Source organism: Salarias fasciatus, chromosome 18 (genome assembly GCF_902148845.1).
Source record: "Salarias fasciatus chromosome 18, fSalaFa1.1, whole genome shotgun sequence".
In the NCBI taxonomy this organism is placed as follows: Eukaryota; Metazoa; Chordata; class Actinopteri; order Blenniiformes; family Blenniidae; genus Salarias; species Salarias fasciatus.
Window position 1 is genome coordinate 29184816 of NC_043762.1, and position 106249 is coordinate 29291064.

At 45.4% G+C, this 106249-nt stretch overlaps 9 protein-coding genes across 11 annotated transcripts; 6 read left to right on the forward strand and 3 right to left on the reverse strand.

Moving 5' to 3' along the window:
• Window positions 1–5224: 5224 nt before the first annotated feature.
• Window positions 5225–11738, reverse strand: myadmb (myeloid associated differentiation marker b). The gene is made up of 2 exons (XM_030115517.1): window positions 11682–11738; window positions 5225–6456 (listed from the first exon to the last, which is right to left on the reverse strand). The coding sequence occupies exon 2, from the start codon at window positions 6337–6339 to the stop codon at window positions 5458–5460; it is 882 nt and encodes a 293-aa protein (XP_029971377.1). The 5' UTR covers window positions 6340–6456; window positions 11682–11738; the 3' UTR covers window positions 5225–5457.
• A 1964-nt stretch (window positions 11739–13702) lies between these two features.
• pex19 (peroxisomal biogenesis factor 19) lies at window positions 13703–22098 on the forward strand. Of its 2 annotated transcripts, XM_030114541.1 has the most exons (9): window positions 13703–13799; window positions 14567–14649; window positions 15423–15585; window positions 15669–15754; window positions 15841–16014; window positions 16098–16265; window positions 16540–16584; window positions 16793–16886; window positions 22088–22098. In XM_030114541.1, exons 1-8 carry the CDS (start codon window positions 13736–13738, stop codon window positions 16877–16879), a joined length of 870 nt encoding a protein of 289 aa, XP_029970401.1. In that variant the 5' UTR covers window positions 13703–13735; the 3' UTR covers window positions 16880–16886; window positions 22088–22098. The 2 variants fall into 2 exon arrangements, with proteins under 2 accessions (XP_029970401.1, XP_029970400.1); XM_030114540.1 differs by lacking the exon at window positions 22088–22098 and having other exon boundaries at window positions 16793–18298.
• Window positions 20187–30500, forward strand: copa (COPI coat complex subunit alpha). The gene is made up of 30 exons (XM_030114539.1): window positions 20187–20373; window positions 20703–20816; window positions 20908–20981; window positions 21110–21190; window positions 21290–21366; window positions 21682–21791; window positions 23414–23523; window positions 23698–23797; window positions 24391–24609; window positions 24794–24944; window positions 25053–25119; window positions 25210–25285; window positions 25427–25509; window positions 25636–25861; window positions 25987–26125; window positions 26325–26487; window positions 26616–26762; window positions 26926–27115; window positions 27205–27300; window positions 27512–27600; window positions 27751–27874; window positions 28034–28123; window positions 28221–28324; window positions 28564–28710; window positions 28831–28971; window positions 29058–29240; window positions 29352–29462; window positions 29575–29736; window positions 29855–30049; window positions 30123–30500. The coding sequence occupies exons 1-30, from the start codon at window positions 20334–20336 to the stop codon at window positions 30180–30182; spliced, it is 3669 nt and encodes a 1222-aa protein (XP_029970399.1). The 5' UTR covers window positions 20187–20333; the 3' UTR covers window positions 30183–30500.
• A 931-nt stretch (window positions 30501–31431) lies between these two features.
• Window positions 31432–39027, forward strand: ncstn (nicastrin). The gene is made up of 17 exons (XM_030114887.1): window positions 31432–31541; window positions 32855–32956; window positions 33279–33402; window positions 33737–33858; window positions 34190–34335; window positions 34930–35074; window positions 35157–35269; window positions 35394–35546; window positions 35652–35756; window positions 36038–36115; window positions 36204–36373; window positions 36467–36569; window positions 36690–36788; window positions 37028–37115; window positions 37268–37431; window positions 37555–37761; window positions 37836–39027. Exons 1-17 carry the CDS (start codon window positions 31484–31486, stop codon window positions 37956–37958), a joined length of 2100 nt encoding a protein of 699 aa, XP_029970747.1. The 5' UTR covers window positions 31432–31483; the 3' UTR covers window positions 37959–39027.
• Window positions 39028–40400: 1373 nt separating this feature from the next.
• Window positions 40401–53469, forward strand: LOC115405328 (vang-like protein 2). The gene is made up of 8 exons (XM_030114888.1): window positions 40401–40548; window positions 48373–48716; window positions 48922–49045; window positions 49572–50179; window positions 50305–50438; window positions 50649–50784; window positions 50885–51128; window positions 51211–53469. Exons 2-8 carry the CDS (start codon window positions 48646–48648, stop codon window positions 51469–51471), a joined length of 1578 nt encoding a protein of 525 aa, XP_029970748.1. The 5' UTR covers window positions 40401–40548; window positions 48373–48645; the 3' UTR covers window positions 51472–53469.
• A 3930-nt stretch (window positions 53470–57399) lies between these two features.
• Window positions 57400–71148, forward strand: nectin4b (nectin cell adhesion molecule 4b). Of its 2 annotated transcripts, none has more exons than XM_030115774.1 (11): window positions 57400–57780; window positions 60777–60977; window positions 62930–63097; window positions 65130–65408; window positions 66284–66401; window positions 68112–68263; window positions 68486–68651; window positions 68857–68932; window positions 69127–69186; window positions 69325–69525; window positions 70022–71148. In XM_030115774.1, the coding sequence occupies exons 1-11, from the start codon at window positions 57702–57704 to the stop codon at window positions 70304–70306; spliced, it is 1785 nt and encodes a 594-aa protein (XP_029971634.1). In that variant the 5' UTR covers window positions 57400–57701; the 3' UTR covers window positions 70307–71148. The 2 variants fall into 2 exon arrangements, with proteins under 2 accessions (XP_029971634.1, XP_029971636.1); XM_030115776.1 differs by having other exon boundaries at window positions 70058–71148.
• A 1980-nt stretch (window positions 71149–73128) lies between these two features.
• On the reverse strand, window positions 73129–75561 carry LOC115405514 (protein sister of odd and bowel). The gene is made up of 2 exons (XM_030115112.1): window positions 75112–75561; window positions 73129–74256 (listed from the first exon to the last, which is right to left on the reverse strand). The coding sequence occupies exons 1-2, from the start codon at window positions 75539–75541 to the stop codon at window positions 73331–73333; spliced, it is 1356 nt and encodes a 451-aa protein (XP_029970972.1). The 5' UTR covers window positions 75542–75561; the 3' UTR covers window positions 73129–73330.
• Window positions 75562–77854: 2293 nt separating this feature from the next.
• Window positions 77855–101495, forward strand: tesk2 (testis associated actin remodelling kinase 2). The gene is made up of 13 exons (XM_030115110.1): window positions 77855–78233; window positions 81785–82243; window positions 82864–82983; window positions 86226–86347; window positions 87985–88033; window positions 92880–93026; window positions 93721–93803; window positions 95375–95459; window positions 95583–95666; window positions 96315–96401; window positions 97225–97357; window positions 98619–99137; window positions 99240–101495. Exons 2-13 carry the CDS (start codon window positions 82121–82123, stop codon window positions 99491–99493), a joined length of 1806 nt encoding a protein of 601 aa, XP_029970970.1. The 5' UTR covers window positions 77855–78233; window positions 81785–82120; the 3' UTR covers window positions 99494–101495.
• A 231-nt stretch (window positions 101496–101726) lies between these two features.
• LOC115405513 (zinc finger and SCAN domain-containing protein 5A) lies at window positions 101727–104887 on the reverse strand. The gene is made up of 4 exons (XM_030115111.1): window positions 104480–104887; window positions 104281–104402; window positions 103860–103965; window positions 101727–103715 (listed from the first exon to the last, which is right to left on the reverse strand). Exons 1-4 carry the CDS (start codon window positions 104691–104693, stop codon window positions 102778–102780), a joined length of 1380 nt encoding a protein of 459 aa, XP_029970971.1. The 5' UTR covers window positions 104694–104887; the 3' UTR covers window positions 101727–102777.
• Window positions 104888–106249: the final 1362 nt, after the last annotated feature.

Consider the following 106249-nt stretch of genomic DNA (forward strand, 5'->3'; position numbering starts at 1 on the left):
AGTCGCTGCAAATATCACGTTAACAGTTTACATGTCGAGCAGATCGCTCGAAGGTGGTAAAGAGCAAACAAGACCATGAAGAACAGCTGAGGGGTGTGGGAGTTTAACCAGACAGAATTAGACATTTAATACTGGCTGTTGCTTTACATAGGGTGTGTGTGTGTGTGTGTGTGTGTGTGTGTGTGTGTGTGTGTGTGTGTGTGTGTGTGTGTGTGTGTGTGTGTGTGTGTGTGTGTGTGTGTGTTTGTTTTGTGGGCCCATTACACCTGTGAGATCTGTAGGGACGAAGCTGGACTGAGGTGAGGGTGAACTGGAGGGCAAAGACACACACACACACACACACACACACACACACACACACACACACACACACACACACACACACACACCAAACAGGAAGGTCCGCCACCCAGAAACCCAACACTCCTCTCTTTGAGGCAAAAGTGCTAACTGACCTGTTTGTGTATCTAACTCTGTTTTACTGCGTGGCGAAGAGGTTTGAAGAGTAAGTGGACCAATCATGTGGTCAATGTGCATTTTTTATTTATTTTTATTTATTTATTTATTTATTTTTTGCAGTCCAGTTAAATGATAATCCCAGCAGAATAACAAAATGCCTCCAATTTATCTAAATATAATTCAGATGTTTACAGAAAACAGTATTAAAAGCTGTTCATTCACATGTGCTCACCTGAGAATATGAAGTGTATTTCTTTTATAAATAGCATGTTCTCTAAAAAGATCCTCAGTACCAGTGCTGACGAAGCCTTTTTATTTACACAAAAGTCAAATAATACAAAAATAAAAAAAAGTACCGGTAGGCAAAATGATCCAAAGGAAAAACCTTCAAAACCCAGGAAAAGTTAAGTCAGGTAAAAATCTGAGCCGACATTGGTGCCAGTCCCTTAATTCAGAGTTTTATCCTGTCCACAGACTCAATATCAGTCCAAATCACATGTTCTGTCTTCTTCCTGTTCTGTTCCTGGTTCTATTTACATTCTGTGTGTTGTTATTTTCTCAGATAGCTTGTTTACCTCCATAGAAACTGACTTCTTTTTCAGTCATTCTGAAAAATTTGCTAAAAATACCCAGATTTCCATGTTCATCAGAGAATCCCCCGTAGCCTCGGTTTAGAAACACGTTCCTCCTCTTTCGACAGGTTTCTGCAGATGAGCTGGCTGGGAGTGTCACCAGGGGGAGGTAGACTCTCAGTTCTGAGCCGGGCTGACACACACAGCCTCACACAGCAGCTGCTGGTTTAAAGCAGGCGGGGTGTGAGAACAGAGTGACCATCAGGTTAAAGCCCCACTTGACAGCTGGAGTCCCTGAAGAGGAGAGGATGCTGGGTGAGGAGAGACGGGGAGTCATCCTGCTGCTGCTGGCTCTGCACACGGCTTCTCACCCTCTAATGTTTGAGGCCCATGAGTGAAGCAGTTTGTGTGTGTGCTCTGGCTTCCTCCCACAGAACAGAAATAAGCAAACAACAGTTGTTTTGTGACCCTAAACTGCCCCGGGGTGACTGTGAGTGTGTGGAAGTTGTGTGTTTTTTCTTTTTGCCCAGTGAAGGACTGGCGATCCGTCCAGGACGTGCCTTGCTTTGGGGTTAGATGTGATCCTAACTTTGAAAAAGGGAAAAATAACAAGTGGATGTTTGCGCCTTCATCGTCTTACTGGAGCACAAACACTTCAGCATCAGCCTGGAGGGCTGAGTCAGTATTCATTCTGCAGGGCGGAGTCGACGACGCCTGTAAAAACTTTCACTGCAGCCCGCCATGATGTGGCTTCACGACCGAATTAGGACTGAACAAGAAAATGAGTCAAAATGCTGCCTGGTGGAAAATGAAGGAGCATCTGGTTCCATCGTTACTGCCACCGTTACTTAGTGGGTCACAGCGTGGGCATCACTGTGACAGATACAGAGACAGGATAAGGAATTAAGCTCCTGAAATAAAATCTTGTCTGTGAGTTAAAATGTCAATTTGATGTAATTCTGCAGACACAAATAAGTATGATTTTAATCACTACTTTATGGGCTCCTGGAGTGTTGTGTGAATTACCTTTGAGGAAAATGTGAGAACAGTGAGCATAATAAATATTTCATTCACTCGCATCATCCTGACATTTACAAAACAAACGTACTTCAAGAAGGAAAAATTGATCCCATTCTGTAATTATTGGCTCATAACTGCAAAGAGAACTAGACTGACGTCACTGCTCCGGGGCCACGACTGAAAAGACACGACTGCTGACAATTTGTCAGTACAAAGTAAATACTTTGTAATACCAAGAGGTCATTAGCAGCTTTCATTTCTTCTTATAAGTTTTCGTCCCCCCCCCAAATAGCTTTTGTACCCCCCTGTGCCCCCCTACCAAAACTAATCTGGATCCGCCCCTGCTGACAAAACCACAGCTTGCCGTTTCACAGACGCTGCAGGACACACTACGGCGGATACACACATCCTGGTGTGTAGGAATGCACGTAAGCAGCAGAGCCCCCTTTAAAAAGCATGGAAAACATGAGAAGGAGCGCCGGTAGCCTCAAACGGCACGTTCAGGGGTCAGCGTCAGGTGAGCCACATGTGGGGAAGAGGAACGAGCACACTGGATAACAACCCAACTAAAGTGCTTAATTTTCTCTCACACACTGACACACAGCTCACACAGCTGTTTGCTATTGAAACCCTGTTGGTCTGGAAGGAGGAGAGGCTGAGCAGCAAAGTGTTTCAGTGGAATAACCTTATCGCCAAGAAAAATGCACTGATTAAACATTTAATGCCGAAAGATCATTATGATGAAATGTAGTTTTGAGAAGATGTGACAGCAAAATGAGCTTTTTAGGGATCAGTATCTGGCCTTTAGAGTCAGTGGATGGCAACAAAAAACTTGTAACCTTTAGAAGAAGCGTGCAACAGCGTTAATTCTCTCTCTTATTTCGGATGTTTCAGTGGCGTGCACGTTGTTGTTCACGATTCATTAACGGAGCAGTGAGCACGGTGTGGATCAGGGGTCATGTAGAATTTGTCAAAAGTAGTGCAGCACGTTCTAATGCACTGAGCGGATAAAAAATGTCTTTTCCTGTTAGTCCAACAGTCTGTCCCGTAAAGACTGTGGATTAATGCATCTGGAATGCGGGGGAGAGAATGAGACGCGGGGCTTGGACGATGCTCATGGCCGTCCTGCAGCTCTTCTGTTCTCACAGCGATCGTGAGGATCTCACAGGGCGACCAGCGATCTGAAAGCAGATGTTACTGGTCCTCCTGAACTGCTATTTCCTTTTATGTGCTGTCCCCATTTCAGCTGGTTTGATGCTCAGACTATCAGTAAGATCATTCAGTTCATCATATATTGTCAGCTGGGAAAACGGCAGTGTCATTCACATGTCTCATGCTCGACTCCTGGCTGAGAGCGAACAACACATCCTCTCTGAGGCTGAAAACATGATGCTGCGTTTGAGAAAGCCTCGTCTCTGAGACCTCTTTCATTTGAGATTGTATCACGCTATTGTATTGGCAATAACTCCCTCTTTGTTCACTCTATGGGAGTGGGAAAAGCAAGAATTATTCAAGTTACTTATGCAGAGTATGCATGCTGCTCCATACGAACCTCTGAGCTGTAAACAACCTCAGGAGATGATATCAAACAAACAGAACACAGTTTCACCTCCAATCCTGCTGAATCTTACTTTACATTTATTTGTTCGCTTCAAAGAAGAAAGAAGCTTCAGCAGTGAAATGCACTGTATAAGTAAAATCCATTTACTGCTAAAAGTAGATTATAAAGAGATCGCTGAAATAACACACAAAAAACACACAATATTCTTACCACATATTTTTTTTTTATTGAAACACTGGATTACATTTCTCTATAACACTGATATGATTTGCACAACTGGAACACAGTGAAGTATAAAAACAAGTTGAACACGATCATGTTAACATTGTCCAGAGAGGGAGATGTGTGTTTTTGCCTTTGAGTCACTTTCCTGTCAGTATTTCTACAGCAGTGTTTAACCAATAGGCCAAATCCACAATAAATGTATTTAGTTGAGCGTGTTTGGATTTTAAAGACATGATGGGAATACAAACAAGTGCACTTTGTAATCTTCAATATATATTCTTGCCATTGATTGTAGCTTGCATATCTGCACATATAACATAACTGTAGCGAAAGCTGGCCGAGCTTCTTTTTCTTTTTAACGTCATGGGAACTATTCTAGCACTGCTTCAAGTCTCGACACCGGAGTCACTTCTGGATCGGGAAACACGTTTAGCTGCACTTTATGGTTTGGGAAACAACAAAACTTTTAATCATGAAAATTAAAAACCTTCAGACTCATAGAACGTCCATCATGAAGCATCTCAGTATTTTTCCACCAGTAACCTCGACTCCATGCAGTTACAGTTGGGTTTTTTTTCTTGGCAAGTTATGTACTTACCTACCATTTGTACCAAATTTAAGAACAGGCCACATTGACTTACATTATGCAAATTAAACTAAAGAAAAACAAACAAATAGACAATAGTCCGATAAGGTTCATTAGGCCTTTTTTTGTATTCATGGTTTGGATTGGTTTGGCCTGTGTATATGAATCCAAACCACAAATAGACAAAACTTGCTTTGCTTCATCTTATATTGTCATCACAGACTATGCTTACGTGCACACAGTAATTGGGGTCCGATTCAAGTCCATTTACGATAAGCTTGCTCATATCCAGAGAACACACATCTCTGTATAGAAAATACAATCACAATGGGAACAGATCCGTCAATGAAACAGTTTTGTATACCACCATGTTCAAACAGTTCTCATTCAGGTCTTTCTTATTCAAGACAGGACTACATTTATGTCGCTAAGCACAAAACATATGTACAGAAAAACCCTAGAAATGTAAGAGAACATTGGACTTGTGAGCACAGTCACCTCAACCTCTGTCTCAAAGTTTCCTTCTTATCTGTCTGTAAGAATCTCAATCATGCAGTATTCTTCACACAAAATTAAATTTGGCAGAGGCAGAGTTTCTTACTTTGAGGCCAAAAAGAGCACAAGATTTGGGTATCTGACCCATGGAACATATCTGTCTCTTTGAAAAGCCTCTTTCGCTGCCTTAAATAAATCTTCTCGGTCACATTCCTGGCTAACCGTTACACAATTACTTTGGGCTCTTGTCTTGTTCTCCAGCTGTTCAGTCATATAGCAAAAGAAGCAAATCTTTCTCTCTATTGGAGGAAATTTGAAGCAACAGAAAGGTACCAGTTGGGGTGTAAACTCAGGAGTCTGTTCCCACCATGATGCACGAGCTTCTCTCGACTGTGTGGATACCAATAAAACAAATCAGAGTGCCGATGAGTACACAAGCATTTGCCTGCAGCAGTATATTTGACAGCAGTTTTACAGCCTTTCATAAACTGGACGAATTTCATTTCATTTGGCGCATACTGCTGGCGCTCTGTCCTCCTTCAAGCACTGACGAAGACCAGGCGGGTGGAGTAGATCAGGTCGGCCAGGTACAGGATGAAGTTGACGGCAGAGAGCACAGCCACCGCCATGAGCTTATCCCAGATGCACAGTCCCATCGCGCTGCTGCACTGGTACGGCCTGTTCTTGTTCCCCCCGTGTCTGGGGTCGAAGTTGAAAATGGGCCAGATGATGGTCGCTGAGAGGTAGAGGACCACGGCCAGCAGAGCGTAGCCCGACAGGAAGCGGGCGAACGGAAAGGGGAGACAGCCGGTGCACTCGCCGATGCAGAGCATGATGATGCCCGCCGACAGGATGAAGCAGATGCAGTAGACGGACATGCAGTACTTGAGGGCGTCGTGGCGGTCGTACAGCACGGGGTCGCTGACGAAGACGAAGATGACGCAGGCCACAAAGGTCTCGCAGACTTTCAGCAGGCCGGGGGCCGTGGCCATGTAGCCGGCGACCTCGCCGGGACGCGCCTTGCTGATGCTCACCTCGCTCATGTAGGCGATGGTGGCCAGGCAGGAGAAGACGGTGGACACGATGCGGTAGTCGCGGGTCTCGTTTGGCCCCGAGGAGCCCTTGAGGTAGTACAGGGGGAAGATGATGGAGGCGGACAAGCAGAAGACGGCGGAGTAGCAGGCGAAGGTGATGGGGAAGTTCTTCCAGGACACCGGGGCTCTGGACTGCAGCCCGAAGAGCTCCACCAGCAGGACCAGCAGGGTGCCGGCGAAGCCGAAGGCCCAGCAGAACATGCACCAGTCCTTGGTGCCGTGGTACAATCTGCCGCCGTGCACGGCCACAGAGAAGGCCACGCAGGTGAAGACCAGGGCTGCTAGCCGTGTCCAGAGCAGAGGGCTGGAGTGGAGGACGATGGCCATGGTGAGAGGTGGAGTGGCTTAGCAAGAAGACTGGAAGGATTCCCGTCAGAGATGAGTCTCTTCGGTCTGGGAGTGACTCCCTTACAGCGCTAGCATCAGCCACTCAGGCAGAGAAAACTGTAAGAGGAAAAAGACAACGGAAAGAATTAGTAAGCAGTACTTTGGGGTTTTATGTTGTGTTTCATGACTTCAGGATGAAGTCAGACGCGGCCGTTGGAGGGTAACAGCCTGCAGCGCTCTCCACATTAGCTCTGTCCGCCCACATGGCGTCTTCTGGGACGCACAATAGCGTTATTGTATTTTTATGAATGGTTGAAACAACAAGTCAAATCAGGGAAACACAGTTGGAAACCACAAATAAAGCCTGCTCTGTGGTCCCACTAAACTCTCCTCATTTACATCTGGTCAAATCATCTGGAGACCAGTCAGCGCTTTTCCTTGTGCTTTCTCAAAACTCCGACTTGCTCTCTTAAAGGTGTTCTGAGTCTGTTTTGGTCTGACATTCCTCCGTGGTCACGTCCCGGCTGACGGGTGGGGCGCCGCAACCTCCACTGACCCTCTGGCTGTGTCTGTCATCGTGACCCTAAACATGGCCCTGCTCATTCGGTCATCTCCTCTTCCCTGGCAGCCAATCAGAGGCTCATAACCGTTTTTCAGCAAAACATTCACTACAGTGTTCTGTCTATGCAGTCTGATGCTTTTGAGAATGTTTCATGTTGGAATGGTATTAGGTTCACAGCAGGTCTTTATTTCACATTGTTGAAAAATCATATCATCTCAAAATTCAGCGTTGTTCGTGGATATGCTGCTTCTAATTAATTGGGATTTTGAAATGAAAACTTTTAATCAAAACTAAACATATATTGATAAGCATCGAAACTTTCTCTACAAACTCATTGTAAAAGTTAAAGGGACTTAAAGGTGCCTTAAGGAGTTTGCACGTTTTATGCAAAACAGCGCCCCCTGCAGGCCTTGGGCGTAATGCAGCTTAGTGAAAAACTCGTCCCTGTGGCTCCCGTGCACAGAAGAGAGGAACTCCTTCTTCGCTCGTTTAGTAGCGCTCAAGTAAGATTTAAGTTTCTTCTCCCTGGTGGAGTCTGTGTGGAGCTGTGGCAGTGCTAGAAGCCAGTCTGTTCTTACTTTCTGGAAGATCCTGCTCAGTTGTTGCTCACTAAGCATCTGGCGGAGTAATGGCGGAAAAAGCGAAACTTAAAGGTGCTGTAGGCAGGATTTTGCTAGTCAATGCTAATTTTTCTGTGTTTTCTTTGGATTAAATGTTAGAGTATCCATTGATAATCCTTTAGGAGTGTAGCATAATTGCACTACCGCGAGGGCGCAGCGTTTCCATCTGTCTCTGTTCTGAGCTGAAAAGGAATCTCGACAGCTCCAGGTATCTTTGACCAATCAGAAGAGCCCATGAGGCTCTAACCGTGATTGTTCGAGGGGCGTTCGTCGCACGTTCTTGTGGGAGGGGCTTAACTTGCGTGAGGGCGTGATGTCAGAGAAAACAGGACAGGATTGGCTGTGCTGGGTTTCAAATGGCCATCTTAGATGGATCAAATCGCCATCTTGCTCAGGTAACCCTAAGCAAGATGGCGGAGATGCGGAATCCTGCCTACAGCACCTTTAACAAGGGAGAGCGCGCATTACATCATTCCTTTCAAATTCTCCCCCAAAAAAAACCGCTGGTGCCGGACCGGCACTGCAACTTTCAAGCGACAATTTAGCGCTGTTAGAGGTTCTTGTAATGAATATGTCAGGGCACATTGTACACATCATTAAAAATGTGTAACATATTTATGGTGGAAAATAAGTATTTTTAAGGTTGTAAAACTCCTTAATGCACCTTTAAGGCAACTTTTCAAAATTTACCTCAGTGCTGCCATGATAGGCGCTGCGGGTAACTGCAGCCACCAGCCAAGGCTGCATGGAGCGCGCACAAACATTTTACAGAATGTCCGGCTTCACAGCACTGCACCAGGGATGCTCATGCTGGGGGGGCTCGGCTCGTGCTTGGATTCACAGACCAGGAGCAAATGTATAATATGCCGGGAGAGCGGACAAATGAAACTACAAATAGAACTACAAATTAACTTTCTTCTGTTGATTTTTGGTTTGTCAGCAAGTGAGCAGCGGTGTATTTGCGCACGCGCGATTCATTTGAAATGTGGACGCAGAGCGGTGTGGGTCTCCTCTCTGCTCTGACTGCAGCAGGGGGCGCTGCTGAGACTGGCCGCCTGTGAGAGCTTTGCGACGGGGGAGGGGCTCACAGCAGCACCCGCTGCTAGTTGAGGACAGCGGAGACGTCCTGTCACGTCTCCAGAGCACCAGAAAAAGTTGCTAAGTTTGTCGCTAGTTACTTTTGACAAAAAAAAGTCGCCAAGAGGCTTTGGAAAGTCGCCAGATTTAGCGATAAAATTAGTCACCAAGTTGGCAACACTGCCCGCCCCTGATCCCAGCAGTGTTTGAGTCCGCGTCCACGGCGGCCATGTTCTTCCTGTTCGGCAACGCGCATACAGCGTCAATTTACGTCACATCCCCACGATTGCGCGGGAAATTCGGACCCCGAACAGCAACAAATTATTTGGCACACAGCCTGTATAAGGCAACAGACAGATACGCGGATTGGCCTGTTATTTTAGGTTTTTAATGCTTCACGACACATTAGCATTGAATAAACTGGAAATGCATGTGAAGTTTTTCACAAATCTTGCCTTAAGTCCCTTTAACAACTGTCATAAAGTTGCCAAAGTAGCTCAGTGCTGTCAATTACACTGCAGAAAGGGTATGAAGGAGAAGTTGAGCAACTTCAACTGTCAATAAATTAAACTTTTAATAGTGTGTGAATATTAGTGGCCTTTCAGTAATTGTAGATATATTTTAAAGCTTTCCTGATTCTACATTTGAACTTAAAACTGTATAAGATGGTGACAAAGTGTAAGTTTTCAGTCAAGTTATGAGTGTGGTCCTACAAGTGTGCATTCAGTTGTGAAATGGCTGCAGCGATTTAAATCATTCAAACTGAAACCTGTTGTGTAACCTGTGCACTAAGATGTGATCTAATGACACACTGTCATGAGTGAAGTGTAAGATTAGCCGATATCCTCTATTATAAGTTCTCACTGAATGCTGCTGCATAACGGCCAACATTAAGAAGTACCGACTGGTTTATCTTACACCAGAAGCTCTTTGTTTATTGTTTTTGCGGCACACAAATTCTGAAACTCGTCCATTAACAGAGATTTTGTTTCTTGCCTCATGAAACCCGCAGAACTCTGGTGGAGACTGCAGACGAGAGGAGGAACCTCTGACCACACTCACTGCGCTCTCTCCCCCATTCCTCCTCACACCCATTTCCCATTTGGCTGCACAAATCATTCCCACTTTACACAGACGGACAACCATAAACACGAAGAATAGGAATGTTTAGATTAGTTCCATTAGACACCGATGAAACGGTCGGGGGCGTGAGGCAAAGAGCCACCCTGGCGGCGGTGCAGCAGTCGAAAGGAGAAGACAATAAAAAGGCCAAAATGGAAAAGAGAGCCCTTGATAATGGTGCAGGATGTCTCCGGGAGGGGGGAGCACGGGGGAACCCCTGCGCCTCGGCCACAGACGGACACATGGTTTAAACACGGTGATGGAGTGGAATAGCAAGAGGGTGAGTCACCGGCGGGCCCGGCTCTTCTTTCACCTCTCCTCACTCTCTCCCCACCTCCTCCCTGACTTCTGCTAAGATTTTCCAACTGGCTGATGCCTTCCAGATGAGCTGCAGTCTAGCTGCTGCCGAACAACTGGGAACTCTGTCGCACTTGCCAGGTTCTTTCCCTCTTTCTTGCTTCCTTCCTTCCTTTCCTCCTGACGGTCCGATTTGGTGGCTACTCCCTCTCTTTTCCATCAGTCCTCCTCGTTCTCTGTCCTCATTCAGTACTCCCTCTCTGGATCAAGCTGCCAGTTACGCTCAATGTAAACCACTGAAAATAAACGTATATGGAGGGCCGTCATGGAAAAATCAACCCTCCTCCACTGCTGCCGCCTTCGCTTTGCCGGTCATGGCATCAATTCAGGAAAGAAATAAGAGAGGAAAATGCCACATGCGAGAAGAAAAATAAAAAAATAGTGTGGAAAACTTGTGTTTTTCACAGCAGAGTGTGGAAAACACGACATGCGCACACTGACAGGGGCGCTTCCCCACTTAAAGGAGGTGCTGAAAATAGGCTCATATATGAGGACAGGAAGCACCGTGCGCTTCTGCACAGTCTGTTTTTTTATACACACACGGTTGATAAGGCCGAGATGCTCAGGAAGCAAGTGTTTGTCTCTGGCGGAGAGGTCATGTGCGCTGCTTGTTTTGTTGTCATGATACAAAATCACTTACTCAATTTCACCCATAATCCACTTAGGGGGAGGCATGGGTCGAAGCACAAGATGGGATCTGTTGGCAAACCGTCTCTGACTGCTTGTTCGTTTAGTGTCTCAGCACGGTGCTTTCAACTGCTTCGGCAAAAACACACACTTCTTTTTACTCGGTTTGACATTTTTCTGAGAAACCAAATGCAGTATTTTCCACGGTGAAAAGGCTGAAGCCACATGTGTGAGACGCCGGGGAGTCAGACCGCTCCGCCACACCCACTCAGCAGCCAGGGGCACCTGGACATGTCGTCCCATTCAGATGGAAAACACACAGGTCAAAATGTGTGTATGTGTGTTTTATTTTCCTCAAATGAAAAACCAAAGGCACCCCAGTTTTGTGTGTGTGTGTGTTTGTGTGTGTGTCTGACAGCTGTATCGTTTAGGTTCATTCATTGACAGTGGTGGAGGTGGGTGTGCCGCCTGCCACACCCTGCTCTCACCACACACACACACACACACACACACACACACACACACACACGCCACATTACAACCTAAATGATTACCGACAGAAGAAACAAGAAACTCTCTGACAAGTCAATATTTTGTTCTGAATCGAAGACACAACGCAGAATGAACTTTAAAAATGTTTGCAGTAGCAGGATAAAAGGAAGATACAAAAAGTTAAAACTGCAGAAAGGAACGTTTTTCATCAAATAACAGAACAAATCAGAGTTACATTGTGTCTCCACAGTTAGTTAGAGCCAAATGAAGTCACAACAAAAGATCAGAGAAAGTCAAAACCTCTCTAATAGGCTAAAGATAACACCCTTTTTTTATTCTCATGACTTTTTCACTTGCAAGTAAGTCCAATGCAACAAGTTTTAAAGAGGATTTCTTTTTCTTTTTTTTTTTCCACCAAACTGTTGCTACAAAACACTTTCTTTGAGAAACCATCCCCTCTCCCATTTTCAGAAGGTTTTTCTTACCTATTTGATGGTGACCGTCTCTGGTCTCAGTCCTGCACAGCATCCAGGGGCAGAGAGTCGCAGATTGCTCCACCTCAGCTCTCTGATGGGACTAAGCTGCCCAGAGGAGCCGCTCCCCGCCCACAAAACCAAATTAGGCGTCAAATGTCTTCACCGTTATTCACATCTGTATGGACTCCTCCTCCTCCTCCTCCTCCTCCTCCTCCTCCTCCTCCTCCTCTGCCTCCACCCTGCAGTCTACACCCAGCAGTGCAGCAGCCTCTGTTAAACAGCTGTTACATTTTTGGGGAAACTTAGTAGTAAATTATTGCTAAAGTACACAAACAGTTTAGATTACATGTACTAAAGTAAAACAACTTGAAAAAGTTATAAACTACAGGATACTTAACGTTCTATAATTATCATGACAGTTATTCACAGTATTTTTGTGACTGATAACTTCAGTTTTTGTACGTGAGTACAGAAGAAATCCTACATTGATAACATTTTATATCAACTCCTTTGGTTTAATTTATCCAGGGGTTTTTTCACCTTCTTGGCTCATTTATTAATTAATTATAATCAATCACAATCAACAACAACGCTGATGTTCAGGGTTCTTAATATCCATCAAACAACATCTGACCATAGTTTGATTATGTTAAAGAAAAGCTGCAGTTTTCTTTTACTACTAAAATCTCACTCAAATGATTCATATTTTAACGTTTTGATCATATCCAAACCTGGGCTAGGGAGAATAAACATTTGTTTACTTTCAACAGAACTAATAAAACGCAACCCTTGTTTAATTCTGGAATAATCACTGCTGCTTTGATTTTGGAGGGAGAAAAAACTATTTATCCACACAGATTAAATGATGTCATGTCCATCAGCGTTCCTGCAGACAAGGGTCACGTAATGCTAAATATATGGAGGGTTCTCCCCATTATGAACTTGTTTGTATACGTTGCTTAGCAACTGCAGCCATAACTCATAGCAACCACATTATGTTTACTGGGAGTTTAGAGCTGACACGTTTCCGGAGAAAGAAGTGTCAAATCAGAGCTTCCTGCTAGCTCGTGTTCATCCTGTTAAGATCTCTTTAACTTGCTGAAGCCGCTCACATTGAAACCATTATGATGTGTAAGAGCAGTATTTTGCCAGAGAGCGCACTCCCCTGTTCACCAATAACATTTATGACTGGGAACAGTTTTTTAAGGTCAACCAGTGAAAACAGCGGTGTGCTTTGAGGGAGCCTTCGTGTAACACCTCTGGGGCTAACTCCTAAATGTGGAGGATTACAACATTTTAAGTACTGGAGGCGGTGCAGAGCTTTTTTTTTTTTCATTTTAGTGGCAATATGCCATTGCTTAAGCAATACTCCTGCTCACAATGGAGCCTCACAGTGCTGCCCAGACATTCTAAAATAGGATTTTTCCTTCTTTCACCTCAGTTTGACCCCTCCCAGAAAATGAGACAGGAAAGGGGGCTGCAAACCTCCTGGAGCCAATGCCAGCTGATGGTGAGGATGCAGCATGCATGTTTGCGTACTGCAGGAAAGAGATCAGAGTGCATTTAGGGGCATGAAAACCTCACACAGAAGAACTTGGCCCAGATTTGAAGCCACTACTCCCCTTGAGGCAGAGTGCTGACCACTCCAGAGATCCACAGCAGCCAAAACAATCTCATAATGCTATTTAGAAAAATCAAAACTCTAAAAGATTAAGGGGAAATTTTATACTTATTTATATATGTATTTATCCAATAACTGTAGTCACAGTAACTCAAGACTCTGGAACTCCTCTTGCAGGGTAAACGTTACCCTATATTTTTTCTGCAATTCATCGCTTGTATCAGTATGTATTTTATTTTATTTTATTTTATTTTATTTTATTTTATTTTATTTTATTTTATTTTATTTTATTTTATTTTATTTTATTTTCGGCCTTGCCTGTGAGTACCAGTGTGTACCACTAGATGGCGCCAGACTTGACATGTCACACGGTGACGCAGCAGTTTTGCGTCATTTTCCTGCGCCGCTCGCTTCTCTGGCTGCTGTTTGTTGAGAGAACATCATGGCGTCGGGAGCAGGAGAGTCGTCCAGCGGACACGATGCAGAATTGGACGAGCTGCTGGACAGTGAGTGTTGACACCGAGTCGTGTCGGCTGTGTTCGTGGCTGCGGTTGTTTCCCGTGTTAAAACAGTGACGCTGCGCTCCACAGATTCTTTTTTCTCCGCGTTTGGATCCACAGCGAGCTGCCTGCGGGTCCTCTCACTTTGGTTCCACCGGAGTAGCATTGACCTAAATAAACCTCGCTATCTCGTGTAAATAAAGATGAATTATTCCAAATTGTTACTCTGAAGTAAGATAATCCTGATCATCTGCCACAAGTGTTTATTAGAAAAGATTTTGTTCTACCAACATCAGCTGGCATTTTTGTTTCAAAGGTCAAATTTACAATCCCAGACAGGTTTTGCATCAGGAATTATATTCACTTCCAGTGTACAGCAAAACTAATAACAGTGCGTAGAACTAGTGCTAAACAGGAACCCAGTAGATTGAAAACAACCTCCAGAAAGAACATTAACGTGCAGCAGTCTAAACCTGATCATCCAGGTGAGATCATTAGAAAAACGAGTAGTTTTTACAAACTGGTCATCTGTGAGGAATCGAAAAGGTTTTGATATTTAAATGGTATTTTCATCACGCCCCTGGTTGGAAATGCTTTGTTCTCTAAAGAACTGAGCATCATCTGAGCTGTTCCAGAGGGTTCCCCCATGATGGGATCTACAGGTGTAAGCTCACCAGTGAAAACAATACACACTGCTGCTGGGACCATTTTGGTAATTAGATGTATATTTCATACCAACAGTGACTGAATTTATCTTTGTAAAACTTTTTAAGGTGCGCTGGGTGACTTTGACAAGGCCCCTCCAGCTCCTGAGCCTGCAGCAGCTTCCTCCTCGGTAGACAGTGGAGCAGAAAAGGTCTGTTTTGTCTTTATTTTTCTTCAACTGTCTCTTTTCTCTTAACTGGATTGTATTTGAAATTTTCAGTTTACTTGTGGGTAAGTTTTGTTTTTCTACTGTGTCCTTTGACAGTAGAATAAACTGTCGGTGAAAAGAGCACTGTCTTTTCACTCCATCTAGGTTATCATAGGGCTTCATGAATGTTATCGGCTGATTAAAGATAACATTTTGGATTGTAATCTCTTCATTTTATCTGATGGTAACGCTTCAGTTTTTTATAAAGCAGAGTTACAAGCTATGCATCAGAGATGGATGCCTTCTACTGTTTATCAGATTTAATGCAGCCAAGGCTGTGGTTGCCCTGCTTATTGCATGTATGTGTGCCACCACTATGAGGTAGAACTAGTAAATGCATTTGATGTTTATTATAATTGATAGGGGCACAGGCCACAGAGAAAATGACTCTGGGCTGCATTTTAGGCGTGAACTTGTCTGATCCAGGACTTTGAGTTATGTTCACTTTTAGCATGCTCACTAAAATCTGTTTACAGCAACAGGATTGGAGAAAATTGATCAAACAAGCAGTTTTTAGTTTATTCTTTGTGATCATGCTCTTCCTGTGTGAGCTTTTCCAGCACTTCATGTTGGTTGGTTAACATAATTTCGATTAGATATCATTGATTTGCCAGGCTTCTTACTGAAGGTTTAGTAATTTAAGGAACCCTGTGTGTTTGTAGTTTGCCCAGTTCACATACTTCCTGGACTGAAGTCCTTTGTCTTCCTGCCTGCAGCCGCCCCTGCTGGAGGACTGCAAGCTGTTTGAGACTTTGTTTGAGGGAGACATGGCTGCTCAGGCCAAGGACGAGTGGGAGAAAGCCATGACAGAGCTGGCTCAGGAGGAGCCAGAGTTACTGCAGCACTTTCAGAAACTGTCAGAGGCTGCAGGGAAAGTTGGTAAGAAATTACCTCTGCATTTCATGTGTTCTCCTACCCATTTAAGTATCAATCCCTCGCTGTTACTTGCTTTGCACGACCAGGCACTGATACCGCTTCACAGCAAGAGTTCACCTCCTGTCTAAAGGAAACGCTCCGTGGCTTGGCCAAAAATGCAGATAACCTTCAGGTGAGCTGAGAAAGAATCTGGACATTATGGAGGGGAGAAGCCTTACATATTGAAACACTGACTGAGCCGCTGTTGTTGGGTTGCAGTCCACGGGACTGGCGGGAGATGACCTCGTCAAGGCTCTGGAAGGACTGGGTCTGGATGAGGGTGGAGAAGCTGGCGGTGAGGATGGAAACATCCTGCCCATCATGCAGTCCATCATGCATAACCTTCTCTCTAAGGAAGTGCTTTACCCATCTCTAAAAGAAATCACAACCAAGGTCAGCTTTTGTTCAGTGAGTGGTCATAATGTTTTTCAATTTCTCTTTGTGGTTTTTATTGTAACTGCCGATCATTCTTACAGTACCCAGAGTGGCTGGAGGCCAACAAGTCGGCGATCAGCTCAGAGGAATACCAGCGCTTTGAGCAGCAGTCCAAGATCATGGGAGAGATCTGCCAGCTGTTTGAGAAGGAAGAGGAGGCTTCAGACAAAGACAGTACATTCGAGAGCATCATGGAACTGATGCAGAAGGTGAGGCTGCATTTTGGTTCATTCACAGTCAGAACTGTACAGCGATACAGGCTCAAACACTGACGACATGCACTCCCCACCTCTTGTCTTTACTATCAACTGCTTACCTAATTGCAATGTCAGTGCACACATCTCTTGTCTGTAAAACATGAAGGGTTGTTTAAAAAACTAAGATTAGATCCAAAATTTCGTGGCAGATGTAGTGCACAGCAATTATAGGCTATGATGTGGAAAGAGTGACACAGCTGACCGATCATCGCTTTTTCACTTACAGCTTCAAGACCTTGGACAGCCACCGAAAGAGCTGGCAGGAGATGCAGTGAGTCGCAACAGCAAATGTTTTTGTGTGCAAAATATTCATAACATACAAATATTCATCCTGCCACACTCCAGTGATTATAACACTGCTCAATAATCACTCACTGAATGCATCGTCTTTGAGAAGCTGTTTGTCTTTGTAGTTGAATTCTAGAAGAACAATCGTAAGTATGTTGACAGAACCGGGTTCTGTTTGTTTGACTCTGCAGCCTCCTGGCTTCAACTTCGACATGGAGTCCCTCAACCTCCCCGGAGGCCCCGGGGCCGGCGCAGGAGAGCAGTGCTCCATCATGTGAGGAGGCGGTGGGCGTGGCTTATCCAGCGCCGGGAGCCCGCAGGTCACCGTGTGCGTCGGCCGCAGGGAGGGAGTGAAAACGCCAGGCGGGAATCTGGCCTCGTGGCCACACTGCTTCCCTCTGGGAGGAGGTGTGTGTGCAAACAGCAACCACAACAGAGCCGGAAGCACGGAAACCAAAAAAGAGCCGGTCACAAAAACACACTCTCTTCTCTGTAAAATCACCAAACGCACAAAGATGAACATTTTAATATCCTTTCCTCAGTTTGATCTTGGTTGCTGCAGTTTCTTCGGTTTAATTGAGCAGTCTCACCATCGTAAGACATGGCGTCTGCCACGCTCTGTGTCGTGTTCGCATACTGTTTAGCCTGACGGTAAACTCACTGGTGAACGGTGCCTTCGCTAAATGACTCACATCAGCTGTTGTCTTAGTATCGTCTGAAATTGAATAATAATTTGTTCTGAAGATACGGTTATAATATACATCTGCAATATCTGTCGAGGTTTTCTGCCTAAACTAATTCCAAAAACTGTACAGAACTGAACTTAAGTTAGTTTTTTAACAGGAAAAATATGAAAAAGAGGTGAGTGTTGGTCAGTTTTTTTTAATATATATATATATATATAGAGAGAGTTACAGAAGGGGACTTTCTTGTGAGAAGATTCCAGGATCTCCAGTAGCTCACTGAATTAAATGAACCCCATTCCCCGAGTGTCACTCCCCATCCCCACATGTTGATTTGAAAGGATTGCCGGGCGCCTTTGCTGTGGTTCCAGTGATCATTATAGTGTAGAGTTACTGTGCAAAGTGCTTCCAGTGTGATTCCCCGTGTTCTCAATGTGCAGAGTGATGGATCCTGCTGGAAAAGCAAAACACAGATTGTAATTCAGCGTGTTCGCTGTCTGATTGGGCGGACCTGTAACCCTCGGAGGTACAGCGCTGTTTCTGGAAAAGGCGACTGGCAGGGAGAATCCAGAACATCCCATTGTGTCATGAGCATGCATATAATGCATGCAGGAACACTGTCGGTTGAAACATCAGCAGCCTGATGTTAGCGTTTTGTGGCGGTGTTTGAAAGGTGTGTTTACTGCAGTGGATGTGTTGCGTTGACTGCTGCTGCTGCTGGACAATGGTTTACCGGAGCAACCGCAGAGAGGTGGCCAGAAATGACGCGAACGCCGGCCCGTCAATAACCACGGAGCCGACTGAAAGGGTTCGGTCAGCCGTGCACTGAGAAGGAATGATATATACATCAGCCCCGGCCGAGGGGAGGCTGCTCCACACGTTCCGTCTCGGGGGAGGAAGTGCGACCTTTTCACCTCGAGGCCGATGCTCCTTCAAAGAAAATGCAACCTGTTATTTTTGCCACTATCTTGTTGGATTTGTAAATATATGAAATAAAAGCAATGATGTGATGCAGATATTGTCTTGTTGAGTCATTTGCAGATTAAAAAGACTTTCAAAACTATAATTGAATGTTTCCCTCTTTTCCACTCTTTGCTGTCAGCAGTATTCCTCAGATCAGTCAGTGGCTGCTGTACGTACAGTAGCTATAATACCAGAGTTTCACTACCAGATGATGCATGAGTTCTGTGGTGCAGTGTTGAAATCCAGTCACAAGTTTCTTTCATTTTTCATCTTGCCCGTGTCAAATGAACATTTAAAAACTAAACAAACGCGTTACTTTTCTAAAACTGATTTTATTTTTATATATTTAGAATTTTGATTTTATCACTATATCTTGGTGTGGAAGAGTGATCACAGCTCAGGTTCAGCAAACAGGACAGTTTTTGGTAACATGTAGATGAGTAGGGTGCAATAAATTTTGTGAATACGGTGATGGTGTAATACAATAACACAATTGTGCTTGTATTTGTGTCATTCAATATGAATTTGTAGTCCAGCAGTTTCTGGGACATATGGTTTAAGATCAACCTTTTTCTGTTCATTTGCACCGTGGGAGGAGCAGCTTTTCAGTTTTTCTGTACACTATGACAATGAAGACTTGTTTTATTTTAATTTCTTTTTTTCAGAATTCTATTTTATGGTTGACAAGTTTATTTTTTTTTATCAATCGTGCTGCGCAAATAATGGATCCTTAATTAGCACATCGCCCTCGGTAGATCCTGCAAATCACCCAAAAGCACTTTAAGAAATACATTTTACTAAGGATCGACCAATTATCGGCCTGGCCAATAATATCGGCAGATATTCGGCATTTTTCTAATAATCGGTATCAGCCTTTTTTTCCAACCTGGCAAAAGCCATATTGACATGTGCAGCAACAAATTGCTTCACGTGGTGTGTGAGAACAAATACCGTGAGGATTCAGCTTGCTGGCAAGGTTACCACCAATAGCCGATAAAATAAATGTACTTAAAAACGTGCTCTTTGGATCATATATACGGCCGTCTCTCTCTCTCTCTCTCTCTCTCTCTCTCTCTCTCTCTCTCTCTCTCTCTCTCTCTCTCTCTCTCTCTCTCTCTGCCTGAAGTCACTACTCTGGCCTGTGTAACAATGTCCCACTCACAGCTAAATTTTGACGCCAAAATGTTCATTTTTACTGCAAATGAATATCGGTTCGACATATCGGTTATCGGTTTCCATAAGTACCAGTAATCGGCATCGGCACCGGCCCTGAAAAAGCCATATCGGTCGATCCTTGCATTTTACTGCCACCTTTGAGTTTTTTTTTCTGTTACCATAACTTAAATGCCAGGCATCAGGCATTCAATCAAGAAAATGCTTTCCAGTGATTCATTTATCTTAAAAAGTATTTATTGGTAAAGACACATTTTGAGCTTTTAGATATTTTATTTTTCAGGTTAAAATGATAAAAATTTCAGCTTTTAATTTTTCTCAAAGGAGGCGGACTACAGTGGACGCTAAACCTGACCAAAAGAAGATGCTGGAAGAAGTTTGGAGTTAGATCAGACTAAATCTGGAGGAAAGACACTGATGCTGGACACTATGGCCAGAACAAAACATCATCAATTAAGGAGTATTTTATCGTTCTAGTAGTTTCTAGTAGTTTGTAGATATGCAGATGGTTGCGTCCGAGGTTTTCCTGTTTATGGTATTTATCATGTTGAAACTCAGTATGAATCAAAATATAATGATTAATATGGAAACAGCAATATTGTGATGATTAAAAGATATCAATGGCAATATTCATCATGATATAATAAAATGCATTCGCCACGGAACAGTTTGGTGCAGCTTCTATGTGTTCCATATCCATGTCCCGCCGCCGTGGAGCTTTCTGCGTCACACTTTGAATGCTAAACTTTATTGTTCAGAACCGGAAGTCAAAACGAGCTACGTGTCAGGAAGAAGTGGAGCGACTGGACGGGCGATCACGGCCAGGCAACAAAAGTCAGCTTGCCTGCAGCAGTTCAGTGGAGTTTATTGGGATAGTATTAAAATAAATAAGCTACAGTGCTGAAGTGGAACGATGTTGACGAAATTTGAAACAAAGTCGGCCCGTGTTAAAGGTAAGAGTTGGAGGCTAGCAGATAAGCTAAATGTAGCGTAGCTAGCTGGCTTTCGTCTGCTCAGTCATTCGTCATCAATAGAAAATTTATGTTATCTTGCAAAATTGTATTAGACACGTTTTTGTTATGTGTTTATCAGCTTCCCGAATAAACTGTCAGTATATTTACTGTTCGCAAACCTCTGTGAAAGTAAATGGACGCTACGTGGCCTAAGCTGCTCTGTTGCGAACGAAATTCTGCATTTCTCCACCCGAATATCTCTCACTCTCTGATGCTTGGAGATTAGTATTGTCATCGTAAATTTATTAATCTGATTTGATTCACCCCAGGCCTGAGTTTCCACCCCAAAAGGCCGTGGGTTCTTGCAAGTTTACACAATGGAGTCATCCAGTTATGGGACTATCGGATGTGCACACTGATTGACAAGTTTGACGAGCACGATGGTAAGTGTGAAGTGGTGGGCTGTCATTTAAATCCCCGAATTCTTCTTGTTAATCAGATGTCACCATATGATTGTTGTGATCTCTCTCTCAGGCCCTGTCCGAGGAATAGACTTCCACAAACAGCAGCCTCTGTTTGTGTCCGGAGGCGATGACTACAAAATCAAGGTGTTATGTTTTTGGTGTTCATAATCAAAGTTATTGATTCATTACTTGAGACGCATGAGGTGTGAAGTTCAGTTTTTGGATAAACCAATGTCATGTTTTGTCAATTATTTGTTATCTGCTTTCCCCAGGTATGGAACTATAAGCTCAGGCGCTGCCTCTTCACCCTCCTGGGCCATCTGGACTATATCAGAACCACCTTCTTTCACCACGTGAGTTATTCTGCCTCATTACCAGTTTTCTGACTCTTGATTTTTGTAATTTTAAAATTACTCTTAAGTGGTAATAACGAGTCGCCACCTTCCTTGTAGGAGTACCCTTGGATTCTGAGTGCCTCTGATGACCAGACCATTCGGATCTGGAACTGGCAGTCCAGGACTTGTGTCTGGTAAGATGAGCTGTAACCTGCACGGTATGGCTAACATGGAGAAAGAATGAATACTTGGCACAAACTTGGCAGTTACGTTGTTTGCATTAACTTCAAATGCAGTTTTTAAAATGCATGAAAATTGAAACGGTGTCTTTTTTTCAAGTCTCCAGTACATGCAAGTGAGATAAGTTACATAGTAGGGTTTAAGTGTTTAGTACACTTTTTGAAGTCCTTCATCTTGGCTCCATTTAAGACACACATTGGGTTATAATTTGAACCATGTCATGAATCCAGTACATTTGAAACCTTGTTTTTTTTCTGTCTTGTCTGCAGTGTGCTGACAGGCCACAATCACTATGTGATGTGCGCCCAGTTCCACCCGTCCGAGGACCTGGTGGTGTCAGCCAGTCTGGACCAAACCGTGCGAGTGTGGGATATCTCTGGTGAGGGCTTGGGGAAAGCGGACAGGAGGACAGCGGGCCGGGTTTGGGGGAGGGGTTGAGGGGCAGAGTGGTACAAAAGACGAGGAAGAGGGCAAGAGCAATGTCCATGTTGCCTCTTGAACCTCTTCTCCGTCTTCAACTTGTAAAGAGCATCTCTGTGGGCTGTTTGCAGAAACACCTCTCTTTTTTGTGGGGGAAAGATTTGAAGGAAGTTGTGGCAGATTTAATTTGCAGTGCAGATTTCTTGAGTGAAATATTGCACTGCAAATGAAAGATCTGAAAGGTTCATAGGATAGATAGGCACGGTGCCCAAGAAGAGAGATGGTCTCGTTTTGAGAGGTGTTTCTGTGCTTTTGCATGCTCTTTGTTGGTCTTTGTTCTACATTCTTGTTGCTTGTCTTTCTACTAACTAAACCATGAACTGACTCTCCTCTGCTGTCACTGTCATACTCATAAACATGCAGAAATTGTGAATCTATGGCCTGTCCTGAACTTGTGCTTTGGTGTTTTTTCCATTTTGAGCATGATTTTAATTGTTTCCTGTTAAACTGACATAACTGCAGCATGTACATTTTCAGCTTTCCGTGCTCCATGCACGACCTGGATTTAGAATTAATGAAAGGTTCACTTTGCACGCGTTATAGACAAAATATACTGCTTCCCATTTTGTTCCTTAATATTTGCAGATTTGAATTGCATCCATTAATAAACCAATGTAATGGATACATTTACTATTGCATATATACCTTTTTTGCAGTATTGATGTTAAGTTCTTACGACCTCTAACTCTTGCATGACTGGCTCCAAAACTAAAAAGATAACATGAAATATAACACTGCTTATATGTCCTAAAGCCGCAATTACCAGATTGTGGTTAGGTTGAATCTTAACCTTCAGCTTTGACATTTCATCCACTAATTGTGCACGTAATTCAAACATTCTGACAGAAACATGCATGAACCAAAGTTCCTATTAACACCCAGCGCCCCATCAGAGCACGTCTTTAAAACCCTCGCCACCAGCCACCCCACCACCCATCAGCCGAGTCCACACACTCCCTTTGTCCTTCTTATCCCATGCTCTCCTTGGAAACATCCACACCTGCACATGGGTTTCAAGAGTCACTTCTTATCGCGTGTCTCCTTCCTCTCCGCTGTTGAACTCTCTGTTCACCGCAGTTTTTAAGCGGGTCGGGATCATCACAGGCTGTGCTTTCTCACAGATTTGTGTTTCTGCCTTCGTTTGAATCTGGAAGCTGATCAGTACTTTTTCTCCAGTCTAATCAAACGTGTTGTTTTCGTCTGTCGCAGTGATTTATTAACCCAATCAAGACGACTGCTACAATTTTTGATAGTTTCCAGGCTCAAGTTGGCGAGTAACACGAGAGAGCAGAGGTTGTGTTGATGTGTTCCGCTGTGTGTGTTCAGCAGTCCAACAGTGGTCTCTTTGTGATTAACTCATGATGCCTTTTTTACTTGCCTTATATTTAATTCAAATGTGTTTTTTTTGTTTTGTTTTTTGTACTTCATGTTTTCCTCCCTCCCCCGTACTGTGGTTGTGTCGTGTGTCACGTGAACGTGGCTCCGCCTCTTTGCACGCGCTGCTCTGCCTGACGATTCCAGGTCTGAGGAAGAAGAACCTGTCGCCGGGCGCCGTGGAGACCGAGGTGCGAGGCATCTCCGGCGTTGACTTGTTTGGCGCGTCGGACGCCGTCGTTAAGCACGTGCTTGAGGTGAGCGACAAGTTTGTGTTCGTATTTGTTGCATTGCTTGTTTCGATTACTGTCAAACACTGCTCCAGCTGTGAAAGTTGGAGCAGTGTTGTACCCGTTTCTTATTGCTAGAGGGGCAGATGTTTTCCTTGTTTTCAGTGTGTGAGCGTTGAGAGGTTGTGTGTCTGTGCTCAGGGTCATGACCGCGGGGTCAACTGGGCAGCTTTCCACCCCAGCATGCCCCTCATTGTGTCTGGGGCCGATGACAGGCAGGTCAAGATCTGGAGAATGAACGGTGAGTGAGAATTTCTGTCAGAATTCTTTTTTTTTTTTTTTTTTTCACCTTTTATTCAAAGTAAAACCCTTCCTGACTCGAACATCTCCTGCTTTCATCAGCTGGAGGATGGATGAGTGGAATGCTCTGGATGTTGGTTTCAGCCAGTCTTGGACCTCCTATTTATCCTACATTCTTCTGCTTGCTTTTTAAGCAGCACTGCCGCACATGAACAGATTACTCCACTGCTTACAGATTTAAGCTCTTACAGTTGGTTTTTAAAGCCATTCTTGGTCTTGCTCAGTCTTACTGATCCATTTACTTAGATTGACGTTCAACATGTTTTTTTCTGCATTGCTCAGCTGTAGCTTCAGTTCTATTTTCATCCTCTTATTCTTTCGTCACATTTTGTAGTGTTTTTATAGATGTAAAGTGTATTACGTTATTGCTGTAAAGTGTTTTCCAAATTTTACTTGAATATTTGAAGAAAGAAGTTGAAATCTGGAAGCAAATAGCACACCGCTGTCATTTTATCAGAATGAAGAAATATAACAATTTTTAACTCGCTTCAGGATTTTGTCGCTGACCTCTTTAATTCTCCATTGCTGGTTCAGAGTCTAAGGCGTGGGAGCTGGACACCTGCCGCGGACACTACAACAACGTGTCCTGCGCCGTCTTCCACCCGCGCCAGGAGCTCATCCTGTCCAACTCCGAGGACAAGAGCATCCGGGTGTGGGACATGTCCAAGAGGACCGGAGTGCAGACCTTCCGGCGTGACCACGATCGCTTCTGGGTGCTGGGAGCTCACCCAAACCTCAACCTGTTTGCTGCTGGTAAGAGTGATACATAACAACCATAGAAGTTCTCATCAGTGCATGTGTTTCTTAAAGTAGTGCCAGTGACCCTGACAGCATGCATGCGGCTGAAAGAATGAAAAGCATGGACCAGCAGGAGGAGGCGGTTTTGTTGGCAGAAGTACAGTATGTCTGATATTGTGAGTGATGTTGTGTGTTTTAGGTCATGACAGTGGGATGATTGTGTTCAAGCTGGAGCGTGAGCGTCCAGCGTACGCCGTGCACGGCAACATGCTGTACTACGTCAAGGATCGCTTCCTTCGCCAGCTGGACTTCAACAGCAGCAAAGACACCGCTGTCATGCAGCTTCGCAGGTGTGTGTGTGTGTGTGTGTGACTGACAGGTTAAATTTGAGTCCGGTTATGAAAGATTGTGAGGAAAATAGTTGAATACGTGTTGAAAAACTCCCTGTGTTGTTCCAGTGGGTCGAAGTTTCCTGTGTTCAGCATGTCCTACAACCCTGCTGAGAACGCTGTCCTGCTCTGCACTGTAAGGTTCTCTCTGTCAGACATATCATCTGATTACAGGAACCAAACTGTTTTTCCACTTGTTTGATATAATCCTCCTTCCATCCTGCAGAGAGCAACCAACTTGGAGAACAGCACCTACGACCTGTACTCCATCCCCAAAGAGAGTGACTCTCAGAATCCCGATGGTAAAGTTTCACCCCACTCTTTGTTTTTATTGTAGTGAAATACTTTTCATTCTTGGATCTCTACCGTGATTATCATTCCTGTCAGCTTTATGGGAACTGTACTCGGTCAATAAACTAACGCGAAGCTTGTGTTTTTATTAGCACCGGAGGGGAAACGATCCTCTGGCTTGACAGCAGTCTGGGTGGCCCGGAACAGGTTCGCCGTCCTGGACCGCATGCACTCCGTAAGTCCTCCTGGTTTATGAGATTTAAAAAAGAGTACGGGTGAGAAGAAAGAAAAGGAAAATATTTTATCACTGCGTCTTGATCAGTACCTGCTCTACGTAACACTTGGGTCTTTATTATTACAGTTGCTGATTAAAAACCTGAAGAATGAAATCGTGAAGAAGGTCCAAGTGCCGAGCTGCGAGGAAATCTTCTATGCGGGAACCGGCTCGCTGCTGCTGCGCGACGCCGACGGCGTCACGCTGTTCGACGTGCAGCAGAAACGCTCCCTGGCCACCGTCAAGATCGCCAAGGTCAAGTACGTGGTGTGGAGCGCCGACACCAGCCACGTCGCCCTGCTGGCCAAACACGGTGAGCACACGGTTTCAGTTGCCCAAACAGCTGAAAAGATTTTAGTCTGTTTTCAGCTGAAGCTCAAACCATTTCTTTGCAACAAAAATTCCAATCCTTCTTCTTTTCTTGTTTTTTTTTTCTAGCCATCATGATCTGCAACCGCAAGCTGGAGAGTCTGTGCAACATTCATGAGAACATCCGAGTGAAGAGCGGAGCCTGGGATGAGAGCGGAGTCTTCATCTACACCACCTCCAACCACATCAAATACGCCCTCACCTCCGGGTACGTCACTCAGCATCTCGACACTTTCACCTACAGAATTCTGTTTAACTTTGGGAGATTATGGTGGAATGAGGGCGACACGCAGCTGTTGGGTACATATTTTCCATTGACTTGATTTTAATCGAAGAGATTTCTGTTGAAAACTGCATCATGTCTTTTGTTAAACGTCTGTCGTTGTGCTTTAATTGTGCCCCTGTAGCGACCACGGCATCATCCGGACTCTGGATCTGCCCATCTATGTGACCCGTGTGAGAGGGAACAGCGTGTACTGCCTGGACAGGGAGTGCCGGCCTCGCGTCCTCACCATCGACCCCACCGAGTACCGCTTCAAACTGGCCCTGGTCAACCGCAAGTACGATGAGGTGTGTCCTTAAAACGTCCCGATCTCCGACCGGCCACAGCACATCTACAGGCAGCCTGTTGTTTTTTAACCAGCTGAAACTTTGTACAGTCTTCCTGCTTGTTGATCCAGTTTTCTTTCCCCTTCTAGGTGCTCCACATGGTGCGCAACGCCAAGCTGGTGGGCCAGTCCATCATTGCCTACCTGCAGAAGAAGGGCTACCCCGAGGTGGCGCTGCACTTCGTCAAGGATGAGAAGACCCGGTTCAGCCTGGCTTTGGAGTGCGGCAACATCGAGGTGAGTGGATCGACGGGCTGCAGAGACCGCCTGTTATCGATCAGTGATCGATAGGAGTACAGCGATATGAGAGTTCATTTCATCCATGTATGATGTGCATGTTGAAGCACTGCAGAAGGAGGAGGAGGAGAAGTCATTGAATCAGCCCTCTTGATGCCTTCAGGTGGCGCTGGAAGCAGCCAAAGCTCTGGATGAGCGCAGCTGCTGGGAGCGTCTGGGCGAGGCGGCCCTCCTGCAGGGTCACCACCAGGTTGTGGAAATGTGCTACCAGAGGACCAAGAACTTCGACAAGCTCACCTTCCTCTACCTCATCACCGGCAACTTGGCCAAGCTGCGCAAGATGATGAAAATCGGTGAGTGACGGCGATACTTGCTTGTTCATTTGGAAGAATTCTGTGATTTACGGAGGGGTTTGTCTAATGTCTGTGTACTCTGTGTGTAGCCGAGATCCGAAAGGACATGAGCGGCCACTACCAGGCGGCCCTGTACCTGGGAGACGTCAGTGAGAGGGTCCGCATTCTGAAGAACTGTGGGCAGAGTGAGTTCAGCTCTTCACCCTTAAAGCCTCTTTACTGATTTTATAGTTCTACATTTGGATTTCTGGCTATCTGTGTTTATCTGTTTATGGTTTCTGTACAGGATTTTTTTTTTTTTTGCCAAAAATACTGAAAATTGTTTCGTCCACATCATATTATAAACGTGCTGGCTGTGCTATGTGTCTAATAACAGTCCCCTCTTTGTGATTTCAGAGTCTCTTGCTTACTTGACTGCTGCCACACACGGGCTCGATGAGGAAGCTGAAGCTCTGAAGGAGACCTTTGACCCAGAAAAGGAGACGGTATGTTAAGGAAACATTCTCTGTGCCGATCCTGCAGTACGATGGACACACATGATACAAACCCATTTCTAAATGTATAAATGAAGTTTCAACCGCAGCACTGACAGCACGGTTTAACAAAGACATGATGGGTAATCTGGTGTCTGAAAGGTGCCGGAGGTGGATCCCAATGCACAGCTGCTGCAGCCGCCTCCGCCCATCAATCCTCTGGACACAAACTGGCCTCTGCTCACCGTGTCCAAGGGCTTCTTTGAAGGTGCCATTGCAGCGAAAGGTGAGTGTTCTGTCAGTTCTAGAGATCTGTGTGTTGTGGGCGCCCTAGTAAAGTATAATTAAATAGACTGTATTATTAAAACATTGAAAGATTTCATTCATCTTGGTTGCTTGATTTGTGCAAGGACAACACAGTGAGAGTGTCGTGGTTCTGCTGCAGGGAAGGCAGGTCAGATGGCTGCAGACCTGGACATGGACGCTACAGGAGGAGAAGGCTGGGGAGATGATGCTGAGCTGCAGCTGGATGAAGGTAAAACTTTTTTTCTTTATTTTTGTAATCCTCTTCTTAATGCAAGCGGACGGGCCTTGTTTAAAAATGAAATGAATGAATTCTCTGTCTTTGCTAGATGGCTTCATGGATGCCCAGGAAGGATTAGGGGATGAAGGAGTGGTGAAAGAGGAGGGAGGCGGCTGGGAGGTGGAAGAAGACCTGGACCTTCCTCCAGAGCTGGTGAGTTGAGGCGCTTTGCTATAAATCCCACCATCAGTTAGGCGGAACTCTCGCCAAACTGTTCCACCTCGGCTGATCTGTTCTCAAGCTTCATTCTTTAACAAAGCATGTTGTACATCCATGTCGGGGAGGTTAAACACTGAAGTTATATCCTTTCCAGAGCATCTGCTCCCACGTTAAGGCGCCTTTCTGATAGTGAAGGATCAGTTTTGATGTGATTCATTTCTTCCACTCGACAGGATGTTCCAGCCGGTGCAGGTGGAGGAGGAGAGGATGGCTTCTTCGTCCCTCCCACTAAAGGCATGAGTCCGACCCAGATGTGGTGCAACAACTCCCAGCTGCCAGTGGACCACCTCCTGGCCGGCTCCTTCGAAACTGCCATGAGAGTACGCTCATAACGGGAACTTATCCCCCGTGCAGTTCAGCACATCAAGACAGTTTGAGTGACGATGAGCTGAACGTTGTTCTGCCACACAATGAACATTCTCTTGTTTTCTTTCTGACAGCTGCTCCACGATCAGGTGGGGGTGGTGAACTTCGGTCCCTACAAGTCGCTCTTCATGCAGACGCTGTCCAGAGGCCGCACCTGTTACCTGGGCCTTCCCTCGCTGCCCTGCCTGCGTGGAAATCCCCAGAGGAACTGGAAGGTATGGTGAAGTTCCATCGGATGCCATCGCTCTAATTGTAGTTATTTTAAAGAAACTGACTGGAGAACAATGCTTGCTCGTTTTAGGACTGTGGGGCTAAACAGGGGCTCCCTGCGGTGGGGCTGCGCCTCTCCGATCTCATCGCCCGCCTGCAGCAGTGCTACCAGCTGACAACAGCTGGACGGTTCGAGGAAGCAGTGGAACGCTTCAGAGTCATCCTGCTCTCGGTGCCACTGCTCGTGGTGGATAACAAGCAGGAGATTGCAGAGGTGAGAAACGAGACCTGATGAGTCTGATCCCTCTCATCTTCTTGCCTGTTAGCAGTGGATCTACAAGCCTGTGTTTGCATTAAAAATCTGGACTATTTTATTGTGTTTTAGGCTCAGCAGCTGATCACAATCTGTAAGGAGTACATTGTGGGTCTGACCATGGAGACCGAGAGGAAGAAGCTTCCTAAAGACACGTTGGAGCAGCAGAAGAGGCTCTGCGAGGTGAAGATGTCATGGCTGTCACTGATGGTCAACGATGGGTGGACTCAATGTTGACAGGAATTAGAAAGCTCATAATTTACACTTTGCCTTATTCATGTTGCTTTTCTTGTAGATGGCTGCCTACTTCACCCACTGCAATCTGCAGCCCGTGCACATGGTGCTGGTGCTGCGCACAGCCCTCAACCTCTTCTTCAAACTGCGTAACTTCAAGACCGCTGCAGGCTTTGCTCGCCGTCTCCTGGAGCTCGGGCCGAAGCCAGATGTTGCACAGCAGGTTGGTTCAGTGACTCTAACGATCTCTGAGTTTTTTTTTGTTTTTTTTTTTGGATATGAATACAAAACACCACACTCCTCTTCATCCCTCCTCATGATGAATCCCCTCAACATTTCAGACACGCAAGATCCTGGCAGCCTGTGAGAAGACCCTGACGGATGCCCATCAGTTGAACTACGACCCCCACAATCCATTTGACCTGTGCGCGGCCTCTTTCGTCCCCCTCTACCGCGGACGCCCCGTGGAGAAGTGTCCTCTGTCTGGAGCCTGCTACTGCCCCACTTACAAAGGCCAGATCTGCAGGGTCACACAGGTAAGCGATGGCGGCCACACAGCTGCAGTCACCTGTTGCTGTCCTCTAATTTTCTGTTTCGCATATTTTCTAGGTGACTGAGATCGGCAAGGATGTCATTGGCCTGCGTGTGAGTCCACTCCAGTTCCGTTAGGAAGATGACAAGAAGTCGAGAAAGAAACACATCCTCTTTTAATCTGTAGAAATATTACAGTTATGTCATGCTAAATGGAAGCAGAGATATATGTGGTCATGGTGATGAGAAACCTGTTTAATCCTTTCTGTTTCTGAGCACCACCTATCTTACAAAAAGCTTTTTCGTGTAAGTGCTGCTGGCTCCACTCTGTGCTGTGTCCTTCATTAGAAGTGTCAAAACCTTCACTCATGTCTCCTTTCTGACTTATATGGAATGAATAACTCAGCTTTTCTCTATGTATCTGCAAACAATTAAATAAAAAGATCTGTCTATGAACTGAATGCTTGTGTGAGAGTGTTTCTGAGATTAATTGGTGCATGGTATTTAATTTGATAAATGACACTGAAAGGTGAGTTGAGGGAATTTCCATGCTCTGAAATTATATTAAAGTGCATCATGGATGAATTGGAGATGAGCAAAAGTCAAACACCATGAAGCTGCTTACTGAACTTGATCAATAAAGATTGAGTTGGTTTATGTGAGGGTGCCTTTTACTCATCTATTTTTGTCCCATTCATTTTACATCATATTTATTTTCCATTTGTTTGCATCATGGCTGCCTTGAAACTTGATAAAGTCTATAAGTCGATGGCAATTTTTTATCTTTTTTTTTTTTTTTTAAGAAATGTTGCTTTAATTTTGTGTTAAAGTTTGGGTCAGAGAGCATGGAAGTAAATTCAAAATGTTACAGAACAGGAACAATAGATAGCTTATAAAAAACTAGCCTGATAGCGGTTTTGATTCAGTCTTGGGATGCTCTGGTGCTGGTCTCAGGCTCAGCTTACTGGTCTTGACTACACAGTATTTTTATGAAGGTGTGCATTTATGACAAGTGGATTTGACGAACATTGCACTTTTCAACCACTTGAAGAGCCCCAGGGCACTTTAGACCAACTTGAGTGGAATTTATGTTTCTATGGCTTTTTTTTTTTTTAATTTGAGGGAATAAAATGGCTAGTTACCAATATAATGGCCCACCCACGTCTTGACCTCACCCAGACCAGAGATCCCAGATCACAGGGACGATTTGCATCGTTTTGTTGGTATAATAAAAAAGAAGAAGCTTGCGATCATGTGCGAAATTGTTTATAAGATTTTGGGTTTTATTTGACCACATCACATTACAAATTGTACAGTACAACGACACTCTTCCATTTTGACGGACTCAGACGACTGAAAAGCGGAACTAAAGAGCGGAACCCGGACACTTCCGATGTCAACACTTCCTGTTGTGTTTTTCTGCCTTTCAAACCAGGAAGATGGATTTGCTGTCGAATAAGTTGATTTTTAATTTGCTAGTTTGTTTATTTTTCTTAGGTAAGTCGCGGCGCCGCGCCCCTGGAGCTGTGTGTTTGTGTGTTTGTGGGCGGCCGGAGTGTGTTTTGTTGTCGGGGGACTGGCACGGTGGACTTCTTTGTGCTCCCAGCTAGCCGAACGCTCGGCTAGTTAGCATTAGCAGAAGCGTCTGCCTTCACTGCCGGTTTGACGGAACAACTTTCACAATGAAGTTCACTTCTGCAGCAATTCCTGACACGCATCCGTAAAGGCTGGGTTCGGAGACCACAGCGATATTTGTGTTAGAATAATCTCTAATGAATTCCCTGTGAGTCAGTAAGCTGCTGGGTCTATTCTAGTCATCAGGGCAGCTCACCATCAGCGTGACTGCTCGTGATTCCCCCGCTGGGGATTAAACGTTAGAACCTGCTACCAGACTCCATTCACGTTTTCTTCCCGATTGTGTTGGTTTGTCTGTTTTGTGTCACAAACGAGGCTGACCGCGAACCATTTCTCTATCCCACACATTTAAACTGAACTGGTTAATTCGGCATAGAAACTGTCAGTCTAAACCGCAGTTTGTTGGAACAACATCAACTTTCTGTTTCTGTTCTAAAAGAAGAGTTACACCGAACCCGACATCAAGTTTTCACAGGGATCACCTGTGGCATCTACAGTTCTGAATACATTGACGAATGTACTAACGTGACAATACATTTTATAGTGTAGCCTACATGTACACATAATCTACTTTGTATTTCTTACAATAAACAGAAAGTCCTCTCATAATATTCTGATCCGGCTGATAGTATTCCTTCTGTGAAACTCTTATAACCCTGCCATGACGTTCCAGGTTAAAAGTCATTCTGAGTGTTGGGGAACTGATTTTTTTATTTCCAGTTGCAACTAAGATAGCATTTGATGTAAAAACTAACCAAGTCTGTTGTCCAATTTGCAGTGACTTTCTTTGATTCACTGATTGAAGGTGCAACAGATTAGTTACTTCATCTACCATTTCATTATTGCCAAAATAAGGCCTTATTTCACACCCAACCCTTGTAAAGGGCATACTAAGTCTTTTTCACCCACAGACATCCTCTTCACTGCTATTATACTGCCTGGGATTTGGCATAAGTGATGGCTTCCATTGTCTGCTGCTGTAGTTTGAAAACCAGTCCTAACATTCAAACGTGGTCACATTCTTTAACCAGATTAGTAGATCGATCTTTATTGTTATTGTGGCAATTCAGCACTGCACAACAAAATCACAAGTGAATCATTATACAGGGAATTGTGGTCAATAAAAGTGGTTGATATATGCCCTAATCTGAATGTTGTCTTCTTTTGCTTTGCAGGTGTCAACTGTAACTCAGTGGAAAAGAAGATTTATGTAAATCTCAATTACACCATCCCGTGTGTGCGGCTGCTCAATGCAACACATCAGATAGGCTGCCAGTGTGAGTTGGACAACAGATTAAAGTGATCCTTGATCCTGTCAGAATCATTGAGGATAGATCTTCTGTGCTTGCATCAGTAGTAGTGGAAGTTTTCTGCTTTTCAAATGGACAGTCTGTGCTCATGCACTTAAAGTAGTTGCATTATAGTACAGTTTAAAAGTGTCAATGCCATAGAAGCCATTTTATGTAACCAATCAGAAGAGAAGATGTATCCTTTTCTTATTCCAGAAACCTTATTTAGTGTTAAATCAGAATAATCTGATGAACTCACATGGACTGACATTGATAGATTCTAATTTCCTTCCGTCTTTTCGGTTTCCAGCTTCATTGTCGGGCGATGTGGGTGTGCTCCATGTCCTCGAGTCGGAGGAAAACCTGGACTGGGTCCTGAGCTCCGGTCAAACTCCTCCTTATATGGTTATTTTGGAGTCTGCGCTCTTCACAAGGTACAGTGATCTCAAACAGTGGAAGCATCTCCCTGTGCTCTGCATGAGAGTAAATCTGCCCTCTCTGTCACTCATATACCCAATCACGATGTCAGGAGTGTTGGTGGTTATTTGAACAAAAGTCATAATGGGCCATTTATATACCTGGTAGGAAAAGATCTGTCTCAAGTTCTCAGCTACAGAAAGGAACAGTACAATAAAGCTGAAAACAATCCAGCCCCTCTGACCCTCAGGGCAGGAACTGGAACCACCTGTGCCGTGAATAAACCCTTCCCTGACCTCCATTTTCACTTGTCTCGCCCCCTGTGCCCCGTGCCGGCCATCTGTCCCTCAGATCCATCATGATGAAGCTGAAGGAGGGCTCCAGCAGGGTGGCTGGTGTTGTCGTCGTCGCACCGAGCACGAACCCGCCCGAGGGCTTCTCTCCCCACCACGCCTGTCCCAACGAGAACTCGGGTACGAGGGGGGGGTGAGGGGGATCTGCATGCTAATGAGCGGTGTTTTGATAACACTGAGGACACGAAGCTTGAAACCTGAAGCTGAACTTGGCAACGACTTCTGACACGCTGCGATGTCCTCAAATTATCTGTTCTGCTTTTGATGTGTAATGTAGTTGTCACAGCGAGGGGAATTCACTGTCATGTTAAAAAAAAAGAGAACGGTAGCTATTACATATGTACTGACAAAGTAGAACAATTTAATTCTACTGGGATGGATCTAATTATCTGGACAGGGTGAATAGAACTATTTTAACACTTTGGCACATTTGCTCCTGTGCTTCCTGCAGGTGTGTATTCAGACAGCTACGATCCCGCTCTGGCCCACTGCAACGCCACCTTGTGGAACCCGCTGGGGAGCGGTTTGTCCTACGAGGAGTTCGACTTCCCCATCTTCTCCCTGAAGGAGGACAACGACACTCAGGTCATTCGGCAGGTAAAGCGAGCCGCTGATGTCTGGTTTCTGTTTATGTCCTCAGTGTTTTAATAGTGGAACTCTACATCAGTCCATCTGAACTGGTCTTCCTGGTGGTTTGGGGTTTGGAATAGTGCCAGTGAGGCTGTGTGCGGCACAGAGGATTGTCTTCAGGCCCGGCGTGTCGGGACACATCACTCTGAGACGCTGTGACAGAACCTACAAATTACAGAGTGCTTTGTCTCCCCTCACATGGGTTTTATTGCTCTGGGCATGACTCTCTTCTCAAGCTTAAGTGAAGCAGAGTTCGGCTTGACCTGCAGTTGGGGTTTTTTCTGCTGTTTCGGATCACTGGCACTCTGGGTTTCAAAGTTTTAATACGGTGATGTAATTTTCTTGGCTGCTTTCCGACTGTGATGAGAGAAGTTTGATTCCCACGGCGAAGACCATTTCAAGAGTTACCGCGATCAAACTTGTTTCCTTCAGCAAACACAGCAGGCACCGCTACAGGTGTTCCAACTTGTCCTCAGAGCTGAACACGATTTAAGGCACTCTTAGAATAATTGTGGCGTGTGTGTACAGCGGAGTGATGGGTGTGTTCTCTCCTCCGTTCAGTGCTACCAGGAACACAACCGTGGCGGGAACGGCAGTAACCCGCAGTACCCGCTGTGCGCCATGCAGCTCTTCTCTCACATGTCGGCCGTCACCGACACGGCCACCTGCATGAGGAGGAACGACATCAACTTCAGCCTGAGCCCGGGTATTTACACAACAGCGGCGGCTCAGTGGGACCGCGGCCAAGGGGCGGGGCCTCATTCTGCTGTTTCTGTCTCCGTGTCCAGAGATGGTGTGTGATCCGCTGGGTGATTATAACGTCTGGGCCGCCACCAGGCCTTTGAACACCACAACCAAAGGACACAAGATGTTTGAGAGTGTGGTCATCGCCGCGGCCCGGGTGAGTCTCCGCTGTGAAATGGAAGTTTCTGCAGAGATCAGAGCTCAGCTGCTGGATTTTAGGTACATATCTAAAAACGATCCTTGCTGATTGTCTTTTTTTTGTCTTCCTGTTGCTGCGACAGCTCGACAGCAGGTCGTTTTTCTTTGACGTCGCCCCGGGAGCGGAGAGCGCAGCGACGGGCTTCATCGCCCTGCTGGCAGCAGCTCACGCTCTGCGTAACGTCACCCAGGCCGCCCAGCCCAACAGAACCATCCTCTACACCTTCTTCCAAGGGGTCAGTTCTTCCTCTGCAGTCGGAAGGAGTTAGGACGAGGCTGCCGCTCTCATTATGCTTGTTGTGCAATTTAATTTGCTTAAATTCTTATTTTTTTGCCCGCAGGAGACGTTTGACTACATTGGCAGTTCGAGGATGGTTTATGAAATGATGAATAATCAGTCTGTTGTGGACCTGGACAACATTCACTCGGTGCTGGAGGTCGGACAGGTGTGTATTTCAGAATCTGATCCACACCATAATCAGGCACAGGCCACTAAATCTAAAGAATATAATTCTATTAAAAGTACTAAATTAAGTTAAATTAAAATTAGGTTTATTTTCTGTGTAACAAAAACAGATTTCGCTTAGTTAATGCTTGCGAAAAGGAAGTGTTTTTGTGCATTTTCATTTTTAAGACTGTTTATAAATCTGATTAGAATCTTGTCCTACAGTGGTGTCATGCTGTGAACGCTGGTGTTTCTAATACAGCCGAGTTGTTTTCATTCAAGGTCGGTTTACGTCCCGACTCCAAACTCTGGCTTCACTCTGACCCTGTGTCCAGGAGGAACGACAGCGTCAATCAGGAGGTGTGTGGAAACACACAGAACAGATTAGAAGAAGAAAAACATACTTATATTCGAATTATCGACAAACAGTTTCTTCTCATTGTTCCAGGTGGTGAAGCTCGTCGAGAACTTGCGTTTGGCTGCAGGGACCACCGGCGTGTTGGTGGACGAGCCCAGCACCTCGCAGCCGCTGCCTCCATCATCCTTCCAGCGTTTCCTGCGAGCTCGGCCCATCCCGGGCGTTGTGATCGAAAACCACGACTCAAGATTCAGCAACAGGTCGGTTTCTCCCTCCTTTAGCCGCACCGTGCTTCATGTGACGAACGACCGCAGGACGTGGTGTTACGGGGCTGTTTTTGCCGCTCTGTGCAGGTACTACGAGAGCATGTTCGACAACGCCGAGTATCTGAACGTGACTTACCCTCCGAACCTGACGCCGGAGGAGCAGTTCGAGCAGCCGTTGGAGATCGCCAAGGTCCTGCAGCTCATGAGAACCGAACAGAACTTACTGCAGTGAAGCACTTCTTCCAGCCGTGATTTAATCAGCTGTCATTCAGGCTGCAGACATTAAAAAGCTGTGTTTTCTGACTTTCAGGCTCTGACTGAAGTGGCGACCACGGTGGCTCGGGCTCTGTACGTTCAGGCCGGAGGATCAGAATCCCAGCTGGACAGCATCAACGCAGACCCTCAGATAGTGAGTGCTGCCCGGTCATGATTCCTGGATGAACGCCATCCTATGAAAATGATGCTGTGATGTGTTTAGGCCTGTTTAGTGTTTTCTTATTTTTTGTTTACTTCTCAGAAAAGGAATCGGTGTTTGGTTCAGTTTGGTTTCTTTCAGTAAATTACAGATTAGCGAGTTGAGGTTTCTTATCTGGCTCTTCTTGTCGTCTCTCATGAGGCTGATCAGAACTGATGGACTTTTCCTCCCAGGTGAGCCAGATGCTGTACGGATTCCTGGTCCGGTCCAATAACTCCTGGTTCCAGCAGGTCGTGCCCTCCGAGCTCGCAAGTCACCTGGGTGAGTCAGCCGGCTTCTTCTTCTGGACTTATTGAAACGTGATGAGTAAATGTTGGTTTTGAGAAGACAAACCACCTGCCTGCTTGTGTAGAACAGGTCGGTTAAGCGGACAAAGCAGAGGGTACAGGTCTTTTCTGCTCTCTGTCTTGCAGTGGACAGGCCCACCAACTTCTACGTGGGCGTGACGCAGCAGTCCAGCGAGCCGACGCTGCTGGTGCAGTACCTGCTGGCCAACCTGACGGGCAGCGTGGTCAACGTCACCCAGGAGGACTGCCAGAAGCAGAGGGAGCACGAGAAGGACGAGGACAGCAAGCATGTAGGACGTGCCGCGTCACCAAGATGCTGTTTGACTTTTGTTTTTCAACAAAGAAGTCGGTGAATCTCATTTCACTCTTTGTCTGAATTTGAATTCTGCGCCTCTTTTCTCCTCCTCCCTCAGATCTACAGCTACATGTGGGTTCAGGGCGCGGCCAACGGCACGGTCCGGGAGAGCTTCTGCGTCCGCTCCACGGTGCACCTCTCCAAGGCGCTGTCCCCGGCCTTCGACCTGCGGGAGTACACCTCCCAGGACTACTCCACGTGGACGGAGTCCCGCTGGAAGTCCATCAAAGGGCGCATCTTCCTGGTGGCCAGCCCGGACCTGGAGGTGAGCTCCCCTTCGGAGTGGATTCCAGAAGCCCTGTGAGGAGATCTGAGCGTCTCTGTCCTCCCTTCCTGCAGAAACTGACGCTGGGCGTGGGCGTGGGCGTGCTGCTGGCGTCCCTCTTCCTCACGTACATCATCAGCTCCAAGGCGGACATCCTGTTCAGCTCGGGGAGGGAGCCGGCCACCGCCACCTACTGAGCGCCACTCGGCTACTACTTCCAATAATTCTACTACTTCTATCCCAGCCAGACCAGGACAGTTTCCTTTAAAACACTGCACGAGTAGGTACACAAACCGGCTAGACTCCACAGCAGAGGACAGTTTTTTCCTCTCTTTTTTGTTTGTTTTTTTTTTCGACGTTGTCGTCTTGATGGACTCACTGAGGTGAGGCGTGACTCGAGGACTGGACCGGCCCGGATGGATCTGGACTCATCGGGGTCAGAGGACACTGGTCAGGCACCAGCGGGCCCCGGTCTGTGGAAACAAAGAAAAAAAAAAAACCCCAGATGTTTATATTACTTCTGCTCTCCCTTTTTACTGTCCGGGAATGTTTGGTTTACTGTGTGACGGCATCGGCACCAAACATCCAGCCTCGTGTTGCGTGGGTGTAAAATTTTAAATATGTAAATGTGACTTGAGCGTGAGTGATTCCGAGTGCTTGAGCAGTGTGTGTGTGTGTGTGTGCGTGTGTGTGTGAACTTTGTATGAGGATTGCGATGGTATGTGCAATACTGTAGCCGTCTTCTGTCGATATACTTAACTTATCAATCATTTCTAATGATAAGGAACCACTTTCTGAGTCGATGAACAACCAGTAACATTTTAAGTTTACGATTTTGCAAAGTCTGGAAATCTGCAGTGACGTGTTTCGATGAGTTCTGAGCTCTGGGAGGTCATCAAAAAGAGGAAGAGAGGATAAGAACGTGACTACATGTGTGTGTAGTCGAGCCGCTGCAGCCTCACATATTGTGATGTTTGACGGGATGCTGTGGCAGCCGCACTCTTTCTTATCAATCTGCTGCCAAAACCTTCAAACAGTCAAACAAGAAAAAATTCAGAACTCTGACACACATTTTAAAAAAAACAAAATAAAAAAAATGCTGGTACTTTCTGGCTGTGCACTCTTTGGTTTTCGTCTCTTTTGTACAAGGTTTCTTTGAAGGATCAGTTGTGACAGACACTAGATTTTAATTCTGCTGAGTGTTAATTTTTTGGCTGGAAGACTAATTGTGATGCCTTGATCAAAAAATAAACATGGCTTCTTTTCCAATTCATGTTTTTTTTTTTTTAATTGATTGTGAATTTGAGTAACACAAAATGGGAATTTGCTTCCAGGGATGTGAAGAAGCAAGATGTGACTGTTTTACCATTTGATTTCTGACTTGTGTTGTCTGAGCAGCCAGTAACTCCTCTCAAAGCAGTTTTCCAGAGAAAAACCCGACTATTGTCACTGAGCAAGCAGAAAGTCTCCCAGGGGCTCAGTGGATGGAGAATAAAATAATACACGTATAGATGTGTAAATAAAATATGCTGCTTTGCATTTCAGACGGTAAAAATGTCACGTTTTTAAAGGGTTCAGAGGAAACTGAGCTGTGTGGCTTTGAATTCTTGATTCCGAAATGTGACCGTCGATCTGTTTAAAAGTTGACTCAGTTCTGAGGCTGATCATCAGCACACAGAACAAACCCGAGAGGAGCAGCACCACGGTCCACTGAGTGAAGTTTAGAGCTCTTGAAGTGCATATTTTATTTTCTTTATCAATGAAACCATGTTATGTTATTTTACTGTAACTTACTTCAGGAATTAACTTACTTTGCTCCTCAGCTTGTAGTGTGGATAGAAAAAAACTCCTTAAAAGACCCAGGAAGGTCTCAAAGTGATGAGGAGGAGGAGGAGGATGAAGATGATGGTGGTTTTGGGGGATTTCTCCCAGTGTTCAGTGTTCTACATACTGACGGGCTGACGCACACACACACACACACACACACACACACACACACACCAGATGATGAGTGCGTTGCGGCGGGGCAGTGTTTGTGTGTGTGTGTGTGTGTGTTCTGAGGGGCCTTGTCCCCTCCCCACCTCCACCCCCGCCCCCCCGCGGAGAGCCCGGAGGAGGAGTCAAACTGTACGGGAGGCGGGGCGCGCGCTGCTGCTGCGGCTGAGTGGAAAGAAAGTGGAAAGTGAGAAAATACCTGAATGGACGAGCTGGAATAAGTAAGTGTGTGTGTCTGGTTTTTTTCTACTCTGTAAAACGTGTAGAAACGTTCGGTGTAGGCGATCCGGGCGCGCGCTGCTTTTACGCACGGAGAGAGAGAGAGGGAGAGAGAGGGAGAGAGAGGCGGGGAGGCAGCGGCCGCAGCTCCGGTTTCCTAAACAATAGTCTGGGACGCGCTGGTCGGCCCGCTCCCTCTCCCTCTCCCTCTTCTCGGAATCCTCGGGGAAGTTCGGGACCCTCTGCGGGTCTATTGTTGGTCTCGCGGAGGCCACGTCGCGCTCCGGAGCGCGTCTGGAGGTGAACGGCGGTGATGCGCACGGAGCGCACGAGCGCGTCCAGTTTCTATCGGAGGCCGAAGGAGGAGAAGCAGAAGGAGAAGGAGGGTTTGAATAACCGTCTCCTCGGCTGAAGGCTGCTGGGAATCCGAGCGCGTGGATTCCAGTGAGCGCGTCCCGTCTGGAAAGGGGACGGGAGGAAGAAAGGGACGCGGCCGGCGGGGCCTGGGAGGCTCCCATTGTCCTGCCCTCCGCAGACACCCTCCTCTCTCCGTCCCTGGCGCTTCATTTCACAGTAAGTTCTCTGGTTTTGTGCGCGCGGAGTGTGGCTGAATTATTGATGGCCGGACTCTTGATCCACGCTGCCGGCAGCAGTGCGTGAAAACGGGAGCGAGCAGCAGTTTTCTGGGGCTGAAATTCAAACTGAGGCTGGATCATGTGGCTGCAGCAGCAGGGGGAGAAAAAAAAGAAAAGAAGAGAAGAGAGAAGAGAGAAGGGCCCCGATCCGCTCCAGCCGGAGCTGGTAATACCTGTTGGGTTTATAAACGCTCAGCTTCAGAGGGACAGGGGGAGCAGTGTGCTTCTGTGTAACGTTATCAGTGATTAGTGATTAAACTGAGCTCCAGACACTTCTTCACCGTGGGACTGACTGTTGTTCTTGTTTTGGCTGAAATATCTGCAAAAATCCATCATGACTCCTAAAAACTCCTTATTTTCTGCTCCGAATAAACACGAATCCCAGTTATTGTACTTGAATTACATTATACAGGTAGAAAACTACAAAAGATCCCGTTACTTTTGGCTGAAACTGGCAAAAAAATGTTGATCCTTTACTAACTGACCCAATGAATCATCTCTACCACTCGGTTAGAGAGTGCTTTGCAAAAAATAATCCATTACATTGACTTTTTTTCCAATTATGATCATAAAATGAGTTGATTTTTTTGAAATAACTCAAGCAAGGGTTGCCAAACATGCAGTTCATGGCCCATATTTGGTCCTTGTGATGGTCCACTGGGGCCAACAGCATCACCTCATTAAATAACAATATTTCCTGCTGTTTTGAATAAACGAAGGAGCGGATCTGTCAGATTTATGGATTCGATCCAGCACGGTTGTAGAGGTGTAACTCAGAGCTGAGAGCCTGACCGGGACCACAGGAGGAATCCGTCATTACAGAGAGAACAGCTCACTTCCTGTGTGTGTTACGAAGCAGCAGTAGTTATCAGCATCAGGGCCGCAGTGTGTGTGTGAGAAGGCATAAAGACTGCAGTAATCCCCTGTTCTGAGAAAAGACTGGAGTTTTGTTTCTCCAGCCTGATGAGACACTCCGGTAGAGAGGATTCTACGCTGAAGTGAAGACTTGTCAGGTTCTTCAGAATGGATTCTTTGCATTAGCTGTGAACGTTTTGTAGAATATTGTTGGGATTTCTCAGTTCTAATGACATCTTTTTATTGGTCCAGCTTAAATGAAATGAGGCTGAATGTGGAGGCATCAAATATTTAATACAAAGAAATGTGAAGCTTGAGCGTCACCTCATCCAGATTTGAATTAAACTCATCCCTAGGCACAGAAACCGTGGCTTTTGGTTTGGGTTACCAACATTATAACATTATTATAATTGCCAGATATCTTTATTTAAGGTTTGACGTAGCAGAAAAGACAAACTAGCTGCTGAGATTTTCAGAAGGCAGACATAAAGGAAGGCTTGTTGTGACTCCTCCATATCTGTAACGGCTTCTTTTGTGCTTTTCTGATTTTACTCAGCAGGTCAGTTACTGTTTTTTTAGGTGATTTTTGTGATTTATGTGTTTAAAGATACAATTTTATATGTAAAGTCTAGAGTTTCCTTAAGAGCTGTTTTAATTCACAGTTTTTGACTCTATTATTAAACTATTATTATAATCACCAGGTTTATATGGATTAAATGTAGACATTATTCTTATGAAGTTTGTCCATACAAACTGGATCTATGGTCTTTTGTTTTTTTTTTTCTCTGAGATTGTATTTTACACATCTTTGAGATTTTTTTTTCTCTTCTTAAATCCAATCCCCTCCACTTGTGTCATTTATTAGCCCGGACCAAGCCACTGATAAATCAGTAACTGATCGGGCTGTGAGACGGACCAATGGGGAGCCTCGGCCGGCTCACACACTTCCTGTGTCTGCAGCGCTGTTCACACACCAGCACAGATGTGTGCAGACGTCTCTTTGAATCCCGACACAGGCCTGTTGATTCAAGCACACCCTGCCAGATTTGTCTACACACAGACACACACACACACACACACACACACACACACACACCTGCTCCGGTGTGGAGCTCTCCTCATGCTGACAGGAGCAGTTGTCTTGTTTTTTACAGTTTTTACCGATGTTGTCACAAGGAGCCGTGGGTGGGTGGCGGTCAGTTCACTGTGTGAGTGTGTGTGTGTGTGTGTGTGTGTGTGTGTGTGTGTGTGTGTGGCCCTGGTGCTCTGATGAGCCTCTTCCCCTGCTGGATCCTGGGTGTGTGCACGCTTGTTTTCACAGTTGGCACGTCGGGCCTGGGGCCTGTGCGGAGATGTGGCGGCGTGCCGTTCCTCCCTGACAGCTGCCGCCTCGCTGCCAGCAGCTCGGAAACGCTCGCTGACAGCTTGATTCCTTCTCACACTCTGGGAAAATGGAGGCCGTCAAATCTGTAATTCTGAGCCCCGCTTTTATGATCTGTAAACACGATAACCGCCTCGCAGACTGCTGGAGTATTAGGTGTTGGAACCATGATGAGCAGTGCTCCTTGTATTTCTTTATTAGAGCACAGAACAGAATTTTAACACGTTTTGCATAAATCCTTAAAGGACTCCAACATGTGTGAAACTCGCTGTTGAAAAACAGTGTTTTTACATACAATCCTCCTAAAATCTGTTTTCAAATACTATTTTAATGGAATTTCCTACTCTTAACGTAATTATTTGTTGCCTTTGCTGCACTTTGGAGTTTTGTTATTTTCACAACACAAGTATTAGTTGTGATTTAGACAAATAAATCCAAGCGCTAACCTTTGCCGGGTCGTACCTGTTGACCTTTCTCTGAGCTGAACGCTAGCGTCTAATCATTCGTAAGTGAGTGTGTATAAGTGTGGAGTCGCCTCAGGAAGGTTTTGTGCCTTGTGCTGTTCCTGCTGCCACCAGGATTCAAACCCCCAAACTTCAGATCAAAACTCAAGCCGATGCATTTGAACGTTCTTCGTTTTGGAAAACGAGGTGCTGAAAACCTTTTTCCTGAATCATATCTGCAACTTGAGACTCACCAAAGTGAATTCAGGCTGAATGTTTTGGACCGTTTGATTAGAGTCTCTGGCAGAGCTGTGAGGATTTGGCCGGTCTGGAATGAGGCGGATCACCAAATCAGCCTCCGATAAGCCACGCTGCAACCGACAAACGGCTTTAATATTGTCAGGCTGAGTTCAGCATGGAGGTCTGTCCCCCTGGCTGCTGAGCGCTTTCAGAAAAACTCGGGTCTTTGCTCTCGGTTGATGCATATTAAATGACCGGACACACCCTTTGGCCTGAAGCCATCAGCCCGTCCAGCCGAGGCACTGAGGCCACGAGCCCAACGCCACCAACAGCTGCTGAACCCCAGACCACTGGACCGGACCGCTTCATGGAGCCCAGATGAAGCTCAGCTCTACTGCTAATGCTTCTTTTTCCCCCCAGTTTCTGTGTAAATCAAACATATAAAAGAGCTGAATGTGGAAAAAAAGCAGTAATTATGCCATTGTTTGGGAACAATGCCGGCCTGGAACAACAGCTCCGTGAGCTGAAGAGAAATTAACCCTTTGTGTTGAAGATAGAGTGAAAGGAGCTGCAGGTTCTGGGGACAGGTGCAGCTCAGGTGCGTCCAGACGCTCCTTCACGCTCTGATCGTGTCCTTCACGCCTCGCTGCAGACGGGAGTCGCTGGGTTTAGCTGCAATTCACCAACTAGGTCACAGGACAAGGCGATACATGGGAAACTTTAGCCATCACACCAGTGGACCACACCTCTGCAGATCCAGTGTTCTGCCATATTCTCACTTACCGGCAGAGTCTGGTGGGCGGGGCTTGTTTCACAGTGTGAGGATCATGCTGTTTGTGGCAGAGCTTTCCGTCCACCTTCACACCGTGTCATTTATTGGGAGCACAGAGCATCGGGATCGCTCTACTGTCAGATGTGCTTCAGGTTTTGTGCGTCACTGTGTGGTTAGCGGATGTATCTTAGGGATGTCGTGTTTCGTTCATCTCAGAAGTCGGTGTTTGAAGCTGTCATTCAGAATGAAGAGGAGCTTAATCCAAAACTAATATTAGGATTAACTCTCACATAGAGAGGAAGCTCGTTGTGTGACTGCAGATAAAACCATTTACAGGAAACACATTTGAATCAGAATCCCGGAAAGTGTATTTAAAATGTTGTGTTTAACAGTTCCTACTGTCAGAAAGGCAGACCTTTTCTTTTGCTTCAGGTTGAGTCTTGAACAGTTTCCATCCATTTATCCAAAATGACCAAGAAAGATAGTTTAATGGAGCCTCAGTGTTTACAGTCAATTGCATTAAAATAACTTTTCCCAGCCTGAGCTGATAAACTTTGGTCAAGATGACTTTTTGTGTCGCGCCTCTCTGTCATCAAACCAAGTCCGTCGTGTTTGTTTTGCACCTTTGCGGAGGTCACTGGCAGGGATTTGGACTTCTATTCTCATCTCTGCAATTACTCCCTGAGGCATTCCGATATGTCGGAGCCCTGTGTGGCGCTAGACTCTCAATACGTTTGTCTCAAAGGCTCATGGAGAGCAGAGCAGCGTCTGGCCGTGTAAACAGACACACACCTCGGCCTGCATCGCCTCATGCACTACTTTGAGATTTCCAGCCTGAAGGACATTCCTCCCTCGTCTGTCACCGCTCTTGCTTTGAAGCTCCCGCATTGCAGCGACGGCCTAATTGTTATTTTTACAAGGTGGCGGGATCAACGTTAAGACCGGGGCCGATTTCTGATTGTTATTTTCTCCAGTGTTTGTCTGAAAGAGCACATTCCAGCTGAACTCACACCACCGCTGCATTAAACACGGTTTAGATTCCGTCTGAAAACATGTGGTTGGACCAGGAATCTGGTGCTGAGGAACCGGACTCAGATCTGCTCCTTCTTCTAAATCTCTTCTCTGGCAAAGCGACGGCTGCTTGAAGAAAAGACCTTTCGCTGCGGCGGATTCATTCTTCATTGTCGTCAGTTGTTGTTGTTCTTTGATGGTTCGTGTTCTACTGATCACAAGTTTGTTTAGTCCCTCGTAAATGGCGAGATAATTTCAGGAAACATGCATTTGCGGGTTAAGCAGCAGATCTGAGTTTGTTAAATTGCTGAAAAGTCTCGTTCCAGTGAGCAATAATAAGCTCTTTAGTGCTGCTAAATGCTTCACAGGCGCAGCCCACAGACGCATGTTCCCTGCTAATGTGGCTCCATTTAAAAGGAAGAATAAACTCTGCAACAAAACGGAATTTATTGCCAAGGATTGTTTAGCATTTAGCAAATAACACACCCAAAAATGAGTGTTGTTCCTTCCTGTGCAGCGTTTATGTTGCACGGCTGCGTCTAGCACACTGCAGAAAGAGTTTCAACATCCAGACTCCGGATTCTTCTCTAATGCAGAAAAATCATGTGGTCACATAAAACAAGACATGTCTCTTTGCGCTTCATGCGGCCGTCGATCGTTGCTCAGCTCATTCCCCTGCCATTAAAGATAAAAGCTAATCACCCAGGAAGGAGGCTGTTCGTCATCTGAACGCTGCGGTTTTGCATCTGTCTGCACGGCTCTGAGGAGTCGGATTCCGCCCCCCCCCCCCCCCCCCCCCCCCCCCCCCCCCCCCGGTCTGCTGAGAGTTTCTACACTCCAGTTCTGGACGAGGGGAACTCGTGTTCGACTAAAGCAAAGGAGCATGTGGGTTTTGTGACGTGGATAAACCAACAGAAACCACAGCCGGAGCTGATGCTGTCCAGCGTTTGGTTTGGATTTTTAAACACGGAGCATAAACCCGGCAGGACGGCATGAATCAGTGCTCTCCGTTTCCCACCCAGGGCCACGCCCACCTTTCATCAATGACCCGCCGTGTGACGGCCCCACATCCCTCGCTTTTATTTTGGTGACTTGGCCGCGGCGTGGAGGGCCGAGTGGCAGAGGGCGGCGCGAGGTCAGGTTTCCACGGCAACTGTCAGCCTCCAATCCCCCTCCAGCTGAACGCCCTCTTTCATCGCCATGGCAGCGGAGAGGCCCCCGTCTCCCGGGGGACGGGGGGCGCGAGGGAGGGAATGTGAGCCGGGGAGAGGGGAGGGAGAGGGCGAGCAAGTTCTGTAAAAACACAGTAATCCAATATGGCCGCCATTGTGCTGGGCTGGGCCTCACTCCTTGTAGACGGCTGATACAGTCGTCTGATGATTAACCTCCGCCAAGACCTGGAGGACGTGATCTGAGCGCGCGCACACACACACACACACACACACACACACACACGGGCGCAGCGAAGACGCCGTTTCACAGGTTAATGTGTTGAAAGTGCAGGCGGAGCGCGCGTGGCCAGGAGGAGACATTCGATCCACACACGGACGCTCATTAAAGACTCATTTCATCTCATATGTGTCAAATTAAATCTTGTGATCCCCGCGCTGCATCGTACCGATCCATTAAACCTGAGACTGGTCTCTGAAGAGCTACAGTTTGTTCGCATTTAATAAAACAATCCTGATAACTGATTCATTTTTCTGTCTGCTCAGTGGATTTTTTGTTATGATGGTCATCTGTTACTCTTAACTGAATAATTTAGATGATCTTTTTTGGCTGCCGGCTGCTACTTCACAATCTCAACATTCTTCATTCATTTCTTTTGAATTTTGCTCATAAAAATATCAGTTTTATCCAGAAATCTAACTTGTCAGTTGTGTTTTATACTACAGCTTATAAACTATATTAAATTGTTACTGCACTTTAAGCCATCAGGCCAAACTCTGCCTATCCACAAACACAACAAAGATATTTAGACATCTAAGATGTTGTTTCAATGTTATAAATGAGGGCTGCACCGTGGGAAAAGCCCTGATGGAGTCTAGTTTCTGGAGGTATTTCAGTTTCCTTCCACAGTCCAGGAGCACTTGTTTGAGGTCAATTAATGATTCTAAAATTGCAGGAGTGAGTGTGTGTGTGTGCGTGTGTGTGTGTATGTGTGTGTGTGTGTGTGTGTGTGTGTGTGTGTGTGTGTGTGTGTGTGTGTGTGCGTTCTTGTATTTCTATCCTTGTCGGGGCCAAATGTCCCCACAAGGATAGCAAAACGTGGAATGACGTGCCTTGTGGGGACCTTTTTCCGGTCCTAAGTAGGAGAAACAGTGTTTTCTTGACCATGTTGTTGTTACTGAAAAAAGTAAAAGTGCAAAAACATTTCTTTAGGGTTAGGCTTTGTTGTGGTGTGGGTTAGGGTTAGGGTAAGGGTCAGGGTTAGGGGCTAGACATGAATGGGAGTCAATGGACGGTCCCCACAAGGATAGAAATACAAGACTGAGCGTGTGTGTGTGTGTGTGTGTGTGTGTGTGTGTGTGTGTGTGTGTGTGTGTGTGTGTGTGTGTGTGTGGTTGTCTGAGTAATCTGCCTTTTTTCCCCGGATGAATGATTGTAATGATCATTGTGAGCATCATTGTTGGCCAGAATCACTGCAGTCTTACAGTTCAGTCACAAAGCTCTGCTAAACCGCACAGGAACCAGGTGAACATCTTTCCCCGTTATGTTTGTCTTCCACTCGTCTGTATTGGTTTTTACACAGTGGCGTTCTTGAGGAAGGCCTTTTTCAAAGCAGCGTCTCCTGATGATGTTTATCTTGTAAATCGTACCAATGGTTGGATGAAAAGAGACGCGGGCCAAGTTTAAACCAGACTCGGGGGACGTTGTTTTGTATCCGTTTAGATGGTCCGGAGTGATTACTGCCAGAGGAACAAGGCAGGAAGTCCAGACAGGAAAAAAACACGGAGAAATATGAGCCCTGCTCTGTGTTTTTTACCGTTAACCGTTTAGTTCAAACATGCAGGCATTGGGAAAGTTTCAACCACCGCTCTTTCTCCTCTGTTCTTCCAGACCTCCACCTCCTGGACTCTCCCTTGCTGCGACTGTCCCGCCCCTCGTCCTCTTCTTTCCCACCCCTCCACCCCCCCCCCCCGCTCCACCCCGCCTCCTTCTCCTGCCCCCTGCTCGTCGGCCACCAAGATAGATTCCCTCAGGAGCAAGGTTGACCTGCTCAAGCTGCCGCTGGCTCTCTCCACCAAGTCCATCTCCGAGCGCAAGAGCCAGCTGGGCGGAGCCGGCGAGCGGCGCGGGGCCCGGAAGGCCCGCTCACCGCCGGCCCCAGACATGGACAACGAGTCGCAGTACTCGGGCTACTCGTACAAGTCCTCTCACTCCAGGAGCTCCCGCAAGCACCGGTGAGCGTTTAGGCTCGGAATCTCACGGTTCGATTCCTTCCTGCCCAGATATGGGCAGATATGGGGGTGCACTCTCCAAATATGAGTGTTTTCTTTTTCATTTTGGGGAATAAATCAGATGAAGTAGTTGGAAAACAGCTGGATCTCAGGTTGTTTGACAAACCGTCCAGTAACCAAGTGTGTGTGGTGGTGTGTTCCCCTTCAGGGACCGGAGGGACCGCCACCGCTCCAAGAGCCGAGACAGCAGCAGCCGAGGAGACAAGTCAGTGACCATCCAGACCCCCGGAGAACCGCTGCTGGATGCTGAGTCCACCCGGGGCGACGACAGGGTTAGAGCTGACGTTTCTCTGTCCATCTGTCCAGTCTGCTGTCAAGTGGAGAGGAAACACATAAATCTATGGTTTTAACTGAAGAGCCAGAGCAGACTGAATGTCTGATCCTCTGTCGAGTAGAAGTTATGCTTCTATTACTCTTCACTAACCTGTCAACCTGATTCCTTCAGTCACTCCTCAGACTAGTGAGGTGTCGTCTGATAACAGGAACATTAAGACAAAGTCTTCTTCACTTCCTGAACCCTTCATACTAAAACATGTTAGAGTTTTGCCTTAAAGCAGGACACACTTTTCTTCATGCATCATTCATGTAGATTATAAAATCTCAGGGTTGTTCCACCGGTCCATGGCGACCCCTTTAATTCCCTCGTTTTATCTCATCACAACAGAAAAACCCAGAGATCCTGAATAGAGACGCATCTCAAAGGGTTTTTTGGCATTGTTAAAAAATCCATTGTTTTGCCAGATATTGTGGAGTGAGACCGACTTCATGTTTAAATCCTTTGGTTTTGACGCCACTCAGGATGATAACTGGGGAGAGACCACCACCGTCGTCACCGGCACCTCCGAGCACAGCATCTCAAACGAGGACCTGACCCGGGTCACCAAAGACTTGGAGGAGTCGACTCCGCTGGAGTGTAAGCGTTTCGTGGGCCCGGCGCTGGGAGGCTGCCTGAGTGTCTTCGCCCTGATCACGCCGCTAGCCTTCCTCATCCTCCCTCAGGTCCTGTGGCGGGACGCCCTGGAGCCGTGCGGCACGCCGTGCGAAGGCCTCTACGTGTCGTTGGCTTTCAAGCTGCTGGTGCTGCTCATCTCCTCATGGGCGCTCTTTCTGCGCTCGCCGCGCGCCACCCTGCCGCGCTTCTTTGTTTTCCGCTGCCTGCTGATGGTGCTGGTCTTTCTGTTTGTGGCTTCCTACTGGCTGTTTTACGGCGTGCGGGTGCTGGAGCCCCGAGAGCGGGACTACCGGGGCATCGTGGAGTACGCCGCCTCGCTGGTGGACGCCCTGCTCTTCATCCAGTACCTGGCCCTCGTGCTGCTGGAGGTCCGGCACCTTCAGCCGGCCTTCTGCCTCAAGGTGGTGCGCAGCACGGACGGTTCCAGCAAGTTCTACAACGTGGGCCACCTCAGGTGTGTGATCTGGCGACTCTACTGCTATTAGTTTAGATCTGGATAAATATATGTGTGTCAGAGATACACTGTGTTCTATGAGACGATCTGAAGTGTAGCTTGTACGAACACTCCTGTCTTTCCAGTATCCAGCGCGCCGCTGTCTGGGTGTTGGACCGTTATTACAGCGACTTCCCCGTCTACAACCCTGCCCTGCTCAACCTGCCCAAGTCCATCCTGTCCAAGAAGATGACCGGCTTCAAGGTTTACTCTCTGGACGGTAAATACAGCCTCGCCTCGGCTCTGACGCGCGTTGTTAAGCTTCGGCTGCCTTCAGGCGTCACCTGGAGGTCTGCATCAGCTCTGTGCCAACAGCAGCCTGTTGTCACAACTGTTAGAACTTTACTGTCACAGTTTTAAATGTATTTTCTTGGTGTTGGTGTTTTCGCTGTTGTTCACACGTCTCTCTTTGTGTTGTTGTCTTTTGCAGAAAACCCCACTAATAACTCCACGGGTCAGTCCCGGGCCATGATCGCAGCTGCCGCCAGGCGGAGAGACAACTCACACAACGAGTTCTACTACGAGGAGGCCGAGATGGACCGGAGGGTCCGCAAGCGCAAGGCCAGGTCAGCCGCTGCACACAGACTCCGTTCATGTTAATAAACATGAGCTCGTATTTGATCTTTGTGTTTGTTGTTACTGACGGCCGGTGCGCTCCGCCCCCAGGCTGGTGGTGGCGGTGGAGGAAGCCTTCACGCACATCAAGCGCCTCCACGAGGAGGAGGCGGCCTCGTCTCCCAAGCACCCCCGGGAGGTGATGGACCCGAGGGAGGCGGCCCAGGCCATCTTCGCCCCCATGGCCCGGGCCATGCAGAAGTACCTGCGAACCACGCGGCAGCAGGCGTTCCACAGCATGGAGAGCATCCTCACACACCTGCAGTTCTGCATCACGCACAACATGACGCCCAAGGTGGGTTCCGCCTCTCACTCCACCCGCTGTCGGACTGGGTTTTCCTGCTTGCTCGTGCTTGACCCCCGTGACCTTTCCGCAGGCGTTCCTGGAGCGGTACCTGGTCCCCGGCCCCACCATGCAGTACCAGCAGCAGGCCGGCAGGGGGCGCCAGTGGACCCTGGTGAGCGAGGAGCCGGTGACCTCGGCCCTGCGGCAGGGCCTGGTCTTCTCCCTGCGGCGCCTGGACTTCTCGCTGGTCGTCACGGTGACGCCGCTGCCCTTCCTGCGGCTGGGCGAGGAGTTCATCGACCCCAAGAGCCACAAGTTCGTCATGAGGCTGCAGTCGGAGACGTCGGTGTAGAGCCTCCGCCGGCGCTGCTTTTCCCTCCAGTCTCTTCCTGCCGTCGAGGACGGAGAAACTCGAGGTGGACGGAGCGTTTTCCACGCCTCCTCCCGCTCCCCGCCGCCACTGATGCTCTGATATCAAACTGTGATCAGCTTAACGATTGTCCACCACTCTGGAAATACACAGATGCCTTCATCGCCGCCTTCACGGCTGGAGGACGGCCTTTTCTGTTTTTTGCCTCTTCAGCTGGAACCACTGGACGACTTTACTGATTCAACACACGAACAGCAGAGGAGGAGGATGGCGTCGCAGCTGTCACTTCCTCTTTCTCCTGTCTTAAAAAAACCATCCTCGACGGCCGCACCGCTGCCTTCAGCTTCTGTCAGGACTTTTATTCTGATCCACATGATGGGGACTGGCTTTCATATAAGAGGGGGGAGTTTTTTTTACTTCAGATATACAGAATGTAGCATTGTGTGCATCAAGTTAACACGTTTCATGTTTTTACCGTCACTGTTAATGCAGATGGAAGAACAATCCTAACTCGATGCTCCCACAGACTGGACCTTCTCCATGGTCCTTGTTTTTATCTGCACCGGCTGTTTTCACTGCTGATGCCACCGTTTTCACAGCGAGTCCTTTCTACCTGGTAGCAACATGCAATCTGTCTCATTTGGATAAAATACATTTTATTATTCATACATATTGTCACCACCCCGAGAAAAAGTAAGCTATTTTTATTTTTCACAGCAGGGGGCCACTATAAAGTGAGTTTGTGTGGCAGGGTGTGTGTGTGTGTGTGTGTGTGTGTGTGTGTGGTTGACCCAGGACAAAGCACCCTGGTCCACATCACCGACACTAGCGGGGCTCATTAGGGCCCTTTTTGAGGGGTTTGAAACGTGTCACCTGACAGAAACCTAACTGAAAACTACTGTGATTACTGTTTCAGAGTAACCAACGAACTGACAGAAGAACACATTCAAACGTGTCACTTGTAACTTTTTCCACTGCTTTCTTCTGTTTTGAACAGTTAAGCAATTCAAATTTGGGTATATCTTTAAAAAAACAACCAATTTGATTTCAGGCAGCATCTGACCCTCCAGGCTGTTATCTTCTTCATTTCCTCAGAGCTCACACAGGTGAAGATAAAGCTGTCATTATTTTTTCACATGTTGAAAAATGCCTATTCAGCGGGATCATTTCGCGTCATGTGGCTGTTGTTAACGCTCCCTCAGTGCCGTTTTCCTACATCACCCTCCTTATTCTCATGTTTTCTTGTTGAAATCACAATTATTATGAATCATAATAATATTATGAATAATAATATGAGCAGTGTTTTTCTGAGCTTCATGTTAATCCTCCAGTGAAGAAGAAAACTTCTTTTTTAATTTGAAAGGACAGAATTTGAATTTGACAGTGAAAATACCAAACAGATCATGTGCTGCCAAGTGTGAATGGAGTCGGCGTGTCTTCTGCGGCCCGATCGGGCGGCTGGAGTTTAACCGTAGACTGACTTCTTCTTCTGTGTTTTCTTTGTAAAACCGATGCATATCTCCAAAAAAAACCCAAACCAGACGTGCGATTGTAACCCCTCTCTGCAGCAGCAGGCCGTCACAGCACTGCCCGCGGCCCTCGAGCAAGCCTTACTGTCCCGGCGCGGCGGAGCGGGACGCCGCTGATGCCCCCCGCCGTTCACATCTCACATCCGCCCCACGGTCTGCTGAGCCACGACAACACTGACTGTTTCTTTCTTTTTGTCTTTCCAAAGCTAATGTGGTTTTCAAAGTCCCTTTACAGTCCTGAAAAACATTCAGCTCCTGGCTTTGACAGGTTCAGGTCTGACATTTCATCTTTTATTTTCTTCCTTTTTTTAAGAAATGCATGCATAGAGATATTTTGGGCCCTCAAATGTGTTTATAATCACTTGTTTTCTATCATTTTTACGGTGCCTAAGTTATAATGATGCAATTTTCTGAATGTTTGTTACATTTGAGAACAAGTGGTCTGTAAAAACAACAAAAAAACTTTGTAGACTTTTTTTATGTGTTGTATTTTCTTCATTTTTTTAGGTAACTGTAGTTCGTATTGTGTGCTAGACATTTTTCCACTATTAAACCATTTATTCCTTAAGACTGCGCCGCTCGTTTTGTTGTGAGGGAATCTTAAAAGACGAAGTGTAAGTGTATTTTTATCTGCATGTGTGAAGCAAGCCAGCGATTTCCTGCTTGAGATGACCATCATCTCACATCACTTCTGCATTTTGGAAGGTCAGGTTTTTTTGTTTTTTTTTTTAATTTGCTTATCTTTTTCCCCTGAAAGGCTCCTATCGTTGCACCATCGAGTTGTTTTTCACAAGCCTTTTAGAGGAACTGTCAGTGAAGGGAGGATGGCAGTGTGGTGGATGTGTGGTTTTCACAGCTTCAGAACGGACAGAGTCCGTCACTTCCTACTCGCTGCTGCTGACACAGAGCTCGTCTCGGGGGCTTTTGAAGACACTTCTCTGAAAACCCATCAGGGAGCAACAAAGCTGAGCCTTCGTCTTACCTGCGCTGTGTGCCGGTGAGAGACTTTACAGCCTTCTTGCTGGTGATCCAGCCTTCGTGTGGCGTTGAGGACGAACAGGCTCAGGCTGTTTGAACCTCGCTTGGTGAAGACTAACGTGTGTCTTTGTCTTTGTCTTTGTGTGTGTGTGTGTGTGTGTGTGAGTGTGTGCAGAGGACGCTGGAGACATGAATACGTGCTACATCTTGGACGGGATTCTCGTTCTGTACGGGATCATTCTCACAGTTTTATACTGCAGATTGAGGGTAAGAGGACAAAAAGACACATCACACACATCAGATGAACGTTTCTTACAGCTGTGATCGGTACATGAGTACGACGGTGTCCTGCTTTCCAACACTCATTCATGACATGTTAGCTTTTGAGTATAAAAACTCACATTTCTCTGTGTGAGCTACATTTTTCAGTCCTGTATGTGCTTCTTTAATATGCCTTGAAGTCAATCATGTGAACCTTTTGATTTCTTCCTCACAGATCCGTCCAGCCAACAACTCCGAGGTAGAACAAACTCTTACATCTGCTATTGTGAAACAAAATCTATATGTATACCATCAAAATGAAATGAATTCGATTACAGGAAAGGTTTTCTTTCTTTATGTCTCCATTGCCTAATCAGTAGAGTTCTACTTTTAAAGACAACCTCTTTGCTTCATTTCCTGGAAGTTCGAGCTGACCACCAACCTACATTATTTATACTGTCACAGTTTCCACTGAAGTTTCTTCACACAAAACAACTGAGTGAAATGATTCAACCTGCTCATCAAAAGCTTCGTGTGAATTAAACATGAGAGGATGAGATGTTTGGGATATGTGTCACTCTGTGTTCTCCGGTTGTTGCTTAAAGGCTCCTGATCGTTTGTTTGCTTCCATCCCACAGAAGCAGCCGGCTGAGGGAGGCATCTATGCGGTGAGGCTCATACTAAAGCTCAAAAAGACACTTAAAAAGGCACATGAGATAAAGTGACAGCTCGCTGCACTGCCGATGGTAAAGCACACGTTTAATATTCCTCTTGCTGGCTGGCAGAAAATAGCGGCTGGACTCGGAGCAGGAAATGATCGCAGCAGTTTTTCTTGCGTAAAAAATCTATTTAAACTTTGCACATCTTCTTTTCAAATAGACACGTCTACATTTTGCATCTGTCTGTTTGTGTCCTGCAGGGATTAACAACTCATACATCTGACACCTACGAGACGATCAAAATGGAGAAAAAGCCCATGGTCTAATGACGTGAAGGCTGCGTTGCATCTTTACCTTTATATCATGTTGTGTTGACTTGTAGCATAGCTGTGCACGGAGTTGTATGTCTGCATTTTCCCTTTTTTGTTGTAAAAAAGCTTATTTTATTGCTAAAACTTAATTCCATGCATGCATGAAATGCTCAAGCTATTAAATTAATTTAAGGATGTACTAATGAATGTCTTATCAGTGAGTCATCACGGCACGTATCTCTGTCTTTCAAAACTGATTTCACTCAGGCCGTTTAAACAGAAAACAGAAGTTTGATCTTATTTTTGGTTTCTATTCATGAGTTCCTTTTTTCTGTGCTGAAAAACGTCCATCTCTGTTTCTCGGTAACTTGGTGAAATTCAGCCAATGGCCGGAAATCCGCTGATCTTCAATGATGGAAACTTTTTTATACAACTTCAAAGTATTTTACTTTTTATTTTGTCAAAGTCGTTACCCTGAGATTATATCTTGACCTTCGGACAAAAATATTTACCTATATTCATTAGTGTCTTTTTACACTTATTTCACTTCTCAAAAAACTGAAAAGAAAGAAACGGTTTTGTGAGGAATAAAACTACTCCGAACAGTGAACAGATTAAACTCTGATCAGAAGCACATTTCATGCCATAAAAGGGAAAAGTGTTGTTATTGAACATGCTGAGAGGAATTTCCTTTAATTACAAATAATTAGCTCCTGCATGATTTAATATATTGCATATTTTTTTATTTAAAAAATATATATATATATATATATATATATATATATATATATATATATATATATATATATATATATATATATATATATATATATATATATACATATATGTATGCAATATATAATATATTGTTATATAATATATATAATATATTGTTTCCTCAAACAGAGAGAAAAAAAGGTGACACAGTGACCACAGTTTCGAAAAGATCACTTCATTCGCACGGACTCTCTGGTGATAAATACCACATGCTGAGGGTGAAAAGTCGTCTTTACAGCTCATTTATCTGGTGCATGTTCTAAGTTCTGTTGTATATTTGAAAATTAAAAAGAATAGGCAGTTTTTTCTTGATGCAAGCCTTTAGTGCTGAGGCTGCTACTTTAATAGTGGATGCAAAGCAGGCTGGTTTGTTGTGTTGAGTAAACACAGGAGGTTGTTGTGCATTTTTGCATTGAAAATAACATTACACAAAAAAGCAACGTACTTCACAAGCCTGAATAAAGAAGCTCTGCTGCTGTTGCAGTTTATAAGACAAAAAATGCATTGTGTACAGATATTAACTCTAACTCTTGCTTGACTATTAAACATTTAACCACATATTGATGAAGTGTATCAAGAGAGACACTCATAGATACTTGCATTCAAAATTTGTTGTAGTCTAAACAGCAATATCATTACTCAGTAAACAAGTCGAGAAATGTCAAAGTTAGAAAACGTATTGCCCAGAAAACATATACAGCTCAAACAGAAATATCAATAGTTATTAATAGTATCATTATCAATTCTGATTAATGCTCATTTGTTGAGATGGTCATCATTTCAACACAGCTCAAATCTGCTCCAATCAATCAAAACGCAGTAAAAGAAAAGACATTCTGATCAGATAATGTGTATTTATGCTGCACTATTCTTTATTTTCAACTTTTGTGTTGATGCACCTGTTGTAGCGCCTTACAGGGAGAAACAAGTCTCTTTTTGTCTTGATATGATTGGAAATTTTACATTTGAATCTCTCTCTTGATTGTAAAACTTTTTTGCATTTCCTGTATTGTAAATAAACAGTTATGAAATATTATAATGACTCAAGCTTGTCTGATTGAATGTAGATGTTGCATGATGGCCTGATAGCAATGATTAAGTCTATCAACCACCGATTAGTAATCAGTTCATGAGAAAAACAATAAAAGTGATCTAATTTTAAGTCTACTCTGTACATTTATTTGACTAATACGTCCCATGAATGATTCATTACTAGTTTTATACAAAACCACACCAACTTGGTGAAAAAGTACAGTTTTAAGCGAGATGTCCAATTTTTCAGTATCACTTGAACGCAGCATAAAACATGTGGGCGTGGCCATGTGCAGAGGTGGGCGGGGCGTCATCAGACAGGTGTATCGGCTCGGACCTGTGAGTGAGGCGCGTCTACCTCCGCGTGCACACGGACAGCTTTCTGTTTGATCCGCACGCGATACTTCAGTTCCAGTTTGAGTTGATTTGACGTGAAGCTGGTTCAGTTCGTGTTTTTCACGAAAGCTAGACATAAAACAGCTAAAACTGGGATTTTCTGGTATTTTTCATTTTTTTTATTTTATTTTATTATTTTTTTTGAGTAGGGGCTGGAAACACCTGATGCACCTGCCTGATGTGGACCTGCTGAGTTAACATCATGAAATAATAATTGGGGGGAAAATTCTAATAGTAGCATGACACAATAAGAAGCCACAGAGAAGTTGATGGTTACAAACCTTTTGGAAGTAAAGATGGAGCAGAACAAGTTAAAGGCAGCGTGTCTGGCGATGCTTTTTCTAATGGGTGAGTCTTTTCAGCAATTTAAATGTTTTTAAAGTAGCGCTGTTTTGATACAAAACAAAAAGGATTTGACTCTTGACACTCATCATGCTCCAACAAATGTGTAGTTGACAATAAAGACAGATGTATGTGAGTATAGGAGTTATATGTGTTTCATTTCCATTTTCTATCGACTTCTGAGAGCTTTTCCACTGTTTCTCTTGGTTTTGATTGGATTTTTTTTGGTTCAAAATCAAGAAATTCTGCAGACTATGTAGAGGTATTTCAGACCACGTTCTTAAATCCTTTATGAGAACAAGCACAAGGACTCTAGGACTCTTTGTAGATTCAGAAAACATTTTATTGCAGGCTTTGAAGGTTAATAGTTATGCACTATAAAGTTACAATACAGATTTGAAGAAAAAAAGAAAAGGTGTAAACAGCATGAAATTGGACTTAACACTATGAGACATTTCATGAATGACACTTTACACACACACACACACACACATACACATATATATATTTGAAGCAAGAACAGAATGTTCATGAAACAAAAGAGATGGTTTTGATTTTCAGGATTCAGACTGCTGAAAGTCCCCTTCGGGTGGTCCAGACCAAGTTTGCAGAGACAGTTTGATAAGATCCTGGACAAACACACTTGGTTAAAGGCTTTCAGTAAAATAGTTTGAGCTGGTTTAACTAGTGTCAACTTGTAAACAGTCGGTCTGTGATGAGGTGAAGTGTGTTTTGGGCTGCGGTGGCAGCATGCTGGGAGAAGAACTCTCTTGCTTTACTGATCAGTGCAGCAGCCTGTGTTCATCTGTTTTATCAGGACATCACAGAGCCCCTGAAACTGGAAGGGTTAACGTGAGATGTCCACATATTTTCAAGCTGTGGCATATGAGTCCCTGCAGGTGTGGAGAAAGAAGCAGAACAGAATGCAGCTCCGTCACATTCTTACTTTTAGTAAACATGAATCAGAGCTCATTGCCCAACGCTGTGCCCTCTCCCGTGTCTGTGACTAACCCCGATGGTGCTCGTCTGCTTTTGTTTCCCCCTCAGCTGGAGATTAAAGATTCAGACTGAGCGGAAACACTCTTCCAATTAAGCCTGCAGATGCTCATGTTGTTTTTACTGCTAACTGGAGGTGTTGTACTGTCACGGCCATCCGGAGGAAGAGAACAGGAAAAGCTAGTACAGCGGCCTTGTGACGCTGTAGTTGGACTGTGTTTGTCCAACGATTTGTGTGTTTTAGTCTCTTGACTCATACTCTCACTTCTGCATTCATTCCTCTTCCACTTAATCTAAAGTTAGACGTCCATGCTGAGCCGGTCTCTAATTGGGTCACTCACTGTGGTTCTTTGTTGCCCAGATTTAGACCCTGTCTCTGTGTGAAGAGACCTGCTGTCCCTCGTCTCCAGGCTGACATGTCAGTCGATTCGTCCTTGTCCCGACTGCAGAGGAGCTGTGGGAGTTCGTCTCCCACATTGGCTTCTTTGTAATCATTGATTTTCAGCCAGTAAATAAGTAACTCCTGACAAAAAGTCTTCACCCCAGAAATCAAAGGGCAAATGTTTGGCTTTTCCTGTTTGAGTTGTTGATGTGCCGCGCTCTCACGGCCGTCCTGTCTGCTCGGCGGTGAGACTCTATACCAACGCTGATAAGAGTGTCATTCACTAGTCAGCTCTGATAGGAAAACACACAGTTTGTAGTGTTCTGATTAATTACCTTGACGTGAAATGTTCCTGTCTGTTGTGGAGTTTGTGTATTTCCTGTAGGTGTGTGTGTGTGCGTGCCTGGTTGTTTGTCTCTTTGTATTCACCTTTTGGTGGAACTTTACTTATACTACTATACCATTAAAAAAAAAAAAAGTGCTGGGAAAACATCCATCCTCTTCTATGTTCAGAGCGCAGGACTTTTCTCGTTGGCTGTGGGTGAAGGCAGGCCACATCCTGGACTGCTCTCCAGTCCATCACAGGGCGCAAACACACACAGACTAACAGCCACACACTCACATTCACACCTCGGGGCAATTTAGGGTTCATTTTTACCTTCTCTTTAAAGTGTTGGTTCATCTGGATGTGTTCGAGCAGTTGATATCATTTGATGGTATGAGACTCACACACAGCATGGATTTACAGTCAAAGACTTTAAAAAAGGATCATACACTTGAAATAAGCTTAAAGTTTTTTCAATAAACATATTAGGAATCATTGATGAAAACTCAAATGCAGTCAGTTTCAGATAAATCAAAGGAAATAGCTGTTGGAGTGGTTGGCATATATAGTTTTTGGTCATTAAACTTCAAATTTAAGTAAAAATAACTGAGAAAAAGGGGGTCAGGTTTAATTTTCACCTACTGGTTTTAGGATACTTTGATCTGTTTTTTGCCTTTATGTATTTTTCAGACTGAATTTATGTGCCAATTTTGATTTCTAACTAAATGAAAATGAATAAACATGAACATTTCAAAACTTGAATTAAAATGACTCAGAAAAACAAACCATATACAAAAATCTATGAGTTAAAAGACAACCTGCCACAGTCAACCTTGACCAGGAAAAACTGCAAATTAAGTGGATGATTAACAACAGAAGCATCATTTGAGAACTTCCCTCTAAAACAATCCTTTGTATCACAGCAGCACGGACCAAACGGAAGAGATCCCCGTCTGCGATGAAAGAGTTCACTTCCATAAAAGCACCATTGTTCACATTTTTAGCACAATTGCCTCAGAGCACAAAGATCTTGTGGCGATGCCCGCCCTTCGTTTCTTTCTGGGGTTTGCGTGCTTTCTTCTCGTCGGCACGTCAGCAGAGCAGCAGGTTAGGTGAGCTCCTCTGAGAGCGTCGCCTTAATGAATATCCAGCGGAGTGACGCTGTGAATGCACAGGCGGCTGGAATCTGCACATGGAGAGACAAGAACACAGAAAAATGATTTGCATGAAACTCTCCCGGTGGGTCGAATCCGTTGAATGCCTTGCTCATCTGTCCTCCCCGTTTCCTCCCCCTCTCAGCGGTGTGTGTGAAGGGTGACTTTGTGGAGCCTCCCCAGCCCGTCACCGTCCAGCGCTCCCTGGCCGAGACCCAGACCAGGCTGCCCTGCCACTACCAGCTGGAGGACGGAGAGCAGGTGATCCAGGTCACCTGGTACAAGGAGCTGAGGGACGGCAGCAAGGACCAGATCGTCACCGTGCACTTCACGGAGGGCCACAAAGGTACGCCAGCGAAAAGAGTATCAGTTCCACAGGTAACGAGGAGCAAAACATCACTTCCACAACATTTGACCTACGTCTCAAATGAAAATACAGTTTGAGAAGAAGGAGGGTTTAACGTGGGATATTTGTTTTAGGAAAAAAAAAACCCAAAACAATTGAAAGTGAAACTGCAAAATGAATATTTCAAACAATGTCTAGATCTGTGTGTAACTTCATGTTTTCACAACAGGAGAGAAAATTAGAGCTACAGACAGGTGTTATGCAATAACATATAAATGTTGCATAAAATAAAGGCGCTACTGAAGTTAAAGCAACGTTTCTTTTAGATGTCACTATTATTACACTTCCCTTTCTCGCTCTTGCAAACGAAATATCTTCTGTGAGAAGCCGGTTGGGTCAGGAAGTGCTTTTAGTCTCAGTGGTTTGTGTTTGAAAAAGTGTTAATCGAGAGTTCAAAGATGCAACAGAGCCTGTCCGGGCGTCACTCGGACTCTGGATGAGAGCTGATCAGTGGGCTGAGAGCTGTCCTGACGAACTGAGAACTACGTGTAGCTGACTCATTTCAATAAGGAGCAGTTCAGACACCTCGACTCCTGTCATTATGACGATATGATCAATAATTCTCAGATACTCAGGATGCAACCGGGTTAACTCCTGGGCCATTCATCCATGGGCTGCAGGGCTCTGGTCCTGGGCAGGATGCCAGTCCACTGGGCCGCCACGAGGAAATTCACACCTTATTAACTCTGTATTTCAAAAACATTTAACTCATATGAATTCTTTTGAACTGTGGATGGAAACCAAAGAAAACAAGCGCAGGAATAACATGCAGACTCCACAAAGACCTCTCCATGGTCTGGATTTGAACCCACAACCTGCTCTCTAAATGACTAAATGGGGTATTTCTCTCTGGCCTTCAGATGTTTGTGTTTTGTGTTTGTGCTCATTTCCCCTCACACTCTTGAGTTGTGTGTGTCTTCATGTCTCCATCGTGATACGATGCAGTAGACCTGAAAAGTGTTTTCAGACAGGTACAATTAGTAACCAGACCACGATTGACCGCAGGTGGTTTAACGCAAGCTATTATTCCACCGATCAAAACGTGCCAGACAATGTGCTGCTTACATAATCTGACTCTGAAAATATTACATGCATGCGACTTAGAGGAGATGTTGTTTAATAAGCCGAATGCTCGTGACAGCTGAGACTCCTGCAAAGAAAAACATCAATAAATACCATGGAGGAATTCAGTTTGGCAGAAAATTGCTTTCCCAAATTAACTATTATTAGTAGTAGTTTGATAAATGCTGATTGGAGTGCCACATGTTGAAGTAGTGGAAGCATGAGAAGACAAGAAGCCGTGTATGACTGGCAGCTTGGTTGAGGTTAAACTGAAGTCTGTCTGAAAAACTGCAGCTTGGCAGAAAACGCTGTGTGACCTGAAATCCTGCAGGTCTTGTTTAGGGTATTTAAAGCAGACGTATAGAGCAGCTCAACCCTCCAGCGATGGCAGCCAGCTCGTTTTCCTTCTGAACGTCTCTGAAAGCGTGAAGGCTCTCTGTTCAAACACACATTGATAAAGACTGCTTTGAAAATGAAGTGAAGGAACAAATTAAAATGCTTTTTCATGAAGGTTGCCCTCGCAGTGCTTTAATGTATTAACTTTTTACTACTGTTCAATGGAAATAATGTGATTTGTTGAAGGAAATCCATTTTTTGCTTTGATATGTGTTTCATTTTACACCTTGGACTCACTTGTGCATTTTCCATCAATCGAAAGCAGTTTGAATTGTGTTGCTGCGGAAATGTGTTACAGAAATGAAATCTGCTTGGCCTTAAGTATCAGTGCGTAGCTGTCGTGGATGCTTAAACTCTGTTAGGAACTGAACTCCTGAAATTGAAATTGTCTGTTTGAAAGATGGCGGTACTCATCTGCCTGCTTGTGTTGTCAGAGTTCGGTCGGTACTCGGGACGAGTGAAGTTCGAGAACGTCAACCCGATGCAGAACTCGGCTCTGCTCATCCCCAGGACGGAGGAGTCGGACGAGGGCAGCTACACCTGCCACATCTCCACCTTCCCCAACGGAAACTTCGAGCGACGCATCGCGCTCACCGTCTGGAGTAAGAGTCTTCTTTCCTCCCGTCTCCCACGCCTCTCTGATCCTGTAATGATGCTGAAGCCATAATCATCTTCAATGAAGAGAAACTGTCAGTGTGATCACAGCTGCTTCTTTTAAGTTTAATCGGGTGAAACAGCAAAATATTTTACTTGTACTTTATTCTTGACTGCTCCTGTGAATGAAAAGCCATGAGACAACTGAACTGAGGCCAAGCTCACAAGAAAGACTGTTTCAAACAGGATTTTATTGAGTTTATCCAAATCAGACGAGCACAAAAACCTTTGCTTGCTTTGTCTTTTAAGTTTTAGAGTGCTAATGTGTATTTTCAATTTTCAATCTATAAAATATGATAAAAAGTGTGTGTTTCATAATTGATGTTTCTGCTCGGCTGTTTCAACAATCGTCCACAGCAGCTGTGGGAACACTGTTTTGGGAAGATCCTTGAGTTAATCCTCGGGTGATGCTATCGCTGCCGAGCGCTCCGTCTTTGAGCTGTCAGTCATCGGCAGCGATGGTTCGGCTGCCGTCGTGTCTCAACACGCCGCAGATAAGACAACGCCAGCAGGAGTCATAACTGACGATCTGCAGCTCCGGATTTGACTAGTGGCTGCCCATTTGCATTTAGAGGTGATTTGAACGTTTGTAGGTTATTAACCTACCTACCTGTTTGTTTTTTCTCTTCTTAAATCAGTTTTATCCTGTTTCTTTTTTTTTTTTTTTACTGAGGTTATTTATTGACATTGTAAAGAGTGTGTGTCCATCCAGACGGCTGCAGGGACAACAGGTGATGTCCACAGTGGGTGGGGTCTTTTTTTAAAAATGCGGTCTGTCTGTTGCAATCAGCGTAAAAGTCTCGGAGGGGAGGGAGTGGCGTGTTTACGATGCGCCCTGGCAACCTCCAGGCATTTACTGCTGTTCTAAGTGGGAGTTTTATGACATTTCTAATGAAAACAACTGAACTAATTGAACAGAACAGATCATGCATTTCAGATGTTTGTCCTGCGAATGTCTTTACTCTTTACGTTTCCTGTAACATGATCTGTGTTGCACCGTTGCCTGGTTGTGGCTCGATGCCGCCTATTGAGCACTAAGCTGCCGTTTAGCTCTTACGCACCCGAAGCCCCGTATTTCCTCCTGAGATGAGCAGCGCCATGAGGTCACTCTCTCTGTTGTTGTATCGTTCGTGAGTTTTCCACAGGAGGTTCCCTTTGTTTCTTTAATCTCTATTAAGTGCTTGTTTTGCCTTCAGTGATGATGATGCCAAATACCGGCTCTCTGTGTTTACAGCAGTCATGACTGGGTGTGAATCTCTGAGTCACGTTGAACCAGTTTGAGACGAGGCACGAAAAATAGAAACGCTCATCTGAAAGCATAACATGGCTTTTACGTGTTTTCCTGTGTGAACATGAGGAATTTTGTCACCAGAGAATTGCCTCTAAATGCAAGCTGACAAAAAATGAGATTTTGTCGTCATTTAAAGAAATCCTTGTCTTTTCCTTTCTGTTTATTTAAAGTTGAAACCTAACCAAAGTTGTTTTGCAGTTTTTAACCCTGTGGAAACCAACATTCTGTCACCTGCGTGGCAGTGGTTCAGTTCGGTCCAGAAAAGTCACCAAAAGACTGAGGGAACTAATAGAAAGATGAGGGGATTTCTGATTATCTATGGTTCTGCTTATCTAACTTCATCCCTTCCTCCAACTCTTTCTGAAAGATGACACCATGCTGGCCTCCCTCATGTTGTGAACACCGTGACCATAAACATCAGCCTACTGATTCAGCTTTGAAGATTCCAAGATGATCAGACTGAATTCTTGAATTTCCATTCAAAATCTTTTGGGAATTCCTCAAACTAGAACCAGTTTGGTTGATAAACAGACTAACTAGCCCTGATGCCTCTTAAACTGAATATAACCTGCTTGCCTCAAATAAACACAATAACCTGTGTTTGAATTGAGAAAATGAAACTGTGGTTTACTGCTTTGCAGAACGATCACCAGCCAGCGGTGTGGATCTGAACTCTTTTCCTCTTACAGTATTACCCATCTCCTCGCTGGACCCGGTGGTTCTCGTGGAGGGCGAGCCGTTCCGAGCGGTGGCCTCCTGCCGGGCCGTCGGCCGCCCGGCCCCCCGCCTCTCCTGGGACACGGAGCTGCCGGGACAGGTGGAGGAGCGCACCAGCGAGGGCGGCTCGGTGTCCAGCTACTACTCTCTGCACCCGCTGCGCAGCATGAACGGGAAGAGGCTGGACTGCCTGGTGGCTCATCCGGCGCTGGAGCAGCCGCGCCGGCTGGCGAACCGCCTGGTGGTGCAGTGTGAGTGCATGTTCTGCAGCGCTGGCCCAGCCGCACGGAGGGCTCATCTGAGAGGCCAAACAGAACGTCTGAGCGATTCTGCCTCTGACAGCAAGCTGAAGTTTCAGCTCGCTGATCGTAGACGAGGAAGTGGAGCGTTTGAAAGATTTTTATCATTCGTATCATTCTGCAACCTGAGAGGAATAGAAACTTTTGTTTGACAGTTCGTCCAACTTTAAAAAGTTTGCCTGCTTCCCTGATCCCTAAACCAGCCGGCAAACAAAACCAGTAAACTCAGATTGTTGGATTCAGGCATGAAAATGACTTTTGTTAGAAGTAAAGTTTATCTATTGGAAACCTATATGGGTCTTTCTGGAATAAAATGTTCAGCAGTCAGATTGAGATGAAAAATAGAAACGCATTCCAATGGTATATACCAAATATTACTTTTAAAAGAGCACAATTCCCAAAAAGTGTTGTTTTTTTTTCCACTGCAGGGAATCACATATTTTGTGAGCTTCTTATAGACTTCATTCAACTTCGGTTCAGTTAAAATGCCTTTAATGTGACTGTATGTCAACTGAACACAAAGAAACTGAGATGCAGAACAAAAGCGACAAACATTGCATTAAGACTTTCTCTAGTAAAAAAAGTTTAAACCTGTTGTGATTGTATAAACTTCCTGTTCACCAGTAAATGATGAATATCATAACCTGTTAGGTGTTTTGTGTGAGGCCTTTAAAAACTTTGAGGAAATGTGCTCGAGGGAACTGAAGACAAAATCTCCTCATCTGGTGGCTTTATGATGTGATCAATAGTCTTCAAGTCGCTGTTGAAATACAAGTAATCTGATTACTTTGCGCTGCTGCGTTCTGAAGTGTGTTTTTCTCTCCCAGACCCCCCAGATGCCGTCATCTCCACGTCTCCAGAGCATCTGTATGTGGGCCTGGAGAACGCCGAGCTGCTTTGTGACAGCAGAGGAAACCCCAGACCTCACAGCATCACCTGGGCGCGGTATTCCCATCACCCCCTCTGATTCTCACACCTGTCTGCAGTTTAACTTCAGGCAGGCAGAAAGACGACGCAATGCGCCGCCGTGCTGCCTGTGCGGCTAAATCGCTCTTTACATTGCCCTGGAATGTGATGGAAATCATAGATAAGCTGCAGCTCATACACACACACACACACACACATGGACTACACACCCCACAATAACAAAGAGGTGTGTTTGAATGTGCAGAGGGGCGTCTTTCTCTCTGGCCTCGATTCATCCTGGAATAAAAGCAGCGGTGTCCTGTTGCGAAATGTGAAGTAGGAAAAAGCGGGGAGGGAGGGGGGATTTTCACACGAGGGGGTTCGGCAGCAGCACAAGGAAGAGCAGGAGACACATGCTAAGCACTTAATCATAGAGCCATGCTTTAAATATATCTCTAATGCCTGGTAAAACACAGGGTCTGCACTTTAATTAGAGATACTGCACCAGCCATTACAGCTCCGCCTGTGCACACAGGGATCCAGCGCTCATCGCCGAGTCAGAAATACTTCTGCTGTGAGACTATTGTGAGACATCAGGCCTATTCTGGAGAAAAGCTTTTCAACCTCAGAGACACTTTGGAGCTTTGAGAATCCCTGTGAGCCTTCTGTACGCTTTAGTTTGAAAGGAGGCCAGCTTTTTTAGCCTATTTGTACAATTGCTGTTTCCACAGCTTTTCACCATAGCCGCCTCGGTCCGTCCTATCTGGTGACGTGTAAGAGACAGTTCAGAAGAGTCCAGGCACTCATTGTATTTAGACGAGCACACTTAACGTTTTGTGAGAGACGAGCTCGCTTTTTTCCCTCATGCATGCTGTCTTTATGCTAAGCCAGAGTAACAGTTGCTGGCTTGAACTGGATTTAAATAGGCAGATATGATAATGACTAGTATGTCTTTCTTTCGAGCCCACTCCAAGAAAGAAAGTCAGCACATTACGCGAAATAACAAGCTATTTAATCTCAGTTCAAACTCGTTGCTCCATGCAGTTTGGGAAACTGTCAGCCTTCTGAATCAGTAAGAAGAACAGATTAGGATCTCTCTGGGCGTTGAAGGTGTGTTACTCACCTGATCTGTATCATTTTCAACCATCTACTCAGTGTCAAATACAATCTCCACCTGCAGTTTCCTTATAAAAGCCCGGGCAGAGAAGCTAGGTGGGGTTTTGAGAAAAGAAATGTGAGCTGGCCCCAGTTTGGGGGGTGAAGCAGCATTAAATAGCTGCTGCAGCGGCACAGTGAAACCAGGGGCAACATGACCCCTCTCTGTGGACCTGCTCAGAAACGGCCTCTCCTTTATGTGGCCTGTGATGTCTTCCACTGCACAATGTGGGACTCTGCTGCTGGGCTCGCTTAAATCCCCCAAACCTGGTATTTATCGAGTCTATGCAGATCAGTGGGTGCAGACTGCAAGCTCAGCACATTTTGGTTCAGCTGCATGCAAAGTGGTGGTTACACTTTGTGGCGAACTTGATCCATTGTAGTGTTTATTTAGCCGGATTACTTCCGAGATGCAAACCAGTTGTTGCATTTCATGATGCTTTGAGCAGATGCCGTCTTTATTATATTATCTGACTCTGTCAGAATAAATCAAAGCTTCTGTTCCAAAGAGGAGAGCCACAGGTTTGTGTTGAGTTCACCTCTTTGTGACCGCTCTGCAGATGGAGGCTGACATTTTCCTCTTGTTCCGAACAGGAAAGAAGGACACCTGCCAGACGGCGTGTCTGTGACCGGAGGGAAAATCCAGTTTGGACGGACCCTTCGCGCAAATGACAGCGGGGTCTATGAGTGTGTGGTCAATAACACTGTGGGAGTGGGAAGAACAGAGTTCGTGCTGACAGTAGCAGGTGAGTTCTCGCTCATTTCACATTGCATTACTGTGCAGCAGGACCCCAAAAACAAATGTCCCTTCACCGCATGCTTCATTAGTCCAGTGTGAATGTAAAAATCTGCTGCCCTCTTGTGATGGATCAGAGGACTGAACCGCAGAGGTCAAAGGTGTAGCTGTCTGTTTGAATTTAAGCATGAGAGAGTCACCAAATACTTCCTCCTCGTTTTTTTTCCCCCAGAGAAATCTTTCTTCCGGTCGGATCTTCTTGGCGATAGTCAGTTTCTCATCATTATCGGCGCTGCGGCTGCGGGCTTGGTCTTGATCCTGGTCATCGTCATCCTTGTGGTTAATCGCCATCATCGGCACCGAAACAGAAAGCTTGAGATGGAGCTCAGTGAGAAAAAGTGAGTGGAGTTTAATCTTCCTGAGGGATTCACCCAAAACAATCCCACATATTAATGGCGTCTATTGTTGGGGAAGCTCCGTGAATGTTTTGGTTATTAAGTGTTATTTAAACTCCTGAACCGCATGATCAAACACATGCAGTTACCTCATTGTCCCACAAATCCTTCAAAAGTGCTGTCTTTTTTTCTTTTCTTTTTTCCCCAGGGAAGAAATTAACAACCTCTCCAGACAAGCGTCATTCAGAAGACTGAACTCTGTCAGCTCAGACCCCAGACTACCGGTACAGACACAGCTCTTCCGCTGAGAACAATGCCGTGCCGGCCACGCCCACCGCCATCGGGCGCAGCCAGCAGAGCCGCATGATTACAGGCTGCCGCGGCTGGGAACGGCGTCGGTGGACACGTCATTAATATCTCATTCTCTCAGTGTTTACTGTTTGTGTTTCTGTTCCTTGATTTTCTGTTTTCTCTCCAGGCTGACGATTACGCCCTGCTCAGAGTGGACAGCCGGATGAAGAACAGCCAAATATCTCTTGTAAGTTTTTCACTGGAAAGTTAATTTTTTTTTTTTTTTTTTTTCTGAAGGGAGACAAGAGGGGAAAATGTCATCGATAAAACCTGACTGTTTAAGGGATATTTATTCACCTTCTGCCACCCTCCTGTCTGTCTGCAGGAGCGCCCGGGCTACAAAGGCAGCCAGTCCACCCTGGGAGGGAAATGGGCTCCTCAGTCCGGGGTGGAGCTGGACGAACTGGGACGTCCGGTGATCTGGCAAGACGGCCGAGAGAGCCTGAGAGTGGGAGAGATGGACGGAGAGAAGGAGGAGCGCAGGAGGAGGGTGGAGTCGTACCTGAAGAGCAGCAACATGTCGCTGGTATGTGTCCACACACTGGACATCACAGGACAAACACAGAGAGGCACACCGCCACGCCTATCGACAGTTTATAGATACCATTTATCCTCAGATGCACGTTTTTGGTTTGTGGGAGTAAAGCTTAAACTTTCTACTTTAAAATAAAGATTTTGTTCTAGTCTGCCTCTGCTATGCCTGCCACGTTTTCTGCTCTGAACACAAACTTAAGAGGACAATATTATTATATCCCACCCATTCAGAGGAGCTTTCAGGAAGGATGTGCTTCAAAAAGTTGGTTTTCCAAAATCAGCAAAACTTAGAGGAATAAAAAGAAGAAAAATGTATTGTGAATTGTGAGTTTTAGTTGTTGTAAACTCAATGTTGTCGAGATACAAGTTCCATGGATTTTATGTTTATTTCAAGTTAAATGTTGAGGTGTTGGTCCGTTGGTCCAATACTGACTGGAGTGTGTAGATCAGTAAGAGAAACTACTGTTTATGCTGTTTTTCTGAACCAGGACTCAGGTCTTCCTTCATCTTTGGTTCCCCTGAAGGCCCAGCAGGACGACGGCGTCGGGCTCAGAGAACCGGACCTGGACCACCTGCGACAGGGAGGCTCGCCACACGAAGCGGACTGGGCTCCCAGTCCGCCTGCTGCCGAAGGGCACGAGGATGATGAAGACAGCAGCTCCTACCAGATCTCAGAGGCGCTCTCCAATCACTTCTACCTCAGTAAAGGCGTGCTGAGGCCCCGGCCGCACTCCAACGCCATCCTGCTGCAGCCCAGAGGACAGATAATCTAATCCAGACTGTCACCCGGGACCCCTGCAGGCCTCATTCCTCATTTTGAACTTCACCTCAGGAATCAGTTGGCTCCGGTGACGGTAGAGCCGTGACTTTGCTGGACAGACGCCACAGATGAGGAGCAGCCAGGCGGGAACTGGGGAGAAGTGCCTGTTCCACTAATGGAGGGTTACACGGCAGCAGAGCTTTGCTTTTACCTCACTCCGAAGGCAACGTGAGCCGTGGACGAAAAGTGATCAATGATCCAATGACAACCGTGTCATGTAAACACTTAGCTCTGTCCGATTCAGTCAATAACCCTGCATGGTCGTCTCCTCCTGATCATGAATGAATGAATCAAACACTGGCTGGCTTCCAGGTAAAACTGTCACACTTGACCAACTTCACAAGGCGGAGCATGATGGGATTGATCCACTGACTGAATCGGAGGATGTTGCTGGTGTTTAAAAACCTGATACCTTCGTTCAGTGTTCATGGGACAGTACGATCCTCAATGAGAACGACTTCAAGGAATGAAACCTCCTGTTACAAAGTTGACCTGATCGTAGGGTGTGACGAGATCTCGCGGGATTAAATCATGATGAGATTTGTCGAGATTTGAGTGTATATTCATCTACTTGCATTACAGACAAAACACAGTTTTGTTTTTTTTATGTTTGTGGATGAAATGAAGCAAACTGGGATTTGGCATCAGGTTTATATCTTAACAATTCCTTTGAGTGTTCATTGATGGCACACGGGGATGACCTGTAAAAATACTTTGTAAAAAAAAAAAAACATTTGATGACAACCACTATATATGCTGTTTTTTTGTAATAAATTGCAAAAAATAACATTTAAATATAGAAACATTTATTTATAAAAGTACAGCAAATGCATTTTTATTCCAGAGTAATTGTTGTTGACTCTGATTTCTGACACCTGGACTCGTTTCTAGTCTCGAAGCTTCAGTGACACAGCAGCACTACAGGAGGGTGGCGGGCGTCCGCTTTATTTGTGTTGTGAATTTCAAACACTCATTATAGCTTCAACAGAACAGAGGCTTCACCTTCCAACAGGATGAGCTCAGACAGTAGAAAGCATCAATGTCCAAAGTATTGCTGCCGATGCCAAATAGCGTGAAAGTCGTATTATCAGGGTGCAAACACACACTGAAGCTACAGAGAGCAGCAGCCAAGGAAGACAAACTTTTGCTGACATTCAGGAAAGAATTACTATGGCAGGTAGGGCTTGGAGATGCTTTGCTTTTTCTTTTTACCACCAATTTCAAGTTGATCTAAACTGTGAATATTTTCTCCATGTGTTTGTGGCCCTCTGGGTTGGAGTTATTTAAAGGTAATTATGCTCTTTACTTGTCTTGCTCCACTGCGATCGATCAGGGCTGCAGTAAGATAATCCCGGTAGAACTGGATTAGTCAGTTCTGGGAAATGGGCTCATTTGCTTTCTTGCCAAAAGTTAGATAAGAACAAATTGATCAGCGCTGATCTCATATTCTGTGATCAAAGAGTGACAGAAAAACTCGCATTCAGGATTTTGTACTTCTTTCAGATGTTGTGTGAACCGAATGTTTTTTGAACACTGGAGGGAAAATGTGAAGAATTTAGGTCATCTTGAACTTTGTCCTTAACTCTGTAATAGTAATTCACTCGAAAAACACGAGCACTGTGCCTGTAACGAGCACACTGCCTGTAACGAGCACTGTGCCTGTAAGGAGCACACTGCCTGTAACGAGCACTGTGCCTGTAACGAGCACACTGCCTGTAACCAGGCTTCACTGTGGGTCCCCAACGCTTCCTGACCCTGGAGGGGGGCAGCAGAAACAACTGCTGCGATGCAGAGCAATAAAACATTGACAGTCCATTGTAACGGTAAAGTTTTCATACTGTAACGGATTATTTCAACCTGTAACATTGTAGACATAACTCTATATCACCCATATTATGAAGCTCCATTGTACAATACCATAAAATATCACATTTCATTTTGAGTTGCGACACTTGCTAATATGTGTTAGTAGTTATTTTATTTTTAGGTTTTTGTATCAAACATTTTAATTGACAGGTAACAAATCAGCAAATACCCAGTAAATAGACAAGAGCCAAGCTCGTCTGTATATTAAAGGTGCATTAAGGAGTTTGCACGTTTTATGTGAAACAGCGCCCCCTGCAGGCCTTGGGCGTAATGCAGCTTAGTGAAAAACTCGTCCCTGTGGCTCGCGTGCACAGAAGAGAGGAACTCCTTCCTCGCTCGTTTAGTAGCGCTCGAGTAAGATTTAAGTGTCTTCTGCCTGGTGGAGTCTGTGTGGAGCTGTGGCAGTGCTAGAAGCCAGTCTGTTCTGACTTTCTGGAAGATCCTGCTCAGTTGTTGCTCACTAAGCATCTGGCGGAGTAATGGCGGACAAAATGAAACCTAACCAGCCGGGGCGCGCATTACGTCATTCCTTTCAAATTCTCCCCAAAAACATTCTGGTGCCGGACCGGCACTGCAACTTTCAAGTGACAGTTTAGCGCTGTTAGAGGAACTTGTAATGAATATGTCAGGGCACATTGTACACATCATTAAAAATGTGTAACATATTTATGGTGGAAAATAAGTATTTTCAAGGTTGTAAAACTCCTTAATGCACCTTTAATGAATTTGCATCTTATCTCAATTAGCAAGAAAAACACTAGAATTGTACTCTGAACAGTTGTATGTGAATTCATGTAGACCTTGGACGAGACTGAGTAGTGAAGTGAACTCAAAACAAACTTCTTGCTTTGGAAAAGTCTACCAGCTCATCACTCCGTGTTCCCGACGCCGCCTTGCTTCAACAAACCCAAGCCTCTGCAGAACATCACCCACTGGATTCATTATCATCCTAGCTATGCCGAAGGTATAGTGTTTTAAATGTGAGCACAGTAAAGTCAGTCAGCTACATTATTTTCCAGCAATATCAAAATACAAAACAGAATTTGTTAGTTCAACTACACAGAAATGCCACTGGGAAGGTTCTAGCTCTTCTCAAGCATTGAAATCAACGTCACTGAACAGCGTTTTGAGGAACGTACTCTTTGTGAGTCCGCTGATGAGTGCGGAGGTTGCTCCTCTGAGAGAAACACTTGCCACATATATCGCAGGTGTACGGTTTCTCCCCCGTGTGCATCCGCTGGTGAATCTCCAGGTGACTGATGCGGTCGAAGCTTTTACCACAGAACGGGCAGATGTACCATTTCTCCAGGATGCGCCGGTTCGTCACACTCTTGTATAACTCGGGGTCGTTGAAGAGAAAAAACCGGTTGTCTGGGTGAAAAGGGGCCATGTTTTTAGTGTCGTGTGGCTTTTCTGAAATGCACCTGAAAGACATTCCTGTGTCTGTGGGATTTATTGCTTCTAGAGGTTGACTTGGCTGAGACTGGCTGAAAGGCACCGGGGCACTGGGCTCACTGGGCTCGGCTGATCCACCTTGCACTGTTCCGTCGTCCCTCGCCAGCTTCTCCGAACATTTCTTCTTGGCTGATTTATCAATAATGTTTAAGGCGTTTTCAATGAGGAAGATCTGCGAGTCCAGATTTTGTGAAAGCTGCTTTGGTTCAAAGAAGCAGTCCGAATCTGCAGTGTCGCTGTCTCCGACGGTAACACACAGCCACTGCTGACCCTCCTGCTCCTCCGCAGCCTCAGCGGGTTGCTGGTTCACGTCCATCTCGTGGTGGCCGGCTCCATCACTGGCGTTACGCTCCAACTCCACGATCTGGTCCACGATCTGGACGTCATCCTCGTCCTCCAGCTTGACAAACGAATCACCATTATCCATCTTGTCGTTTTCACAGTGGTCAGACATGAGCAGCTCGTTCTGTTTGCTTTCTGCTTGAGCCGGTGGGGACGTCGCCTTGTGATTTGCTGACGTGTCTGCTGTATCCCTGATGATCTGGTCAGAAGATGAAGTTTGCATGGATTCCACAGTCGGACCTGACAAAAGAAAGCATGTTGAAATTATGAACAAATGCAAATATAAAACAGGAATCTTCTTTCACGGCATAAATGCAAATCCATGTTGGATAATAGTAATAATTTTGGGTGTACTCAGCAGTGATGAGGGATGCACAATCAATTCCATCAACATGTGTAATCTAAATATTGCAAAAGACTGTATTTGTGCTCTGAAAATTAAAATCTTCATTTTAAATACAAAAGAAAAGTGAGACGTATCACATTTAATTCACAAGAGTTGTGACTTTAACTTGTTTAAAATCGTTATCATACCGAGTCTCCACAGGACAGAAGTCAGAAGCGCAATAATTAAGGAAAACTGACCAAAGAAAACAAAATTTGACTAAAAAAAAAACAAAACAAAAAACAGGGTCTCAGTCATCAGTGATGGAAAAATGGGAAAAAGAGAAAGATCACTGTCATTTGGATGCAAAAAACCTGTATATAGTAAAACATAAACACCTATAAATGGCATGATCACCAAACTTGTGAATAATTTTTGTGAATGGACATCACCCAGTTTGTACTGCGGGGAGCAGATGGGGTCAGTGGTCTTGCTCAGGGACCCTAAAGTTGTTACTTTTCAGCTGTGGGATTTGAACCTGTGCGCTCCTGCTCTTTAGGCCGCTTCTCAAATTTCTAGGCCACCAATACCCAATACACCTTCAATGGTGGAGCCCGGATTGAAATATGTACTAGAGTACACATCAAATTACGTTCAAAAAAGTTAAAATAATGCGAGCATCTGTATTTCATAACGACATCAAACAATATATTTCTCTATTAGCACTGTTTACTGTGTTTGATGTTCTGACAGGGGGTTGTAATTCTTACCATCACCGCTAGCGGGCAGTAGCTTGCTCTGCTGCTCTCTATTGGAAAAACACGAAGATCTATTTGTGGCGTGAGAAGGAGCCGCTAATCTCTCGTTTTCCATCGATACCAGCTTCTTATTCAGCGCCTCGATCTCGTCGTTCCGTCGCCGCAGCTCCGCCTGGACCAGGGCGAAGCTCTCCTCCCACAGCTTGCCGATCTCCACCACGGCCGCCTTCGCTAGCATCTCCATGATCGAGGTTAACTTGGTCTGGAAAGCCACACAGCTGGCCATGTTGCTCCGGGTGGACCAGCTCCTCTGGCGGGCGGGAGGCGCGCGGCGGGCCGCAGACGGTTCGTGGACGCCGGGGTGGATTGAACGACAGCGGAGAACCCCGCGGTTGTAGCTCACATCACAGTGAAAAGTCACAATGTTTAAGGTGAAAAACATGGAAGTGTAATACAATAGCAACAGGAAACAGTGACAGTCACGTGACGTGGAATGGACGGTGGCCCCGATGGGTCAAATGCTTCCTTATGAAACACAAATCGCGGATTCTTTAACCAACAATTTACTGAAACACATTGTAAACTCAAACTCGAATGGTGTGTATTGCATTATTTATGCCTCAGTTACAAGATGAACATGCAGAATTATATGAAGGCAGTTGTATTGAGGCTTTAATGCTGAATTAAGGCCTAAACAGTCATCATAAGGTCCGAGGTCCTTATTTGGCCCTTTATTTCTGCTTGACCGGCCCTCAGGACATCACTGGGAAATCATCCATCAAATGAAATTCACTGTATTAATAAACCTCATTACATCTAACATGGTTTTATTTTAGTAATTTGCCATTTTTCCATAATTGGTTGTGTCTAGAACCATATTGAGCAGTGCTGGCAGCTGTTACCTCACACAATCAGTGTCTTATAGTGGGAAAATGATGGTGAATGAAAAAAAAGTAATTTTTATTTATTTGGCATTTGAAAAAAAAATATTTACAGACAAAGGCTGGGAAGAAAAAAGTTTGGAGAAGCAACAAGAGTTCATAAAAATGGTATAAAAAAATACTTTTAAGAGGTAATTCTTACTGAGCAAAATTCAAGTCTCGACCCTCAATAGTTCTTCTAATTTTTCTTGTGACCCTTTGGGAAAATTAGTTTCTCACCCCTGGTCCACACAGTCACTTCTACCCTGGAGTTCTGTGTCACGGCCCTTATGGTCTGCATACTGCTCCCAAGGTTCTGTGTCGCATCGAAAGAGACTTTTGGAGATGCGCATAGTGTCGACGCAGAGGTTTTATGGAGGGTTTTTTTGGGGCAAGACTCTTAGTTGCATTTTGTTTGTGTTTGGAGAATAACTCAAGCTTTGGCTAAACAAAATGTTGAGAACCTTTGCTAAAGTGCTACAGAAGATGGATGGATGGGAAACTAGGAGTCTAAACTTAACTTGATGTCATGAAAAATGTGTACTGCCCTTGCCCACTGTTGTTGTTTCTCCTGTTCCTTTTTATATGTGTTTATTGTCCAGATTAAATTCAATACTTCCAGTTTTGTGATATAACTCAGATGAAAATGAGTAATGACACATTGGATTACACTGTGGACACCTGTTGAGCATTTGCTTCTGTTGTTTGAGCAGTCTTATTTTCCAGTGCTGTGTATGATTGTCCACTAGATGATGCTGTATTCCCTAGGATGTGAGTCAGTGCATGGATCCTTAGGGAAAAGAAAAAAAAATCAGATCTGTGAAATCTTGAGCGTTGGAATTTTGTTGTTACTGATATTCAAAGTATGATTTAATAATTGCCAAAGATTGTTTGAAATGTGATTACTGAAAATAAGTGTAACAAATGCTGTACTTTGTCAGCATGAATCTAGAATCTATACATAGAAATGAAAAAGTAATACAATGGATAAGTAATTTTCCTTTGGCTCATTAATTAACCACAATATTCCTGCTACGAGGCAGGTAATTCAAATCAATGGCCCAAATAATTGTTCCAGGTGCATAGAAAAGAATCTACTGAAAGGTAAAAACTTGTCTCGAAAAAAATACTGGGACGGATTTCATACAATTAATTCAGAATTGAATAAAGCTTTTTTTTTTTTTTTTTTTTTTGACAAAATCAAACAGCTTTGCTGACAAGTTTTCCCTAATATGTGATCCTTTAAACAAGTTTAGGTTCCTAGGAATCTTTAAGTACATGTTGACTTTGGAACACATGCCAGAGTAGTCTACCACCACAAATAACTCTGGAAAGTAGGAGAGCAGCATTCAAAAAGAAACTGAAGAAAGCAGTTCTGAAAAAGGAACTTTTTAAATTAAGCATGAACTTTTATTTTGTTCAAAGTTACAGAATATTTTTGTTTTTGCTCTGGGTGTGGTTGTGGATGTCTCTGAATTGGTAAAAAAAAATGTATAAGTGTTGAACAAGTCTTTGGATTTTATGAGTGATCTATGAGTATTATTTAATATATGCATGACTTATAATATAATCACACCTTTGGCAACTAATGTTGATCCTAAAACAATAACAATGAACATATTGGACCTATAAAGGGCTCTATGACTACAGAAATAACCTTTAGCATAGAGTTATCATCACTCCTGGTGATTTCAACATCACTTCTTTAACATTTATCTGTGTAATTTGATTGATTTGATTATTTTGATCGTTTTTGATAGGCTTGGACGACGAGCATCCTCATTGGCTTACAGAAGTGTCAATCATGTGTGGGCGGGGTCAGTGGGCGGGGCCTGTTGTGAGAGGAGCGACGACGGAGCTGTCAAACAGCAACAGTCCACTGAAATATTATCGCGGGCGGTACAGAAAAAGACAACATCGCACTTTGCTCCTCGGTGCACACACGGACGATAGTGGCGGATTTTGATGATACTTCCCGGACTCTCCCTTCTCGAGTGGAGGTTTTTTTTGTGTCGTCGCGTCGAGAAACTTCTCGTGCGTTTGAAGGGTCTCGGGCTAACCTCTGTTAGCTCCGTGCGCAGCCGGAGTTTTGTTGACAAACGAGCCCGTCTGAACGGTCTCTGTCTGCTTTTCTGTTCCTACAATAAATGCCTGTCGCCGACGGAATGGATCCCAGTTCGGGCTATTCGTGCCAACTCTGTGAAATAAAACTAGGTGAGTCAACCGAGCGGTTTCAGGGAGTAAATAACTGCGCGCTGCTTTCAGGGTTTGTTTACATTCTCTGTGTGATGCTCACAACACTATTTTATCACATGTTGATTTATCACTTCACTCTTACATCTACTCAATCTGCTGTAAATGACCCGTTGTAGCAGAGTCACTTGTGTGTGTGTGTGTGTGTGTGCCATCCAGGTAGTGGTCAGGTGTGCGTGTGTGGACTTTGTCATTACTTACACCCCTGAAGAATGCCAGGTATGCGCCGCCTCACCTATATCATCACCATCGATGGTGCTCAGATAAGAAGCTGCTCCCCAGTCTCGTTCAATGTGACCTTGTTCGGATTCTTTGCATTTCTGTTATTGAGCTGGGGTACAAGATAAATGCCTTCCATCTTACCAAAGCACCTGCAAAATGTTTATTTTTGTTGCGGTGCACAAACAGTTTCTGTAGATGAGATTGCGGATGTCTAAAAAAGGCGTAATGACACTGTGAGAGACTATGTGCACAGAGCATGAACAAATGAATGCCTCTTGAGTTACACACACCCATCTAATACTTCTTGCTCTTCAGAGACACTCCAGCCCTTTCTGCAACCCATCATTAAAACACCACTTAAGTTTTGATTTATTGCTTGCATGTTGTATTAGTGGGACACAGCTGGACAGTGTGCAGTCCCCCTAAAACTGCTTTTTAAGCATTTGGCCCGAGGCTGCTTCGGTGCTCCCATCTGTTTTGAAGTAGGAACAGGCCACAGCTTGAAGGGTGCCTCTGGAAGTCCTCCCTTTTCCCTGTATAGTTCCTTTACTGTGGTGTTTTAAAAGCAGGTCTTCTGGATATAGAAATAATTGCATACAGTTTGGAGCCAAATATAGTCACAAACACTTGTAGACTGTGTTTTTTTTTATTATTTAGTTTTTATATATCAGTGGATATATGGTCAGATAAAGTTATTTTATGGTCAGAAGCTTCGGTTGTCAGATTAGTGTTAATGTAGGAATTTGTCTTGATTGTCAGCTTTTGTCATTATGCTGAAGAGAAAACCCATCCAGTGTCCTCTGCTTGGTTAGTGCTTGATGCATGGCAGAGGTGTTAGTAGGACTGGGAAGTTTGTGTTTGGCTTGTCAAGGCTGCCTCCACTGTTGATGTGGGTGTGTGAACACACAAACCCTTCTCTGCTGCACTGCACTCAAGTATGAATCAAGCCTGAGTGTGTGTACTACTTCACAATCTATTCCTGTCTGCTCAAATTCTGCGCACGAAAATGTGGGCCTCGGTTTGGGCTCGTGAACGAAAACCCTCCTGAAATTAGATCGGGTCACTGACATCTGGTACTTGTGGTCTGCATTTTTCTTGGCACAGACACTTTTATTCTTGCCGAACCGTTTCAACAAAGCAGAAAACGAGGTGTCACTGGAAAGAAAAAAGAAAAGGGAGGATAAAAAGCCTTTTAAGGATGTGGCTGGGACAGAGAGTGATTTCAGAAATGGTCCAGGATAGGGCTGCAGTTACTTTAAGGAAGTCTGCTGTCATTGCTGTGCTTATCTCATTTTATCCAAAATGACTTTTGTGTTTGTGTTTTTAGGACACAGGTTTTGCTTGTAGCCTGCTTCTCCTATCAGAGGGATGTGTCCAGCTCAAACTCTCACATTTTCCTGATCAGCATGAGCTCACTTTTGGATTCCAGCTCTTAGAGGAATAGTTTCACCTCAAATGAATAGTTGGTGTGTTTACTTTGTTGTTACACCTTGGAGGCACTTGAAGGTAAATTTCCACATTGTTGTAGCGCTGGGTAAGCCTCTTTCACTCAGCTTATGGGTAAGAATACTGCTGTGACCTACATGAAAACAATGGATTCACAATATTCTAAAGTCCAGTGTGACATTGTTAGATGCTTCATGCTGTCCTGTAAACATGTCTGACTTGAATATATAGTGGAAAACACTTAAAAGAAATCTATGAAATTATCAATGGGCTGTCGGTTTGAATCCAGTCCATTCATTTCTGTGTAGTGCCCGCATGCTCTCACTTCATGTGTATGGGTTTTCTCTGAGTATTCTAGTTTTCACCCGCTGTCTAAAAGCATTTATTTGAGGTAATTGCTGAAGGTAAATTGCCCGTGTGTTAATGTGAGTGTCTGTTTTATTGCATTTGGCCTGTGATAGACTGCAGCCTGTCCAGGGTGCACCCTGCCTTCACTGCAGTGAGCTGGGATTGGCTCCACTGCCCTGCGATCACACATACAGTGCTTTAATTGATTGATGGATAAGTTTGGTTATTGAAACAATCACTAAAACAACCATTTCAGTGTCTCTATGTGATCACTGAGTGTTCAGTTTGTTCTGTTTAAATTCTCAGTGAGCAGGTCAACGTCACTGTGGCCTTTTTGGCTTTCTTTCTGAAATCTAATTTGTCACATTTATCTGGAAAGTACAAAATGCGAAAGTTAAGTAGAAGTGTTTTCGAGTTAAAAATAAACGGGATCAGTAGTAGCGCTTGCCTCGTTACCCCAAGCAACCAGAGTGGTCCTCTGCAAATCTCTTTGTTTGGTTGTGTTGCGTTTGTTGGCAACCACTGTTACATTGTTTGTAAATCTGATGCTGGAAAGTAGGAAGTTCCACACTCATTCACTCTGTTACACCACAGCACAAGAGCTGAGGGGTGAAGGTAAGACTCAGGGTCCACGTATGTACATTCACTGTATGCCACAATTTAGTTCAAAATCTAAAAAAAGAAGTTGAATAAGGAGAAGAATTAATGATGCAGTTGTTTTTCTGATACTGTGATGAGCTTGCTGTGAGGAGTTTTACAGCTTTATTTGGGAAAAGGTCTTAACTCCTCACTATTGCTTTTATTCTGGATCAAGGATTACGTCATGGACTATTTTGTTCCGTAATGAGTCTGAGATGCTTGTACTCAGGAGGTAATAATGATTACAGTTAATGATTTCCAGTGTGTTCAAAGGACAGCCAAACTGCTGGGACGTTTTCTGCTTCTGATTAGGAAGAAGTAACATGTTTCCATAACCGCTGGTCTCTCCCGCAATTAGTATAATGTACTTCTGTTTATGATTCAAATTTTGTTTAGTAAAGTTTGATTCATTGAAAGACAGATTTAAAAGTCAGGCTTATTATCTTTCTTTTCTCTCCAGCATAACATTTTCTTAAAAGATATGAAAGCTGCATTGTCAACAGGTATAAAAAAGACCTTTGGCCACAGATTTCCTCTCCTTTTCCCCTTTGTGTCCTGCTGACTTTGTTTTGGATGGCAGAAAGGTCCAGGACCTGGGCTGTTCCTTGGCTAATCTCCCATAATTGGACAATCGGCCCCTATTACAGCCATTACATTTGAGTCTATTGAGCAATAGTAGCTTGTCTGGTCCTGTGTGCAGCTCCAGCTGCCTGAACCTTTCAAGAAAATCACTGACACGGCTTTCTGTGGTTAGTAGGAGGGTGTGGAACAGTATCTGTCCAGTGTGCCCCACTGGTTCTTCACTGATCATAATCTAACAGGATTCCATTGATGTATTGTCCCTTCTCTCTCTCTAGGTCTCCAAAGACTCCCCATACCTCCGTCAAGCATTTGAGGAGCTTTTTTACTTGCTGGTCTCCTACATCAGAAGCTGTGAGGAAGTAGTCTGCAAGAACCTTATGGGATCCACCCAGCGTTTCTTCCCACTGGCGCCCTAAACAAAATTCAAACGGACTCTCCGTGTATGTGTGGGTATGTGTGAGATGTTTCCTCCCAGGACGTAAACTGAGAACGCGCTGTGTTGCCGTAAAGGCCTGGGCACCGTCAACAGAACCCTGTTGTCTTGTCATGTGGGTACACTGCGGAAAAAGGCCCAGATTACCCTCACTGGCACCGGAAGCTTTCACTTCACCATGGATCGAAATAAACGCAACTCCATCGCCGGGTTCCCCACTCGCCCTGAGCGCCTCGGCGAGGACAGAGACAGTGTGGGAGGGCCAGGGCTGTGCGAGATCGGCATGGGCCCACCGTCGCAGGTCAGTCTCTCTTTTCTCATATTACATTTTAAAAAGCTCGATGTCACACTTTGCAGTTTGTATGTAATTTTCTGTAATGTTTTTTAAAAAAGAAAATGAGACACAAAGACAATAGCTTCACACTCATACAGTATTGACTCAGCTGAAGCATCAAATTTTTATCTGTTTTTCCGTCCGTCGTCGGTGGAGCTCTGTCCAGCGTAGAGCTGCAGGGGGCTGGAGCAGGTCCAGGGTGCGCCTGGACAAATCTCCACTCCATCACAGGGCAGACAACCACACACACACTCACACTTACAGGAAACATGGAGTCACAGTTCGTGCGTCTTTCGCGTCACATCATTTGACTGCGGATTTCCAGCCACTGGAGCTGATATGAGCGGACTCTGAGTGAACTCGGTGTATGAACGGCTCACCAGCAGGTCTCACTCCGCATCGTTGTCTTTATTGTTGACAGAAACACCAAAAGCTTGATTGTTTTTGCACCTTTCTTTGTTTCATTCACTCCATGTTGATTAATAATATGCTCTCTCCCGATCTGGCCCTGTCAGCACACACCAGGAATGGTCTTGTATATTTAGCAGTCTGCTGCCTGTGTTCACCTGCCTGTGCTTGTGGTCCAGGCGGGCCGGGTGTGGCCGTCGTCCTACCGAGCCCTCATCAGTGCCTTCTCCTGCCTCACGCGCCTGGATGACTTCACCTGCGAGTGGATCGGCTCGGGATTCTTCTCTGACGTCTTCAAGGTGGGAGGAGAGACGATCCGACCTCAGCCTTCCTGTTCTGTCTGAACTCCTTTAGATCGCCCTCGTTTATCTGTTTGTTCTGTCGTCTGCTGATTGAGCTTCAGACACTTCATCCACCATCAGAGGTATTTAGTAAGGACTCTTCTTTGGTAATAAATCAACTTTTGGATACAATTTTGGTCTGTTATGCTTAGAAAAAAAAAATCGTCCATTGTGCCGTTCTGCGACAGTTAATGATAGTATCACAGAAAAAAAGGAACTTGTTGTGCAAGAGGCTTTGTGAGAAAATTATATTTCTTGTGTGAGAGATCGAAGTGTTAAAGCGAATTAAATTTTCCGCTCGATTGCATCTTGTCAGCCTGATGAGCTTTGTGGGTTAAACAGGAGTGATCTTCGCTAACTAGTCCTTCCTCCACATTTAGGTCAAGTTAGGCAGGGATCGGTGGAGCGGCATCATTTGGATGCGGGGCTGTTGACAGTGTTTCTTCACCCCCTCCCCCTCCACACATGTGAATGGAAGTCACACAAGCTTGCTTGGTTTTGCATAAACAAATTCCAGCAGCCAAGAGAAATGAATTTATCAGCTTGTATTCATTCTGCCAGCGATGCCACCGTGATGTTTGTACAGGTTCAGATGTGTTAGGGTGAGAAAATTGTGGCTTTAATGAATAAATGATGAGTGACGCAGGCAGCCTATGGCTGTGAGTGTGTTAAATTACAGTTAACTATGAATAGGAAAGATTAAAAACAGATCAGTGAACTGGTGTGACAGTGGGTTTCCTTCGTGCGAGCTGGCTGACGATATGGCGTTGCCGGAGTGATGTGCACATGGTTTGGAATCGCCCCACTAGATCTGAAAGATCTGAATCGGGGCTAATCGAGACACATTTCGGATTGAATTTTCTTGGCCATATCAAGCCTGTATTAAGTCCTTTGTCTGTTGTGACCTACTGCGCCCTGGGTATGCCGCTCTGCGCTTTCTGGAAACACTGGAGCTTATTCATGGCACAAGGCATTGCCAGTGAGCGCTGGAGACGAACAAACAACTGCAAGGAGATGCAATCAAGGTCTTTAAAGTTAGGTACGATATTCGTTGGGTAAATTAGATTAGATTTTTTTTTTAATTTGTTTGGTGTAACAGGTATTGTGACTCAGATTTTTCAGAAAGTTGAAATGAAGATGCCTAAATGGCAGGGTGATGATGAGAAGGTCAAAGTTAACAAAAATAATGTGCAGAGAGAGGAAGGAAGGCGGCGGTGGAATTAGTGATGGCGGATGCTGGAGCTAAATGAAGGGCGGTGGGGCGGGGGCCTCGCTGGAAAGGATGAGAGACGGGGGCCGAGTGGAGGTTTAGATGCACAAAGGAATGCAACGGCAGGGTGTAGTGCTGGAAGGTTTTTGAGGAGATGGTAGATTTCTGAACTGTTTGGGGGTTAGGTTGGGGGAGGATGGAAAAAAACCAAGTGCGGGTTTGATGTTTTGATGAGGAGGACACAGGAGCTCTGTTTCCCATCTGAGAGGCAGAGGGCTGGAAGATGGGAGGGACTGATATTACTGGTACAGGGCTGATTAGGATTGGCCGCGACGTTTTGTTGGAGCAGAACGAGGGGGGATCGGAGTAAATGCAGGTTGGGGGGATGTGAGCGGTGCGGAGCCGGGGGGTCAGAGGAGGATAGATGATGTGGGGGAGGAGGCCTTGGGAGGAGTGGCCATCTGTTGTTGCGGCGGCCCCGTGGTGGAGCCTGCCGGCTCTTATAGCAGGGCCCCCTCCTTTGAACTTGAACAGAGAGATTTTTGTGTCTGTATATATGAGACACACGGAGCAGCAGATAGAGGAAGTCGGTCTGCGCCAAAACCTATAATTCACATGATTCTTCTGTGAGAACAAACTTTGGAGGGAAAAAAAAAGCAGCACAGTAAATTTTTTTTTCCCAGAGCTGTCTCCATATCGTGAAACAGAATAGAAGCAGCATCATGTGCACATTTCCATGATTTTCTTTAATGCCAGCTATGTGATCCATGCTGTCACTCCTCCTTCCATCCGCTGCATAGCAGCAGTAACAGAGGACGGTAAGGGCACGAGACAACATTAAGGTGTCCATACTTAATTACTGAACGCCGTCTCACCACTTCAAGCCTCTGCATCAGCTGGGTCTAAATCTATCTGCGCTGTCAGGAAGTGAGTGTAGGTCTACAGATGTATTTGCAGCAGCTTAGTCATTTGGTTGCTGCTCTCTGTGGTTTGCATGTTGATATTTCCTATTTTCTCTCATGCGTGAGTGTCGGCTTCAATTCTTGGTAATTCAGGTGGGCTCTCCCTTCAGCCTGCAGTGTGAAGGTGTAAAAACCTTCTGTCACTTCATTATATTGAAGACTATGTGGACATAGATGGTGCGATTTCCTCTGTAAACAACTGTTTTAGTGACTTTATCTGAATTAAATTGGCAAAATGTTCTTTCAGGGGTTTTCCTCTTTTAAATACAATACTAATTTTTATTTTTTTTTTCTTAGTAAGCAAATGCCCACATGTCTGAAATCATTTTCAAATAAAATACAGAGAGCACAATGGATTTAAGTGTGTTTTCACCTGAACTGCATTAATCTTAAGAGTCTGTTGCCAGCACAGCGTTAGCAGCTTCTCTTCAGAGACCCGGTCGAGTTTGATGCCATCTCCTGCGATTTGTTTTCACCAAGCAGTGGAAACAATTAGTTACTAAAACGCAAGAAGCCGCATTACTTCACCTCACATCTCGTTAAATCTTGACGCGTGCGCTCTGTAAAGCCCCAGCTTGAAAAGATTCAGAGTTGTCATGAAGCCGTAAAAGTTTTTTATAGTGTGAAGTGTATTTTCAGTGACGGCTGTTGGAAGCAGCGGGTGGCAGGATGGAGTGACGGTGATGCTACAGTTATCTAACGAACGGATGGAAACAACCCCCCACAAAGCACAATAATACAGTATTGATTCTGCTGCTTTCAATTGACATATTCGCTCTTTCATGCTTTGTCAGCAGCGACTGTCCTCATTTCACTTCATGTGTCGCCTTCCTTTCCTGCTTCCTCTGTTTTCTTGCTGCATGTAGCAACAGAAGAGCACACGCTGAACAAGGCCTGACCGTTGTAGTCTAGCTCATGACTGCTAGTAATGTCACGTGTGTGTGTGGATGTTTGGGATGAAGGCTGTATTCAGCTTTTTCAGATGTATCTTTTGCCTGTACCATTAAGTGGATGTGGTTGCTGTGCAGGTTCGACACCGAGCGTCGGACCAAGTGATGGCTCTGAAGATGAACAAGCTCAGCAGCAACAGAGCCAACATGCTGAGAGAGGTCCAGCTGATGAACCGCCTCTGCCATCAGAACATACTCAGGTCGGTCAATTGTAAAAACTTCGTTTTAATAAATAAATGTGTTGCCAAAACAAAGGTTATTTTTTTTGTTCTGTTGTGTTTAAAGTTTCAAGGTCATATTGAATTGCTGCACAAATGTAAAACAGCCTTTCAGTCATTTCCACGCAGCTTCGGCCTGTTCGGTGATATCTTTCCTTCCTGTCAGCTGCTCTCTGTACCTCCACCTCCTCTCACTTTCCTCGTCGGTCTGTGGTTGTGGCCTGCTTCCTTTGGGGTGGCTTGAAACTGTGTCAAACACAGACCTTATTAAGAGTGGATTTTCTGAACTGCCAGCTCCTCTTAAAATCTCTCAGATGCCTGGAGGCAAAAAGCGAGGACTCTTTCTGTCACAAGAGAGTAAGCACAGGCTATGAGCTATTTTTTTTTTTTTTTTCGATAATCTGGCCAGCGATTGCATAGACTAAATGAGAAAGCCATTACACCGTGTGAACCCCGTCGAGCTGGTTACTCTTGTTGACCAGGTCTTTCAGACTGTGGCGTTGGCGTCATGTCATTAATTACAGACAGCTCATAGAAGTGGAGACAGTGATTTTAACCTGTTTCTGAGTCGTTCAGAAGTGGAGGTGAACTTTCTGTAGAGATGTTTGATTAGCTTTCTCATCTGACTTTATTAATCAGATAAAGAGTAATTCAACTTCACTGCAGTGACAGTGTAAAATCAGTCAACTTCAGGAAGGTTGACTGAAATGCCCCGGAGAAAGGTTGTTTTTTCCTTGTGGGAGTGGGTGAGAGAGTGAGTGTATATGATTATGCACATAGATGCATCAAATCTTTGTGTGTGCACGGACACACATGCAAACATCTTCTACAATGGCGTCTTTGTTCAGCGTGCTGCCCAGTGGATTGTATGTGTCAGTGTGTTAACAAGTGGGCACTGAGGGTGTCATTGTTCGCTGAAATCCAAAAGGACCCACAAAGTTGACCTTTCCATTGCCTCCAGAATTATGAGCCCTTCACACACACACACACACAGCTCATGTACAGAGTTTGTTTAGGTGCCACTCTGCAAACACACATTTCATTGCATCTTCTCTGGGTTCAAAATGCTTAATGTAATTCATAGAAATGTATAAAATGAGGGAGTGTTTGCTCATGGTTGGAGGAATACTGGTATAATACTGCGACATCGAACATGATGAGGAGGTAGAGAAATGAGCAAATCAGTGTAAAGACATGGCGGATGGCTGTGGTTGGCGTTCTGTGGTGTTTTGAGATGATAGGTCGGGCAGCGGGAGAGGTGGGAGGAATGCAGGCGAAGCCGCCGAGCTGTTATTATCCTCCTGATAACAGTCTGCAGTAATCACCTGTCTGGTCTTGCCCAGTGGAATTTTGATCTTTTCTATAGTATTCTACCTGCTTTGTCTGTTTTCACAGAGGAGGAAAAGCCCAAACCTGTGTTTCTTGGGATCATTCCAACATTATGAGTAAATGAGGATAAACTAGGCAGTGGTCAGGTTTTGTGTCAAGTCGTTCACCCACCGTCTCTCTCTCAGTGCACCCGTAATCGATTTCAATCAAATCCTCATGAATTTCCTGCTATTTGAATTATGGTCTTGTCATAATTGATTCAGTAACTTTAATTTGCATTGTTTTTGCAGGTTTAAAGGAGTGTGTGTCCACGAAGGCCAGCTGCACGCTTTGACAGAGGTACGATAACTTGGCCACAAACACACTCGTTTTATCTCTTCCCACATTAAAGCTTCTGTACAAAGTAATGACATGTGAGATGAAAGCGTTGCTCCTAATGAAAGGTAGCATCTTGGTGGATTTATGCCCTTCTGCTTGTGTCCGTACACTGGAGTGTAATTTCTAAATGTGACTGTTATTCAGGCGAGCGTCACGTCACCCATGAAAGGAGCGCGGCAGCGCTCAAGTCTGCAATTATGGAAAACCTAAAGCACTAAACGTCCTGTGGGATGCTGAACACTTCAGCTCTGGGTTGCTGTTGGATTTAATGCAGGACAGATTTTTTTTTCTTTAAGTGTGTTTAAAATAAAAAAATGAAATAAAAACCAGGACCCAGTGCTTCAGTGGCATTCTGGCTGTAAATATCAACATTTAATGACAGAATATGGTGATAAAATACTCTCTGTCATAAAAAGGTTTGCATAATGCGAGGGCAAAGTGTCTTGATTTGTGATGCCAATAAAGTGACTTTTACAGCGCTCTGGGCGGCCGTCCCACATTGATTAGGATCTGCCCAAGTAGATAAAACCACTTAATTTCATCCGAGTGAGGCAACAGCAGCATGGTCAGTGAGATGAACAGATTGTCACGTCTCCTGGTCTGCAGCAGGCTGAGTGGTCAGGCGCGTCTTCAGATCCATTTCAGTTACTCTCTTCTCATTTTCTTAACTGCTTAAGAGTTGGATGCAGTGAAGAAATGCATGGATATTTTTCAAACGGCTCACCACCTGTGGATGAAGAAAGCATGCACTGCTAGCGATGCCCCCCACATTCACACATGTTCTTAATTACATTGTCCTGCTGCACAGTCAATGTGCTTATTGTAGCCTTGACAAAGAGCAACCAGCAATCTGCAGCTGCATAACCGAAGACATCTTAAGAAACACACACATGCATATATACACACACACACACACACACACACACACTGAATTAGTGCATTGTAAAGAAACTTGTGATCATGCATACACACAGACTGTGGTAGGTCTTGTTTTCCTGCTGCAGCGTAAATAGATCCTGTTGTGTGGCGTCAGGACCGAGCTGAAGGCTGTGACCCCGGTAGCAGGCTGCTGGCGTTTTGTTACCTGACCCCCACTATGAAACTGCTCAGAGGATACGGAGAATGAAACGACTGCGTGGCCCCAGGCTACCTCTGTAAATTCAGTGACGCACACACACACACACACACACACACACACACACACACACACACACAAGCATTATCCAAGTCCTGCAGAAATAATGAGGTCCCTCATCTAAACCTGCTGCTTTTTGTAGCAGCCAGAGTTCCTGAATGCCATAGAGTAAATGCTTTGTAATCCCAAACTGCGCAGCGTTCCTATAGCACAGGCAAACCTTTATGTTTTAGCGTGACTCAGACAGCAGGCACATTTACTTGATTACAATTTATGGGATATATGATAGAGTAAACATGTATGTGGCAAATCAGTGTCCCGCATTATTTTTATTCCTTTAGATTAATGCACCTTATTAGAAATGCTCCTGCAGTCATAATCTGTACTGCTGTAAGTCATGACCCATGGCAGGATTATTCTCCTGTTTGAAGCCACACTCAGCAGCAAACAAGGATTCTTTGTTCGAGCCTGTCCCGGGTTTTTAACCTGCAGCACAGGGGAGCAGCTCTCACAGCGTTTGTGGCCGACTGTACGCTTCTTATTTCCTCTCTCTCGGCATTGTACATTGTCCTGCTGCGGTACCTGTCTGGCCCCAGCATGCGCTGCGTTGAGTGATTACTGCGGTATATCAGTAACGCCGCAAATAGGATCAAGCAAATTCCTGGAAAAATACGATGAATGAATAAGAGGCTTTTTTTTGAGCGCAGCTTTACTTCCACTTCGATACTTTTCAGTTGGCCCAGCATTCACACACTCCCGCAAAACAATATGGTTTCCATTTGCTTATGCCGCATATGCTGCTGTTAGAATGAAGTATGCGTTGTCTAAATCTTGAATGAAGTGGTGCAGAAAGGTGGGAGGACTGGTCTGGGTTTTTCTGTCCCCAGTAGAGTTTTCTCCGGTTGGATCCCTCTTATCCTCTCCCCCTAAACCCCGACATGCAGACAGCAGATGTTGAACTCTGCGGCCGCTCGGGAATCTGCTCCACAAATACTGTAATCCGCTGACGACTTGAATTGGGCTGATTGTGTGTATTTGTGTGCGTGCATGACGGGACATGAAAGGGTGAGTCCTGCTGGGAGCCCGTCAGTAGGGGGCAGGCATTTCAGTATCGCACAGAAGAACACACCTCTTCAAGTCTTTAAGGAAACTATTATATAATAATGGCAGCAGCTACAAGACCATGCAAAACAGCTCTTTTAAAATAAATGTGGAAGGAGCCAGTAAAGGTAACGTGCCAGCAGCTGACGGTGCACTCCCCGTCAGTGTGTATGTTTGCAGTAATTGGCTTTTGTTAATGGAGTAACCAGCTTTGACTTCCTGATTGTCAGCAATGCATCCAGTTAACAGAGTCCTGACGTCATTTTCACCATTCTGCATCGCAGGAGAAGGCCTTCAACAAACAAATTGGCTGGTGCCATTGCATATAGTTCAGTTATTTAAAATGGCAAGGCTATGTAAGTTAAGGTTTCCAGACGTTATTCCAGATATATACTGTACATGATTTATCTGCAGCAGCAGTTTATTTCAGTTACTTGGCAGAATAACGTTGCGACCTCTGATACTTGATGCTCTACCTACTCACTGTGGCACATAATAAACCCATAAGATCGTTGAAACTGCACAATCTGTAGGTCTTTTGAAAAAAGGTCGGCATCAGTCAGTCTTCAAATTCTTGTAAATGATCTCTAATCTGTGAACTTCCCTCTTTAACATAGTCCTTGATACTGGATTAAAACCACATGAAACTTTCTCTTTCAGGCATAATTCCACTTCCTTTGGTTCACTGTGTGCATACTGTGAACACTTTACATTTATGCATTTGTTGGACAGATGCTCTTCATCTCATAGGATGTTAATGTGAATAAAAGTTGAGCACACGTCAGATTCATTAGGCTGGAATTATCCTGCAAACACACACAGACACACCCTTGTATTTAAGTGTTATGGTGCTCAAAGGGTCGCGCAAGAACGGACGTGCACATCTCATTAGTTATAAATCCAAGCTATATGGCTGAGAATTGAAGTCCCAGTGAGAACTTTTTTCATGCTGTAGAAACAAGGCGAACAGACATGTAAATGTTTCTGAACGACATCGAAACACATTTCACTCACGTGCAGTGTGAGGAAGTTTCCCCTCCCTCTACTGACATTTAAGATTAAAGAACAAATTGCTGTTTCCAGTGAAATTGCAGAATGGATCATAAACATTGACTCAACATTGTGTAATGTTTCAGTATCCCAAGTTTGAAAAGTCCAAGCTCTGTGATTCAAATCTAAAGTCAGCCGTCGGTGTTCAGTCAGATATGTGGAAGAGTCTCGTCTGTGAGGATCCACTGAGTGGTGATCTGTTCACCTTTTAAAGCGATCGCCGCGGGAAGGCGCCTCCTGACGCAACTGGGATTTGTTAGGTGTTCCAGACAGAGCGTGTTCCTGGTACTGATCTGCAGTCGGATGGAGGACTGAGTTCATTTTTGCAGAAATCTTGGACTTAGTTGGACTTTGAGTTTTACTATATTGTGATAAAAATGTCTTGCCCTCCGCTCGTCTGCGTCGCCTCCCTTTGTTCTAATTCCTCGCCTGTCTGTCAGACCAATACCCACGGCTAAACCAGACCAGTGAACTGCTCCGGCTCGTGATGTGTGACATGGGATTAGTGTGTCTGTGTGTTTGCATGTGAGAAGAGAGGTCAGGCGAGATCTTCTGGATCAAAGCTGACAGACAAAGTGAGGGGACCCTGAATACGTGCCTTTAAAACCCACTGAGCTCACTCATCCTCATCCCGGCTTTCCACCCGTCAGCCGCTGCGATACGGCAGGAGGGTCTCGGGGAAACGTGGAAATCCGTTATCTGAGCAGGCCGCTTAACAGGTTTGTTTGAGACAGTCGGTCACAACACCAGCTGACGTGCCAGGATGCCAAGCAGGCCACCCATGAATCAGTGAATGATTCCACAGCCTGCCAGATGAGCAGGCGGCCTGAGTGTTTGAGTAGTCCGTCAGGACATCAGTGTGTATTTGCTGAAGTGCTCGAGTGATTGAGACGGCGCGTTGGGTGTGTAATGTTACCCTGGAGTCTTCCCACTCTGATCATCCCTTTAGAAGTCATTTGAAATGCCAAAAGCTCACTGGTCCCTGCAGAACAGTTTGCTTTTCAGAGTTGAGAATCTGATATTTCATCTCGAAATCCTGCATTTGTGGAATTGTGTGTTGGAGTGTTCTGTTGTTGGAAATGAGCTACAACCGTTAATTTCATGAATTCATGTCGTCATTCTAGTCTGCGAGGCCGTCTACCCCTCCAACGTCTCACTGCCATGTTTTTGATGCTTTTTTTTGTAAGATAGTTTGACACATTTTTATTTGAAGGTGATTAATGTTTCCTGAATGATGAATAGTCTCAGTTGCTTTCCACCATTAGTCACATTGACCTGTTCACGCTCACACACTAATTAATGGTGGCATGCCATCGGAGTTACTGACCTCCAAAATAACACTCAGTTCAACAATAGTCCATAGATACAACCCACTGCGATGAATTTATGAAGGAATCGATCACCTCTGCAGTTCTACATATGAAGTTCTGTATCTTTCAACCTTCATTACCTGTTTCAGAGTGTTTTCCTGTCGGTCTTATGGACCGTGCTTTACTCATGCGTCCGTCTCCTCCTCTGCAGTACATTAACGGTGGGAACCTGGAGCAGCTTCTGGACAGCAACAAGCACCTGAGCTGGCTCACCAGGGTCAAGCTGGCCTGTGACATCGCCAGCGGCCTGGCCTACCTGCACTCCAAGGGCATCTTCCACCGGGACCTCACCTCCAAGGTGAGATGGGTCGGCTGAACACAAGCAGCTGCGATCTGTCATGCAGTGTTGTGGAAAATCAGCACATGACTGATGTGGAAAACTTTCAGACGCTGGCTCCTTCTGACCTCATGCTGATATCCCAATATGCCTTTTATAACGGCTCCGAGTGTCCGTCTGAAACAGATGAAAAGCAGTCCCTTCCTGTGAGTTTGCTCGGTAGCTGTTTTCCCAGCACACTTGGCTGCTCCTTTATTTCTGGCCCTGCTGACCTCTCTGTTCAGAACACTTGTCAGGGTCAGATGGGCGGTTTGGGATCCAAGCAGCTTCTAGTTTTCCAGTTTGACCCAGAGCCATGCTGGCACCGCGAGGTGAGGAGGGACATGGTGGACCCTGCTGTAAAATCAGATTTATTACCTGTCATCCGGAGAATTAACACGTGCAAAGGGAAATTTAAGCAAGCTTGTACGAGATGAGATGTTTTTGTTTTTTTTTCTAAATGTCAATTAGGCGGACATGTATAAATAACCAGTGAGTATAGAGAGCTTTAAAGTTCAGCTCAGCGGCTGAATGTCACTGCCGTGCTGCTCCGGCGTGTGGAAGTCCAGCTTAAAAAGGAAGTGGAGGATTGATTTCTGTTGCTCGATCGCACAGTAATTCGTGTTGCAGCTTCCTAAAAACCAGTTTCTTTGTTCGTGGTCTTCTTCATTCACAGAACTGCCTGATCAAATGTGACGACGGCGGCTACACGGCGGTGGTGGGAGACTTCGGCCTGGCAGAAAAGATCCCCACCAGTCTGTAAGCAGCCTTCCTTTTTTATAGGAGAGCACTGAAATCCTCATCTGTACTTGAACAAACAAACAAAACAACCAAACTACAGCCCTAATGTGAATGCTCATTTTGTGTTTCTCTCTCAGCCTCACAGTTTGAAGTATTCCCACTAAACCTCACACGGTTTCAGTGTTGAAGCCACCAGAACAAGAGCTTAGAGCCTTTGATGTGTGCTTCAGGCCGGCCTCTGGTCTTTATTTGAGCAGTTTCTGTTTGAGTCACAGCTCTTCTTGTAAAATTTGGGTTGTGGGATGTCATTTACTGTTAAATGAATGGATGAGGTTGGTGAGAGGCTGATGAACAGTAACATCAACAAGATTATATTCTCAGACAACATGAGACAAACTGGAAGTCTGTCCTGTTCTGTTTCATCTTATTAAGCGCATGATCAACTGGCACGGTTGTGCTTGTGTATTTTCTAGCTTGTTTCAGTGTTTCACACACCTTTCACTGCCTCAGAATGAATTATTATCGGTCTTTAACTTTGAAAGTAGAACAGGTTCTGGTTTGGTTGATGCATCTCAAACTTTTTCAGTATTGTTTCTGCTGTCTCTTCCTCGGTTCTTTAAAAGCTGCATGTGTCTTCAGCTCATCTCCGAAGTGGCTTTTCTCTCATTTCTTCTTATTATAAAAGCAGATCGCTGCAGAAAGAGAAGTCAGGTCATATTTTTATCATTGGCTCTGACCGTGTTTTGGTTCATGTCTGCCAAGCAGGATGTTTTTTCTACCTTTCTTATTTTTGCTGTAGCAGCTATCTCATTAAAGAATCCTCCTCCTCCTCCTCCTCATACCAGGCGGAGGGTTATTTATTAACTCATGGGTCAGGCACTAACATTAACAGCCGCCTCTACAGCTCACATTCTCCTCTTTAGTGCCTTGATAGCGTGAGCTCAGGGCTTTTACTCTTTCAGACTGCAGTGACACACAGGATGAGTGGGCCTGGTTCTCTGTTTCTCAACATCATACACTAATTTAAAACATTTGAAAATGTCTCACAATACCAATAAAGGATATTCCTGCACTTAATAATGTTATGTGAGTGTTCATTTGAAAGTGGACATACTGACAGTTGCTCAGTTAAGCACAACTTTTCGTGTTTTTCTCATGTTTTAAATCGATGTGTGCCGTGCGGTGCTCTCACCTCAGTGTTTGGAATACCCGTTTATTCGTTATTTGTCATCAGTTTATGACGTTAGCCATTAGTTGTAACGAGGAGCAGCGTGAAGTGGTTTGATAAAGGGATCAATGGACACAGTTGATTCGAACTGGAGGAGTCGACTGTTGCTGTTACGTAGCTTATCCAGAAATCTTTATCCAGAAATTACTCGCAAAAAACCTTTTCTACACTGCACGTATGCAGACCTGTCGGCAGGTCACCCTGCTGTTTCCGCACTCTAAGATGAGAGCGAGCTCATGTTTTGAGACAAGTGTTCATGAGTCGTTTCAACGTTGCAGCATTTCTTAAATTTTTCTGGTGACTTCTTCATTTTTCGCAGCTTGTTTCTCACTTTCACACTCTTTGGTCTTCCTGTAAACAGTGCTGAAGGAGAGAAGCTGTCAGTGGTCGGTTCTCCTTTCTGGATGGCCCCAGAGGTGCTGCGAGACGAGCTCTACAATGAGAAGGTAACGTCGTCTCGTGACGCCGACCGTGAAACAAACAAACCCTCAGAATAACTATGACGTGAAACCATTCACTGATCGTGACTGTATTAGTAACACGTGTCGGTTTTTGTGTGTCGCTCTCAGGCCGACGTCTTTTCCTATGGAATAGTGCTTTGTGAAATCATAGCAAGGATCCAGGCCGACCCTGACTTCCTCCCGCGCACAGAGGTGGGTGCTGCCTCTCCTGGTACTCTACAGCCTGCCTCTGCAGGCGTTTACTGTACACAGGCGCCTCATGGCTCACGCTGTGAAGTGAAGTGACTCACAAAGAAGGTATAGAATGAACTGTTTGAATATTGACCATTAAATGTAGTGTTTGATTTCCAAGGCTTGTTTCTTGCGAGGCAAACATTTCTGAGTGATTCATCACGCACAGGCCTCGTCTTACTCAGTAACCAAAGTGCGTGTAGACAGTTGAGGTAAGCTTTTCGCCCTTATTTGCAGTTCCGATCACACCTTCTTTGTGCGTGCAGACCTAGATAAATGAGCTGCCACACCCTTCTCCCAGTCTGTCACGGTTATCATGACCGACTGGCAGAATTAAAGGCGACAGCAGTTCAGCGTGAATAGCACCTTGTTAAAATTCAATTTATCCTTCAGTTTTATGGGTTTATGTTTTTACAACAGACTTGAGTTGCTGTTTGTCAGTCACTGATTTTCTAAAAATCAGAGTCAGCAGGTCCATGTCTGTCAGATTTGTTTGCAAAGAGCTGATTTACCATTTTTAACAATTGTGATCCCACTGTGAGAAATGAAATGTTAGTTTTAATAATAAAAGACTGATTTTCTGTCTGTCCGCATGGTCTTCATGAGCAGAACTTCGGCCTGGACTATCACACCTTCCAGCACATGGTTGGAGACTGTCCTCCGGACTTCCTGCAGCTGGCCTTCAACTGCTGCAATGTGAGACCACCTTACTGTTCAGTTAACCCCTCCTCAGACTCGTCTCTTCACAAATTACAGCGTGCACCAAACGGAGACAGCCTCTCCTGACTGTAAAGCTTTACAAGCTTTTCTTAGTTTTTTTCCTCCTTTTAATTTTGGATACTTTTATTCCCTCATCCAGAAATAAAGGAGCAATCTGATTATCTGAATAATCTGATTTGGCGTGCTATCCGGGGGGCGCTCTATTCTCTCAAAGCCGGATCAGATATATGAAAGATTCGGCTTTTCTCATCAATCATGTGATGATTTGTGGTTCAATTAAATATCTGCTGAGTCTAGAAAAGAGAGTCAGATATGTTCGACCACAGACGCTTTGTAGGCAGATTAATTTGACTGAAATCATCGCTGGCCGTGACCTGCGGCTCCTCTGCTCCGTCATTAATTACAGCCGGTAGATTAGTGTTTGGAAGATTCCTGCGACCCCCTGCTGTTTGATCCTGTGTTGGCTCTTTACAGCTCTTCTCATCCTGGTCTGTTGTCTCGCTTTTATCATCCTCTTCTGTCTTTTCCTCCCAGCAAGGATGTTTCCAGATCTTTTTTTTTCAATCAGATACAAAGACTGAGAATAGGTGATGTTTTTGCAAAAGCAAATTGGCCAAAAACTTATGCTGTTATAAAAATACTACAAAATACCTTTAATTCAGTGGTTAAAATCCTTTTTCTTTTTTTTTTTGTGGGGACTGTTTGAGTTTGTGTTGATCGTTCTTTGATTCGTTCTGGTCAGAAGACGACCCCGTCATGGAGGAAGTTCTCACCCGTCCCGTGTTCTCCTCCCTCTCAGATGGATCCTAAGCTCCGCCCGTCCTTCCCGGACATCGTCCGGCACCTGGAGGAGATCATCGCCCGTCTGAAAGTTGAGGAGATGGAGCAGGAGTGCGTCCCTCTCGGTGGAGAAAACGACAAGAAGCCTAAAGGTAGCACGTCCACCTGAGTCCTCGGCTCTCAGCCAATAGAAAGCCACATCGCAGGAGTCGTAAATTCCTGGAAGAGCTGGGGGAAGCTGTAAATGAAGGAAGGCGACAAGAATGTACTCAGCATTTCCTTTGCCTCTTCCCATCAGCACTTGACACTGTGCTCAGTTTCTGTTGATCTTAACTGACTGAAATGAGTGAGATGCCAACGTTGGCCGACTGCTTCACACTTTCAGACCCACGGCTCTGATTCTGACTCCTTTGGTTGTTGAGAATATAAACTTCTTCTTGACTTGAAGGCGAAAAATTTGGTCTGAGATCAACATTCCTCCTTTGAGGAACTCGATCCGAGCCGGCCCAGGTTTCACTTCTAATTCGGTCCCTGGTCCGTCCGGCCGCCTGCATGTCTGACGGTCACGGAGTCGGGCGGCAGGGATGTTTTTGTTTAGACAAGCCCAACAGCTCCTTTTCTCTGTGGCGCATTATGTCACGGGTCGCCGCCGCGATTCCTGCGAGCAGCAGAACCTGCTGCGCCCGGCGTCTCGTTATAAATACATAAAGCACACTCTGTCGGCAGGAGAATAATCTGGTACGTACTTTTATTTTGGGTGAAACAAGGCCGGGATCGAGCAGTTCTCCCTTGTCCTCAGCTGTTATGTCACCAGCTTTGTCTCCGTGTCCCCATGTCCCCCTCCCACTCCCCCCTCTGCTTATAGCGTCAACGTTTCCTGAGGCGAGGATCACTCAGTACAAAATATTCAGCTTGCATGAGAAAAACACTTTATCAAAATGTGTCTTTTAGGTACTTGGGGGTAAAACAAGTAATCCAGATATTTCTCAGAGGACAGAAAGGATGCGATCGCTCAGAAATAGAACAGCAGGACGCTTTAGAAGTTTTTCGGTTGGATTATGTGTTAAATTACACCTGCTGGTTTATGTTTTTACATCCATCAGACTTTACACAGTAATACCAGCAATCACTGGAACATCTGCTGGTGTGAAATTATTACTTAGTGGTGTTGTTCCAGAACTGAAGCCAATCAGACCACTCAGAATGTGTCTCTCATTGCTTTGAAAGTAAGTTTCCAGAAGGATGGTTGCCCTGAATTCAGCCTGTGTCTCCATCTAGTGGTTATTTTTCAGTCTCCTTCAGTGAGACTGTAAAAAAGAAATGACTGTGAGATGAATTCCCTCCTCTAACCGATGTGTTCAGATGATTTATTTTAATGTGTGTACCAGTGAAGGTCTTGTTTTCTTCATCCAGGTGAGAAGATCCAGGCCTTCAAGCGGCTCAACCCTCTGGGTTTCCAGAATGATAAGATCCCGCCCAAATCGCCGCGTCCCAGACGGAACATCTGGCTCAGCCGCAGCCAGTCGGACATCTTCTCCTGCAAGCCGGGCCGGAAGGTCAACGTGCCGGACCCGCACTACCACCCGCCCGTCGTCCAGCGGCCCTCCAAGGCCCGCAAGGTCAACCCCTTCACGGCGCGGGAGGACCTGTGCGGCGGCAAGATCAAGTTCTACGACGTGCCCAGCAAGTCGGTGTTCTCGCTGGTGTTCGACCTGCACTCGCCGCCGGGCAGCGCCTTCAGCCCGCAGCCGCCCGCGCACGGGCCCGGGGCCGCCCAGCAGGAGGCGTCGTACTACTGGCAGCAGCTGCCCGGCAGGCAGTGCCACTCCCTGCCCGTGTCGCCGCAGCTGCCCCGCTCCGAGATCTTCCACCTGGCGGCGGCCGCCGGCGCCGCCACGTCCAACGCCGCTCAGCTGTCCGCCGCCTTCCCAGGTGAGCCCGGCGGAGGGAGGTGCCGTCAGCCGTCGCGGGCAGATCAGTCGACGGCTGAGCGTTCTCACCTCTCCTCCTCCTCCTCCTCCTCCTCCTCCGCAGCGCCTACCTCCCGGTTCGACGCCGGCCAGCTGGGGAGCGACGCCCGGCAGCGGGCGGCGCTGAGCGGCTGGGCCAAGAAGTACGTGGTGGTGGAGATCCCGCCTTACTGCAGGCAGAGAGGAGGGGACGGCCAGGCGGACCCGTCCGGGCCGAGCTGGCCTCCCACGCTCCCCGGCGGCGAGACCATGGACTGCACCGGCAGCCTGGAGGACGAGGCGGAGAGGGAGAGGCCGGTCCACGTCTGTCCCATGTAACGCAGAGACGGAGGAGGCGGCGGGGGAAACGGACGGAACGGTCTCAGACATGGACTCCTGGATGTGAGACAAACAGGCGGTGGAGGCAGATTGAATACATTTCAGAGAGTTTCAGAGGAAAAACAAGCACTTGACCTTTATCTTTCGAGTGAGTGTATGAGCTGTGAGTCCAGTGGAGCACAGCGGCGGAGATCTGCAGCGCCTTTTCAGAGCGGCGGTCCCGGAGCCGCCCTCCTTCAGCACAGAGAGCTTTCAGTCACATGATGGAAACTGCATAGAGATTATTTTTCTGAAGAGGTTGTTTATATTTAATATTGTGAGATGTAGATTTTCTGTCTTCTGTTCTTGGAAAGTTTCTCATGTTTCAGCGTCTCGTCCGTGATGAGGGGGATTTAAGATCCCTTCTGTTGTTTGTTGTGTGACTTTAAAACTCAAAAGTAAATTGACAGACAAAGAAAAGGACACATTTTTCTCCGTGATGAGAACATGCTCTGATCTTGGGATGATCATTTCTACTTCAGGTGCCTGAAAGAAAAAGAAAAAAAAAAAAACTTTTCTAGACCGTTGTTTATGTTCAGCCTCCCTAGAATCAATAGAGGATTTTAGTAAATTATTTTTTCAGCCAGTCTTTTCCACTGGAGTCAGAGGAAGGTTTCCCAAGCAGCGAGATATGAGTTTGTGCAGATCATTCCACTCAACTGAAAATACTGACGTGAGATTATATATCCAGTAATGCAATCGCTTGCAGTTCATCCTTCAACTGTTGGACCTGCTCTATCGGTTCTTTAAAGGATCACGCCCTGTCGCTCTCTCAAGAGAAAGAAAACAACTTTTTGAAGAAGTTCTTCATGTGATCGTCGACACATGAAGTGTAAAGTCTGATGTTTTCTTTGAGATGTTGAATCCTGAACTCACATCAGAGGTAAACGGATGTTTTTCCCTCCAAAATAAGACCTTGTACATTGTTGTATTTTGATTTTAAAGTTGCTGCTGCAATTCGTGTGGCAGTGTTGATTCTATAAAACAGTCCGTCCATTAAAAACACGAATCAGCGAAAAATGTTTCACTCTGAATAGATTCCAGTGGAGAGCGGCGTGCTCTGCTGGTAGAGCGTCCTGCATTTCCTCCACAACGTTTCCAAATGCCAAAACGCCCAGTGCAAAACCTGCTCTTCACTGTTTTGCATTCTTATATATATATATATATATATTTTTAAGTGAAATTATAATTGGAGCAGCTTAAAGTACCACTGAAGTTCAGTGTTCGACAAATGCAGCTGTATTCGAGCAACTTGAAGCAGAAGTTTTTGAGTTTCGAGTTTGAACCACATTTCTAATCTCCGCACATCCCTCCTAGTGAGTAGTAACGTTTGGTTAAACATGGGCTTCCTGGTGTTTGTTTGTTTCATGATAAGATGTAGTTGTTCATGTCTGTCGGGATCCACATGCAATAAAAAGCACGACCGTTCTCCTGCAAGAGAGATCATTAGAAATATCCGGTACGTCGCACCTGTTACACTCATGGTTTTTTGCACTAAAGTTTATTTCACTATTTTACAGTTAAAGATGTGTCATAAAAACAGTATATCCCTTTCACTCTCCAGATGTTCTCTCTTTTTTAAATCCTTACATTGAAAGGAAGACATCCTGCTGGGAAAAAGCTCCAGAGAAAGCAGCAGCTGCTTCAAGTTCCACCAAAATGTTGTATTTTTCACTCGGTAGCACGTCGTTTATGGGTTTTCACTGTTTTCTTCAGTACTAATTAACACAGTTGTTGAAGTGTCTGAGAGCAGTTTTGGATGAAGTGATGAAGTGTGTGACCTCCGGCACTCCCTCTAACTGATCTGAACTAAACCACACCTGTACGGTGACGACACACACGGCGCTCGCTCTTCATCACTTCTCTATGCAACTTTCATCGGTTTTGCAGGATAAAGGATCGAATTTGATATTTATGCAAGGAAAAACATGAAATGTCTTACCTTTGTATATTTGTGTAAAAAGTTTGTGTTCCCTGCATTGTTGACTGCGGACTGATGTATTTTGTTTCTGATTGAATAACAAAGCTTCCCTACGTTTTCCTCCTGTTTCCTTTTCTTCACCTGTTAAGAGATCCTGTAAGTTGAAAAGTCATGTGTGTATCAATGAGTTCCAAATGTCAAGATTTCACTTCCATCAGAAAACATTCAAATCTATAAAGTTAATCTGGAATAAAATCAGATCCTCGTTTTTAATTTTTGGAGCCATTCATTCAATCCATCTTTATTAATAAAGTACTTTAAAACAACCACAGGGGAACAAATTCATGGACACAAATTAAACAAAATAACTTAAAAACTACATGAAATACAAAGACCAGGTATAAAATCAGCTGAGAAAGAAAAAGGGGAGATTAAATTTTATAAAACGCAGCTTCTATAGTTTGCTGGAGCTGCAAACAGGACTGTATGAAACCACAAAGACTCAGCTGGTGTTGAGGGATCATGACTAACCGTTAACGTCACACACTACAGCTCTTTGCAAGTCATAAAACTGAATAATGCACACACAAGCCACCCCGAACAACTCGGAGGAAGACTCAGTTTCAGGATAAATAACGAGGTTGAGATCAGAAAAACAGCAAAGGACAGCTGGAGAGAAGTCACTCATAACAAAAGAAAGATACTCTGTAGATTATTAGTTCTTCTGTATATTAGTCTTCTAAAGTGTGTCTTTACACAAACGGCCCAAATGTAAAGATTTTGTTTTTTTAAATAGCAACACTGGATATTTATCGAAAATCTTACTTTTATACCACTTTATCCATCTGAGGATCTCCTGGTACTGGAAGAAGTACTTATTTCATTTTAAAATGCACGGTGAACGTCACTGTGGATATTTTCAATAAATCATAGAAATGACTTTTGCAGCATTTCATGAATAAAAACAGTCAATCTGCTGCTTTGACATAACTCTGAACATCTGTGGAGGTAAAAAAAAAAAAAAGTAGGGACACAAATACAACAATATTTGTGATAAAAAGTCAAAAGTGTTCAGAAGTACATACTAAAGAAGCAGTACTAACTAAATACAGTAATAAAGTATAAATACTTTATCTGCCAGTTTGTTGATTTTAAAGTAAAGTCTTTCAGAGTGGATTTAAGGAGCTGCTTTTCTGAGCTGTGTTAGTGTATTGTGTATTGTCAATCATCCATCTACACTCGTTGCCTCAGGCAGCTACGAGTGTTTCATGGTTGCCATGGCGATCATGCGGCTGGAAGTGCGTGCTGCCGGGCGGCGGAGAGCCTAGTGTGCAGACTTCTGGTGGGACTTGAGGCTGGACCTCTGGGTGAAGCACTTGCCGCACATGGCGCACTGGTAGGGCTTCTCGCCGCTGTGCACCACGGCGTGGCGGATCAGGTTGCACTGCTTGGTGAAGCTGCGGCCGCACTGCGCGCAGCTGTACGGCTTCTCGCCCGTGTGGCTGCGCAGGTGCTCCTTCAGCTGGCTGAACCTCATGAAGGTCTTGTCGCAGAAGGAGCAGCCGAAGCGCTTCTCGCCCAGGCCGGGCCGCCACGGCGTCCGCATCCTGCGCACCAGGCCGAAGCCGGAGCGGCCGTACAGGTGGCCCGTGGGGACCGGCGCCATCGGGTCCTGGTCGTCCGGGTGGCTCGGGTGAGACGCGGCGTCTCGGTGCAGGTTCTGTTGAGGGATCGGGCTCGGGCCGGAGCAGTTGACCTCGGACAGAGCGCCGTGGCCTTCCTCTGGCTGCGAGCGCCGGCACGCGAACGTGAGCGCCCGGCGCTTCGCCCGCGCCGCGCTCATCAGCACGGACTGCGACTTGACCCCCGAGTAAACCCTGGACCCCGCGCCGTCCAGAAGCAAACCGCCCTGAGACGCGAACACGGCGGGGATCTGCGGGAACGGCGGCCCGCCGTAGGAGACGCTCGGGCCGCCGCCGTCCCTGCACAAGCCGCTCATCCACAGCTGGGCTTCGTCCTCCTCCGTGGCGAACTCGTCCGTCTCCAGAGGAGCCGCGTTCTCGTCGGGCTTGTCCTCCGACTCCAGCTTCACCACCAGGTCGGCCTCGCTCCGCCGCTCCGGGAAGGCGTCGAAGCCGTCCGCCGGGGACACCGGGGAGGCGGGGTCGGCCGGGTCTTCAGCGGAGCGGTAATGCTCCGCGAAGCCGTCCGCCTGGACGTGAGGCGAGGCCGGGAAGTCCGGCAGCTGCTCAGCTCCCGACACTAAAGAGCAGAAGAAAACACAGTCTGAGACCGAAAACAAGCAGGAGAACGCCGGGTCAGAGCCTGGGCTGGATGAGGCTCCTCTCCGTCTGTCCGATTTTAAACACAGAGAGCAGCAGGTACAGTGAGGATGTCCTCGCTCACAGTCGCTCATCTTGTCCTCGGTGTCGTTCCTCCACGCGTCCTCCTCTGCGCTCTCCTCTTTGATCAGTATGTGGTCGTCTGCCGGAGAGGACTCCCTGTCTGCACCCTGGAACAGGAGACTCAGCGTTAATATCCACACCGGCCACATGACAACGACAACAACAACAACAACAACAAATCAAAAAGCAGTGAATTAAACAGAGGAACTGAGTGATCAATATTCCACTTTATAATCTGTTACTTGATTGTTGAGTGTTATTTTGGAGTAGCTGATCATCTGTAAATGTTATATCCACGCAGACAGTCGTTTATGTATTTTTATGTTCTATTTTGGAGTCAGTGAGGGTTTGTGAGGAGTTCCAACGATTGCATAGATGAGTGTGAATCATTTGCAGATGTGTGTTTAAATGTCCATCCATACCTGCGGGGGCTCGCTGGGGGTCTCCGGCTCCACGTGGCTGTCCCACTCGGAGCTCTGTCCCTCTTTGTTCAGCACTATTTTGACTAACGGGGGGAATCTGTCGGCGGCTGGAGGGTGAAACACTGAGGAGGGAGAACAGCATGTGGTCAGTCAGGAGGAGGGCTCAGCCGAGGCGGTGAGAGACCAGAGACGCCCCCACCTCTTCTCCTGGCTCGGATCTTCCTCCTCCTCAGCTCTGCCTCCATCGCCTCACACTTCCTCTTCAGCAGGTCGATGTCCCGCCGGCTGTGGCTCACCTCCAGCCGCAGCACCGCGCAGCCGTCGTCCACGCGGCGGTTGATCTCCGCCACGGCCGCCTGGGCCAGCACCTCCACCACGGACAGCAGCTGGCTCTGGAAGCTGCAGCTCTCCATGATGATCCGCCTCCGGGCGAACTGGATGAGCGAACCGAGACCCCCGGTCACCGCAGCGCCTCCACCCGCCTCTCTGGACCAACCGAGACCCCCGGTCCACACGGAGCAGCCTCCGCTGCTCTGGAAGAACCGAACACCCGAACCGAGACCCGCAACCCGAGCCGAGCGTTACGGTTCACCCCTTCACACAAAGCGGAAGAAGCGAAGTGATTGTTGCTTCCGCTGGCAGTGTGGATGGAGCGCTTGTTTTGCTCATCGAAGCTTTTTCTATGGGCGGTAATCGTTAGTTGTTTATCAGTTTTATGAATTATTTACACTCCATATCCTCCAAGACAAGTACAAATATTGTTATAGTGTAAAATATAGAGTTAGGAAATGTTTAAATATTTTCAAAGTGTTATAAGCAGTTGGCTCCGCCACCGTGGGAGGTACGAACCACCAAACCACTGCCACCCTAGCAACAGCACGCGCACGTGACGTACTTCATTACCGTAAATACCAGACCATCTTTATTTATAAAGCACTTTTATTCAAACAAGTTTGAAACAAAGTGTTGCGCATGAGGAGCACGATTTAAAACATAAGACTAGAAACGAAATAAGAAATAAAACCATTAACTACAACTGGACCAGAAATAAATAGACAAAATAAACAATCAAACACGAAACCGTAAAGACGAGTGTAGCTGCGCACTGTGACCTCAGCCACTGACAGACAATATTTTGCAATCAAAGACATGGGCAGATATTGTCACTTTAGTATTTCTTTATGGTCAGCATATGACAGAGATGTGCTGTACTGTCATCTAAATTACACAATGCGAACTCTTCGTCTGAACATGAGATGCTGGTATACGCTGTAATTCAGGCCATTAAAAATAAAATCCTAAAATTAAACAGTACATAGCTTAACTATCTGTAATCACGCAGTCTTAAAGGCTGGCTACCTTACTGGGAAGCAAACTGAGTTAGCTCTGACACCAGCTGTGCAGGTGAGTTGATAAAAATAAGCTGAAAGCTCCAAAATTGCGTAACCAAAGAAGTGAGAGAATTTAGTCATTGTCAGCATGGTTAGGGATATCGACATGTTCAATTAAGTGGAAACATGATTTTTTAATGTTTTCATGCACACCTTTGCTGCATTAAATCTCAGGGGAAAATGAGCCAAAATTAGTTTCACGTTCCTGAAACAAGTGGGCTTGTGTGGGAAATATGTACTTTGGATATAAGGCCATATATAGGCCCGGTCTCTGCTGTGCGTCCTTTTGATAAATAAGGGCCAATGAGTTTAAAGTTTGAAAATACTATATGTTGAGATTTTTGTTTTGCTGTATGAGATGCTAGAGGACTGTATGTTTGAGTAGTTATCCCTCTTGCCTCATAATGGCAATATCCCTGATTCAAGTCAGGGCTCAGAGACATGTCAGTGCAGAGTTCTGAAGATCTCTGAGTACTTTGGTTTTAACCTAAAATCTCAGTGAGTTAGGGTGACTGTGTGCTGCCCTCACCTTTAATCAGTTGACTCCAGCTCCCTGCTACCTCCAGATGGACGTGTCT

What these genes read in the sequence shown, in the direction of transcription:
- myadmb (XM_030115517.1), bottom strand. Translation starts at nt 6,339, where the DNA reads ATGGCCATCGTCCTCCACTCCAGCCCTCTGCTCTGGACACGGCTAGCA.
- pex19 (XM_030114541.1), top strand. Translation starts at nt 13,736, where the DNA reads ATGGCGTCGGGAGCAGGAGAGTCGTCCAGCGGACACGATGCAGAATTG. An exon ending in TCATGGAACTGATGCAGAAG is followed by an intron (nt 16,266 to 16,539) that starts GTGAGGCTGCAT and finishes TTTCACTTACAG; the next exon opens with CTTCAAGACCTTGGACAGCC. An exon ending in AAGAGCTGGCAGGAGATGCA is followed by an intron (nt 16,585 to 16,792) that starts GTGAGTCGCAAC and finishes TTGACTCTGCAG; the next exon opens with CCTCCTGGCTTCAACTTCGA.
- copa (XM_030114539.1), top strand. Translation starts at nt 20,334, where the DNA reads ATGTTGACGAAATTTGAAACAAAGTCGGCCCGTGTTAAAG. An exon ending in TGGAGTGCGGCAACATCGAG is followed by an intron (nt 26,763 to 26,925) that starts GTGAGTGGATCG and finishes TGATGCCTTCAG; the next exon opens with GTGGCGCTGGAAGCAGCCAA. An exon ending in AGCAGAAGAGGCTCTGCGAG is followed by an intron (nt 29,463 to 29,574) that starts GTGAAGATGTCA and finishes CTTTTCTTGTAG; the next exon opens with ATGGCTGCCTACTTCACCCA.
- ncstn (XM_030114887.1), top strand. Translation starts at nt 31,484, where the DNA reads ATGGATTTGCTGTCGAATAAGTTGATTTTTAATTTGCTAGTTTGTTTA. An exon ending in GAGTCTGCGCTCTTCACAAG is followed by an intron (nt 33,403 to 33,736) that starts GTACAGTGATCT and finishes TCTGTCCCTCAG; the next exon opens with ATCCATCATGATGAAGCTGA. An exon ending in CTGTCCCAACGAGAACTCGG is followed by an intron (nt 33,859 to 34,189) that starts GTACGAGGGGGG and finishes TGCTTCCTGCAG; the next exon opens with GTGTGTATTCAGACAGCTAC.
- LOC115405328 (XM_030114888.1), top strand. Translation starts at nt 48,646, where the DNA reads ATGGACAACGAGTCGCAGTACTCGGGCTACTCGTACAAGTCCTCTCAC. An exon ending in AGGAGCTCCCGCAAGCACCG is followed by an intron (nt 48,717 to 48,921) that starts GTGAGCGTTTAG and finishes GTTCCCCTTCAG; the next exon opens with GGACCGGAGGGACCGCCACC. An exon ending in TACAACGTGGGCCACCTCAG is followed by an intron (nt 50,180 to 50,304) that starts GTGTGTGATCTG and finishes CTGTCTTTCCAG; the next exon opens with TATCCAGCGCGCCGCTGTCT.
- nectin4b (XM_030115774.1), top strand. Translation starts at nt 57,702, where the DNA reads ATGGTTACAAACCTTTTGGAAGTAAAGATGGAGCAGAACAAGTTAAAG. An exon ending in GGCGATGCTTTTTCTAATGG is followed by an intron (nt 57,781 to 60,776) that starts GTGAGTCTTTTC and finishes TCCCCCTCTCAG; the next exon opens with CGGTGTGTGTGAAGGGTGAC. An exon ending in GTTCGTGCTGACAGTAGCAG is followed by an intron (nt 68,264 to 68,485) that starts GTGAGTTCTCGC and finishes TTTTTCCCCCAG; the next exon opens with AGAAATCTTTCTTCCGGTCG.
- LOC115405514 (XM_030115112.1), bottom strand. Translation starts at nt 75,541, where the DNA reads ATGTTTTTCACCTTAAACATTGTGACTTTTCACTGTGATGTGAGCTAC. An exon ending in ACTGCCCGCTAGCGGTGATG is followed by an intron (nt 74,257 to 75,111) that starts GTAAGAATTACA and finishes TTCTTTTGTCAG; the next exon opens with GTCCGACTGTGGAATCCATG.
- tesk2 (XM_030115110.1), top strand. Translation starts at nt 82,121, where the DNA reads ATGGATCGAAATAAACGCAACTCCATCGCCGGGTTCCCCACTCGCCCT. An exon ending in TGCCATCAGAACATACTCAG is followed by an intron (nt 86,348 to 87,984) that starts GTCGGTCAATTG and finishes TTGTTTTTGCAG; the next exon opens with GTTTAAAGGAGTGTGTGTCC. An exon ending in ACTTCCTCCCGCGCACAGAG is followed by an intron (nt 95,667 to 96,314) that starts GTGGGTGCTGCC and finishes CTTCATGAGCAG; the next exon opens with AACTTCGGCCTGGACTATCA.
- LOC115405513 (XM_030115111.1), bottom strand. Translation starts at nt 104,693, where the DNA reads ATGGAGAGCTGCAGCTTCCAGAGCCAGCTGCTGTCCGTGGTGGAGGTG. An exon ending in GATCCGAGCCAGGAGAAGAG is followed by an intron (nt 104,403 to 104,479) that starts GTGGGGGCGTCT and finishes CTCCCTCCTCAG; the next exon opens with TGTTTCACCCTCCAGCCGCC. An exon ending in CCCCCAGCGAGCCCCCGCAG is followed by an intron (nt 103,966 to 104,280) that starts GTATGGATGGAC and finishes CTCCTGTTCCAG; the next exon opens with GGTGCAGACAGGGAGTCCTC.